At 54.1% G+C, this 138,896-nt stretch overlaps 4 protein-coding genes and 2 pseudogenes across 7 annotated transcripts in view; 4 read left to right on the forward strand and 2 right to left on the reverse strand.

Moving 5' to 3' along the window:
• SEMA3G (semaphorin 3G) overlaps positions 1–8,237 on the forward strand; it is a gene marked incomplete at both ends in the record, with an annotated part of 9,057 nt that extends 820 nt beyond the window's left edge. Inside the window, 15 exons of the mRNA XM_079712842.1 lie at positions 1,070–1,230; positions 1,345–1,407; positions 1,597–1,716; positions 1,997–2,087; positions 2,216–2,332; positions 2,568–2,713; positions 2,914–3,028; positions 3,120–3,189; positions 3,470–3,614; positions 3,931–4,162; positions 4,257–4,348; positions 4,997–5,038; positions 5,774–6,002; positions 6,315–6,454; positions 7,791–8,237. Coding sequence (XP_079568968.1) covers positions 1,070–1,230; positions 1,345–1,407; positions 1,597–1,716; positions 1,997–2,087; positions 2,216–2,332; positions 2,568–2,713; positions 2,914–3,028; positions 3,120–3,189; positions 3,470–3,614; positions 3,931–4,162; positions 4,257–4,348; positions 4,997–5,038; positions 5,774–6,002; positions 6,315–6,454; positions 7,791–8,237 — 2,210 coding nt within the window. The remainder of the gene's footprint in view (positions 1–1,069; positions 1,231–1,344; positions 1,408–1,596; positions 1,717–1,996; positions 2,088–2,215; positions 2,333–2,567; positions 2,714–2,913; positions 3,029–3,119; positions 3,190–3,469; positions 3,615–3,930; positions 4,163–4,256; positions 4,349–4,996; positions 5,039–5,773; positions 6,003–6,314; positions 6,455–7,790) is intronic.
• A 10,772-nt stretch (positions 8,238–19,009) lies between these two features.
• On the reverse strand, positions 19,010–30,361 carry PHF7 (PHD finger protein 7). Its single transcript, XM_079712359.1, has 11 exons — positions 30,320–30,361; positions 29,036–29,139; positions 28,225–28,277; positions 27,742–27,833; positions 22,447–22,548; positions 21,727–21,851; positions 21,104–21,263; positions 20,432–20,538; positions 19,855–19,971; positions 19,306–19,430; positions 19,010–19,087 (listed from the first exon to the last, which is right to left on the reverse strand). Exons 2-11 carry the CDS (start codon positions 29,077–29,079, stop codon positions 19,083–19,085), a joined length of 930 nt encoding a protein of 309 aa, XP_079568485.1. The 5' UTR covers positions 29,080–29,139; positions 30,320–30,361; the 3' UTR covers positions 19,010–19,082.
• LOC307059797 (translation machinery-associated protein 7-like) lies at positions 25,697–25,892 on the forward strand (annotated as a pseudogene). Its single transcript has one exon. The product of its transcript is annotated as a translation machinery-associated protein 7-like (transcript).
• A 974-nt stretch (positions 30,362–31,335) lies between the features above and the next one.
• BAP1 (BRCA1 associated deubiquitinase 1) lies at positions 31,336–40,000 on the forward strand. 2 transcript variants are annotated; one of them, XM_079713501.1, is made up of 17 exons: positions 31,336–31,373; positions 31,472–31,501; positions 31,611–31,665; positions 32,657–32,789; positions 33,117–33,236; positions 33,709–33,770; positions 33,856–33,998; positions 34,273–34,351; positions 34,813–34,936; positions 35,247–35,394; positions 35,869–36,053; positions 36,497–36,630; positions 37,125–37,603; positions 37,718–37,878; positions 38,154–38,246; positions 38,380–38,452; positions 38,666–40,000. In XM_079713501.1, the coding sequence occupies exons 1-17, from the start codon at positions 31,337–31,339 to the stop codon at positions 38,797–38,799; spliced, it is 2,190 nt and encodes a 729-aa protein (XP_079569627.1). In that variant the 5' UTR covers position 31,336; the 3' UTR covers positions 38,800–40,000. The 2 variants fall into 2 exon arrangements, with proteins under 2 accessions (XP_079569627.1, XP_079569628.1); XM_079713502.1 differs by having other exon boundaries at positions 34,867–34,936.
• Positions 40,001–40,602: 602 nt separating this feature from the next.
• On the reverse strand, positions 40,603–118,805 carry DNAH1 (dynein axonemal heavy chain 1; the record flags this gene model as incomplete). Its single annotated transcript, XM_079712716.1, is given in 79 exon segments — positions 40,603–40,724; positions 41,284–41,518; positions 41,835–42,186; positions 42,535–42,661; positions 42,780–42,954; positions 43,581–43,757; positions 43,826–44,005; positions 44,094–44,264; positions 44,654–44,785; positions 44,869–45,023; positions 45,281–45,429; positions 45,677–45,873; positions 46,389–46,540; positions 46,854–47,049; positions 47,187–47,412; positions 48,245–48,405; positions 48,500–48,649; positions 48,771–48,890; positions 49,534–49,659; positions 50,141–50,272; positions 50,452–50,643; positions 50,733–50,900; positions 52,394–52,585; positions 53,019–53,204; positions 54,007–54,117; positions 54,517–54,708; positions 55,702–55,873; positions 56,105–56,313; positions 57,231–57,366; positions 57,804–58,000; positions 58,679–58,909; positions 59,933–60,111; positions 62,620–62,658; positions 63,453–63,626; positions 63,984–64,141; positions 64,544–64,704; positions 64,849–64,989; positions 66,102–66,206; positions 66,366–66,524; positions 66,745–66,864; positions 66,953–67,147; positions 67,952–68,129; positions 69,591–69,745; positions 70,122–70,213; positions 73,005–73,191; positions 73,284–73,370; positions 74,864–75,013; positions 75,470–75,583; positions 76,289–76,394; positions 76,678–76,866; positions 77,627–77,740; positions 77,970–78,133; positions 78,753–78,893; positions 79,568–79,747; positions 80,331–80,436; positions 80,595–80,716; positions 81,196–81,360; positions 82,907–83,119; positions 83,705–83,958; positions 84,038–84,236; positions 84,641–84,796; positions 85,304–85,445; positions 86,499–86,581; positions 86,962–87,081; positions 87,528–87,753; positions 87,849–88,042; positions 88,761–88,911; positions 90,315–90,613; positions 91,307–91,518; positions 92,573–92,730; positions 104,744–104,996; positions 105,566–105,727; positions 108,044–108,176; positions 109,109–109,265; positions 109,711–109,885; positions 112,103–112,175; positions 113,181–113,566; positions 118,733–118,763; positions 118,767–118,805. Coding segments are annotated over 79 exon segments (12,918 nt in total).
• On the forward strand, positions 98,615–99,097 carry LOC307059818 (peptidyl-prolyl cis-trans isomerase A-like; annotated as a pseudogene). The gene has a single exon. The product of its transcript is annotated as a peptidyl-prolyl cis-trans isomerase A-like (transcript).
• Positions 118,806–138,896: the final 20,091 nt, after the last annotated feature.

Consider the following 138,896-nt stretch of genomic DNA (forward strand, 5'->3'; position numbering starts at 1 on the left):
GAGTGATCACCTTCCCCCAGGAACCCCAGTCCAAGGAAGGAGACCCAGGCCTTCTCTGGAGAGTTGGAGGCAGGAAACATGGCTCCACTCTGGAGAGTCTGAAGGGAGTCAGGGCAGGGGTCGGGGGGCTGGGGGTTGTGGAATGTGGTCCTGCCCTGGGAGCTGTGGCTTTGGGCTAAGTCCGGCTACAAGAAAAGGTTCAAATAGGGCAAATCTCCTCCAAAGTACTGTCAGGCATGGAGGGCTTCCTGGAAGAGGCTGTTAATGAGTTTGGGGATAGAGTGAGTGTTTGGGGATAGAGAGGATGACCTTTTGGGCTTGGATCCTCGCCTTCTCAATGGTGGCTATCGCCCCTTCCCACCACATCCTGCTGCTCTGCCCTTGCCCACCCATCATTTCCAGCTACCTAGCTGGACCCCAAGGACCTACTTCAGGATCCCCACCTCCTGGGGTCACCATCCCCAGAGAGCCACCCCCATCCCTGGGGCCTGGGTGGGCAGCGTCTATGGACGAGAAAACCCTCTTTAGCCCTATCGCTGGACCAGAGCCTAGAGATCCACCTGGCCATACCTGGCCTCTCCCACACCCAGGCCTTAGCCAGGCGCTCCCTCTGATGGAACCCTCTCCCCAGTCCATTTGCCTGTCCCACTGAGTCAGCGTTGCACGCTGCTCAGACCACCCACCCTTCCTCCAGGCTCTCCCAGAACTTCACCCAGCTTGCTGCCATAAGTTCTGCCAGTGGGGCCATCTTCCCTAGGGACTGGGTAGAGCACAGATGGGCCAGGGGGAAGGAGATGTTAACTGAATACCAGGAGGCCACGGAGTGAAGGTGTAGGGGGCAGGCCCCTGGGTAGGCTGGGCTGGGTGGGGGGCTCAGAGCCCCCTGTCCCACCCACCCCCAAGGAGTCATTTCCCTGAAGCCCTCCAGCACCCCTTGCATGGAAACATTTTCCAGATGTGAGTGGGGGCAGGGACGGTGAATGCACAGCTGGGACCCTCCACCTCCACAGATTGGCTAGAGAAGTGGGCTGAGCAGCAGGCCCTGACCCCCTCCCTCCCTCCCTCCTAGACCTCCTTTCTGCCAACCGCTCTGCTGTCTTTCTGGGTCCCCGGGGCTCCCTGGACCTTCGGGCCCTCTACCTGGACGAGTACCGGGACCACCTGTTTCTGGGCGGCCGCGATGCCATCTACTCTCTGCGGCTGGACCAGGCATGGCTGGATCCCCGGGAGGTGAGCTGGACTGACTGGGAAGCGGCTCTGTCTGAGAGCTGGGCAACTCCAGATGGGAGGCCAGCTGGGTCAACTGAGGCTGTGAGGTCAGGGGTCATACAGGCTGTGTTTCAGGTGCTGTGGCCACCGCAGCCCGGACAAAGGGAGGAGTGTGTTCGCAAGGGAAGAGATCCTTCGGTGAGTGATGTCGGGAGTGACTGCCCCCCACCATGACCAACACCCAGTCCCTGATCCCCAGGAGAGCCTGGGGCTGCTCCCCAGGTGCCTGTTCTGGGGCCACTTGAAGCAGATCTTGAAGGCTCCTGAGGGTGCTGAAGAATCTACCCCCAGCCCTAGATCATCCCCCCACCACCCTCCTCCCCCTAGGTGGAGTGTGCCAACTTTGTGAGGGTGCTGCAGCCCCACAACCGGACCCACCTGCTGGCGTGTGGCACTGGTGCCTTCCAGCCAACCTGCGCCCTCATTGCCGTTGGGCATCGTGGAGAGGTGAGCCGGGGCAGCCCCGCAAGGGACTGGGAAGCAGTGACATTTCCTCCCTGTTGTCTGACCGCTCCCCATTGAGCCTGGGTCAGGGCAGAGGGGTCAGAGCCTGAAAGGCACCTTTGTGCCAGGGAGCTGACCCTTCCGGCAAGGTCCTGAATGAGGGCGCCTTCCGCCCACCCCCACTCTCCAGCCGCATGCGATGGCCGCTGCCTGGGTCCGGTGGGGGCTGGCTTCGCTTTCCTAGGTGACGCCTCTCCCTCCCTCCCTCCCTCCCTCTCCCCAGCATGTGCTCCGTCTGGAGCCCCGCAGTGTGGAAAGTGGGCGGGGGAGGTGCCCACACGAGCCCAGCCGCCCCTTCGCCAGCACCTTTGTAGGTGGGTGATGCCCAGGCCAGGGAGGGCATGACAAGGGTGGGAGCTGGCCGATGTCACTGGGAAGGGATGGGGTCTGGGTACAGGGCCTGGCCCTCCTCCCCTGACTCTGCCCCCTACCCTCACCCTAGGAGGGGAGCTGTACACGGGCCTCAATGCTGACTTCCTGGGGCGTGAAGCCATGATCTTCCGGAGTGGGGGTCCCCGACCGGCCTTGCGTTCTGACTCTGACCAGAACCTCCTGCACGGTGAGCCCAGGGGTCTGCTGAGGGCAAGGCTGGCTGGGGTCTGCCCCTGGCACTGGCAGGGAGGTGGGAGAGCTGATGCTGGAGTAGGGACCAGAGTGGCAGCCCATCCCCACTCACTGCCTGGGACTCCGGCCTCCAGTGGGGTCCCTGCACCTCTTCCCCTCCTCACTGGCTCACCCCCCACCCTGTTCCTCCCCTGTGAGGCCCCCACCAGCTTCACCCTGTTACCTTACAGAGCCCAGGTTTGTGATGGCCACCCGGATCCCTGACAACTCCGACCAGGACGATGACAAGGTGTACTTCTTCTTCTCGGAGACAGTCCCTTCACCTGATGGAGGCCCGGGCCGTGTCACTGTCAGCCGCGTGGGCCGCGTCTGCGTGGTGAGAGCTGTGGCAGGGACAGTGAGGTTCACATCCTGGCCGTATGTGCCTTCCCAGACCTGTCCCAAACCGTAGCAGTAGGCAAACTGAGGCGAGGGTGTGGAGCCGACGTCCATGACTCCCCCACAAGGGTGAGGGTGGAGGAACAGGAGGAGGGGCCTGTCCTTGGGACCCAAGGCTGACTGGCCCCCACTTCCCAGAATGACGCAGGCGGCCAGCGGGTGCTGGTGAGCAAATGGAGCACCTTCCTCAAGGCCAGGCTGCTCTGCTCCGTGCCAGGCCCTGGAGGTGCCGAGACCCACTTTGACCAACTGGGTAAGGGCATGGCCAGGGCAGGCTGGGTGAGGGCTGGGGAGGGCTCAGAGCCAGTGAGTGGCAGGCATTGGTCGTGGCCTTCTGTCTCCAGAGGACGTGTTCCTGCTGTGGCCCAATGCAGGGAAGAGCCTGGAGGTGTACGCTCTGTTCAGCACGGTCAGGTGGGCACACGGCCTCCCCTCCCCTCCACCCCTGGCCCCGTCTCTGCACTGCAGCCTCCCCTGTTGAGCCCCTGTCTTCACATCTGGCCTCGCCATGGGTCCCCATCTCTGTCCCTGACTCGGTGACTCCATGGCTGTACTCTCTGCCTGGGGGTCCTCGTTTTCTGGTCTCTGCTGACTGCAGGCACCATCATCCTCTGTCCTACCTATGGAACCAGGCTGCCCCCTTCCCGCCTCTGACAGCCTCCCTGGCCTGACTGTCCCTGTCCGCCCTTGGCAGTGCTGTGTTCCAGGGCTATGCCGTCTGCGTGTACCACATGGCTGATATCTGGGAGGTCTTCAAGGGGCCCTTTGCCCACCAAGATGGTCCCCAGCACCAGTGGGGGGCCTATGCGGGCAAGGTACCCTTTCCCCGTCCTGGTGTGGTAAGTATCTGCCTGGGACCAGGGCAGGGAAGAGGGCTGAGTAGATGCCAGGAGGGGCTCTGCCTGAGGACAGGCCTGTGTTTGCGTGCAGCCCCAAGGCAGCGGCTGAGCTGGGGCTCCAGAGCAGCTGGGCTGGGTGGGGTGAGGATGGCAGCAGAGCCCAGACCACACCAAGGAGTCTCTCCTACAGCATGAAGGGTCCACAAGCGGTCCCTCTGAGGTTGGCGTGCCCAGCCAGTGGAGCCTAGAAACAGACTGGGGTGGGGAATGTGACATCACAGGAAGCTTCAGGCACTCCCTTTGCTGCTGCCCACAGTGCCCCAGCAAGATGACCGCACAGCCAGGACGACCATTTGGCAGCACCAAGGACTACCCGGATGAGGTGCTGCAGTTTGCCCGAGCCCACCCACTCATGTTCCGGCCCGTGCGTCCTCGGCAGGGTCGCCCCGTCCTCGTCAAAACTCACCTGGCCCAGCAGTTGCGTCAGATCGTGGTGGACCGCGTGGAGGCAGAGGACGGGTCCTATGACGTCATCTTCCTGGGGACTGGTGGGTGGGCTGAGTGGGGTGGCCGGGCAGGGGAGGTGTGTGAGGACCTATGCTGCCCCTTCCTCTCCCACTGACCCCTCCTCCCCTGCTCCAGACTCAGGCTCCGTGCTCAAGGTCATTGCCCTCCAGGTGGGGGGCCCTGATGAACCTGAGGAGGTGGTTCTGGAGGAGCTCCAGGTGTTTAAGGTGAGTGGGGGGAACTGATGGGAAGGGTCCCCTCAAGCCCCGTCCCTGCGTCTAGGCCTGGCTACGAGAAAGCAGGAGCAAAGTACAGGAGGGAGATGGGCCTGCTGTACTGAACCTGTGGCCAGTGGGGAGTGAAAGTGATGACGCTCACTACTGCAGAGGCCTTGCCGATGCTTCTAAATGACTGCAGGGCCTGGAGATGCAGTCTGTGAGCTGAGAGTCGGGGGGCCCAGTGAGGGATGGCCAAGGCGATCACTCCTTGACAAAGCCCTGCCAGGCTCAAGTTGCACTGAGGGGCGGCTGACACCCCAAGTCCCCAAGGGGTTCTGTTGACCCCTCTCTAGAGTCAGACAGGGGATCATCTGTGTTTGGGGAACTGTTGTGCTTCCCCACATGGGATGGGTGATTTGGGACAGCTGCCTCATTGCTGGGGAACAGGACTGTGGGAGGGGACACCAGAGCTTTGTGCTTGTAGCCAAGCCTGGCTGGAGGCCAGCCAGGGAGACAGGACCTTTCTGACGTTGGAGAGACTGTCTGGCCTTAGTTGCCAGGGAGTGCACTGACCTGGGAAAAAAAAGCCCAGACAGGGTCCAAAGTCTGGAAGAGGCTGAAAACAGGGATGCAGGGGAGGTCTTGCTTCTTTCCCAGGTGCCAACACCCATCACTGAGATGGAGATCTCCGTCAAAAGGGTAAGAGTAGCTGCCATCTCTTCCCACTCCTCCTTCCTCTCCACTTGTCTCCTGAAGTTTCCCTGAGCACTGCTGTTGTCTGATGGAAAGCTGAGTCACAGCAGGCCCTGGGGCTGCCTGATTAAGCCCTGCAATGAGGGTTGAGAGTTCACCTGGGAGCTGAGATTCCCACGCATGAAACCAGTGGGAGCGGGAGGCCCGGAGTAAGTGAGCATGTGTTCAGATAAGGGGAGATCCACAAAGGTCAGTTCCTCAGGGGAGACAAAAACGTGCTTGAAAACAAGATCCAGATTTTAAATCAAATAGATTTTAGAGGCCTGCTGTGTGTCCTTTTGCAAGTGGCAAAATCTCCCCAAGTTCATCTGCCCCAGTTCATCTTTGGGTAAATCTCAACTTTTGTACTGGGATTGCTTAAAGCAGAGCTCACCTCCAAAGTCAGGGGCAAGACAGGATAAAGGCCATTGGGGTAGAGGGCAAAGGTCTGCTGCTGGGAGGGTCTGGAGAAGCCCCTTAGAGAAAAGACCCCAGGTGTGCCCCATTCACTACACGTCCTAGCATAGGATCTGATGTAGATCAGGTGGGTGATAAACATTTTTTCTTCTGGGAATGCACTCAAGAGGTTCTGGAAGACTCTTGCAAATGTGAGGGGTCTCAGGAAAGCCAAGGGAGCTGAGAGCCTAGCTGCTTCTAGGCAGAGCACAGGCTCACCTTGGGCTCTGCCTATGTTCCTCCCAGCAAATGCTGTACGTGGGCTCGAGGCTGGGCGTGGCCCGGTTGCAGCTGCACCAGTGTGAGACTTACGGCAGTGCCTGTGCAGAGTGCTGCCTGGCCCGGGATCCGTACTGTGCCTGGGATGGTGCCTCCTGTACCCGCTACCGGCCCGGCACCAGCAAGCACCGGTTCCGCCGGCAGGACATCCGGCATGGCAACCCTGCCCTGCAGTGCCTGGGCCAGAGCCAGGAGGGTGAGTGGCAGCTGGCATGGGGGCGCCAGCTGGGCTCTCACAGGGCCCCCACTCACCCCTGTGGCCTGGGCTTGACCCTTGTGAAGTATGGCCTCAGGCCGTTCTTGTAGTAACAGGCAGTCCTCAGTTTCCATATGTGGGCAGCTCCTGTCAGCATATGGGTTAGGGTCTTTGGGCAGAGTGAGCAGCTTAGGGATCACTAGACACCTAGGTCCCTGTCGCATTCATGGGGGCTCCTGGGCTGAGGGAGTCAGTGGGTGGTCCCAGGGGTCCTATAGTTCCTGAGCTGAGCCCACCTCCAAATCCTTCCAGAGGAGACTGCGGGACTCGTGGCGACCACCACAATCTATGGCACAGAGCACAACAGCACCTTCCTGGAGTGCCTGCCCAAGTCCCCCCAGGCCGCTGTGCGCTGGTTCTTACAGAGGCCAGGGGACGAGAGGCCTGACCAGGTGAGCGGCCTGACCAGGTGAGCGAGGACCCTGGCTCCAGCCTGCCTGTGTCCTGAGGTCACACCCCTCCATGAACTCTGGGGGGAACTTGCCAAGATCAACTTAAGAAAAGTATGTATTAAAGCCCTTGGGGTGCTAGAAGGAGGTGCCCCTGTTCCTGCCATCTGGGAACACCCAGGCCAGATGTGGTAGAACTTCTCCAGTGACAGGGAGCCCACAAACTCCTGGGCACTGAGCTGGGCTCTGTCTGAGAGCGGGGTAACAGAGATAGAAGAGAGGGAAGGGGTCTAGGCTGGTCAGGAAGGCCCCCATGCTTACACATATGGCTCGTCTTCGAAGGGGTCTCTTCCCCAGGGGTTCTTGGTCCTCCTTTGCCTTAGGCCTGGGTTCCTGATCACTGGCCCTTGCACACACACCTCTACCACACACACACACTCACACACTGCCTGGCCCCACACGTCCTCCCTGGAGTCCAGCTGTCTGCCTAGACCCTCTCCTCCCCCATCCAGAAAAGTCTGTCAAGCCCAGAGATGGCTTCAGTCTGGGGCCTGAGGCTGGGTGTGGGTGGGGGCAGGGTGAAGAACCATTCGCAAGCCACTCCCACGGGTAGGGAAGAGGAGGGAGTGGGTTGATTACAGGAGGGGCTCTCCTTCCAGATTGAGAACTGGAGGAGGCCAGCCTTGGGACAGCTGTTGGGCTGGGCACTGAGAAGGCTCCCCCAGGGAGGAAGGGGCAGGGGAGCGATGAGATGGAGTTACACAACACTCACCACCCAAGCAGTGCTGCCTCAAAGTACACATGTGCGGACTAAAGCCCAGACAGGGTCCAGGCCAGAGACGGGGCTGGATCGGAGCCGTGTTCCACCTCCTACGCTGTGATGGGGCTGTGGGCCCTGCACTGTGGGGGGAGTGGGCAATGCAGACCAAGACAGGGAGGGCTGTGTGTGTGTGTGTGTATGTGTGTGTGTGTAGAATGGAGGGGAGTTCTTGTCCTGGGTCTGGGGGTATAGCCCCCCTGAGTAAAAGCCCATAAATACTCTTTAACCCTCTGTTCCCTGGGAATATGTGCCAGGGCCCCCCAAGGCCAAGACAGGGGATCCAGAGCTCTGAGTAGGGGAGAAGCCAGTCAGTCAAATCTTTGAGAAGGCCCTGTCCTGGATTATGGGAAGGTGGGTCCCTGCCTGCAATTAGCTCACGGTCGAGGATGCTGAGCCGGCCAAGCTGCTGGGAAGGGGAGAATGAGCCCTGAGATGGCAAATTTGGAAAAGCAGGGGCAGAGAAGCTGATGGTGCAGGCCCTGCTCCAGGCGCCCTCACGCCCTCCCACACCCCCAGCAGGTGAAGACAGATGAGCGCGTCCTGCAAACGGAACAGGGGCTGCTGTTCCGCAGGCTCAACCGCCTGGATGCGGGCACCTACACCTGCATGACGCTGGAGCATGGCTTCTCCCAGGTGGTGGTCCGCCTGGCTCTGGAGGTGATCATGGCTGCACAGCTTGACACTCTGTTCCCCTGGGAGCCGAGGCCAGAGGAGCCTGCCGTCCAAGGAGGCCCGGCCTCCACCCCCTCCAAGGCCTGGTATAAGGACATCCTGCAGCTCATCGGCTTCGCCAACCTGCCCCGGGTGGATGAGTACTGTGAGCGTGTGTGGTGCCCCTCCCGCAGCCGAGGCCGCAGCAAACAGGCCAAGGGCAAGAGCTGGGTGGGGCTGGAACTAGGCAAGAAGGTAAAGAGCCGGGTGCAAGCCGAGCGTAATCGGACACCCCGGGAGGTGGAGGCCACATAGAAGAGTGAGGAGGAGGGCGTGGTCGGGATGGGCCAAGTGGCCAGCAGAAGCCCCCAGCCTCTCCCACCCACCCAGCTAGGGCAGAGGGGGCCAACATGCCTGATTGCCTCTTAGAGATGGGAATCTCTGCCCCCAGACCCCTACCAGGCAATCCACAGGATAGGCTAGGGCCTGATGGAGGGCCTTGTGTCCTGGGCCTGTTCCCTGCCGCTCTCTGTGCTCTCAGTCCCAGGCTGGAGCCAGCATCCTCCGGCTGCTGGCAACTCCAGTGGGCCTGCTATTTGTTCTTGAATGAGGCCCCCAGAGCACATTTCCACTTGTGCCGGAGGCAAGAGGGCTGGGTGATTTTTACCCAGCCTGCAGAACAATGGCCATTCTGAGTGACCCTTAGACTGGGTGTGTGGGTGCAGCTGAGGAGGTGTCTGGGCTGGGGGCCCTCAGGCAGCTGAGGAGAGTGGAAGTTGCCCCTAAGCTAGTACCTGCTAAGAAGACCTACCCTGACTGAGGTGGGGAGGGAAAGTGGAGGCGCTGAGAAGGTGGAACAGCAAGACCCCCTCACACTTTATGCCCTGATACCTTGGTAATTCCCTGCCACTGCACAACCCCTCTTCTGCACCTCAGAATCACAGAAGCGTAGACTACTAGAGCTCCCTGGGACCTGCGGATGGTCTGGACCTCCCAGCCTGACATCCCTTCATTGGGTCTCGGAGCAGCCAGGCCAGGTTTCCTGGGATGCCCACACCTCCTGATGGGATTGCCCCTCCCCACCATCAGGGTCTCCATGTTGATGAGCAGGGAGGGGGTGCATTCTAGGAGAATGTTATCCCCAAACTCTGTGGACTAGAGATAGGGAGAGGGGAGCTGGGGAAGTGTGGGGTGTTTGGAGGAGGGGGGGCTATCTTTCCCAGGGCAATGCACGCTGACCCGCAGCCTGGGAGGGTGGGGACGTGGCAGTTCTGGGAGCAAGCTGCAGCTGGTGGTCAGGACAAGGGGCAGGGCTTTGCCTGGGAGGCCACAGAAGATTGAGGCTTTTGAGATGGGGAGAGGGTGGGAGACCCTAGGACCGCCTATGGGACCCAGGGGCGGGCATTCTCAAGGACTCCAGAAGGCATCAATTAGCCCGGGAGCCAGATGTTTCCCACCCTGGGATCTTTGGTTTCTGCTAAATAAGGGTTTATCATGGATGGTTCATTTATGAAGTCTTTTTTTCTTTCAAGGGAAAAAAAATGTAGGGGGAAGCTTCTAAGTCCTGCTGGTTCTTGGGGGTGCTGCTGGCTCAGGTGGCCAGGACGCAATCTGTCTGGGCGTGTAGGGAGGTGTTTTTGCCATCAGCAGTAATGTGTTTCTTGGGCTGGGGAGCAGGGAGGGGGAGGAGGAGGAGGACTAAATGAAAAGTTGTTCCCAGCCTGCATGTGAACAAGTCAGTGACGCACAAAACCGACAGGAGGGAGACAAGAGCATCAGGTTTGAGATTCCCTCCGTTAAAAACCAAGATGAAGGAAGGAGGAGAAAACAGATAAAAAGCAAGACAGGGCTTCCTGCCCCACTGAACTCAAACCCAGACTCTGTCTGCCTTGGATTTGATCCGAGCCACCCCCGCACTCCTTCCCCTAACCCCCCAGCCCCTACCACCTCTAGAGAACTGGGGTCCGAAAAAGGCCCCTCTTCCCCTCTTTACACAGTGAGTGAACCAGAAGCACTAAGGTTAACCTGACAGCACTTTGGGAAGCCTCTGGCCTGGGGTAGCTGTGGCTGGGATGTCAGCACGTAAAAGCAGAGGAGGAGGACCATGGTGGGAGGAGGAGAGAGAGGCCATGGAAGAGGGTGGGGAGACAGCGCAGAGCCCCAGGAATGGGTGTCAGAGCTGCAGCCAGCTCTGCCCCTCTATCCCAGGCTCTGCACTGGCCGCTAGGCTGGGTCCCCTGGGGAAGTTACTTTGGAAAACAGAGGGAGAAGGAGTTAAAAATCCTGAACAAGGAACACCTGCGCTTGGAAAATTATGGACAGCTTCTACTGGTCCATACCTCCCCCAACCCCGCCTCCACGGTACCGTGTGTTATTCACTCCTGGAAATGCTTCTATGTGTGAATTCTATTTTTGTATTCATATGTTGAGATGAGCCTTGTGGTTTCTCTGTCTTCAAAGAACGCTTCTCATAATTACTATTGTTCTTTTTATCGTCACCGCCCCTGAGAGCTGGTGAGGATAGCGCAGGGGTTTTCCACACAACCTGCAAGGAAAGGAATGAAGTTAATACTTATATAACATAATTATTACCATTATTGTATCTGTGTATTTCTGTACTAAATTAACTGATGCCATTTGTGTGAGCTGGAAATGAGGGGCTTTCCCTGTCCTTTCCAGGAGGGAGAAACCACCCTGGGTGGCATTTTCTAGACGGGAAGGAGATGGGTATCAGAGGAAGGAAGGAGTCAGAGGGCTTTGCCTATGAAGCTGAGATTGCTTATTAAATTAGGAAAATCCTGTCCCACGGGCTTCTGAGACTTCTTGGAACTTCAGGAAGACCTTGAGCCAGGGAAAAAAATGCTGGCAAAGGGCAGCTGGGCACGTAGGCAGCACTGCTCCTTTTTCACAATAACACTTGACTTTGTGATAGCGACACTTGGCCTGGTGCCTGTTTCATCAGCCACATACCAACGTATATTAAGACCACTATGTTCTTGCCTGGGGGGCCAGGCTGTGCTGTGGGAGCTGCAGCTTTGGCAGAGAAGGGGGAGCCCCAGAGTCTGGCCTACGGGGCAGGATGCAGGAGACGCCTCTCCCCCAGCCCCACTCCCCCAGTGACATCATGCTCCTGCCCAAAGAGCAGACTCCACTGGTGCTGGAGGGAGATGGGAAAAGGCAGGGGTTCTTTAAAGATGGGAGGGACATCACCCCACCTCACCACAGAGATTAGCCTCTTGCTTGGATGGCCTCCTCAATCTGTGCTATGGACTAGGGGGCTTAACAGTCATCAGTTCCATCTTGCAGCCCAGGCCCTGGAGCAGGACCCCTGCTTTCTCCTCCTGGACCCTGCACAAGCACCCAGGCCTCGCAGAAAGTGAAACCCTGTTGCCCCGCCTCGGGCCATCACCACCCATCTGAGAAGCATCATCAGAGCACCATTTGGTGTGGAGTGCTGGGCTGGGAGGCTGTGTGAATGCAACCTCAGAGCCCCCTTCTCCCCTGGGGTGCATGGTGCCTCTGCTCCCACGTCACCACCCCCCACACTCTGAAGACCCCTTGGGCCTGGACTTCCCCCAGCCCCTCACCACCACCCTCATCTCCAGCCCTATTTCCTGCCTCAGGGATTTCACTCTGTCTTCCTCTCCCAGCTTTTTCCTCTAAGTCTCATACTTCCCCTGGTCTTTGGTCTTGTTTCATGATTTCCCAAACAGGTTTAGAACTGGAAAGGGGCTTCAAGAAAAGGGCTAGTCAAAAGTTGTCCTTTGGGACAACTGTCTCATGAGATCCTCGACAGTGGTCAAATAAACATGGGATTTCTCTCCCCTTAGCCCCTACAGAGCTGTGCACTGCCTGCTTGCTTGCCCTGTGAAATCCCTGAGGAGCTCGTGATGATTTCTCATTAATTGGCATGCCTACTATGTGCTACATGATCCTCCAAAACATGTGGCCCTCTATCCTTTTTTTTTTCCCATGGAGCAGTTACCACCTCATGTTTCTAATGTTTTGAAGAGCATACTTTGGGAAAATGCTGGTTAGATTAATTCCCTCCCTTTACATTTGAGATTAATTTATTAATCTCTGCCTTCTAAGCCTGTAAACTCTGGAGCCCCTGACTTCGCAGATGGAATAGCCACATCTTGGTTTCCCATGGCTGGCACCAGAGCAGGACCTGCCACCCCAGGGCCAGGGCTGCCAAGCTGCCAGTCTGCTGTCCCTTGGGCCTGGACTCTGCCTTGCCTCTGGCTCCTGTTCTCCCACACCCAGCCTGCCTCCCCAGCCCATTTCCTGCTCCTCCTGTGTCTGGCATCGTCCACTGTGGAGGGCTGGGATTCACCCCAAGCTTGTGGCTGTCCTGCAGTCCAAAAGACTAGTTTCTAAGGAAAGGTGAGGGGCAGAATAAGGGCGGAAAACAGCCCTTTTCACTTTCTCAAATGGCTTCTGTGCTTCCCTTTCATTCAGCTAAGCCTGGGTCGGGTCCCAGACACCCCTAGAATCCTCCAGTTTCAGGAGTGGGCAGGCAGCAGCCATCAGGAGGCAGGTCTCTCTCCTGCCAGGTTATCTGCTCTGTGGGCTCGCAATGCCCCAGATGCAGCTAGAGCCAGGTGGGTCGCAGAGAACTCTCTCGTGCCTCTGCAGTCCAGCAAACTGAGGTGTCTCCAGCCAGCCACATCTCCTTACAAGTAGCAGACAGTTGCTCAGAAACAGACCAATTTCTACCCGAGTTAAGGATTAACCCCAGCCTCACCCAAGTACTAGTCTGCAGGGGCTCTGGCAAGGAGAAAGTTCAACACACACCAGGATCAAATCCCCAGGGATTTCTGAGATTTTTTTTTAAAAACTTGGCCCTGGTGTGTGGAAAGAAGGAATGAGTGGGCCTAGGTTTGGATATAATACCTGCTAAAGAGCTCAAGGTTTGTTGGACCCCCACCCTGGCTCCTCTTCCGGACTCACCCACCCTCCTGGTGCACAGGAGATGAAGTAACAGCAGCTGTGGCCCTGTGCCCACTTCCCACTGCCCAGCCCCAGCCCGCCTTTGTGTGGGTACCACTGCTGGCCCCCTCTTCCTTAGAGGCTGTGTCCTAATGAAACCTTTCACTTTCCCCACTGGATTTTCATTAAGGAAACTCCTGGTTCATCAATGATGCCTTTAAAAAAGTCATTCTCCACTGAGGATTGGAAATGCTGCACAGTCTCCAGGGAGGCCTTGAAAGGGATGCTCACCTTCATCCTCACACCAGGCCTCCAGCAGTCAAATAGTAGCTTGCACTCAGGGATTCTGCTATGAGGAGGACTCAGGTGACCAGTTTTGACCCCTTTCCCCCAGGGAGGAAGATGACTGGAGCACACCCTAATCCATCCCAATGGGGTGTGTTTCACCGCCAAGAACATCCCATTGGGCAGAGATGGAAGACCAGGGCAAGGGGACAGTTGTGGGCTGGAGAGGATTCCAAAGTGAATCAAGAGACCTAAAGCAGAGTCCAAGTGTCTGCCATCAAATGGAGGAGACAGTATTAGAGACACTTAAAGCCCAGATTTGCCTGTTAGAAGGACAAGGGGTTTCTGCTCTCACAGATAAAGGTATAGAAGAATGACATGGCAGACCAGCAGCTTGCTTTATGGGCATGACCTCATCTGTTCACTCTGCCCCCACCCCACCCCACCCCCCCAGCTGATAAGAATCTGGTGCTGTTTCCTGTAGTCCAAAGGGTCTCAGACAATGGTGTGAACGGCTGGCCCTACTGGAAAGGACATTGTTCAGGGAAGAAAAAACAACACACTAGCACAAAGCCAGGGCAGGACCTGCCTAAATGTAAGGGCCTGTTAACATATCTATGATTTCCAAGTGAGGGGACACAATGGGGAATTGTTTCTGGAGAGACTAGGTTCCCCTCCAGAATGCTCCTGGGGGCTGGGGATGGCTTTGATGGCCCAGACAGGTCTCAGATGCTCTGTGAGGGACAGACATTGATGGCGCAGATGTCTTCCTGTTTATTAGAGGTGCACTTCAGGGCAGGCCCAAGGAACAAGTTTATACCAAAGACAAGGTGGAGAAGCTCCTGGGCTTCACTCCCTCTGTGGAGGCCTCATGCTGTCACACCGCTCAGAGACCCCAGGGCTAGAGGTGGTTTGCTAGGGAAAAGTGAGATTATTTTCTGAAAAACATCAACTCTTTGGTTTATGGCCTGCAATTGCCATGTTGCTTTTTGGAAAAAATGTACAAGGCATGAGGCCCTTGCAAATAGCCCACGCCTCTGGAATGGGGCTCCCTGGCTTAGCCTGTTAGGGAGCCTTCTCATACCTAGGAGCCCTTGTGATGCTGCAATTCACCTCCAGTCAGCCTGGAAGCACACAGGGAGCTGACGTTGTGTCCCTGGGGTCAGGGCCAATGGAGGTGCTGTTTCTCATAGCAATCTCCTGCCCTGCCAACAGGAAGTTTGAGCCTTTGAACCACCAACCAAAGGCCCTGATGTCAGAGAGAGAGAGAGAGAGAGAGAGAGAGAGAGAGAGAGAGAGAGTGTGTGTGTGTGTGTGTGTGTGTGTGCAGCAGGAGGGTAGGGCAGAAGAGGAACAGAATCATATTACCCATTCCCCTTGGGACTAGCAGTCCCCATTTTTATGGGTGAGAGGAGGGCAGCTGGGGTTAGGAGGATCACTTTGGGTCTGGAGAGACCATGAAGGCAGTCCTATCTGAGGACCTGACCTATGATAGAAATGTCATTAGTAACATCTATACTAACCTCTAGATATAACAGGAGCACAATTCATGGATAAACTTGAATGGATGTGTTTAGAACAAGTGAATAGCAGTAAGTCCTGTGCAATCCCCAAATAGGAGCAAGTTTTCATAAGCCCTTCTCAACCTTGCAAGCCTAAAGGGTTATAATCTTCTTCCTCAACATGCTCACAGTGCCCTCTGGTGTTTGACAGTAAAACATCAGGCTTATGAATGCAGGGTTTGAGCACATCCAACAATTCAGTAGACATCAAACTGCCTCTGCATGTGGGGTCCCAAGCCAGACACCATGAGGGGGAGAAAGGTTAATAAGACAGAAAGACAGAAAGGTTCCTTCCCATAAGGGGCTTCCAATCTAGAGGGAGAGACAATTATGGGACCAGATGGAGAATGACACAAGCTATAATAGGGATATAAGCAGAGCTCAGGGAGAGTGCCTAGGGATGAAGAAGTGGCCCTTAAGCTGGATCCATCAGGCTGAGGATAGAGGTTATGGCTCTCCAGACTGCAAAGCTCATGCTCAGGGCCCAGTATTTCAGGGTAGCCATGGCAGAGTGCCCATGGAAGGACTTAGATGTCCATCTCAGTGGGGGTCATCCTAAGTAAAGAGCTAGCAGATGTTTTATGGCAATTAACAGAAGGGATAAGGATGGATATGCCAAGCAAAGCAAGTGGATATAGGAAACCATGCAGAGAGAAGGCTTTTGCTGCAGTCCTGTGAGGCACAGGGGTCTGAGCTCAACACTGGCAGTGGGATGGAGAGGAAGGCAAACATTTGAAAAATAGTCAAATTGATAAGAAAGAGGGTGGTTGAGCAGAAAAGGAAACATAAGGAGATTCTGAGGCTTCTGGCCCTAGTTCATGGTTCCCACAAAGGTAAGAATTAGAGAAAGCGGAGCAGGTGCTTTGGGGAATTTTTATTTGATGTCTATTCCTACCCTCCCCAAGTGAACTATATGTTCTAGGTCCTAGGTTATAAAATGGTAATTAATTCTAATAGACACATCATTTGTGAAAACAGGTATTTAAAATATACAAGATGAGCCTGGGGCATCTTGTAGTGCCAAAAAGTAAAGAAGTGCTCAAAACCAAACTAAACCAAACCAAAATGAAACACACAATAATGGCAGTATGTGAAAAGGAATAGGAGTCCCAATGGCCAAAGCTAGAACAATCTGAGCAACAAAATAAAGTAGTATTTGATTATAACCCAAAGTATAATATACATATCCATGAGTCCATCCTGATATAAATGGTTGAATAAATAAATACATGGGAGAGGATAAGTAAATCTCCCATGCTGAAGAATTCCAAATAATACATGTAGATAATCTGTCCTTAAAGAGGGAGGGGGCATAAATCCCCACTCATTAATTGTGGGCTTCACAGAGTGGCTTCTTTCCAAAATTTACAGTATATAAAGGGGGAAAAGGAGTAACTTTTCTCTTTCTGGAAAAACGTGGCAAACACTAACTTGGCCAGGTGACCAAGATCAACATCAACAGTGATAAGTCATGTTGATCGTATGTAACTTCAATTTGATGCGATGAAAATGGCACTTTACCTGTGTGGTCTTCCTCCCTCAAACCCATAACTCCAGTCTAATCATAAGAAAAACATCAAGGACTTCCCTGGTGGCTCAGTGGTTAAGAATCTGCCTGCAAATGCAGGGGACACGGGTTCGAGCCCTGGTCCGGGAAGATCCCACATGCCACGGAGCAACTAAGCCTGTGTGCCACAACTACTGAGCCTGCGCTCTAGAGCCCGTGAGGCACAACCACTGAAGCCTGCGCGCCTAGAGCCCATGCTTGGCAAGAGAAGCCACTGCAATGAGAAGCCTGCGCACCTCAACAAAGAGTAGCCCCTGCTCTCTGCAACTAGAGAAAGCCCGCACGCAGCAACAAAGACCCAATGCAGCCAAAAATAAATTAAAAAAAGAAAAAGAAAAACATCAGACAAATCCTAATTGAGGGGCACTCCACAAAACACCTGACCAGGGCTTCCCTGGTGGTGCAGTGGTTAGGAATCCGTCTGCCAATACAGGGGACACGGGTTCGAACCCTGGTCCGGGAAGATCCCACATGCCACGGAGCAACTAAGCCTGTGCACCACAACTACGGAGCCTGTGCTCTACAGCCCCTGAGCCACAACTACTGAGCTCGCACGCCACAACTACTGAAGCTCGCGCGCCTAGAGCCCGTGCTCAATAAGAGAAACCACCGCAATGAGAAGCCCGCGCACTGCAATAGTGCAGTGCAGAAGAGTAGCCCCCACTCACGGCAACTAGAGAAAGCCCATGTGCAGCAATGAAGACTCAATGCAGAAAATAAATTAATTAATTTAAAAAAAATGTACAGGTGAGGAAAAATAGTCATAGTATACCACTTGACTCAACACTGAAGGTTTGTTTTTTTTTTTTTTTTTTGGTGGTATGCGGGCCTCTCACTGTTGTGGCCTCTCCCGTGGCGGAGCACAGGCTCCGGACACGCGGGCTCAGCGGCCATGGCTCACGGGCCCAACCGCTCCACAGCATGTGGGATCTTCCTGGACCGGGGCACGAACCCGTGTCTCCTGCATCGGCAGGCGGACTCTCAACCACTGCGCCACCAGGGAAGCCCAACACTGAAGGTTAATTTAGCAAAAACTGTGATGCAATTATAAAAGATGGAGGGAATGAACATGGGAAGGTTTTAAAGGTACTAGATCTTTATGTAATATAATAGTACGTCAAAAATGTCTAAGATTGGGGCTTCCCTGGTGGCGCAGTGGTTGGGAGTCCGCCTGCCGATGCAGGGGACGCGGGTTCGTGCCCCGGTCCGGGAAGATCCCACATGCTGTGGAGCGGTTGGGCCCGTGAGCCATGGCCGCTGAGCCCGCGTGTCCGGAGCCTGTGCTCCGCAACGGGAGAGGCCACAGCAGTGAGAGGTCTGTGTACTGAAAAAAAAAAAAAAAAATGTCTAAGATTAATATATCAAGAAATGGCTAAAAAATGTGGAGAGTAGTTACCTTTAGGGAATAGGACTGGGGGTAGTGAAGGATGAATCAAGAGAGTATTTTTCATTATAATCCCTTTAGTATTTCTTGATTTCTTTTTAAAGTATTATTTTGACCCCCACCGCCTCCTTGTGATTCCAAATAAATCTGGTCAAATCCAAATCACTGTGCACATTCAGATGTAAGTCTCCAGGGGTCAGCAACATTTAAACCAAGTTCGCAGCGAGACCCTGCGAACTCGGTACCTGGCAATGGTCCTGAGTTGTCCCGAGTTTCCCCCACTAATCCAAATCCCGCAAAATCATTAAAAACAAACAAATGTTCTATTCAATTTATCCCAAGACCTTCTGCCAGGTTTCTGTCCTAGCTGTCTTGCCTAATGTCCTGGCATGGCCCCCTTACCTGAGCTAGAAATGCCCGAGCCACCAGACAGGAGGGTTTGAGTGGAGGTGTGTTAGAGTTAGGAAGGTATGCTAAAGACCAGGCTGCCTGGAGTGAGTGGAGCCCCTTTTGTCTCACGTGAGCATGGCAGTCCCTGGCCTTTGAGTCCAGGGCGCCAAGCCTTGCAATAGTGGCCTATTTTCAGTCCAGTGTGTTCTCCTTTGCTGGCTCACCTTCCTGATGAGATCTTGTGTGTTTATTTGCACAACGATGAAATCTCTGTCCCCGCAGTCGATTTACCTGCAAAATACTTCCCTCCAAAGCAACATGTCTAAGTTGAAAGTTCTACATTTAATTCACTGAATTTTATAGAGTAGAAAGGTGCGTTTTCCTATTCCTTCACTCTACCCTCCAGATTCCTTAGTATGCTAGATAAATTCCAGAGTGAATGCATAAGGAGACACCAATGGAGAGAAAACTTTTATTTGTGTAATAACAAACGTGGGTGAAGTCAGAAGAGGTATATGAGAACAAGATCAAGGTGGAAGAATCTTGTTGGAAAAAGAAGAGTAGAAAAGCCCCTCTGGGAATCAGGCAGAAAGAGCAAAGGTGCTCTCAAAGCCAGAAACGCGTCCTGTAGTTGGCATCAGGACTCTGGTCTGAACTCAAGTTCCCCTGGGACTTCTCTTTCTCTGGTTCAGAGTCTCACTGCTAGCCCCCTTTCCTTGACTCACAGTGTCAAAGTGCTCCCTCCCCCAAACCTGATGGAGGAACACAGTTTTGTACTCAAATGTGCTTGGCAGTGACTAATCAGAAACTGTTACTTGGACTTTTTGCAGCTCTTAGTGATTCTGACACCCTTGGATCGCCAGGAGTGGCCCCTCGTCCTGCAACCAGAGGATTCTGGTATTTCTAATAAGGAAGAGCCTGGGCAGTCAGTCCAAGAAGGGCCCGGATTCTCTTCCAGGCTGGTGTCTCTGCAGAAATGCCCCCTGGAGTGGAAGGTGCTGCTGCAAAAGGGGATGTCACCTGAGTTTTCAGATGTGTAGTCAGTCTGTGGTGAAAGAAAGGTGGGAGAGGCAAACTCGACCCTCTGTCTCTCTCCCAGGCGCAGGTCCTTATGCCCCTCCCTAGCTGCTTTCCTACCCAAACTAAAGTACCAACTAAAAGTCCCCATCTGATAGCACACCCTCCTCCTTTCCCAGGCACCATATGTGCCCCGGACCCGACCCCCACGCCGGTTCTGAGACCAGACCACCCCTCCAGTCCCACCTGTGGCTTCAGCAGCAGGCGCACACTCCTCGCACTCCCATTTCTTACAGCTGGATCTGAGAGAGGAGCAGTCCCTGTGGGTTCCGTGGGATCCACATGTAGCACACAGAATGAGGCTCCACCTCCTATAGGAAGAGCCAAGGGAGGGTTGTGGGACAAATTTAACACTCACTACCACTCTTGGAATGTTCGCTGCAGGCCAGGCCTTTGCTGAGGGCTCGCTAGGTATCTTTACTACACATTTTACCCGTGACAGAGATGTGGCTGAGTGCTGATCCCAAGACCTGCTGTCAGGCACAGCCACTCGCAAGGTAGATCGTGGAAGGAACTGGCCCTGAGTGTCTCTCCATGGGGCACAAGGAGAGCAGACCCTGCAGAGAGACCTGTTCACTTGTACATGAGTGAGTCCTGAGCTGATCAAGGATGGGACTCAGCAGCTATGTTCACCCTGAGGTCTGTAGACAAAAGTAAATTTCTTGTGCTTGATAACTGTGCAAGGTCTAAGATGGTCCTGATGAGAGATCTTTCTGGCCAGGAGGCTTTTCCTACCCTTCATCCTCAAAGCTGTCTCTGCCTTGTTCACACACACAGATGGGGGCATCACAATGCTGATAGCGCTGATACAACTCCGAGAAAGCCCCTGGCTCGAGTTCCCAGGCAGCATCTCTGCAGTGGGAGAAGAAACAGTGAGTAAGGGACATATAATCGGGTGGTAAAACCTTTGTCCACCTGGGAGGAACTAGGAAGAACTCAAGCTAACACAGCAAAAGAGTTCAACAGATTGCCTGAATACTTTCAGCAAGGCGGGGCTAGTGGCCTGGCAGTGGGAGAGGGTTGAAGCAAATAAGCAGAACACAGGTGTTCCTTAGTTCCACACTGGAATTCAAGAACCCAAGGAATTCTGACCCCCAAAGCACCTTTTTCAGAAACATGCCCACCACCCCTGCTTCACCCTCCCCCCATTTCTTTTTATAATTGAAAAGCTCTCCCTCCACCCTTCCCTCTTCACTGTACATCAGTGCTTCTGCTGCTTCCTCATTCTCTGAACTATCTCACACTCACCTTCCCTCTAGAAACCTAGGCAACCCACTTCCTGGCTCAATTCCTGCTATAAAGTTTCTACTACCTGTCTGGAATATGAATTCCCATTCTTAGCATTTCTTGAGGAAATTCTTCTCGATTGTTGCAATGTGGACATTTGAAGAAATGCTTTGCTGATGTGTGGGCATATTTCTGTAAGATAAACATGGAAGATAGTGTTTGTAAAAACACTATCTTTGATCACATTCTTCCCACCCCGCACCCTCGTCTCACAAAGAGGATGTCGCTAGGAGAGCTTGACTAAGGGTTACAGGACAAGGAATATGGATGGGCTGGGGAGAGGGCTGCAAATCCAGGCATCAGACCAGGAACCAAAAACTTGAGAGTGCCCAGGAGTGCCTCAGCTGTCATCTCCAGTCATGGGGCCTGGCAATGCTCGACCCAGTAGGGGTCAGGTACCAAGAATACACATTTCCCTTTCCTTCAATCCCAGGAAGCATGGCTGATTTTGAGGCTACTTGACTCATTCTAGAATAAGCTCATTCGCTCCAGCCATCCTGAGGATTTTGTTCAGTCTAAATCTTATGATAAAGTCCTACAGGTCAAGGATACCCAGAGACCAGGCTAACTTTCCTCTGGAATCAGTCCTGTATACAGGCCTGCAGCACAGAGCACAAAAGCTGAGATTGCCTGAGCATTCCCAGGGTGCTCAGAACTGGGCCATTGTGGAGGGTCCCCAGTCCAGGGAAAGCCCCACCTGTATGCACTTGCGGTGGTAGATAGTTTGGCTACAGCACGGACTCTGGATGTTTTCAACACTTGCTTGGGATAAGTCTTCACAGCACAAGACACAGCTTTCCTGCCCCACATTCTCCCATCGGATGTCCTGTGTTGGGCGATGTTTCCCACAAAATGATCTGTGGTAGAGTAAATAGACTTGGTTTCTGGTTTGTCACTGATGCAGTTTTCCAGCTGCCCGGCCTAGGAGGGGCAATCAACCACCCAGGCCAGTGTCCACCGAACCTCCACGCTCATGGGGGAGGAGGAGGAGCAGGGTGAAGAACAGCCACATTCCTTCTCATAGCTGCTTTCCCACTGAGCAAAGCTCCCAGGACTGTCTCCACAGCCTCCTGCTCCTGAAAGCCCCACTTAGTTCTGAGCAGCTAAGAACCCCAGCTGTTTGTAATTTAAGGAGGGGCTGGGAAGCAAGAAGCAACCCCTGTGAAATCGCCAAGTCAAGATACTGTTTCTCATTATTGAATGGAGGGACAGATTCTCTGGTGAATCAAAACAGGCCCGTGAGAACTGGACTCTGATTTCATTAGATGCTAAATAACAAATTGCAAAAGGGCAGCCCAACTTTCCTCCTTCATCGCTCACTTGTACTCTCCAAAAAATTGTGAAAGGCAACCCCTTTCCTGGCCACAAGGAAGATGGAAGTTTCTGACGCATTGATCCTTCTGGCAGTTGATGGCAGCTCCCTTTTTCTTGCACACAAAGCAGATCTGTAAATGAGATCCCAGGCAGTGCTCAGGGCCCCAAAACAGACAGACATTCTGTGGCACATCATTCTATGGAATGGAAATTTTTTGTTTTGTTTTGTTTGCGGTATGCGGGCCTCTCACTGTTGTGGCCTCTCCTGCTGCGGAGCACAGGCTCCGGCGCAGGCCCAGCAGCCATGGCTCACGGGCCCAGCCGCTCCGCGGCACGTGAGATCCTCCCGGACCGGGGCACGAACCCGCGTCCCCTGCATCGGCAGGCGGACGTTCAACCACTGCGCCATCAGGGAAGCCCCGGAATGGAAATTTTTTGAAGCAACAGCCATTCTTCTTCCTCAGTGGACCTAGAAGCTCTAGGGTATGCCGAAGCTGAGCTCCAAGCAGCACTGAATTCTTTTTGGCTTTCTCAGGATGTTGCTCCCTCTCCTCACTTAGGATACTATACCCTAGAGAAGCATGGAACTTAAGAGAAGGACCAGTGGGAAATTCAAGAGTCCTCTGACTTTTAAACTAGCAACTAGGGAAAAGAATAGAAACAGGGATGATGAGAGGAGTATGAGAAGAGGCCTACCCCAAGGCCCCCATTTCAGGGGATTCTAACCTTTTTAGAGGCCCGGGCTGCCTCCTTTTTGATGTCCTCAAGCAGGAATCCGTGGAAACCTCTATTGGACTGGCCCCTCTGAAGCAGCTTGCTAGATAGGATCTAGAAGGTCAGCAGAACCAGGCTGTCAACACTGATGATCAGTGAAACAGTGCAGTGGGTGATGACAGGGTAAGAGAGCTAAGAAACAGAGCTTGGTGGAATACATATGCATTTACAGGGTAATTTATTACTTAACAAGCCCTTACACAGCATAAGTGTTGGATGCTCTAAGTGCTTTTCAAATATTAACTCATTTAATCCTTGTAACAACCTTAAGAGGTAGGTACTATCATCATCCCCATTTTATAGGAGAAATAACGTGACAGGATCAAGAGCCCAGAACCTGGGCTCTTACCCACCTTTGTGCTACTCTGCCTTTCATTCACTGAGCACTGCTTTTGTGTGCTGAGCACTTTGGAGAAACATTCCCTGTGTAGTGACCCACTGTCTGCTCACCACAACCCTGTGATACAGATGCCATTGTGATCCTCATCTTAGAGGTCACTGAGGTGTAGCGCAGCAAGTGACCCGGCTGGGGTCACCCAGAAAGGAGGCAGCAGAGTCACCTTCACATGTGAGCCCACAGAACCCACTCTCTCACTCTCCCGCTGTACTGCCCCTCAGTACAGAATAAATACTCTTCTCAGAGTGTATTCTCCACAGAAAGGGAAACAGGGCTTTCAAATCTCCTGAATGTAGTCATTCTGCCTTATAGGGGAAGGGGAGGAATTGAACTTTTCTTTAAAAACATACTTTAAAGGACCTTTTGTTTCTGAAAAGCCCCCAAAGCAGAGTCTAGAATGGGAAATCAAGGGAAAAGAAGCTAAACTGTTACGTACCCATGAACAATGAACGTGTACATACTTTGGAAGAATGTCATACCTGAGCCCCACCCCAAGAAGCTTCCAAAAGTATTAAGGAGGGTGCTGGACCTACTGCAGCGATTACACGTAATATGTAATGGGGGCTGAGGTTATCTTATTTTAACATTATAGAAAAAGTGAGTCTACGAGGTTATCTTATTTTAACATTATAGAAAAAGTGAGCCTACAAGGTTGGATGACTTGAGGATGCTTGAATTATATCCCAGTTAGGCTTAAAGCGTATCTATGTTAACAGTCTCTCAAGGCTTTAGGACTATATGAGTGATTTCCATTTATACTTTTAAGTGTTATTAATATTTTCTACAATGAACATGTATAATTTCTACAAACAGAAAAATCAGTAGTGAAAGATTAAAAATAATCTAAATGTCCTTTAACAGGAGTTTAATACTTTTTGGCACACCTGTACCATGGAATACCAGTTAGCTATTAAAAAAGTGTTCTATGGAAACAGCTCCATAAATATATGAGGTAAAAAAAAGTAAAATACAAAACACTGTGTATAGCATGTTTATTTTATGTTGAAAATGTATATGCTTATAAATGCATTGAAATTAAACAAGACCTGACACCAAAACAAGACAGAACTTACAGGAGTGAAAAAGCACAGACCAATTTTTCTCATGAGCATAGATACAAAAATGAAACAAAATATTGAATCCAGCACCATATAAAAAGGATTATAGGGCTTCCCTGGTGGCGCAGTGGTTGGGAGTCTGCCTGCCGATGCAGGGGACACAGGTTCGTGCCCCGGTCCGGGAAGATCCCACATGCCGCGGAGCGGCTAGGCCCGTGAGCCATGGCCACTGAGCTTGCGCATCCGGAGCCTGTGCTCCACCACGGGAAAGGCCACAACAGTGAGAGGCCCGCGTACCACAAGAAAAAAAAAAAAAGAAGGATTATACATCATGACCAAGCAGAATTTGTACCAGAAATGCAAGATTAGTTTAACATTAAAGTATTCAATCGGGCTTCCCTGGTGGCGCAGTGGTTGAGAGTCTGCTTGCTGATGCAGGGGACACGGGTTCGTGCCCTGGTCTGGGAGGATCCCGCATGCCGCGGAGCGGCTGGGCCCGTGAGCCTTGGCTGCTGAGCCTGCGCGTCCGGAGCCTGTGCTCCGCAATGGGAGAGACCACAACAGTGAGAGGCCCGCGTACCGCAAAAAAAAAAAAAAAAAAGTATTCAATCAATGTAACAAACCACATTCACAAAATAAAGAAAAATCATCATCATCTCAACAGATGCAGAAAAAGCATCTGACAAATTCAGCACACATTCATAATACCCTCAGCAAACCTGAAATAAAAGGGAATTTCTCCAATCTGATGAAAAGCATCTAAGAAAAACCTACAGCTGACATCATATTTAATGGTGAAAAATTGGATGCTGTCCTCTAATGTTAGGAACAAGACACGATATTCACTCATACAACTTCTTTTCAACACTAGATTGAAGTTCCCAGCTATTACAATAAGGCAAGAAGAAGAATTAAAAGACATAAAGATTGGAAAGAAAGAACTGCCTTTATTCACATGTGACTGTATACACAGGAAATCCTAAGGCATTTACAAAAAAATTAAAAAATAAAAACTACTGAACTAATAAGTGAATTTAACAAGATTGCAGATACAAAATCAATGTACAAAAATAAACTGCATTTCTATACACCAGCAACAAACTTGAAATGAAATTTTAAAATACCATTTATAATAGCATAGAAATCACAAAATATTTAGGAATACATTTAACAAAATATGTGCAAGACTTCTTCACTAAAAAAAAATTGCTGAGATAAATTTTAAAAGACACAAATTAATGGGGAAATATATCATGTCCATGGACTGGAAGATTCAATATTGTTTGTCAATTCTTCCCAAATTGATCCATAAATTCAATGCAATCCCTATCACTATCCCAACAGGCTTTTTTTTAAATGAAAAATTGACAAACTAAATATAAAATGTATATGGAAAAGGAAAGCACCCAATAGCCAAAGCAATCTTGGAAAAGACTGCAGAACAAGACTTAATTTCAAGATGCTGTAAAGCCACAATAGTCAAAACAGTGTGGTATTGGTAAGGATCAACACACAGATCTATAACATAAAATAAATCATCCAGATCCACAGATACATGGTCAACTGATTTTGACAAAGGCGCTGAGGTAATTCAATGGGTAGGCAAAGATTTCTTGGGACACACAAACAAGCACTAACCATAAAAGGAAAAATAGATAAACTGGACTTCATCAAAATTAAAAACTTTTGTTCTTCGAAAGACATCATTAAGAAAATAAATAGGCAGGGAGAAGGGGCAGCAGGCACCATGTTGGGCCATGAAGGTGTCAAGAAGAAGTCCTTGAAGCAGCCCAAGAAGCAAGCCAAGGAGATGGGCAAGGAAGATAAGGCACTCATGCAGAAAAAGGAGGAGGAGCGGAAGAAACTCGAGGAGCTAAAAGGGAAGGCTGCGGGGGAAAGGCCCCCTGGCCACAGGTGGAATTAAGAAATCTGGCAAAAAGTAAGCTGTTCCTGGAATTCCTTGATGGTCCAGTGGTTAAGACTTGGTGCTTTCACTGCCATGGGCCCGGGTTCGATCCCTGGTCAGGGAACTAAAATCCCACAAGCTGCACAGTGCGGCCAAAAAATAAGTAAAATAAAATTTTTAAAAAGTAAGCTGTTCCTTGTGTCTGAGGCAATGATGATTCCATTCCTATTTAAACATCTGGATTCCCTGCCATAACGTCTGTCGCCACCTATAGCTATAGCTTGGAACCTTTTGTACATTTAAGAATAAATTTTTGTAAAAAAAAGAAAATCATACAGTGGCTCATCTTGTCTTTAGTTTTTCTCAGCCATTTTCTACCTTAGCTATGAGATCCGCATAAAGCCAGCGCAGAATCCTGCCAAAGTGTGTTCCTAAGTCCTTGTTCTATCCTGAATTCTGCATCACCTGGAATGAAACCAACTCATTTGAAAAATAAAAAGAAAATTAAAAGACAAATCACAGACTGGGAGAAAATAGTGACAACACACATCTCTGAAAAAGGATTTGTAGCCAGAATATACAAAGAGCTCTTATAACTCAATAAGACAAAACAACTCAACTTTTTTTTTTTTTTTGGCCTCACCGTGTGGCATGTGCGATCTTAGTTCCCCTACCAGGGATCGAACCCGTGCCCCGGCAATGGAAGTGCGGAGTCTTGACCACTGGACCACCAGGGAAATCCCAAAACAACTCAACTTCTAAAATGGACAAAATATTTGTACATACACTTCACAAAGGGAAATATGTGAATGGCCAATAAGCACACAAAAAGAAGCTCAACATTTTAGGTCACCAGAAAAATGCAAATTAAAACCGCAGTGAGATACCAAAACACACTTAGTAGAATGGCTAAAATTAAAAAGACTAACAACAACAAGTCGGGACAAGAATACTGTGCAGACAGAAATCTCATAAATTGCTAGTGGGATTGTAAACTGTTACAACCACTTTGGAAAGTGATCTGGCAACTTCACACAAAGTTAAACATATAGTTAGTAATTTCACTCCTAGACATCTGCCCAAGAGAAGTGAAAACATGTTTTCACACAAAAAATTGTAGGTGAATATGCATAGCAGCTTTATTCATAATAGCCCCCAAATGAAAACAATTCAAATGTCCATCAGCAGGTGGATAAATAAGCAAATTATAATATATTCATACAACAGAATACAACTACACAATAAAAAGGCACAAGCTACCGACGCATGCAACACGGATCAATCTTCAAAACGCTGTGTTGAGTGAAAGAAGCCAGACACAAAAGAGTACAAATTGTATGGTTTCATTTATATGAAGTATAAGAATAAGCAAAAGTAACCTATGGATCAGAACAGTGATCACCTCTGAGGGAACTGACAGGAAGAGGGTAGGAGGGAATTTCTGGCATGATGGAAATAATTATTTTGATTGGGGTAGTGTTTACATGGGGACATACTTTATATCCCCATGATATATGAGTTTATCAAAACTCATCAAACTGTATTCTTAAATGGGTACATTCTATAGCATACAAACTATACTTAATTTTAAAAGAATATCAGGAAAAAATAGCTGGAAGAACTGTTGGTAGCATTTGCTGCTGGGGAGAGGGAGAAGGATTGGGAATACTACTAGAGGAAGAAACTTTCTATTGTACATACTTTATACTGTTAGGATTTTACATCAGGTACACACATTACTTTTTAAAAATTAGATTTTAAAAGAAAAAAGCCATTAAGAAAAGCAAGCAAACAGGGCAATGGATCTGAGGCTGGATGCAAAAACAGAGCACAGACTGTACAGCAAAGCCATAGGACATTCAAAGCAAAGGGGGCCTTATACTCACAAGACAGAAATAATGCACACCGAGATTGTCTTTCTGAAGAAATTCCCCTAATTTTTCGGGATCCCCAGGTTCTTGAAGGCATAGCCAGCAAACTGGAAGAAAGGATGTTAGGAATTCATTTTGGGAGCATAACGATCTAAGTACAAGGAGGAGTACAGTACTGGGAAGAGGGTCATTTTGACAAGGAGGAGGTTGGGATGAAGTGTTATTTGATATCAGTTAGGCTTTCATATAATTTTAGCCACATCTGATGGAGTTGGCTGCAACTGCTCACTTCATATACTTTGATCTCAAGTAGCTTTAATTAACTTGTTCTTTGAACTTTGGACATGACATTTAAAAATTACAGACTCTGAGTTCTTCAGGATCTTAGAGATTCTGGGAAGGAACTGACAGTGAGAAGAGCAAGTTTGCTGCCCTACACAGGTGGCCTTTGCTGAGGTCAGGAGGCAGCAGCCAAACAGAACCTCCAGTCTTTCTTACCAGGCTCTGAAGAAGGCTTCCTCTGGGTTACCCTCCTTCTCTTGGCAGATTTTCTATACAAGAGATAGAAAAAGTACAAGGTAGTCTCTGAGGATCCTGTTGGCATCTCCTGTAACATTTCCCTCAAAATGCTATCCATGGGTCTGATGAAGGACCAAAATAGCTAAAGACTAAGACATCAGTTTTCTTCTTCCCTTTCATATTTTTTGAAAGCACAAAACATGCTCATGGAATTATGTGAATTAAGTGAGATCATAGCCATCTTTCTGTTCTCGTGCCTCTATTGCCTATGTTGACTGAATGAATGCAAGAACAAGCCCCCTTTTATTCTTTTACTGTTTCTCTTGTCACCTATCCTGAATCTCAGGTGGTACCATGTTCACAAGGCATAATAAAATGATACTAAAATTGATTAAGAATTTCCTATTGCTAGGCAATATTCTTGGCTCTTTATATGTATTAGCTCAGTGAATGTACAGAATGTTCTAAAAAGTGGGTGCTATTATTATGTATTTTCCAGATGAGGAAACTGAGGCCTAAAGAAATGAAATAACCTGTCCCAGGTCACCTAGTTAGCAAGTGTTAGAGCCAGGATATGACTCTAGGCAGTAGGGCTCCACAGCCAGGACTTTGCCAGTAGGGACATCCCTGGGAGGATAGGTTACTGGGCAGCTTCCTAGGAACCACTGGTGTATGCTTCAACACTAACCAACCTTAGCCTCCAAGACCAAGCAAAGGGGACAAAAAATGAAGCATATACTACAGGCCATTGGACAATTTCTCCCAAACTCTCTTAAGTTGCCTACTCTACCTCAATCTTTGATGTTCCTTCTTCTTTCTTTTTATAGTCTTCATTTGCTGCTGCCTGTCTTGAATTATTCTATAGTATAACGAGGACAACACCGGCCCTTCCAGCTATAAATATAAACAAGCCAGCAATTAATTCTACATTTGGTTATCAAGTTCCACAGGGTCAAAGCAACAGTGCGCTTCACCTCCCCATCCATGTGACAGAATAAAAGGGACACGCCCAGTATCAATGCCAGTAATAGCCAATAATTATTAAATCATGCCCAGAACTGTTCTGGGCATTTTACATTTAACTCGAAAACCCCCCTGGCAATAGGTACCATTTTATCCCTATTTTCAAGATGAGACTGAGGCACAGAGAGATCACACAGAGGCACTTGCTCAAGATCACAGTTACTGATACACCACAGCGGTATGAGAACTTGGAACTATTGCTTGAACTGGCTAACTGGTTCTTTGTTTTCTTTGTGCCTACTAAATGTATGAGGTAGCACTCAGGAAAAATGCCTCCTTTTGCCCCCAAGTTTAAGTTCCTTAATTCCACCCAGGAAAAGCTAGATTAGGTAGCTCTTTCCTAGGAAAAGGAGCCTGTGAGATTCTGGCTGCCTAAAGCGAGAACTCCCTCTAGTGAGAGCCAAGATATAACCCCGACAAATCACCCCTTAGCTCCTATTGCTTCTCTTCACCAGGCTCAGATGATCACTGAGGTCTGGACTGTTCTCAACCTTCCTCTAGATGTGAACCAAGGTTAAAAGGCCCAGAAGTGGAAAAGACACCCTGCCACTCCTCCCCCGACCAATGTCAGCTGGCTATAGATTCACAGTTTTCATTGGTTAAGGGGGAAATCCCTGAATGGGAAAGGGGACAAAAGAAATAAAAAGCACTCCTCTGAAGGAAGGACTGCGTCAAGTCAGGGGAGAGGAGAAGGGTAGCATTTCTTAGGAGGACTGAGTGAATTAGGTCAGTCCAGGGACACACACTCCAGTACCCATGTCCTCAGACCACAGCTGGAGAGCATGAACATCTTTAGGGACTGTCAACTATTCTACATGAACGTAACTACACAGGCAACTAGCTGTTCAGCAAACTAAGGCTCCATCTCCTCTTCTAACCCATGAGTTGCACTTGCATTGGTAATGACATTTGATGGCTTCTTACTCAACAAAAGCACTTGGACAGGCTGGAAGAGGAGAGAGAAGGGCGTGCACTAGGGGATCCACTTTAGCTGGCTACTGAACAGTTCCGAGTCGTTGGGGAAATCCAAATCTAGCAATAGAAATAAAACCTTGAAACGTTAGTTCTTTGCATCGCTGGACCAAGACGTTCCTTGCGCGGGATTCTGCGCACAGTGGTAGTTACAGGAAGACGCAAGGATCTTCAAAGCATGCGAGGAGGACGTTGCAAATGCTGGCTTCCACAAGCTGCTCAGTCTGAGATTTCCTAACCGAGCGGATGCTCCCTTGAAACGGTTACCGAGTTGTTTCACTGGATAAGTGCGGGTAAAACTTGTTGAGAAAATTAAAAATAAATAAGCGTGTTCGGCCCCGCCACCGCAAGAATAAACAATGACTTATTTGGAAAATACGAGTCGGTGTGGCCACAACCACCCCCCGGAGGTAACAGCCGAAGAAGGGGCTCAATGGGCATCCCGCGGATGCCAGAACAGGCTCATGTCGCGCCTACCGGGCTGCTAGTGCGAGGCCGGGCCGGAGGTCGCCTCAGCCGCTCACTCCTCACAGTAGCGCACGGGCGGCCGCTCCCGGCCGGGGCCGCCCGCCCAGCTATCGCCCAAGGCGCCGCTGTCCCGGAGCTTTATTCGTTGCCGCAAGCCGTGGTAGCGACCTCACGGGCCGCCGCCCCGCTCGGTGACTGCGCCGGCGAAGGGAGTGACAACGCAAACGGGAGCTGGGTCACGCGGACTGCGACCCACGAGGACTGCAGCCGCGGGGAGCACAGCGACGCTGACGGCTGCGTAGAGCGGGACCGCTAACGGTAGCACGCTAATGGCCGCGCGCCTGCCCCGCCCCTTCCCGCGCCACCCGCGCTCTAGCCCCGCCCCGTCCTCTCGCCCTGCACTCCCGCGCGAGCTCGCCGGCGTCTGGAGTCGAAACCGCAGAAGACGAGGCCAGAGGCGGGGCGGCGATCGTCGCACAGAGGTGACGTAGTGCCGCCGGCGCGGGCGGGTGACGCGACGGGGCCCGTTGTCTGTGTGTGGGACTAGGGGCCCCGGGGGCTCCCGGCGGGGGGCGGCGGTGGGTCGGGAGGGCCTGGACATGGCGCTGAGGGGCCGCCCCGCGGGAAGATGAATAAGGGCTGGCTGGAGCTGGAGAGCGACCCTGGTGAGGAGGGGACCGGGCAGGCCCGGAGCTGGGGAGGCCGGGTGGGTCCGAGACGCGCCTTTCTGACCACTACCTGCTCCTCTTGTTGCCCCACCCAGGCCTCTTCACCCTCCTGGTGGAAGATTTCGGTAAGAGCCTCTCCTACGCGCCGGAACCAGGCTGTGGGGGCCCACTCCTGGGCCATCGCTCCACAGCCAGAGGCTACCCTTCCCGACTTCTTTCCTTACCTGATCGCAGGTGTCAAAGGGGTGCAGGTGGAGGAGATCTATGACCTTCAGAGCAAATGCCAGGGGTGAGTGGCTTGGCACGCGGCGTCGCTTCGGCCGCCCCTTACACCCCGAGGGCTAGGGAGGGACCCGGGAGAGAGTGCTCCTCAAGGGAGGTAGTATCAGAGGCTCCAAATTGTAAAATCTCGTATAAGGAAGCATCCCTCCTCTTTGGGTGCCTTCCTGATGAAGCTGGTGCTGTGCTTTTGTTTCTCCCAGTTTTCCCTCAGCACTTCCCCTTATGTGGTAGCCTCTTCCCCTCAATACAAATTCTAACCATCTCTTGGATTAAATTCATCTGCTTTTTGTGGCCTTCCAGCCAGAAACCCCCTGCTCTTGACTCAGGTCACACTGTGCCTTTTGTGCAGCTGTAATTTATTAATGACTGCTTTACTGTGCCCATGTGCCAGTGGTTTTAATCCCCACACAGGGGTCTCATATTGATTGGTTGGTTTGTGGCATCTGACAAGGACTCTCCTGGGTGACCAAGGTCAGAGTCTTGTCTTGGTGGTCGTACAGAATAGAGGTGTGGAGGAACTGCTACAGTGACTAAACGGAGAAGTCTGCTTCTTTCCCTCCAGGAAAGAAGGGACTGATATGGGTGTTCATTAACTTCCCTGATTGCACTGGGGCCCAGGCCCTGGGCTTCACAAGTGAGAATTAGTGTTTAAATTCCTCATCACATTTATTGTTCTCGCCTTACCTTCTGTTCCTACCCGGTCCTGAGCCATCGTTCCAGCTTTTCTTATCCCAGAACCATAGACTTCATAAGGATACTGGGCAACTCCTGGAGCATCACAGCCAGAGGCTGATGCTTGACTCTGCCTGCAGTGGGCTTCTGGGGTGTGAGGGCGCAGGGCCGCTTTGGGCAACGTTGGGAAGAAGCCAAGGGAGAGGTGGGATCACAGGAAGGGCACCTGAGTGGTAACACAGTGCAGAGGAATAGGGGAGAGGAAAGGGAATGCAGACTGCCTTCCCCCTTTTGACTGGTCTAGCTCTGTCCCTTACTTTCCCCAGCCCCGTGTATGGATTCATCTTCCTGTTCAAATGGATCGAAGAGCGCCGATCCCGTCGCAAGGTCTCTACCTTGGTGGATGATACATCTGTGATTGATGATGATATTGTGAATAACATGTTCTTTGCCCACCAGGTCTGCTGGGCTCTGTGTTCTTTCTGGAGGGTGGGATGCTGCCGTTTTCTTCGCTTGGAAAGTGGAAGAGGGGGAAAGCAGAAGGAAATGAACTTTTTTAGTGATAAAAAAGGGAGTCTCTTTAGAGCAGGGTGATGTCTGAGTCCATTCTCCATGTCCCCGGACTCCTGATGGGTACTTAGTTGAATGAACAAATGTTGGGTAAAGATGAGGGGAGCTGATGAGGATTGTCCAGACATGACTGTCCCTCTCTGAGTCCCCATTCCTGATGAGTATGGGCTTGGGGTGAGGGATGCTGTGGATGGGTGACTGTTCTTTGTTTCACAGCTGATCCCCAACTCTTGTGCCACTCATGCCCTGCTGAGTGTGCTCCTGAACTGCAGCAATGTGGACCTGGGGCCCACCCTGAGTCGCATGAAGGACTTCACCAAAGGCTTCAGCCCTGAGGTAGGCCACAGTGCCTTAATCCTGACTCAGCTGACTAGGCAGATGTGACCACCAGATCTGCCACTGATAATGCCACCACATGGCATTTGGCACTATGAGGCTTCTTCAAATGATATTTACATTATATTTGACCTGTAAATTAATTGTGTAAGTCAACTTTTTTTTTAAGAAAAGGGGCTCAAGAAAAGGAGATAGACCTGGGGAAGAGAGAAACATTCCTTAAATGACACCTTATTAGGACTTTATCAGGCAATGTTGTTCTCCAGTGTCCACGGATTACTGTGCAAGCCAGTACAGCCCATCTTTTGGGGGCTCCAGAGCTCTTTTCTGCCCCCACTAGGCCTTCAGGAGAGGCCACCTGTGCTTCTTCAAGTTCCTGGAATGCCCCCAGGCCTGCTTTCCTGAGCTCTGTTTCCCACCCGAGGCCCGCCTGAGCAGTTGCTCTGATGTGGCCTTATTTTCTTCCCTCTAGAGCAAAGGATATGCGATTGGTAATGCTCCAGAGTTGGCCAAGGCACATAATAGCCATGCCAGGTGTGTGGGAGCTATGGGAACTGATGGGGGTGGGGGCAAGGAAGGGGGTTGTACCATTCTGGGCACTGACTGTGTCCTTCCCCAGGCCTGAGCCACGTCATCTCCCCGAGAAGCAGAATGGCCTTAGTGCCGTGCGGACCATGGAGGCATTCCACTTTGTCAGCTATGTGCCTATCACAGGCCGGCTTTTTGAGCTGGATGGGCTGAAGGTTTACCCCATTGACCATGGTAGGCACTCTGAGCTGGGGGCGCATTGGATTTCTCTGCTTACCTCCTAAGGAGGTGGGGCTCAGGGTCCTCAAACGCTTGGGACCCAGTGGTGGGACGTGGGGGGGTGGGGGTGTCTTGAAGACATGTGGTTCTGGCAGGATGGCACCCTGTACTGCATTGTCCAACTAGCCCCTGATTCTCTGGGTCACCTGCTCTCCATCATCCTTCCAACTCCTGGCCTGCCTGAGCTCAGGGCTTCCTACCTACTGACTCCTTGTCTTGGTTTCCCCAGGGCCTTGGGGGGAGGATGAGGAGTGGACAGACAAGGCCCGGAGGGTCATCATGGAGCGTATCGGCCTCGCCACTGCAGGGTAAGGGCCCTGAGCCTGCCCTACCTTCTGGAGCTGTGCCCCCTTTGGGAGGGACACAGAAGAGGGAACCAAGGCAGAGAGAGGCCAGATGGCTTGTGCAAGGCCACGTGATGAATCTGGCAAGATCAGGATTAGATCTTGTGCTCCCAACTCCTTGCCCTATTTCCCACTCAGGCTGCGTGTGGCCTGCTTCAGGATAGCCTGGGGAGGGGCAGGCCCTGGTGGAGCCCCGGGTGGCCCACGTGTGCTGGCTCACGTCCTGACAGGCCCCTCACGCAGCTTGTTGGAAGGCACCAGCTCAGGTGCCTGGTGTGCATGGCCAGCTGCTGCCCGCCTGTTGGGGTGGGGCCTGTACCTGTGGCTGCAGGTGTGACTTCAGGGAGCCCTGCCAGGAGATCTGCCTCAACCTGATGGCAGGGCCAGGGTGAGAGCTGCTCTCACGGCCACGGCTGTGACTGCAGGGAGCCCTACCATGACATCCGCTTCAACCTGATGGCGGTGGTGCCCGACCGCAGGATCAAGTATGAGGCCAGGCTGCACATTCTGAAGGTGAACCGTCAGACAGTACTGGAGGCCCTGCAGCAGGTGGGTACCCCTGCTGCCCAGGCCCTGCCCAGCCCAGCCACCCACTCCTTCCCTCCACTGGGGCATCTGTGTCTGATTCCCACATTACTCTGTATTGTGGATCTGGGCTTCAATTAACCACTCCTTTCCTTTGCTCCCTTTGTGGGAAAGGTGATGGGACTTGGCATGGGGAGGGGCAGAATAGCCTCTGAAAGGAGGTTTGGCTGTTTTATTTCCCTTTAAGTGAGTGAGTAGAGCCAAGGCCCTTAGCTGTCCAAGGTAGAAGCTAGGGTCTGCCTTCACTCCTCCGCACCTTGGATTTTGATTTCAGCTGATTAGGGTAACGCAGCCAGAGCTGATTCAGACCCACAAGTCTCAAGAGTCACAGTTGCCTGAAGAGACCAAACCAGTCAGCAGCAAGTCCCCTCTGGCCCTGGAAACAAGCAGGGCCCCAGCGGCCTCTGAGGGCACCCACACAGGTATTGGAGCCTCTCATGGGCCTCAGAGCCACCCCAAGCAGAGCAAGTCTTTTTCTATGGAGGCACTTGGGCAGTGGTTCAGAGGCTCCTGCAGGAGGTCTGAAGCCTGGTGCCTACAGCCCTCTCCCCTCAGAACATGGAGGAAGAGCAGTCCCTCCCTAAACAAAGGCACCTGGAAAGGGCTGCCATTACCACAGTCCCCCAAGCCTTCTCCTTAATGTATATTCCCTTTCTAGCCTCTCTAGAAGTTTTTTTCTTTCTGCCTCCTTTTTTTCATCTCATCCTTTTCCTGTCTCACTGTGGCCCCATGACTTAGAGCTTGCTGACTCTCCACCCATCAGCTGTCTCTGCTGTTCTTCTCTGAGAAGGGAAGGGGAGCAATGCTGTGCCCCAGGACTGGGGAGACAGTGGGCTGAGGACAGCTTTTCTTGAGGGTCTGGCTGAAAGTCCTGCCCATGCCCCTCACCCTCTCAGATGGTGCGGAGGAGGTGGCTGGTTCGTGCCCACAAGCCCCGACCCACAGCCCTCCCAGCAAACCCAAGCTGGTGGTGAAGCCTCCAGGGAGCAGCATCAATGGTGTTCCCCCAAACCCCACTCCTATCGTCCAGCGGCTGCCAGCCTTTCTGGACAATCACAACTATGCCAAGTCCCCCATGCAGGTAAGCTGGGAGGATTCCCTCCAGGATTCTTTTGAGAGGTTGCAACAGGCACTTTCCTCAGGTGATTCATTGGTGTTTGCCTTCTGTCGGGGCCTAGGTAACCAGGTTCCTCTCTCTGATTCTCAGAAGCCCCTACGATGGCAGGGGTTTAGGGAGGCAGAGAGAGCTCCTCTGACTTTAAACTCAGTCTCATGGCTGTGGGGCTCAATGTTTAGGGCATGGGGTTGGATTCAGCTCTATGGGTTGGGTTCTACTGGCAAAATAAATGCAGGTGTTTCAGGGCACTCTGTTTCTCTTAGAAGCCCTATGTAGGCAGGTAGTGTGGGTGGGCTCTGGAGCACCTGGAGGGGTTCAGTGGACTGAACCCGGAGAGCCATGTTGGCTTCCTGGCTGTGGCTGCTGTGTCCAGCCTGGCTCATGGCCGTCCTGGGTCTCTGCCCCAGGAGGAGGAAGACCTGGCAGCAGGTGTGGGCCGCAGCCGAGTTCCAGTCCGCCCACCCCAGCAGTACTCAGACGACGAGGACGACTACGAGGACGACGAGGAGGATGACGTGCAGAACACCAACTCCGCCATCAGGTCAGCCCTAGCTCTGTAAGGCTGGAGGTTGAGTGCTGCAGATCCTATCTTGAATCTTCCAGCCCAGAAAATGCCCTTCAGCAGATAATGCTGAATGCCTGCTGAGTGCAGGGCCCTGGGGAGGCTGACCTGAAGGGGCCGACTCCAGGTCCCAAGAAATTTTTGGAGGGCTTGGGCGAGGGCCGTGCACATGTAACCAGACATCGAGGCCTTTTGTCTAGGCCTTGAGAATTGGGGTGGGGGATATCTTTGCTGGAAGAACGGGCATTGGCAAAAGGCCAGAAGTGAGACAGCTGGAATAGAGGTGGTGTCCTTTGAGGACACCTGGCTGCAGCTGTCGAAGCTCAGTGTGCCAGGCTTGGCATGGCCAGGTCAGGCTGCTGGAGCTTCACAGTCAGTCCCTGGAGGCCAAGATGTGTTCAGGTCATTCTGGGTGTTGCTGAACATGGTCACCTGGCCCATTCCCTTGGCTTACCTTTCCTTGGGCCCCACAGGTATAAGCGAAAGGGGCCGGGGAAACCAGGGCCATTGAGTGGCTCTGGGGATGGGCAGCTGTCGGTGCTGCAGCCCAACACCATCAACGTCTTGGCCGAGAAGCTCAAAGAGTCCCAGAAAGACCTCTCAATTCCTCTGTCCATCAAGACAAGCAGCGGGGCCGGGAGTCCGGCTGTGGTAGTGCCCACGCACTCACAGCCCTCGCCCACCCCCAGCAATGAGAGCACTGACACAGCTTCTGAGATCGGCAGCGCTTTCAATTCGCCACTACGCTCGCCTATCCGCTCGGCCAACCCCACGCGGCCTTCTAGCCCCGTCACCTCCCACATCTCCAAGGTGCTTTTTGGAGAGGACGACAGCCTGCTGCGTGTTGACTGCATACGCTACAATCGTGCTGTACGTGACCTGGGTCCTGTCATCAGCACGGGCCTGCTGCACCTGGCTGAGGACGGTGTATTGAGTCCTCTGGCACTGACAGGTGGGCCTTGGGCTGGCTCACTGGCCTCCCGGTGGCATACTGAGGAGGGAGGTGGCCAAGTGACCACCACGTGTCCTGCACTCTGATGGGTCTTCTTGTGCCTTCTCTTCCCAGAGAGTGGGAAGGGTTCCTCACCTTCCATCAGACCGAGCCAAGGCAGCCAGGGGTCTGGTAGCCCAGAGGAGAAAGAGGTGGTGGAGGCTGTGGATAGCAGAGAGAAGCCTGGGCTGGTCAGGCCTAGTGAGCCCTTGAGCGGGGAGAAGTACTCACCCAAGGTGAGCCCTTCTGCAGCTTTCTCTTCTAATACTGACAAGGGAAGGGCCTAGGGCACTGCTGCCCAGGTGCTGGGTTCCTAGTTGGAATTTTGGTGTGAAGGGTGGTGGCTGAAGCCAGGTGCCAGGAAGCCTGTCTGGGTCGGGTGGTGGCAGGGGCCTCAATAGGCTCCAGGGACTCTGGCTGCTCATCCTTGCCTCTAGCTGCCTGCTGGTAGTGGGGCTTTGGTGCTGGCCAGCCCCCCCCCGCCACGGGTGCAATTGCTGGGTTTTGGCAGGAGCTGCTGGCACTGCTGAAGTGTGTGGAGGCTGAGATCGCAAACTATGAGGCCTGCCTCAAGGAAGAGGTGGAGAAGAGGAAGAAGTTCAAGGTGGGCCCTCTCTCCAGCTGCCTGGTCCTCTGCCCTCCTGTCTTCCCAGAGGTGCGACCTGCTGGGGTCAGCTGGTGGCTGCTCTGGGGAGATGGCCGCAGCGTCCTCATGTCCTCACTCTTCTCTCCCACAGATCGACGACCAGAGAAGGACACACAACTACGATGAGTTCATCTGCACCTTCATCTCCATGCTGGCTCAGGAAGGTGAGGGGTCTCGCTGCTGCACCTTACCTGGCATGCCCTGCTCAGAGCCCTGGCCCTCAGGCCTCCTCCTTCAGGCCTCTGCTGGAGCTTGAGCAGACTGTGGTCTCAGGGAGGGCCGAGAGAGCCTCAGCTTCTGACCGGAGGCTGTGGCCGGTTGAGCAAGTGGCTGCTGGGCATCCAGCCACCCGCTTAAGGGCCTGCGCCTCTCCACAGGCATGCTGGCCAACCTGGTGGAGCAGAACATCTCGGTGCGGCGGCGCCAGGGGGTCAGCATTGGCCGACTCCACAAGCAGCGGAAGCCTGACCGGCGGAAACGCTCACGCCCCTACAAGGCCAAGCGCCAGTGAGGACTGCTGGCCCTGACCCTGCTGCTCACTCTTGCCACACGGCCCTCACCAGGGCCCTCCCCTGCCCCACTCCCCCTCTTCCCAGTATTACCGAATAGTTCCAGTCAGAGAGCCCAGACCCTGGGAATAGGAGCCAGGCCCTGGGAATAGGAGCCAGGCCAGGATTCTCTGCACGGTACCCCAGTGCCTGCCAGGGCAGGGCTGCCCCGTCATGCTCTGGAAGCAGGAGCTGGGGCACAGGGAGGTGCTGCAGCTTCCTCCACAGCCGGCTGTGGAGGGGCAGGACCTGGCCTTTCTGCCTGGGCAGCAGAATATATATTTTACCTACAGAGACGTCTATTTTTCTGGGCTCTAACCCATCTTGCCACCACTGTGTTGACATAGTCAGCTTCCTGACTCTGAGTTCTCTCCTAACAGCTGTCATCCTGGAGGGCCAGGGTCACTCCTGCAGGGTCACAGCTGGGGGCCCTGCTGCTCTGGCCCCAGTTGTCCCTGTTGCGAGGAAGCCAGGTCTGCTCTTCATTCCTCCTGGGAGAGCTCCAAACTCAGGGACCTGGCTGCTGGGCTAGACTGGGAGTGGGGTGTTCCAGTGGGGGTGGGGTGAGCAGCCTGCTTGGGTCCCATGGCCTGAGCAGAGAGAAGTGTTTGAGCTGTTTGGTGGCCTGGCTTTGGCCAGGCTTAGTAAGACTGCTCTCTGTGGCAAGGCCCTGGGCTCTTTGTCTTCAGTGTTGTGGCCCTGGCAAGGGGCCTGCCTTGGGCTCCTGGGCTCCTGGGCTCAGAGGAGCCTCTGCCTGCCCCTCAGTATTACCATGTCTCCCTCTTCTTAGAGACAGCAGAGACAGGGCTGCTTGCAGGAAGCTGGCACCACTCAGCTCTCCCTGCCATGCCAGCTTTCTCAGCTTCTGCAAGGCACTCAGGGTGGGGGACAATAGGACCAAGACAACCAGTTGGAGCCCCATGTTCCCAGAGGGCCTGATGCCAACGGCTGATGGGCCCAGCACTGCCTCTGGAGCTCAGGCCCCAAACATAGCCCCGTGGCCTCTTCCAGGTGGCTTTGAAGGTGATCCAGGCGGGCCCCTTATGTGTACATAGTGACCAGGGTGGGGGGCAGCTGGCAGGCATGGCAGCTGCCTCTGCGCTAAGCATAGCCCAACCCCTCTGGCCCCTGTAAATATTGGACTAATGAATGAATAAAACTCTCCTAAAAAATGAGCCCTCCTGTGCTTGCTGGCCTGAGGTCTGTAGGCCAGGGCTGTGGTGGGAGTGGGACCTAACCAGACCTGGGCCCAGGGCCCTGTGTGTGACCAAAGAGGTAAGGGGAGTGCATTCTCGGGCATTCAGCCTTCTGGGGCAGAGGTTCTTGGGACCCTAGGCCTGGGACTTAGGGTCTGACCTGAGGAGGGGCTTCGGGTGGGCTGTGGAACCTGAGGAGTTGTGTGCAAGGTGTAGTGTGGGAAGAGAGGGCCATGGCTTTCACCAGATCTGACAGCTTTGCAACCTGGAGAGGTGTTGGGACTCAGTGGAGGTGGCACGTCTGTCTCTAGTCCTGTCTGGTGTGTAGTCCCTGGAGGGGCTCTGGGACCTTGCAAGGCTCACCTCTCTTCCCTTGTTGCAGGTCAAAGATGCCAACTGTGCCACTCTTCCCCCTGCTAACCACATTTTCTCTTGAGGCCACTGTAGCCTCTCACCCCCACCGTTTCCCTGGCAGTGGGTTCTACAGAGGCGGCCTGGTGTAAGCAGCTAAGGCTCAGCTGGACTGTTGAGGAAATGCAACTTTAATGGCCCCAGCCCTTCTGTCTGGATCTAGTAGTCCAGGGCACAGATGAGGGCCACACCACGCTTTACCCAGTGTCGCTGGGGCTGGTCGGTGGGGATCTCCACAGCAATGACGTAGTTTGTGGAGTGGCCTGTGGTTGATAGTGTTCCTAGAGCAGGCAAGAAGGGGGAAGGTTAAGTTGTCTGCTTCAACTAGGGCAGGAACAGGGTATAAAGAAAGGCAGTGGACTTTGCAGACTGAGCTTGGGACAAGGAAGGGGACCTGACCCAAGAGGAAGCCTGTCTGGGGAGTGTGGCCAAGGCTCAGGCCTGCCCTAAGTTACTGCACTGACGACTGAGGATGGGAATGGGAGAGTTGACACCCCTGCTCATTCCCTGTGGACCCAGCCCGGGCGCACCCCACCTCTCCAGGTCTCAGTTACCCCCTCTGAACCTCCATTGGCAGGCTGGGGCTCCCAGACCCAAGGTGGGTCTGCTAAGGGAGGCAAGAGGATGGTGAGCTCAGGGGCCACTCCCCACAGACTGGGCCCAGCCCCTGGGCATCACCTTGCCTACTACTGGCCCAGCTCTGTCCTGGCCTAGTCAGTCTCAGGAGTGAGTGGTGACTGACCTCTGTCAGCCATCCTGTTCAGCTAACCTGGGTCAGCCTAACTGGCCCAACCCTGGACCCCCACCTGTGGTGTAGGCTCCCCGCCCTGGGCCCCATACCAGCACGGGTCAGTGTCTTGTAGATGGGGCACAGGTAGATGTCCTGGTTCTGGACCTTGCGGTTGGGCGTTGGCAGGAGCCAGATAACGGCCATCTCTGTGTATAGCTCCTTGGGCCGAGACTCAGCCAGCTGGAAGGCCAGAGGGTCCCATCGGGCACCTTCCAGGAACAGTCCATGGATGAAGCACCCATCTTTGGGTCTTGTCTTGAGCTCTGATACTGACTGGCGCATCACCTGTAGTGGGCACACAGATGCCCCCTCACATATAAACACCCAGAATCTGGGTTAGGATTCGGGTCAGGAGGCACAAGCTCCCTCCTGAGGGCTCTGCCTGCCTCCCCCCTTCACCTGCTGTTTCAGCTGGTAGCCTAGAGTCTGTGCTCTGCCCCTAGGGATTTCCCTGGGGCTTATGGTCTCTTCTGGCTCTCCCTGTCCCCCAACCCCCTCTCAGGGGTCCCCTGATTCTGCCAGCGTGCTGTGGCCTCCATGCTCCTCCTGCCTGGGCCACACCCCAGCCTGTCACCTGACCTGGCCCTGGCTGAGTCCAGACCTTGAAATCAAAGGAGATGGTGTCGATGGAGATGACAGACTTGCGGGCATAGTTTTGCAGGGTGCCTGTCAGGAAAGCCTGGGGGAAGAAGAAGCCGCTGATCCAGAAAACAGCTGGGATGCCCTTGGAGATCCAGGTTTGCAGGAAGTCCAGGCGCTGCAGCAGGTCCATGACCCATAAGGACAGGGGCTTGAGTGATGGGTAGGCCTTGGCATTCCAGAGCTCGGGCACAGTGTTGTTGTATAGGCTGGCAGCCATCAGCTCCAGCTGCAAGGACATCACCACCAGCCCCTTGAGTGCTGTGAGCAAGTCTCTCAGCGTCTGTGTGATCACTTGCAGCAGCCGGTTGTACCTATGGAGCCAGTGGCAAGGAGGAATGCAGTGATCTGGGGCCGTGTGGCCATATCCGCACTCCCCAGTTGTAGGCCGTAGACAAAAAAACAATGGCAGAACATAGGGGCTAAGAGCATAGAGTGGGGTCGAGTGGCCTGAGTACCAATTCCAGCTCTGGCTGTTAGTAAATGTATGACCTTAGACAAGTCATGTAACCTTTTTGGGCCTTGGTTTACTCATCTGTAAAATGGAATAAAAATGTGGCTGAGTTAGAGAATGGGTTTATAGCACTTGGTGTAGCTTTTGCTGTCATTACTCTATAGCCCAGTGGCCTGCTGACTCAGGGCTGGGGGTGGCAGGGGATTACCGAGTGACCTCCTGTACTAGCACCGTGTTCATTGACTCCTCATACAGCACAGGGTACTTGGTCATCACCCGCTGCAAGCTGATGGGCTCAGGCACCTTGAGCAGAATGTTCTGGGCCACATCCTCCACTATCTGTGGGCGCAAAGAATTCTACGTGCACAGAGTTCCTTCCCACAGGGGAACAGGCATGGTGGTGGATAGGAGACTGGTCCTGCCCAACCACTGGGCCCTTTCCCCTGCTGCCACTAACCTCCTCCCGGCGCTGGCCGCCTGCAGAGGATGATTTGGGTTGCAGCTGGACGATGGTGCCAAGCAGGGTGTAGGTCTCATTCTGGGCACAGGTGATATTGGCATTGTCATGCAGGCCAAAGATCTCAGGCATGTCATTGAGTGGAAGGCTCTTGATGTAGGAGAGGTAGCCCTGGAGGGTAGGAGCGCTGTGACTGAAGCCCCTGCCCTGCTGTACCTCCAGCCTCCGGGACAGCCCTCCAATTGAGCACATCCCCTACTCGTCACCCCTGGTTGCAAGCTTTACGCATCTCCCTCTTACCCTCGGGACTCCATGGCCTCTGCTCCCTCCTAGCCCACTTCTCCCTGCTGCCTAGCTCCCTGCTTCTTCATTCAGCTGCTCAAACCTGTCACAGCCCCTCCTGCCACAGGCCCTTTACACTGCTGAACCACACTCTGGGTGCTCCACCCAGCGCCTGCCTGCTCCTCACACATCTTAGCTGAAGCATCATTTCCTCAGGGAGCCCTCCCTGACTGTGGTCTGGGCTGCTTCCCGCCTCACTGCCTCACCTGGCAGCCTCAGAGGAGCCGCCCAGCCCCTCCCAGCCTCACAAAGTCCTCTTGGGCAGGGGCTGAGAGGTGGGGGTTGGCCTCTGCCCACAGGACCCGAGCTCCAGGGCTATCTTTGTGGGATGGATCAATCAATGAAAAGGAGCTACTGGCCGGTAGGGGCCAAGTCTCCCAGCACCCAGGTGTTCACGGCACCCCAGGACCCCAGCTTGGCAGGCCACCTAAAGCATGGCCCCGGTGTGTGCTCACGTTGAGGTCGTAGGTGGGTTGGATCTGGTGGTAGACACCCGAGGCACTGTAGCTGTGCTCGGGGAAGAGCACGGCGGGGCTGTAGAAGTCCTCCAGGATGTTCATGACACAGCGGCGGTCCCAGTCATCAGTGACGCGGCCCCCGTAGTTGATCTCCCCTGCCGTGTACTTGAGGACCTATGGGGTGGGTAGGTCAGGCCCCCACAGGCGCCCAGCTCCCCACCCTCAGCCCATCCCCAGCCCACCTTGTAGGGGATGTGGTCATACTCGTCCAGGAACATCTTGAGCTGGCTGACACAGATGCGCAGGTCCCCGTCCGTGAACTCATAGGGGATGTTAAAGCCCAGGGGCCCAAACTTACGACGCTCCAGGGCATTCCCATGGAACAAACACAGAGACAGCAGCAAGGACTTGAACTCCATCACCTGCCGGAGGTGGGGGCGGGGCGGAGGGGCGTGAAGGGTGGGGATGGAGATGGGGCAGGTTGGGGTGCACGTGCCAAGTGTGTCTCACCTTGTGACAGGAGTTGAGGAAGTCATCGCTGAGGCTGCTGTAAGACTTGAGCAGGTTGGCCTTGACCCCGCGTGGCGGCTCAATGGTCATCTTGGAGCTGTTCTGTAGGATGGACACTGGGAACTTGTTGCTGGGCAGGCTGGTGAGCCACAGGCGGAAGTCCCGGTGCACCTGGTGGCCATGCTCCACATGAGCATTGAGATCCGTACCTGGTGGCTGCCCCAACACCAGGCTCCCTCCTACCCAAGGACCCTGAGCCACCCTCAGCCTGACTCCACCCCTGGGTTGGGCTGGGCCAGACCAGGCTGCACGGACCACTGGTAAAGAACATGGGCTTCGGCAAGTTCCAGGGTCACCCGTCTGTGCTGGGTGGCCCTGGGCGAGTCACTGGTAGCAGTAACTTGAGGGGGCCACTGGGAAGATTAATCTAGTTGATATGTGTTACACATGTCACTTCCTGAGCGCCCACTGTGTGCCGGTGGCTGGGCTGAGTGCTCTGTGGGACGATCTCATTTAGCCTTATCAGTCCTGGATGGATGTACTGTATTCCCTTGGTGTACCTTGTCGGGATTGATGTGCTCAATGAGGCGCTCCAGGACTGGCATCCAGCTCGGTGCCAGGTGGCAGTTCTGAAAGAAGACCCACTTGCCCCTCTCCATGGAGCTGCGCATCATGGCTTCTGCCCGAGGGCCCTGTGGGGACAGGAGTGCTGAGTGGTGGGGGACCAGCTGACCCAGCCCACCAACTCCCTTCTCCCCCACCCCCTTGCCCTTACCTGGCCCTGGCCCAGGGAGATGGCAGAGAGCTTCTTGGAGAACTTCATTTCTTCGGCAAACTTGTAGAGGTCGGCTGCCGGGTCAGTGCCAGGTGATAGCACGAAGATGAGGGGCGTGGTGGAGTTGGAGTCTTTGAACACCAGTGACAGGTTGGCTGTCTGCAGGGCAGGGAGAGATGCTGGGGCCACCTAGAGCTTCTCCTCAGGGGCAGGTGACCAGGGAGAGGTAGGGGGGTCCTGGGGCCCCCAGAGTAGTCCCAGAGGGGCTTCCTGGTGGGACCTGGAACCTCTCAGAGCTTTTTGGGGTGGCTAGGGGTCCTGGCCTGACCAAGGCTGCAAAGTGGTCTGTCCAGGTGCAGCCAGGATCCTGGGACCCAGGGCGGGGATTAGCCTAGCTGCTGGCTGACAGCACTTGCCTGGGGCTCAATGAAGCGTGGCTCCAGGTTGGTGGCCACGAAGTCCTGCATGGCATTGGTAACCTTGTCCCCACGTAGGCAGCGGAGGACCAGCAGCTTCTGGAACTGGTCCAGGTACTGGTCCCAGATGCCAGGCAAGGGCTCCCTGCAACAGTGCCCACGTCCCCCTGAGAGCCAACCTGTGGGAGGGCACTGGCCACAGGGTCTCTGCTTGCTGGACAGCAGGGGAGAATGGGGTGTCCAGGGGTACATGGCCAGGGGCATGGAAGAGATGTAGTCACAGCTGCAGGGCAACCCTGTGTGGCCCCTCAGAGAAGGCTCCAGGGCAAGCCTGTTCCTGGGTCTTAGCCCCTGGATGTGCCCACCCTGCTGTGCCCTGGGTCCCAGCTCACCGGTGGGGCTCAGGGCTATCAAAGATAGCCTGGAATTCCGATAGATGCTTCACAAAGTCAAGGGCGAAGGAGGAGAAGGCCGGCAGGTTGGAGAGTGCCAGGATGTCTCGCCAGGCCCGGTCTGACAGCCAGTCCGGGGCAGGGTTCTCACTCATGACAGGGACAGAGCCCCCGGACAGGAGGTAGCGCCACTCGTTCTGGCAAGGGGCAGGGGAGGCTAGTGCCCAGGCCCTGAGGCCTGCCTCCAGCGCCCCACCCAGCAGTGCCTCCCCTACCATCCTCAGCCAGAGAAATGGAGTTCCCCTTAGGGGTGGCAGTTGCACAGGTCTGGGTTAGTGTCACCTCCTTCCCTTTCCCTGGCTGTGTGACCTTAGGCAAAGGATTTGACCTCTGAGCCTCTGTTTCCTCACTTGGAAAGTAGGAAGAATCAGAACTCTGCTTCCCACGGGTTTTGTGGGGGTAGGTCAGAGGGTAGCTGTGATCCCAGCACCCGGCTCAAGCAGTGGTAGCTGTGCTCTCAGTGCTTTCCAACGCACCACAAAATACCTGGGGCTCATAAGACCATGAGCCAGGAGGCTCAGGACTGTCTCTGTGCTCACCAGCACTGTCAAGGCTCTGAGAAGACATGTGCACAGGAGCTGCTGGGCCACAGTTAACCCAGGGCCTCCTGGCTGTTTTCAAGCAAGGAACTGGCCGCCCCTCCATCACGCACCTGGTCGATCTTGCCCTGGTTCATCATGATGCGGGCACACAGTAGGAAGGCGAACATCAGCTTGTGCTTCTCGAAGAGGCTGCGGCAGACATTGCTGTAGAGGCTGTAGGTCAGGTAGCGGTTGATGTTGGCGATGCGCTTCTTTAGGTTGTCTGCAGGGCAGAGGGGTGATGGCAGTGCAGGGAGAAGGGAGAGAAGCAAGATCCCTGGGGCCCAGCCCAGCCCAGCCCATCTCCCCAGTAGCCAAAGGGGCAGTCTGGGCACCCCCTTGGGGCATTTGCTCCGAGGAGGGTAGGAGGGGCGTGTGTTCTTACGTAGTGTAAGTCTGATGAGGGTGTGTATGAGTGGACATGGGTGTGAGTCTCCGTGTGTGTGCCCGCTGTGGAAATGCATCCAGGTGTGTCACACCTGTGCCAGGGTAGAGCCTGGTGTTTGTGTCAACATGTGCATCTGTGCCAGGGCTACCTGCCCTCTCTGAGTTGGCGATGCCTGAGAGGAAGATGTTGAGAAACCACTCGAGGGAGTACTGATACATGGGGTCCACGTTGGCCAAGTCAGACACGCAGAAGAAGAGGATCTGGGTGCGGACAGCCACGGGAATGTACTCCATGCGCATGAGGTCAATGTCCTTCTCTGTCTGCTCTGCAATCCTGACCTTGGCCTGCGGGTGCAGTACAGAGGGTGCTGGTCAGGCCCTGGTAGGTTGTCAAAGGGCACCAGGAAGAGGTGGGTGGGGACAGGGGGCAGGCCTGGGGCAGGTGGGGAGAGGCAGGCAGGGGCGGGCCGGCAGTTGCTGACCTGGATCTCAGCAGCCTTCATCTTGGAAGCCTCCAGCACCTTGATGAGCTCCATGTCATCCACAGGGTTGCCCTCAGAGGAGCTGAGCCGGTACAGGATCTGGTCTTCAATGTCCTTCAGCTCCTGGCACATCTTGGCATTATTGACAATCAGCTGGTTCTTGGCTTCCTCAAGGTCAGGCCGCTCCTCAGCCACTACCTGGCCCAGCAGCTGGTCCTCTAGGCCACTGCCAGGGGCAGGGGACATTATGTCTGTGACACCTGGTGGGCCCTGGAGGGCCAGCCTTGAGCCTGCTCACCTATGTACCTGTGTTCCTGGGGATCCAAAGAGCCTAGCATCCCTGTTGGTGTCAGCCTGGGAGGCCTGGCCTCTGTCTCAGGCTGCAGGGCTAAGGCAGAGCCTGGCTTCAAAGTGACCAGTTCTCAGTGAGACCTCAGGTGGCAGCTTGGAATCCCAGCAGGAGCCAGGCAGTTGAACGTGTGAGTTGCTGGGGTCTCTGAAAAACTCCCTCTCAGCAGGAGGGGGCTGGGGGTGATGGGGAGGGACAGGACTTAAGGATGTTTTCACCCCCTTGTCTGTGGAGAGGTTCATAGTGGCCACTGGCATGGAGGCCTTAGCACTCTCTGTGGGTGGTCAGCAAAAGCTATAGTGCCTCGGCTTAGGGCAGCAAGGGCAGGAAACGGCTTGGGTGCAGGGAGCCAGAGTATGCCCCCGACAGGGCTCCAGGACAGCTCTGGGGTGAGTACACAAGGGCTCAGCAAGGGCTGTGGGGAAAGGGTATCCAGATGAGGTGGGGCTAGTGCTGGCCAGGGAGGCTGGGGGAGGGGTTCCTGACCAGGGATCAGGATGATCTGAGGGTGGGGTTTCTCAGGTGGAAACGGTGGCAAGTAAAGGGAGCTGGTGGAGGGGCTAGAAAGACCTGAAATGCAGAGTGCCTGGGAGGAAGCTGGCGGGGCCTCAGGGGGAAACCCACTGAGTCTCTGCCTCGGGGTGGGAGGCGGCAGCCAGGCAGGCTGAGGCAGAGCTGATGCTGGGGGGCCCAGGGACCAAGGGCTTACCTGGGAGACAGGGTGAAGTTGATGAGGGTGAGCTTGGTGGAGATCTCGGGCGTGTAGTGTGGGTTGGGCAGCTTGGTGGTGATGTACATCCTGAAGTCCTCATGGTAGGGGATCACCGTGTCTCCTAGCTTCAGCACCGTGTTCCCCTGCTGCTTGTATGTCTGTGGCAGGTGGGATGGGCAAGCGCTGTGGCCTGGGCTTCACCAGTGAGGCAGGGGAAGGGGGCCACCCCCACGCCCACTGCTGCAGGCCCACCTGCTTGAGCAGCACGGGCTCCAGAGCGGGATCCAGCTCCTCGCCCACGTTCTCTAGAAGGCAGGGCTTGCCAAAGCGGATGGCATTCTCCATGCTGCGCAGGACGTCGCGGTCGCTCAGCTTGAACACATCCAGCCCGCTGTCCTTCTCCTGTGGGCACAGGGGGCGAGTGAGGGCCGCGGGGGCTGAGAACCAGCTGAGGCTCAGCTACTCCCCCTGCACCTGCTAAGCCCCGCTGGGTGGGGTTGTGGCACCCGGTGGGTGGGCTCACCATGTTCTTGATCCATTTGTTGGCCTGACTCTGAGGGTCAATGAAGTGGGTCCAGCGCTGGGAGAACTGGTTGATGACCCCATTCTCCACTGACAGTGTGTCGTTGGGGAGGCCAGCAACCTGTGGGGGACCGGGCTGGGTCGGGGGTCTCACACAGCAGGCTCAGCTGGGACATCAGCTACTCCCAACCTTGTGCTTTGGCTGTGTTTCCCTGCTCCTTACTGCACCCTCTTGAGGGTGAAGGGCAGTCCTGAGGTCTCAGCCCCCAGGACTGGTCTCCCTCCTATTGGCTGGCTCCTGACACCCTCCTTCGCTGGGCCCGTTGTTCCTTTTGCCTACTGAGTCCTTGCTCAGTCAGACCATCTTCACGGAGCCAGTAAAGCCCATCAGCCCTCCCGGACTGTGTTCACGCTCAGCCTCTGCCTAAGCCTCTTGGTTCTCTCCTTGCGTCAGCTCTACCTGTCCTTCAGGGTCTAGCTCGGACATGACCTCATAACCCTCACTCTGGACACTGCTCTCCCACCCCACCCCCACTCTCATAAGCACCCCTTGACCTCTCTGCCCACAGTTAGCCAGCATCTGTACCATTCGCTCGGCTTTCTCCTCGCCTACCCACAAGCCTCTGACTGGCCCCGGGCAGGCTCAGGAGACGCATCTCTAAGCAGACCCAGGAAAGAGGGTGGGAGGGAGGCGGGAGGCTCCTGGCCCAGCCCGACCACACTGCAGGCCCAGCCCAGTTGCTCCAGCCCCCCAGGGTGGGCACCTGCCACGAGCGGATCTTCACGGGGTTCCCCAGAGTCCTGATTAGCGTGGGCTCAGAGGTGTGTGGGACATGGTGAGTCGTGAGCTGCTTGACCCAGCTGTCATAGAGCACCGTGCGGTACTGGCCCTGGGGAGATGCCAGACTCAGGGCCACCCCACCGAGACAGCCACGATGCCCTCCCACTTCCCCCTGCACCCCAGCACTCAGCAGTTGTGCAGAGGTCAGAGGTCAGAGCTCAGACATGGAGACGGAGGCCTGAGCTCCAGCCCCACTTTGGGGAACATCCTCGGCCTCCACAATCCTCAGCTCCTTATCTGTGAAACCAGCATAAGAACAAAAATGCCCACTCATCAGGGCAGCTGTGAGGAGTGAATGAAAGGCACACAGAAAGCACGGCAGTGTGAGCTCACACTTCCCTCTAGAAGGCCAGCCCCACCAGAGTAGGTTTTCTGGCTGTTTTGTGAGCTGCCATATCCCCAGTGCCTGGAACAGCACCTGGCTCAGACGGGGCGCCTGAGAAGTGCTTGTTGAATGAGTGAGAGAAGAGCCACCCTCAGGCCACTCCTCGTGGAGGTGAGGCCTCAAGGCGGGGCCGGGGGCTCCTTACCGTGAAGGGGCCCAGGTAGGCCACAAAGCCAGCAGCCACCAGCACGTCCCCGAAGATGTTGTCGAGCGTGTGTTCCAGGTTCTCCACCGTATCCTGCCAGCGCACCCTCTCGTCTGACAGCCCGTTGATGAGCTGCAAGGACAGCCCACGGGGTGGGTTCTGGGAGGCTGGGCGGGGGGCCTGGGTGTCCCTGCCTGGCGCAGTCCCCGAGGTGGCTGGTGTGGGGTGTGTGGGCAGCCACCCTGGGACACCCCCTATCACCCGGGCCCTTCCAGCCTGTCGGGGGCAGGCCACACCACAGGCCCTCGCACCTTGTCAGCGCGGCCCAGCCGCTGCTCGCACTGCTCACACTTCAGCTCCAGTTCCTCCTTCTTGGCAATGCAGTCTCGGTACTTGGCCTGCATCGTGGCAATGCCATCCTCCACCTTGTGCAGGCGCTGCTTTGCCTCCTCCAGGATCCTCTGTGTCACCTCCAGGTCATCCTGGGCCTCCCGCAGGGCTTGCTGCGGGCAGAGGGCGCAGGACCAGCTTTACTGGTGCCCAGAGGAGCCCATGCCCTCTCCCCTGCCCCCTAGGTCTACCCAGCCCTCACCCGCTTGGGCTCCACGGCCTTGGCCACGAAGTGGTACTTGTGCATGGCGCGCACCCACTGGCAGATGGAGGTGCAGGCCTTGGACACCTTGGCGATGGCGGCCGGCTGGAACTCTTCATTGTCGATGTATGGCTGGATGGCTTTGATCACCGCCTCCCCAATGTTGTCCTGCAGATGGGAACAATGGGCTCAGGGGGCTGCTTCCCAGGGAGGACAGAGAAGGCTCTGCAGGGCTGAGGGGCATCCCGCTCCTGCCGCTATGCCCCGTGTAGGCCTCAGTACACGTGTCCTCCCTAGGGAATAAACACAACCCACAAAAGCTGGCCAGAAGAGGATCTTCTGTATTCTAGGATTTCAAATAGTATGATCAGAGATTTTTTTCTCAAGAAATGACGCAACCTCAAGATCTGATAATACAGGGACTTCCCTGGTGGTCCAGAGGGTAAGACTCCGCGCTCCCAATGCAGGGGGCCCGGGTTTAATCCCTGGTCAGGGAATTAGATCCCGCATGCATGCCGCAACTAGGAAGTCCACACGCCACAACTAAAAAGATCCTGCATGCCGCAACGAAGGTCCCGCGTGCCACAACTAAGACCCGGCGCAGCCTAAATAAATAAATAAATAAATAAATAAATATTTAAAATAAAAAAAAGAAGACCTGATAATATGCAGGCTCCATTTAAAACCCATTTAGAGATAAGGGCTTCTTCCTGGCCAATGTGGAGACGAGTGAGTGGTTCTGATGCCCAACCCAGCTCACGTTCAAATGTAATAATCCCCACCCCGAGAGCTCACCATACTCTTGGAGCATTTGTCCTACCCTGGGAGAATCCAGCTCTGTAATTCAGGATGAGCCCAGGAATCTGTATTGTTCATGAGCTCCCAGAGGTCAGAGCCTGGGACCAGGGGAACCTGAGTGCTGGCCGTGAGCCTCCTGATTTGGGCTCAGTTAGAGGGATGGGGAAGCCCATACAGAGTCCAGCTGTCACTGAGATGGGCCATTGTCTCTGCCCTCCCAGTGCAGTCTGGGACGTGCCCAGGGCTCCAACACTGACACATGGTGGGGGAGGGGGGGAGCGGCCCACATGGGACTAATTTCTGGGCTGCAAAGGGGCCCTCCAAGAGGGCTGCGGGCTCCAGGCTGACCTAACCCTAAGCAGCCCCATGAGAGCGCATGCCTGTGGATACTGAGAACCCCAGATAGACAGGAAGGCAGAGAAATCCAGAGACAGACAGGCACTAAACCTCAGGTGTTGAGGCTGAGGGAGAGGCGATGACTGAGCAGCCAGGGAAGGTCTTGGCCAGCGCCATGGGGGTTTCAGGGAGAAAAGGGCAGGAGAGAGAATCTCCAGGCTGCAGAGCCCTGGGGTGACTGTGGGTGATGTCCTATGGGCATAGGGGCCTTCCCAGGTCCTGATTTCCTCAACACCCATCTGTTGGTTGGTCTGTCTGTTTCCCCCACCAGCTGGAGAGCTCCTCTGTGCCAGGATCTGGTCCCATCAGCTCTGTGGCCACAGGGCTGTGTGTGTTGCAGGCAGAGTGAGATAGGATGGAGGCCCCAGCACTGGTGGGGGAGGGGGCTGGTTCCTCTCCCCACTTCTCTGCCCAGCTGGGTCCTGCCCTCACTCACTCCCAGCTGGCCGGGTGTCTGGCACGCTCACCTTGTCAAACTTGAAGAGGCTCTCCAGGAAGCGGCCTGGGTCCTGCAGCAGCCCCTTGCCTGGCTCCCAGTAGTCATCCACCTTGGAGCCAGGCTTCTCTCCAGGGACCTTCCTGGGCTTGATACCCTTCATGATGCACACAGCTTCTATGACCAGCTTCACGCCTGGGGGTGGCCGCTGCATGGCACGCACCTGTGAGCCAGGCCAAGAGTGGGGAAGGGGGAGGTCCATCACGGAGTGGGTACCTACAGGCAGGGGCAGCCACCAGACAGGGTGGGCCCCACCAACCAAGTCCCTACCACTACAGACCAAGGGCACACCCGGGGATCCCCCAAGGTCTGCCTTAGCCTATGGCAACTACTGCTCCCCCATATACCCAGGCCTGGCCATGAGGTCCTGTATGCTCATTTCTCAAGGCCCAAAGCCCTCCTCATGCACCTGCCCGGGCCCTGGGGGCTGATACAAGGAGGTAAGGGCAGGCAGCTGGATTCAAGCCCTAGTTCTGCCCTCATCTTTTGACATATGACCCTCAAGGGATGTGTAGAGGGAGGGCCTAGGGGCCAGGACACAAGAGGACTCCAGGGAGGGATGCCAAGAAAAGCCTGGGAGGTGCCTAGCCACCCACCTCGGTCACATCATTCTTGTTGAGGTTGCGCAAACTGGCCAGGGCTGCATCCAGGGCGGGCAGAGCCTCATCCAGATCCTTCTGGGCATCGTCAGCAATACCTTGTGCCTTCCTGGCCTTCTCATTGGCCTTGATCTCCTCTGCTTGCACTGAATTCCGGGACTCCTCAGCAATGGTTGTGTCCACCTAGGGACCAGAAATAGGGAAGGCCCAGTGATGGCCTGTGTCAGGGACAGGTGTGCCCTCCTCCCCTTTCTCCTCTCTGTGTCTGTCTCCCCAGGTGGAAGGAAATGAGGGTTGGGATGCCCCATTCTCTAAGGACCCTCTCGGCTGTGACAGCCCACGGAGACCTGGGAGTGCTAGGAACCTCTTCCAATCCTGAGTGCTCATCGTGGGCCTGGCATGGGGCTCAGAACTTTACATGCTTGAGCATAACTGCCCCATGGCAGGACCCCCTAAACCCACAGGGCACCTCCATGCAGAACAGAGAAAGGCACTCCCCTCCCACAAGTCACTTTCTTTCCATCTGCTGGAAAAATTTTCAATACCACTGCCTTCGTAGAGCAGGACGTGATTGTTTCTGCCAGAAAGCAGCCATCATGAATATGCAAACCTGCGGAGGCTGCTGTGAGGACCGGCCCTCAAATGTGGGCCCTCTTGTAGACCCAGAGGATCTTAGAGGGAGACTCAGGCAGACTCTGCACCACTACCTGTGGCTGCCCTGCTGCTCAGTCCGTGTTGTGATTATTGGGTTTGGATTTGTCTGTCTTGCTCATCACCATATCCTCTGCCCAGTGCAGCGCTTGGCATAGAATAGGTTCTGAGCAAGCATTTGTTGAATGAACACATGACTGAATGAGGGAACTGGGCACCAAGAGGCTAAGCAACCTGTGAGGCCAGGCAGCTAGGGATCTTGTGGTTGCATGGGGATGCCGAGCATCCTCAGACGTGGTCAGCCGTCAGGGAGGGGGCCAGGAGCACCCCCAACCTTGATCTGCTCCATGGTGAGCGTGGTCTCCTTGGCAGCCTCCTCCAACAGGGGGCGCATAATCTCCAGCTCTTCCTGCATCTTGGCCACGTCCTCTGAAGTGCGCAGCAGCTGGGGGGTGGGAGGTGGGGGGCACAGAGAGGAAATCCGGTGTGACGGTGTGATGGGGACCAGAGAGTGAGTTAGGCCTGGAGGGGGCAGGGGAGAGGTCCCTGCAGGGCCGCCCTCATTCACGAGTGAGAGGCGGTAGCCAGCAGCTTCAGTGGCCCCCAGGTTGCCCAGTGGACCCCAGAGGAAGGGAGCAGTCCCCTAAAAATATTTGGGGTGACCTGCTTTGGCCTTGCCCTTGGCCAGCAGCTTTTGCTCTTTTGGTGAGGGAGAAAGCCACCCATTTAACACTGTGGGCTGCCAATTGAAAGGCCAGGCTGGGCCTCCGGGGTCAGGACTGAGACTGCATGGGCAGAACCACGGGCAGCTAGACGTTGCCCACAAGGCCCCACCCCGGCCCACCTTGTCGAGACCACTCTTCATGCGGTTCTTAGCGGTTTTCAGCTCCTGTTTCTTCTGCCCGATGAGGATGGAGAAAATATTGAGCAGCTCCAGGTAGCTCTTGGGGGTCACATAGTTGTGGCGGGCAAGCTCGGCCAGATACTCGACACACTTCTTGACCACTGACTGGTGGATATACGCGCAAACCTGAATCTGTGAGGGAGCAGACCACTGATGCCAGTCTTGTAGAGCCCCCAGCAAAGATGGGGCACCAGGGTGCCCTTGAAGCCACTGAAGCCTGGTTCTGGGGAGGGAGCCACATGCAGGAACCTCAACGGCCCTCACACTCACTCTCTCCTATGATCCTCACGACCTCCAGGTAAAGGTCACCTATTCTGCAGACGAAAAATCCCATGACCCAGGGAAATTAAGGGGCTTTTTCGAGTTCACACAGTTGTCAAGGGCAGAGTTCACTTTGAACTTGGACTCAGGTGTGTGCCAGCTCTTGGCCCAGTGCTCTTATCACAGCCCCTATGACCTGCCTCTCTCAGAAAGCCCTAAGGTGGCGCCCCTCTCGGAGGCTGTAGATGTGGGGAGGTAGGGCCCAAGGCCTCAGCACAGCTGGGCAGAAATGGGCTCACCCTAGCTCTTGGCCCCCAGGTGACCCTCACTCTCTCAGGCTGGACCAGACAAATCTACCCCCAACCCCATCTGTAGTCTCTGGGTTGTATCAGGGGGCTCTTTGTTTGTTTGTTAATGTGGACCATTTTTTTTAAACTCTTTACTGAATTTGTTACAGTATTGCTTCTGTTTTACGTTTTGGTTTTTTGTCACCAAGGCATGTGGGATCTTAGCTCCCCGACCAGGGATTGAACCCTCACCCCCTGCAGCGGAAGGTAAAATCTTAACCACTGGACCGCCAGGGAAGTCCCTATATCAGGCGGCTCTTTAAAGAAAGTGTCCATGGAGCCCTCAGGGAATAAGATAAACAGTGACTGTGTAACTGTGTGCCCAGCCTCCTGTGTCACCGTGACAACCTTGTGGCATTCCCATTATACAGATGAGGAAACTGAGGCTTAGGTAAAGCTGTCTGCCCAAAGGCTTCCTATCAGTAGCGGGCCTGGGACTCTTACCCAGGCCTTGGTGACCCCAAGCCCGAACCTACACAGTTCCCCTCAAGGGCTTGCTCCTCACCAAGATACCTACCAGTCCTTCAATTACTTTGGGGGTGGCGTCCAGCTCTGGGATCTCGTTCAGGAACATGGTGGCCACAGACTCCAGGGCCTCTGCCGGCCACTCATTAAACCAGTCGATGGTACAGCAGTTGACCAGGGAGGGGAACTGCCTTAGGTGAGCTCGGAAGACCTCTCCAATGGGGCTGGGGAGGTGGGGGTCCAAATGAGGCCCTGAGACACTGACTTACACACCCCAGGAACCCAGGACCCAGGGTCATTTCACAGCCCTGTGGCATGGAAGCCAGGACACAACAGCACAGCAGCCTGGACCCAATGGCATGGTGGCCAGGCCCAGGCCACCTCCCCTTGTGGCAGTCCCGGTGCTCCCCCACCTAAAACCACTGTCCCTGCAAGGTTGCAGTGGCCGCCTGTACCTCATGCACAGCACCAGGTGGATGCTGCTGCGCACACGTCCAGTGTAGGCAGCCATGAGGTTGGCCTTGGTGGGCTGCAGGCCCTGCTCCTGGACGTAGGGCCGCATGGTGTTGACAATCTGGTCCTGCTCGTCCGTGTTGTAGAGGTTGGGAATGTCGCCTGAGTTCAGGACATTGTTAATGTCCTCTAGGAAGGACTCGTTCTTGATCTGGGGGGAAGATGGGGATGGAGGAGCTGAGCCTTGATGATGGCCCCTGGGTGTTGGGCTCCATGACCATGGTCTCACTGGACCTTCACAGGAGCCCCAGTCCACAGACCATGCCACTAAGGCTCAGAGAAGCCCAGGGTCACACAAGTGACTTCACAAGTCGTGGTCCAGGACTCACATCCAGGCCTGCCCTACAGCAGAGACTCTGAACATCACTGCTGGGCTGTGGAAGGGCCCTGGGTCCTGGGTGGGAGATGTGGTGTCTTCCTCCTCTCTTGCCAGGCCTCTCTACGTCTCAGTTTACTCACAGGAGAAAACCAGGCCACAGGCAGAAATGGGTCTTTGCCCATCTCATATGGCCAGGGCCTAGTCAGTGCCAGAGGGCACCCTCACTTGCCTATGTAAGGGGGACCCGGGGGATAGGAGTAGGGCTGGGAGCCTTCCAGGGCTTCAGCTTCAGCCCAGTCCCGACCACCAGTCAGGTTTAAGCACTGCCCTGTTTGTCTTGAGGCCCTGGACCCACAACCTCTCCTCCTTGCAGACCTGGGGAGAGGCCTCATCTAGGGAGCTCCAGATGGAGCAGCCCCAAGAAGGGGGCCATAGGCACAGCACCTCAGGCAGAAGCCCTGTGGTCCTTGAGGTAGGAAGCCATTGACCAGTGAGCATGGTCCTGCTTGTGGTCAGCCATGGTGCCAGGGGCCTTCTTTACCCTCGGGGCATAGTAATGATCTATGCCCCCCACCAGCCCTGACAGGCTAGGTTTGGCCCCCTCCCCCTGGTCCCAGCCATTCCTCCCAAGATCCACCCCAACTGACAGTGACGTGGGCATGAAGGACTGACCACCTTCCAGGATGCCACACTGGGGTGGGTTGTATCCAGCCCACCCTGGATCCCGCCCACTGCCTGTGTGGTGGCACCTGGGTATCTGAGAACAGGAAGGTGATGGGCAGGCTGTGCAGGCCAGCCTTGAGCAAGACCTTCTTGACATCATCACGCCACTCGGTCATGCCATAGTTCTTGGACAGCTCAATCTGGAAGCACTCATACTCGGCCCTGGAGACAGGTGGTTGGGTGGAGGCATGCCAGAGCTTGAGGCCAAGCGCCCCAAACCCAGCCATCTGCTCCCATCCTGGGCAGACCTGCTGACTCCCCCAACCCTGAACCTGCTCTCTTGCCTCCAGACATTTGCTGAGGCTGCTCCCTCGCCCTGGAATGCCCTTCCCTTCCATCCTCCCAGCCTTGATTAGAAGAGAAGGCCCATGGCCACCTCTTCTAGGAATCTCTCCTGGATGCCTGCAGCTACCCCTCCCCCATCCCTGCAGCATCACAGGGCACTGTTGCTGTCTCTCCTTGGACCCCAGGTTACTCTCCCAGGTCTAGAAGCCTGTGGGCCAGGTGCGTCTGCCTCAGCATAGAACATGTGGAAGAACACGAATGGAAATGAGTCTGCCACCGGCCACCCTCTGCCCACCACGCCTGGGGGCCCTCACATGTGCGAGGCCAGTCTCGTGAGGGACCTGCGGCCGCTGCCGCCCACACCCAGCAGGAGCGCGTTGCCCAGCGCCTGGCGCAGGGTGCGGCTGATGCGGCAGACGTGGCTCACGGCGTCCATGAAGAGGACCAGCCTCAGCTTGGCTGTGCTGATCTGGTTGTAGTCCTCCATGTACTCCTCAATCACCTGCATCATCTGGTGGCGGGGGGCGGGAACGGGGAGAGCTGGGTCCTCCCTCTGTGCCCGTAAACTGTGCCCCCTCCAAGGGAGCACAACACCCCATCACCCCGGCCAGCCCTGCTCCTCTGTGCACAGAGGGATGTTGGCCTTAAGATGCCGGGTCTGCCTGGATGAGACCTGACCCGCTGGACACAGCAAGGCCTGAGGGTCGGGTCAGAGACCTGCCTGCTGCCTCAAGGGCTCAACAGGATGTACCGACCTGGGGCCCCGTGGGAGCTCCTGGGAGCTAGGAGAGGGTCTGTGTGAAGAAACCAACAGGAGGCCCCCGCACTCCAGCTTCATCCTGCCACCCTGGGGTCTTGACTCAAGACTCGCGGTGCCCGGGGCCCTGCCGCGGCTCTGTGGGTGGGATAATAGTCCCTCAAATGGGCATAGCGTGTACCTGTTTACAGAGCCTGTCTCAGTTGAACCTTAGGCTTGTCCTCAGGAAAGGACATTCGTGCCCATTTGACAGGCGAGGAGATGGGACTCAGAGAGGCAACTTCTGGCCTGAAGTCCCTGAGCTGGCCTTCCAGACCAGTGTCTGACCCTCTGGTCAGAGCGTGGTGGTCTCTTAGCAGTGGCTGCAGAGGGCTGGGGTCCCGGGGGTCGGGGGTCGTGGGTCAGGGGTAGGGCCCCAGCAGGCCCCTTCACCTTCTTCTTGCTGGTGATGAGCTCATAGGACTTGACGTCGGAGCCTGGCGACATGAAGTCCCCATAGAGGATGGGCTGGAAGGGGCAGACCTCTTCGAAGGTCACCTCCCACTGCTCCATGTGGCTCTCCAGGAGCTTGTCAAACCAACTGCGGTCCTCCTCGTTCACCAGGCGGTCGCGGAACACACGGCAGCTCTCGTGGTACCACAGGCGCAGCAGCTGCACCTTGTCCTGCGGCCACCCCAGCGTCAGTGCCAGGTCTTGGCCCCACACCCTCAGCCACCTCTCGAAGCACCTGGGCCTGGCTCTCCCACCAAGACCTGGCCAGGGCCCTGGGTGTCTGCTGTCTCCACAGAGGGTGGAGTCCACACGCTGACGCCTGGGCCTCTCCACCCCCACCTCCAGGCCCAGCTGTGCCTGCGGGGCTCCCAGCTGTGCCTGCGGGGCTCCCAGCTCAATTAGCTTCTCCCCTCTTAGGGTCCCCACAGCTCCCTAAAGCCCAAGCCCGAGAGGAATGCCCGATTCTCCTTATACCTTCCCGACACCCCGCATCTAACCACTCACTTGACTCCAAAGCTCCCTCTGACTCTACCCCCATCCTGCTGCCACCTCCATGCTGACTTCCCTGCCTCTCCCTGGGTGATGGGACCGCCCTCAGGAAGCCCCAAAGCTCTTCTCTCGACTCCTTTGGCTATAGCTAGGCAGGGCCAGGGCTAGCATCTGTCCTGTTCACACTATGCCCTTGCCGCCAGGCCCACACACTGACCCATCCATTCCCCATCCCAAAGTGCAAATGTGCCCCCTACCCACCCCCCAGCTCCCACCACCTTCAGGACTCTCTGCCCCTGCAGCCCCCAGAGCCTGCCCAGCACAGCTGACACTGCTCCGCGCTGCACTCCTGCTCCTTCCACCTGGTACCACTCACTCTTCCCCTCAATCTTCTCACACACAGGGCTTCCACCAGGAACCCTCCCTCCCTTGCCATGCCCTGGCTCCTGCTTTTGTGTGATCCCATCACAGCCAGCATTCTAGGCATGGATTTCACCTGCAAGATGGGACTCAGCTGCATGAAGGCAGGGCTCCTGGGGGCTTGGTACCTGTTGCTGTGTCCCCAGCTCCACCCCCTGCCCGAGGGCCTGGCCAGATCAAGGCTGAGGAGTGTTTGGGTAGGAAGGCCTAAAACCAGGGAGGACTGTGAGGGCAGTGTGTGCACTCCACTGCTGGACACTGGGGAGGGGGCCCACCGGTCCTCACCTCGACCTTGGCCGGGTTGGCCATAAGCATGCCCTGGAAGACCTTGGAGAGATCCCTCAGGTTGAAAGTGTAGTGGGATTTGGCTGGGGTGGGCAGCAGCTGGGAGGTGATGGTGGAGTACACCATGATGGTGGCTTCCACGAGGGGATCCGTGAAGTGGGAAATGCTGGGGGCCCCGGCTGTGGGAACAGGAGAGTGGCCCTGGGTCACAGCCCTTGCAGGTCCGGTGCTGTGTTCTCTGCACACGCCTTTCCCCAGCCTGCATGCTTGGATTCTGCCCACTCTGCAGCCCTCTCGGATGCTACTTCCCCAGCAAGGTTTTCCTGGTGTCCCCCACCATGGGGTGAGGAATCTCGCACCCGGAGCTCCCCCCTTTTACATCCTTATCACTGATATAGCCTGTCCATATGTTGGGGCACTGGGACACATTCATGGAATTGAGAACACTAATGGGGCCAGACCTGAAACGTGCCACTCTGAGCTGTGCATGGGGAGGGTTGCATGGCCCACATGGGGTTCAGGAGTGTACCACAGTGGACGTGGAGGCCTGGGGCTCAGCCATGACCTTGGGGGCTTATCACCCCCTTGCATTTTCACCACTAACATAACCTATTTGCTTGTGCTTTGAAAACGATCCAATTCTTTGCTGGGAACCAAAATTCTGTCAGTGGGAATTTGGGGCAGAGGGAGCCCCCAGAAGAGGGAAAAAAGCAAAGAAGGGGCAGGACGGCTCACTGGCCCCAAAATGGGCTCATCCATTAACACAGGGACTGTTCTAGGTGCTGGGCACAGAGGGTGGCCCCAGCAGACACACTCCTCACCCCCAACAAGTTGACTTTCTTTGGGGGGAGACAGACTCTGAACAGACTGACAGTAAACAGGGGATGGAAAATGTGTGGAGAGAGGTTTGGGGAGAGCCAGGGTTGGGGGATTTGACATAAATGCTGGGGAGGCCTTGCGGAGGAGGGCACTTGAACAGAGACCCGAGGCCTTGAGGTGCCAAGCAGGTTCAGAACTGGAGAAGGTGTTCCAGAGAGGGCGTGGCCAGGGCGAAGGCCCTGAGGCAGGCATGCCTGGGGGGGTTAAGGACTTAGCAAGGGGGTGGTGAGAGCAGACAGTGACGAGGGGTGCCCACCACTGCCGGGACCTGGGCTCTAGTCTTCATGAGATGGTTGAGCAGAAGAGGAATGTGATCTGATTCAGCGTTTGAATGGGTCCCTCTGGCTGCAAGTGGAGGATGGATAGACCTCCAGGCAGACAGACAGATGCAGGGGGTGAAGACAGAATCAGGGAGACCGGGGTGTGTGGGGCTGCTGCAGTGGCCTATGAGTGAGGGCTGGGGTTCTGAGCAGCACAATTCAGGGGGGTTCTGGAGGGAGAGGCAGCAGGACCTCCTGAGAGAGAGAGAAAGAGAGAGCGAGTCCGGATGGTGCCAAGGCCCTTGTCCTGAGCGAGTGGAAGGACAGAGTGGCCATCAGCTGAGACGAGTGGAGCGCCAGGTGCTGGTGGGTCAGGGGTTCGGGTTTGGACATGTTCAGCCTGAGACGCCCGGTGGACATTCAAGAGGAGACGTGGGTCCAAGGTTCAGGCAAGAGGTCTGGACTGAACACACAGACTCAGTGGCATCCGCACTAAGGGGTTTGTCGCCAGGGCGGGATGATGATATCCCAGAAGTGTGTGTTTAGAGGGAGGAGAGGCTGAGAGTAAGCCCCCCAGTCCACCTAGGAAGGCGACTGGGAGGAGGAGGGGTGACCCCCACAGACAACTGACAGCCCAGGAAAGGTGAAGACCCAGCTGACCTTTGGTCTGGACGCCGTGAGGCTGCTGGTGACAAGAGCCCTCTCCGGGGACTGGTGGGGCTCAAGAGAAAGTGGGAGGGAGGGCTAGTGCCCGCAGGAGGAGAAAACGCTCTTGGGGCGTTTTGCTCTCAAGGTGACAGAGAAATGGAGCCAAGGCTGGGGGAGGGGGTAGAGAGGGGACAAGAGAGGGGCTCGTTTTGTGTTTTGTTCTTAAGATGGGAGAAATCGGGGCGTGTCTTCACACTGATGGAATGGCCCAGTGGAGAAGAGAACACTGATGTCGGTGGCTGTCAAGCAGACAATAGGGGCTGGGACTCCGGCCTAAGAGGAGGGCTTGGCCTCATACAGGAGCAGGGAAATCTGTTCCCAGGAACAGGAGAGAAGACGGGGCCCAGGGAGGCCTGGGTGCAGGTCAGCAGTGGATACGGAGGCCTGAGGAGGTCTGGAACGGCCAGTCACCCTGCTGCAATGAGCAGCAGATCTGCTGCCACACGGGGGACGCCCGACATGAACTCAGGTTGCTCCTGGCTCCAGCCTCATGCCCTCTCCTCAGAGCCTCTGCTTTTTCACACAGGGTGGAACTTTGTTGGATTCCTTATTCATTCATTCAACTTGCATTCACCTTGCTTCTACTATGGGTCAGACACTCACCCAGGCACTGAAAGACTGACCGGCCATGTAACAGTGAATGAGCCTATGCAGGCCGTTGGTGCTGGGCAACCTTTGCTCTAGCAGTGGCCCGAGGTCCCCTCAGGAGTCTGAGGATGGTTCACTGTGGCCCCTGGGGCCCGGCCTCAACGACAGCCAACTGGAGTCCAGGGCTCCCCCTGGAACCAGTGCCCCTGCCCCATCCAGGCCTTCCCAGGCCCTGCCCAGGCCTGCACTTACGCACGGGCTCCCGGTAACTCTTTTCTCCGAGGAGTCCATCTAGAGGATTGAGGGAGAGACACGGAGCTCAGAGTTAGGTGGGTCCCTTGCTGCCCACCTTGACCGGCTGTGCTCAGCTGGGCAGCCCCAGAGCAGCCACTGACCATCACCCCCCTCCTCAGAGCCACATTGCCCCCACCTCCAAGCTGGGCATGGGGGCAAGTTCTGGTCTATAGCCCCTGGGGGCAGCGCAGTCCAGGCCAGAGGAGGGAAGGCCTGACTCCCATCACCCACCACCTGGCACAGTGCCAAGTGGAGTTCAAAGGTCAGAGTGTGTGTTATGTAAGAAGTGGACTGGTTGGGGGAAACTGCATCCTGGGACAGACTTTTCTTCAAGCTCCATGGAAGATCAGGACCATTTTGTCCATTCTATCTTGGTGGCACTTCTTGATTTACAAAAGTAACATCCTTTCACTAGCCTTTCTACCATATATGCGTGTACTTATACTGATGAAAATACATGTATACATATGTATAAATCATATATTCCACAGTTACCACATGCCGGGCTTCTTGCTAGATGCTCTACATGCAGTGCCTTATTTAACCTTCACAACTCGGGGTGCTGGGCACTGATATTATCACCCATTTCAGATGAAGAAACTGAGGCTCAGAGAGGTTCATGAATTGGCCAAAGGTAACATAGCTGAGTAAGGGGTGAAACCAGGGCTGATGTCAGTGGTTCAGCCACTTGGCCCTTCCCAGTGCTGCTCAGCTGTCCTTGGTGTGGCTTACCTGGCCGGGGCTTCTGCCTTAGCCCGTGGCCTCCTACCCCACTCCTGCCCGATACTCACCCATCCAACTGCCCAGGATGGTGGAGAAGATGCGCTTCTTGCTGACCTCATCCATCTCAGCAAAGGACAGGTAGTTGAAGTGGCGGGTCAGCCGCGGAGTGATAGCATTCCTGCCTCCACCGGGGGGGCCCATGGCACAGACAAAGTTGATGTCCACCAGGCTCTTGAAGGCTCCTGGAGTGGGGGCAGGAAGTCAGAAGGCCCTGCCCAGGGCTACATTAAGACTTTTGTAGGCCCTGGGCACTTTTGCTTTCTTGGGCCTCCTCCTCCATTAAAAAATATATATACTAAAAATTATAATTTACCACAGTATTGGTACATAGACAAATATATTAATATTATGCATTTTAAATGTTCTTTGACCTAGAAGTTCATTTTCCCCTTGATTTTAAAAGACATTAAAACACTTCCATGGACTCTCTGTGAGTCCTGTGGGCCCAGGCCCTGTGCCTATTGCGCCTAATGGGTGAGGCCCTGGCCCTGCCCAGCACACCCAGCCCCGCCCCGCTGGCCCAGGCTGCCAGCACGCACCGATGATCTTGCGGTCATACCAGCCGCCATGGTCCATCCACTGACGCAAAAGCTCGATGGGCGGCTGGGCGCCATATGTCTCCAAGGCCGGCATGTTCAAGTCATCGATGAAGAAGATGAAGTTGCGCCCTAGGGGCGGCCCGAACACGCCCTTCCGCCTGTGGGAAGGGGCTGTGTGAGCCCAGCACCCACGGGTACCAGGTCCTCAGGGAATCCAGGATGGCAGGATGGCAGCTCCACCTCTGGGAAGCCCTCACTAACTTCAGGCTCCCCCGAATTGCTGAGCCTCTTGAGCAACTCCTTGTCCCATTCTGAGCGTCCTGGGACATCACACCTGGCTGCTCTGAGTCTTCCCTCTAGGCAGATGGATAACAAGCCCCGCCCGAGTGCCCAGCCCAGGGACAGCACCCACAGAAGGGCTCGACGGGAATTCCTGATGGAAGAAGGCTCCAGAGCAGTTTGCAAGGGAGCCCAAGGGCCACCCAGGAGGGGAGGGAGGACAGCAGCTGGCCGAGCCAGGCTGGGGGACATTCGATCCAGGAAGGAACCAGGGTGCCTGCCTCTTATCCAGCTTGCTGTCGATGAGGTCCTGGGTTTGGTTGGCTGAGGTGCGGGCAGAGAAGGTGAGGAAGTGGCTGATGTATTCCAGCGGCAGGTTCTTGAGAAGCTTGTTGGAGATGGTGAGGGTCTTCCCTGTGCCTGTCGGCCCGATGCACAGCACCTAGGAGAGCAGGGGGCACAGGGTCAGAGCACTCTCACAGGGCCCAGCATGCAGCACGAGCTGCCGCCCTGTCAGTGTGGGAGCCAGCCACTCCTGACCTAGGCCTTGGGGTGGGGTGAAGCAGGTCATGGCAGGGGCACTCACGGGCTTGTGGTTGGTGAGTAGCATGTCTAGCAGGTAGGACATCTGGATGGTGTCCATGGTTGGCACGATGATGTTGCAGTAGTTGGTATCTGGCATAATGGTGAACGAAGCTGAGGAGTCCATCCACTTCACCCAGGCAACCTGGAACCACAGGTGGCACAAGGTGGGCCTGGAACCTCTCCCCGTCTCACCCTTGGCCAAGTGCACCAGGAGGGCAAGGAGCAGCACTGCTGGGACTCAGCAAGAGGGTCCAGGTGAAGGGCTGCTTCTGACAGAAACAGGAAGCCTTGTGCCCACTCTCCGCACAGGGTGGGGGACTCCCAGAACAAACCTCCAGGAATGGGGGGCTCTCTGCACACAGCTGCCCAAGTGAAGGCTTCCCTGCATCCAGCTACCTCAGTGGGGCCAGTCTCTGGGCCTCTGCATGAGGGAAGTACTCTGGGAACTGGACAACCCAGAATGCAAAGGTCTCTGCTGTTTAGTTTAGGCTACCCAAGTATGTGAGGGCCAGAACCATGGGGCTGGCATCACCTAGACGCTGAGAGGTCACCTGACCCGCTCTCCCCCACCATCCCCACCTGCATGCATCCCTTCACCCACAGCCCTGACTCAACTTGCAGACCTCCCTTGATGGGGGTGTTCACTGTGGTCAAACCCACATGTCCCATTGGGAACGGTACTGATGGTTAGACTCAAACGTGCCCTGTGAGACCCCCAGCAGGACCCTGTGCAGTAACCATCTCTATAGACGCCTCTCTGGCCCCTCTTCCTTCTGGGCTGGAGTCCTGATCCCATGAGGGTAGGCTAATGGGACCCTCGCTGGCTAAGAGGAGAAATGGGGACATCAAGACAGGCCATGGGGGCTTACTCCCCCACCCTTGAGGAGCCCAGCCCCTGGGCAAATGGGGCTTTTAAGTAGAACCAAGTTGATTAATCCCTGGGCTCAGCATCAACACAGGGGAGGCAGTGTGTATGGTTGGGAAGGGAGGCACTCTGACATCTCCCAGTCCCAGGTTCAAGTCCAGCTCTGCCACCGACTAGCTGGGCGTGACAGTTCTGAGCCTCAATTTCCTTGTTCGGGAAATGGGCACAATAATAACCACCCTGTGGGTCTGTGAGGATTCAGGAGATGATGCAAATAACCCCAGCCTGAGACCTGTGACCGTCAATGCAGCCTCTTCTCTGCAGTCACTATTCATCGAGGAGGACAGTCGCCACCCAGTGGGGCCCTCCCTGGGCAGGTCTGCAGTCACCTGCTTGCCCTCATCATTGTCCTCATCGTCAGTGGTGCTGCTGATGCCGCCGTCCTCCAGCCTGTAATCAAACACCAGCCCCTCCTCCGGAAAGAGCAAGGTCAGCTGTGAAGGACCAGGGGGAAAAACAGGCGGTGAGACCCGGTGGCTTGTGTGGCTACTTGTTTCTGGGGGCCTGGGCCTGGGGGACGGCCCCAAAACACCCAGCATTCAGCGTACGCAGCCCAGACCTTGGACCCCAGCCCGGGAGCTGCCCCCTCTCACGTTTTCTGTCTTCATCTTGATCCTGAGCCAGTGGCTGAAGCTGATGCGACTGGCGCTGTCCCCTGTGGCACCCACACTCCAGATCAGGGAGAAGATGAACCAGGGCTCGATCAGCTCTGGGATGCGACTCAGCTTTTCGGGAGGTATTTTCTTGAGGCCCTGGGGACAGAGGCAGGGAGAGAACTAAGTGGCCTGAGGAAGCCAGGGGGTGGGGGGCATCCCATGGCCTCTGCCGTAGTTTTGCATCTGCAGCAGACTGGATGGGGTGTCCCATGACCCATGTGAGCCAATCTGATTCTCTCTTCCAGGAAGCTGGACTTGGGATTCAAGGCCCTCAGGTGAGGAGAGAAGGCCCCCAGCCCACTGCTCAGAGCCATACCTCTTTAGGCAGGAAGGGCTTGAAGAAGCAGTCCAGCAGCTTGAGGAGACTCATGGTCAGGTTGCTGTTGGTTGAGGTGATCACCTCCTTCACTGAGGACCGGACGAAAGTGATGGACCCCTACAGGGGATGGACACCCAGCTCTTGTGGCTGGTGGCCATAGCACCCGGCTGCCCCACCTGGGCCAGCACACCGTAGTCTCACTCACCTCCAGGAAGCTGACAAAGAGGGCCTTGAACTGCTCCTCAAAGGGCTTGAGTAAAGCAGGGAGATGCCTCAGCCAGCACTCAACAAAGGGCATGAGCCCCAGGATGCTGGGCTCCAGGTACACCATACCACAGCGGGATACTGTGGCTGGGGAGGCCACTGCCAGGTCCTGCACCTCAAACATCATGGTCATCATCTGGCGCCAAGATGAACTGCGTGAGTGGGCCAGCTGCCAGCCTCCACGGCAGGGGAAAGGGCTGCAGAGCCATGGGGAGGGGTTGCCCATCCTGCAACTGTGGGCAGGCCATGGGGCAGGCGCTGGGCCAGGAACAGGGCTGGTGTGGGGGCAAATGCAGGAACCCTTTGGCCCTCAGCTGATAATACAGCCCTCTCCAGAGGCCAAGAAGGAGTCTAAGTCAGGAGATTCCTGGGAGCCCTCTGGCCAGCCTCGGGTCAGGGAATTTTGGGGTCCCTAGAGCCCTGGGGATATCCGATGGGAGCTGTGTGCTCCACTCCAGAGCCCTGCACTTGTGTACATGGACACAGGGTCACACTGACCTCCAGGTGTTCTCAGAAAGACTCAAGAGACTGGCTGCTCTTAGGCTCAGGCAATACCCTTCCTTCTCTAAGAACTGCCCCACACTTCCCACCAGGCAGCTGTTCCCATGTTCTCCAGACTCCAGGCATGTTGCCAGTATGCCTAACCCAGACTGGGCCGATATGACTGCAAATGGGCCTGGGAGGCACAAGACAGCACCAACCAGGAGCCGGGGTAGTTGTCCTGGCCCTGGGCTTGGAGCATCACAGAAAGTGGGTCTGCCGAAAGGGCAGCACTGAGCAGCTGTGTAGGACGTGCCTGCAGTACAGGAGCCTGGGGATGGGGAGGGCGCTGTGGCCCCAAGAGGGAAGGGTGGAGGGGGATGAGGCTTGGCTAGCGTGGTGTGCCCCCGGGTCCACCTGGCTGCGGAGGAGAGCAGAGTGAGCAGACAGGCGGACACACCTCTGTGAGCTTGATGATCTCCCCAGAGCTGAGGCACAGCTTCTTGTTGTCGTCCAGCACCGTGTTCATGTTCTCAATCCAGACGGCGTCCACCGGCCCATCGAACACGTACCACTTCTTGTTGGTGTCGGAGGCGATGGCCCCCACCCGGATGAGGGAGGAGAAAATCCCATCTGTCCTGCAGCCACCAGGGAGGAGAGGACTGTAGGTGCAGGGGAGGCAGGGCGGCAAGCACAGCTGGCCCCCAGGGAAACCTGAATCCAGGCTGGCCCTGCTCTGCTTTTGTTTTTTCCTTAAGTATCTTTATTCATTTAAAAATTACAGTAGGGAAAATGGGACTTTATGGTGTAATAAATGTAATGAAAATGTGTGCTTATATTCTCTCCCTGCTGAGTCCTCACTAAAGTTCTATTAAAGGAGAATGAAAAGTAATATCCCCAAAAGAAAAGAAGATGAGGGGACTTTCCCGGTGGCACAGTGCTTGAGAATCCGCCTGCCAATGCAGGGGACACGGGTTTGAGCCCTGGTCTGGGAAAATCCCACATGCCTCAGAGCAACTAAGCCCGTGCGCCACAGCTACTGAGGCTGCACACTAGAGCCCACGAGCCACAACTACTGAGCCTGCGTGCCACAACTACTGAAGCCCACATGCCTAGAGCCCACGCTCCGCAACAAGAGAAGCCACCACAATGAGAAGCCCGCACACCACAACGAAGACCCAACACAGCCAAAAATAAATAAATTTACAAAAAACAAACAAACAACAACAAAAAAAGACCTATAGTGTCCTGGAATTAAAAAAAGAAAGAAAGAAAAGGAAGACGGGGGAGGAGGCAACACAGAAACAGAGGTCCACACAGTCCTGGAAGATGGACAGAGGTGGAGAAGGGGTAAATGACCTCGCAGATAAAGCAGGATCACGAGATGTATCTAGTCCCTGCCAGAGAACCCAAGAAGCCTCAGACTTCAGAGGCACCAAATGCCAGGGAAGGGGGTGGGTAGGAGGGCATTTTTCTGGTCTGATCCCCAGGCCCCCACCTACCCACACAAGAGCCTGGAGTAGGCGTGGGTGAGACCCTTTACCAGAAATGGGGGAAGCTGGACAGGCCCACATTCAGAAAGATGGGTGACTGCCCCTCTCCAGTGCCCATCCCCCACTGGGTTCCAGGACACTGGGACCAAGAAGACACCCCAGCAGGAGACTGGAGACTTCTCTGGAGAGACAGAATAGCCCTGAAGAAAACCCTCAGGTGCTGACGTCTCCCAGTTTGGTGCACTTCCCCTAAAATGCACGTCTCAGCCCAGGAGCAGAGGTCCCAAGAGAGACCACCAGCCTCTCGTGGGTACTAACAAAAGTCAACATGTACTCAGAGCTCAGCATGTGCTACACTGTCCCAGCCATCTTCCATAATAATGGTGTCATTTTTATCCCCACTTTGCAGATGAGGGACAAAGGCCCAGGGGGTGAGGTGGGTCACTCAGTGAGGAAGTGCAGTGGTGGGTAGAGTCCCAGGCATTTGGGCTCCAAAGCCGGAGCTCCTGACCTTCCACTTGGCTCAGGGAGGGAGGCGGCCCATGGCCCATACCCTGCAAAGGTCTGGGAGCAGGGCAGTCACTGGAGGGGTCCCGGGCCACTCACCACTCATGGGTGAGCAGGTCAAACTCCCCGTACAGCTGGCCCATTGTGATGGACTTGGGGTTGAGCACATAGTAGTTGACGGCCTCATACACACCGCCGCTGATGGACTGCTGCCCTTTCAGCAATGTCATGGCAGCTGCCAGGACTCTGTAACACTGTGGAGAAGGCCAGCCAAGAATGAGCCTCCAAGCTCCCTGGAGAGCAGGGCTGAAGTGGGCTGTGGGCCATGGCGGGCAGGAGGGTATTCTAAAGGCCAAGGAGGCAAAAGTGGGGGCCAAGACGCCTGTTGAGGCTGCTCTGCCCTCAAGCCCACTGTCTGGGCACTAGGCTGCCCAGCTAGGCTCCACTTATATTAGTCTCTTTTTTTTAAATTTTTATTTTATACTGGAGTATAGAGAACAGACTTATGGTTGCCAGGGGGAAAGGGTGGTGGGAGGGATAGATTGGGAGTTTGAAACTGACATGTACACACTGCTATATTTAAAATAGATAACCAACAAGGACCTACTGTATAGCACAGGGAACACTTACGTTACTCTTGCCAGAGCCTGTGGGCCCAACGAGCATGAGGCCATGCCGCACCACCATGGTCTCATACAGCTGGATACACTTGGTCAGGAATCCTGGAAGGACATGGCAGGGAGTCCAGGGATCAGAGTGGGGGCTTAGATCCTGGTTCTGACACTAGCTTGCTGTGTGAACTGTGATGGGTTACCTCACTCCCTGCACCTCAGTTTCCTCATCTGTAAAATGGGGATGGCAGTAGTACCTACCTCATAGGTAGAGGCAGGTGAAGCCCTGAGCACAGAGCCTGGCACAGAGCAGGAATTCTCTGCTAATGGCCAGCCATTATTTCCATTGTGACTATTATTCCCTAACATCCACTGGTCAGGTGTCCAGCTGGCACAGGCTTGCTCAGTGAGGAACTGTCACAGGCCTCGAAATCAACTTCAGCTCCAAAACTACCACCCAGCCTACTGAGAGCACAGGCCCAGGGAAGTGCTGGCCAACATGAGGCAAAATCCCAGGGACAAGATCCAGGGTCAAGGACTTCCCTAGTGGCACAGTGATTAAGAATCCGCCTGCCGGGCTTCCCTGGTGGCACAGTGGTTGAGAATCTGCCTGCCAATGCAGGAGACACGGGTTCAAGCCCTGGTCTGGGAAGATCCCACATGCTGCAGAGCAACTAGGCCTGTGAGCCACAACTACTGAGCATGCATGTCTGGAGCTTGTGCTCCGCAACAAGAGAGGCCGTGACACTGAGAGGCCCCCGCACCGCGATGAAGAGTGGCCCCTGCTCGCCGTAACTACAGAAATCCCTTGCACAGAAACAAAGACCCAACACAGCCAAAAATAAATAAATAAATAAATAAATAAAAATGAAAAAAAAAAGAAATCCTGAATGCTAAAAATAACTGGAAAAAAAAAAAAGAATCCACCTGCCAATGCAGGGGACACGGGTTCAAGCCCTGGCACCACACCTACTGAGCCTGTGCTCTAGAGCCCATGAGCCACAACTACTGAGCCTGCGTGCCACAACTACTGAAGCTCGCATGCCTAGAGCCCGTGCTCCGCAATAAGAGAAGCCACAGCTGGGCTTCCCTGGTGGTGCAGTGGTTGAGGGTCTGCCTGCCGATGCAGGGACACGGGTTCGTGCCCTGGTCTGGGAGGATCCCACATGCTGCGGAGCGGCTGGGCCCGTGAGCCATGGTCACTGAGCCTGCGCGTCTGGAGCCTGTGCGCCGCAACGGGAGAGGCCACAACAGTGAGAGGCCCGCGTACCGCAAAAAAAAAAAAAAAAAAAAAAAGAGAAGCCACAGCAATGAGAAGCCCGCGCACCCCAAAGAAGAGTAGCCCCCGCTCACCACAACTAGAGAAAGCCCACGCACAGCAACAAAGACCTAATGCAGCCAAAAATAAATAATAAATAAATAAATAAAAGATCCGGTGTCGGTCAGGGTCTCTGACTGACCAAGACCAGAGCTGTAGGGGCAGCTGCCTGCTGCAGTGGCAGGCCAGACCCACACAGGTAGGGAATGAGCACATCACTTTAGCCCAAGAAGAGGGGTCCAGGAGAGCTATGCAGGTCTGGGGGCCCCTGCCAAAGGGACAAGGTCGAGTTATTTGGTGCTGGCAAAGCTGCCCCAAGGCCGTGAGGGAGAGAAGAGTTTGAGGCTTCATTCAACTTGCCTGCTGGCCAGGGGGGTGCTTAGGGCCGCATATGTAATGAAGAACGGTGTAGGGCAGGGGTGTGGATAGGCTCACCATCTTCCCCCAACCCAGACATCAAACCCCATTCCCACCCCAAGCAGGTGAGGATGGGGCAGAGGAGAGCCTCTGTCAAGGAGTAACAAGGCTAAGGGTGTGGTCCAAGCTGTGACTGCTCCTCCACGGGGAGGAAGGGCAGCACCTGCTTCCCCACTGTGAAATAATAGGCAATCTCTGTATCGTCTCTGTTCCTGGTTCCTGATGCATAGCTCCTCAAACCCTTGTAAATAGGGGTGCTTGGAGAACCTTCAAGTTCCAATATTTAGTCTCTGGTTCCTGACACAGAGCTCCTAACTGTAATTTCCCAAGTGTTAGGAACATCTTATGTTCTAATGAGGCAACTCTTGGTGGTGAACTCCTGGGAGGGGACTGGTCACCAGAAGAAGCTTGGAACTTTCAGGCCCACCCTCATTCTCCGGAGATGGGAGAGGGTCTGAAAGTGGAGTTAATAAGTGACCATGCCTGCATGATGAATCCTCAGAAAAAGATCCCAAAAGTGAGGGTTTGGAGAGCTTCTGGATTGGTGAGCACATCCACGGGCTGGGAAGGTGACTCACCCCAACTCCACAGGGACAGACCTCACCCTATGTATCTCTCCATCCCACTGTTCATCTGTATCCTTTTTATCACATCCTTTATTATATAATAAATCAGCAAGCGTTCGTGTTTCCCTGAGTTCTTTGAGCTATTCTAGCAAATGATCAAGCCGGAGCGGGGGGGTCATGGGAACCTCTGATTTGTAGCCAAATAGGACAGAGGCTGTGGGTAACCTGGGGACCCAGTACTTGAGACTAGTATCTGAAGTGGGGGCAGTCTTGTGGGACTTGAGCCTGTAACCTGTGGGGTCTGTGCTAACTCTGATTAATGTCAGGATTGAATTGAATTGTAGTACACAGCTGTTTGAGAATTGATGAGCGTAGGGTAAAACCCCATACATCTGGTGTCAGAAGTGTTGAATGTGAGAGTGAAGGAGAGTTTTTCCCTAGACTCCCACCACCTGAAGTGTCCCAGCGGAGATAGGGCCAGAGAGCCCCAGCCTGCCACATGCCTGGCCAGGCAGGAGGGACCCTGAGGCTGGACTGCAACCTGGGGTGGCTGGACCCAGCCCTCCTCTGGCACCATAGGACGGTAGGGCCAGGGGCTCACCATCCACGTCCTTGAGGTTGTTCTTCTCACAGGCCTTGCGTATGGCCTCGTTCAGGATGCCGTAGTCAGTCACCTCCTCCTTGATGGTGGGGAACAGGTCAGACACGATCCCAGAGAAGAGCTTGAGGTCCTCCTGCAGGAACTTGGGCACATTCACGTCTCGGATGGCCCGGAGGCAAATCAGCTCCTGCAGCAGAGGCCCAGGTCAGACACCCCTCTAGCTGCTCCAGAGCCTCCTTAGAGCCCCACTCCCCAGACACCCCTTTGGATGCAGCTCACCTCATCCATGCTGGGGTTTTCTCGCTTAAGGTTCCCGGCAGCTGAGATCACAGTCTTCACAGCTCTCATCCCGAAGTCATAGTGATCCTGTCACCACCATACAGGAGGAGGGGTGGGTGAGCATTTTCCCTCTCGGGTCTTCTGTCTGGAACACTGTCTCCCACCTGACACCTGGCCGTGCCTCATCGCCTAGCTCATAGCTGAAGTGTCACTTCCCCTGCAGGCCGTCTGCACCCACCTGCATGCCCCAGCCTGGGCCAGATGCCCCACTTTGGGTTCCTGTGGTGCCCTCTACTTCTACCCCAGTGGCCCGCTCCCCTTACCAGGTTACCTATCCTGCACCCCTGCTTGCCTCTTGGCCCCTAAAGGTGAGGAGTCTGCCTTGGTCATTGTTCAATCCCTGTGGTCCCAGCACAGCGCCAAGTGCAGGGAGGCACTCAAGTTTTGTTCAAAAAGGGGATGAAGGAGTTTCCCATCTGTGCCACAAGCAGACTTGCCTCGATGACCTTTGAGCTTCCTTCTAACATTCATCATATCTCTCCAGACCCACCCTTTCGGCCGTACTACCTTGGCTTTCCCCGCTTTTGCCTCTGGTTCTGTTTCTCTCCATTATATAGCAGGTGTGTTGGAAATAGTTAAACTTATCATTTTGCCTCATGGTGCCAGACCAGGAAGGTACATCTGGACCTGACCCACAGACCAGCACATTTCCCAGAAATCTTGGACTTGGAGCTGGATGAAGGGACTGGGCTTGGCTTTGGGTCATCAGCACTTGGGAAGGGTTGATTGCATTTCCAGAACAATGTGGGGATAGCTGCTCCATTGAGGGGGTACATTTTTGAAAGTGCATGGTTAGAAAGAAGGGTGTGTGGAGGTGCTGGCACCTATGGTGCACTCTGTGGACAGCTGCTGTTTTTCCCAGTAACAGAATGCTCCTCTAGCCCGTGGGTTTCGGTGGGCCCCACCTGGTCAAAGGCAGTATGGTCTCCCAAGCCACAGTGATGGGTGTTCATGCATGAGCAGGTCACCTAAAGAGGGCCCATTAGGGTGACACCAGGGACTTTTTTGGAACCATTAAGAAACTAAGCTGGTAGCATGTAAGCCCAGAGCTAGGGTTCATCTCTGCCACTGCAAAGGGGGAGCCTGCCTGAGACTGGAGCCAAACAGGAAAGCTCATCCGCCAGTGCTGGTGCCTATACCAACAGCATGTGCCCCTAGAACCTGGGCTCAGCTCACTGAGGGGAAGGCGCTGGTGTTGGGAGGTTCAGGTGGAGGGGGTGCTGGTTGTCCCACTCTGGTTGCACGAGACCTAGGTGCACTTGCTCTCCAGCCTTGGATTGTGTGGCTCTTGGTCTCTTACTGGCTGACCCTCGCTTGCACCTGAACTAGCCCAGGTGGGCATCTGTTCCCGGCTCCTGCTCCAGCTCCCCTGTGCACCACATGAGCCTGGCCAGGCTCCTGCCTACTTAGGACCTCAGTGTCCTCAGCTGAGAAATGGGGATGTAATTCCTATCTCCTAGGGTTGCTAGGGGAAGGCAGCAGCTCTCAGACCCTGGAACCTGGTTAGGGCAGGACCTCACCTGGGAACTGAGCTGCTCGGAGGACAGCTTGAAGGTGGTCGTGATCTTCTTGGCCAGCATATTGGCCTCGTTGAAGCCAAAGGAGTAGAGGGAGATCTCAGCGATCATGGCGTAATCCGGAACCATCATGGCCACAGGCCGGAATAGTGCCTGGGGCACATGGTATACGTGTGAATGGAGAGGCCGACCTCCCCTCCCAGAGCACCACCTGCTCTCTGGACTGTCTGGTCCTCTGAAGGAAGCTCCACTGCCCTCCTCCCCCACCGATGCTTGGATCCTCCCTCCACTGCACCTGCCATAGCTGAGGCTTATACGCCCCTATGAGTGGATCCCTCTGCCCGTTAGAAACCAGTCCTTTGTGTTGACTTGAACCTGCCTCTTACCTTCTCCCAAGCCCTGAGGACAAGCCTGGGCCCTCCTCTCCATGGCTGGGGGTGGGCTTCAGGGCCCCTGGGCAGGAGGGCTGCCATGGGGAAGCACAGTCCCTGATGTCCAGCAGCTGTGTGTACTTGCATAAGTGCTTTAGCATCTCTGAGCCCAGGCCACAGCTCTGGTGCTTCCCAATGCCCTGAGCAGCCTCCTGGACAAACTTAGGCCTGAACTCACCTTCAGGTTATCGGGCAGCTCCGTGCGACCAGCGTATCCCGGGTTCATGGTGATAAACACAGCGCAGGACTGCACAAGTGGGATCTCAACGCCTTCAAACATGAAGCGGTCCACCTACAGGGGTAGGGAGGGGTTGGCTCACCTGCCCCATCCTCTGAATGTCCCCCCTCATACCCTGTTGATGCCCCTGTCCTGGCTATAATGGGTCAGCCTGGACTGGACCCCTGACCATGGGTTGGCTCCTCTCTCAGGATCTGGCTCAAGACCTCTGGTCCCAGTGGCTACCTGTGGCCTCCCAGGTTCTGGCTCCCTGAGGTCTTTACATATCTTCTTCCACCCCCATTTCCCAACACTGATTCTCCTTAGACCTGGGCAAGCTCAGCCCTTACTAGGACCCAGGGCCTTACTGGGGTTGGGACACCTGTCAGCCTCCCAGCTCTTATCCCCAGGAGAAGACCTCTGACTACCCTGAACAAAACTAGGACAAATGGCTGGGACTTTCCATAATGGTCAGGATGTGGGGAGGGACCGCTTCATCTACTGCAGCTTGGCCTAGGAGCTGTACCCAGAGTGGGGTAAGGATATGGGGCTCCCCGACTGGCTTCAAAAGTCCCCCAGAGACAGCTCTGCTGGGGTGGGGGGGACTGCCCAGTCCCCTGTGAGATGAGAGAGGCTGGGCTTAGGGCAGGCCTGAGCACCTGGCTTCTCACCCCACCAGTGTGGGGGGCTGCAAGGTGGCATGGGCAGGACGGGCATAGCTGAAGGGAAAACTGGTCAGTTGCGGGAGGCGTGGACGTGGGTAGCCCCCGGGAGGCTCACCCGCTGTTGCTGCGCCTTCTGGATAGTGGTGATCTGCTGCGCCACCACAGACAGCACCTCGATATCGATGCGATTGAACTCATCGAAACAGGCCCAGGCCCCAGCACTGAGGGGAGAATGTTGAGGGGGGATATGTGTTCAGAGCCCCCTGGCACCTCCAAGGGCCCCCGCTGACTCTGCTGGGGAGGAAGCCCTCAGTGGCGCTCTCCGTCACCTCAGCCACAATCCCACCGCCCACCATCCCGTCCCAGCGGCCGCCAGGGGCTGAGCCTTTGACTCCTGTTATCCCACCCTCTCCCCTCCACCAAACCGTGAGGCTCCTCTCGGCAGTGTCCCAGGAGAGCTCAGCCTTCTTGCCCTGTCTGTGCCACCTGCACACCCAGCCTTACCTGGCCAGGCCCTTGAAGAACTTGCCCATGGCCATGACATCGAGCTGGTCGGAGCAGTTGAACACAATGGTCTGGATGGCCAAGGCCTTGCCCAGGTCTTTTGTGGTCTCAGTTTTCCCTGTGCCAGCTGGGCCAGCTGGGGCACCCCCAAACTTGAGGTGCAGGGCCCCAGTCAGGGTCAGGTAGCACCTGCGGGAGTGAGAGGAGATGGGTGTGGGCCGTGCACCTTCCTCAGTAGTCCCACAGGCACGAGGAGAGAGAGCCCCCATCCCCCACCGTCTTGGGCCCTGTGGAGGGGCAGCTCCTGCTCCTCCCCGTTCTCAGGGCCCCAGGCAGGCCCAGCCCTGGCTGCCAGGGTCAGGACTGGAGCCCTCGGCCACCTGACCAGTGCTCCCCCACCCCATGGCCCTGCAGCACTTGGCTCAGGGACCTGCCAGGATGGCTGACCTGTAGCCACTCTTCCCTTCCTTTCCTCAAAACCCAGTTTGGAAATCCAGCTGCTACTAAATACAGGCAGCCAGAGGAAACGACTGATTGCTTTAGAAGAGAAGTGTTCACTTCACTTTGTAAAGGGACTCGCCCGTTGTTTCTCTCAAGATCAATTCCTCTCTCGTGTTAAAAGGAGGATCTGACTGATAAAATCAGTAAAGCCCACACCCGTTAGATGCTTACTGAGCACCACACAGGTGCTAAGAGCTTTACACATCAGCTCACGAAACTCTCATAAGCACCCTGAGGAAGCTGCAGAGGAAACTGAGCCATAAGGGGCATTGAGCCACCTGCCCAAGGTCGCCCAGCCCATGACAGGCAGAGCCGGTTTTAAACCCGAAAGCTGAGCTACTAACCTTTGATGGACTGACTGCGCCTTGTGGGCCCTGGACTCCTGGGCCAGTCAGAACTGGAGGGAGGGGCCCAGTGTGGGAGGGTACATGGGGAGGGGGGCACTCACCTGTCTGTGAGGGGCGTGATCACCAGCCTCCCACTGTTGCCTAGGTACTCGTAGCCATAGATGAACTTGGCATTCACGGCCTGGATGTACAGGTTGTTATTCATCCAGTAGTACCTGGTTTTGCAGGGAGATAGGTTCCCAGGCCATGTGGACCACGGGCCACTGGGCAGGGTATGTGGTAGGGGAGAGGCCGTTCTTTTGGGGAGTAAAGTCATCTAGGCGCCCAACTTGCCCCAGGGCCCCGAGGGCTGGGACCACCCTATTGTAGTTGACTCCCCACGTCCCTTGACCCCTCCTGCTGCTGCTCTGGCCCTGGACGTGGCCACACCACCTGCCTCCTCACCTCAGCTGTGAGATCCACTCGAAGTCATTCACACTGACCACCTTCTCCTGGATCAGCTTGTTCACCACATCCTTGGCGTGGACCTCGATGATGATTAGTGCTGACATCACGGCTCGCTGCATGCGGGACAGCTTCCCCCGCACCAGTGCCACCAGGTCACTGAGCTGCAGGAGCCGGGGGACACCATCAGGAATGGGCAGAGCCATGCTGCGGGCAGGCTTCCCCTCCCTTGTTCAGAGGGTGGGCTTCTGCCAGGAACAACCCCTCTGTTCTGGGGGCTTCTGATGGTCTGGGATGGGTGGGGTGCAGTGACCAGGCAGGGGGAGGGCAGGCAGGGCACTGGTCACATGGGAAGTCTGGCAGGGAAGTGATAAAAGTGGAGGCACATGCATGGCATCTGCCTCCCTGTAGCGTGTGGTGTCAAGGGCCAGGTGAGGTGGTGGGGCCTGGTGAGAAGCTCGAGGAAGGAATGTGGTGAGGAGCCGGTACACAGAGTGAGCACAGGCTGTGGGGTAGCCCAGGAGGGCTCCAGGAGGAGGCTCCCACCGTGACCTTCGGGAGAGGGGCATCTGCCTGTCCTCAGAGCTCCCCTCAGAGCCCCCATCCCTCCCACTTGTGGCTGGTCATGAGACACTCATTTCAAGGGTGTCTGACTTTCTACTCTTTGGCTCCAACCACAGGCCTCTTCCAGGATCAGTACACAACAAAGCTCCTGGAGGACCTGGGCTCTCCCAGGGTGTGGGGTGTTTGTGGGGAGCAGATGGTGACCCCCTTGAGTCCCACCTGCCGGGCAAGCTGGGGGAACAGCTGGGTACTGAGGTTGCTGGCCTCCAGAGCCTCTTCCACCTCCATGGTCCAGTAGGTCTGGCACCCGGCGATGGTCACCTGGCCAGGCCAGTTCAGAACCCACTGAGTCCTGAGCATCTGGGACGATAACACAGACAGGGCTGACCCAGGAAGCTGCCAGCCCCGACCCTGCACACTGTTTTTCCCTTAAATGTCATCTGTGCTTTTGGTCTCAGGTTGTTAATTCCACCTCGAAAGCAGAGAAGCCATTAAGCTCTGGGCCTCTCAGGGCTGGGCAGAGTCATTACTTCCTCTGCAGAGGAGACCTGGAAGCAGAGGGGTGGGAGCCCAGGATTGGGGAACACACAGTCCTGGGTTCAAATCCTGACTGCCACCTATGAATCACATGCCCTTTGGGCAGGAAACATCTCTCGGCTACTTTGTAGGATAAGGCTTAACCCCCAGGCTAGCCACTGATTGTGGGGCTGAGAGAGGTAATGGGGGTGAAGTACCATCCCAGGGCCTGGCACACAGTGAGTGCATGAAACATAACCACAGCAACTGATTATCACTAGGAGCCAGTCTCACTTTTCAGAGGGTGTTTTCAGATTCCTCCCTGAGTGGGCCCCAAGGACCCTTTGCCCCCAGAGACACTCTGGCTGACTGAGAGCAGCAGCAGACAAGGCTGTAGTCTGAGGATGAAGTAGACAGGTAGCCCAGCCCCCGTGATAGAGCACAGAGGCACTGAGAAAGGAGCAAACGGAAGAACGAGTAGGTTGGGAGGCTGTGCTGGGAGTGGACGTGTGGCTCACTGTGGGGTAGGCCTTGATGGCTCTCTCGATGATGTCCCGCACACTGGCCTTCATGCTGTGTTCCACCTCCCGCAGCCAGTCCTCCACGTTGCTGGACGGGTAGATGGAGAAGGACAACTGCACCTCCTCACCCTCTGCCGAGTACATATGTGTGATCTCCAGGTCCTCCTGGAAGAGCAGCTGTGGGCAGGGGGCAGTTAAGAGTGGGGTTACCCTCAGTGTGCCCAGAAGCCCTGCCCACCAGAGCCCCAGCGCTGACCCCGCCTGTGCCCTCCACCTTCAGAAGGTGGCTCTCACGTTTGGAAGAGAGCTCCACCTTGGCTGGGCCTTCCCTGACTGCTTGTGGGCAAGATGGGACTGCCTTGTCCCCAGCTGTGGCACAGCCCACTTGGGGAAGGAGACTAAGCCTGCCCTCTGTGTCCCCCTCCTGCGCAGGCCTGTGTGGCCTCCCTCGTAGATGAAGATGAGGGCAAGGAGAGTCAGGAGCCTCTGGCCTCATGGATTTCTCAGCCTAGCCAGAACCTCAGTGTATGGCAGGGGCCAGGGATCCCCTGGGTGAGCTGGGAGCAAGGGTCCCCCAACCCTGAGCCAAGGGCTCTGCAGCTGACCTTCCTCCCACAGGCCCCAGGTACGTCTCTAAGAGCCATGAATCTCACTTGCCACCTCATTTCCTGCTAAAGAGACTTGAGGTGAGAGAAGAGGTGTGCTCCCTGGGAAGGTGCCCCAGTGCTCCTGGCCCTGAGCCATTGGCCCAGTTACCCACCTGGGAGATGTTCTCAAAGCACTTGCGCAGATGGGGCTGCACAGCTGTGGGGTCCTTCGTCTGGGACAAGATCTCGAGTAGCTCATCGTCAGATAGGAAGTAGAATCTGCCAGGGGAACAGGGGTGAGGGAGTGGGTCAGGCAGCCCCTGGGTCCCAGCTGCCCCAGTACCACTGACATCCCTGCACCCCAGCCTGGAGGGGCACTGGGGCCCCAGCCTCATGGGCAGGCACTGACAGAGTGGGCATGGGCCGGTGGTGCCCACCTGGGGAAAGCGCTCCTCTTGGTCTCCAAGTAGTTGCTGAGGCCCTTCTGCACCATGTCCAGCAGCTTGTTGCAGTCCTGCAGGCTGTCCAGCAGCCTCTGGTCAGAGCACACATTGATCACCTGGATGGCCCGGGTCAGAGAGAAACTGGAAGTAAGAGCGGTCTGACTGGGAAGCAGCAAGGTGGGCTCAGAGAGGACCCATGCCTGCCACGTAGAGACCTTCAGTGGGGCCCGGGAAGAGATGGGGGCAGGAAAATTGCCCCGAGCCAGGGGCTGCCTCCATCCCCCCTGTCAGCCCCACAGAAAAGAAGTCTGTGATCAAAAAAAATAGGGTTAACCAAAGCCAAGTAATTTGATTTGCTGTAGGACTTGTCAGGGTCTTTAAAAATACTAATGTGGACTGCAAATCTCCAAGAGAAAACCATCAACTGTTGTGTTTCTGAGGAGTGTCTCTCAAGACTGGGGAGCCCACCCAGGGGGACACGGGCCAAGACCAAAGCCTTGGACTTGTCCTCCGGTCTTTCTTGTTCAGTAAGAGACAAGACCAGGAGGCTCCCTGGTGGTCCCAGCTGCCCCCTCCCATCCCCGTGTGAGCTCGCCTCCCGGTTCTCGTAGGCATTCTTCATGATCTTCCTCCAGATCCGCTCCATGGTCTGGTAGCGCTTGCTCTCTACCAGCAACTGCCGGTTGATGTCCTCAGAGCTGAAGATGGGCTCCAGGTAGAGCCAAGCCCGCTGACAGTTCAGCCACTCCTCTAGCACCTCCTGGACAGGGCATGGACTGTCAGGGCCTGGGGTCCAAGTTGGGTCCTGTCCCCCATGATCTAGACATTCTATCCCACTAGAGTTCTAGGCAGAGCACTGGGCACCAGAGCCAGTGTCCACGGGGAAATTTCTAGATGGTGCTGTCGGCCACGGTACTCCAGGGAACAAAGAGGCTGCATGGATGTCTGCCCTCCAGAGAAACTGCAAATCCCCCACAGGATGCCCAATCCTCCAACAGAGCCAGGAGAGCCACTCTTCCTATGAGAGAACCACGCCCCAACCAGCAAACCCTAAGGTAACAAGGAAAGAGCCCAGTGCATGGAAGGCCAAACCAGTCTCCTCTCCTGGGAGGATTTTGGGTCTATGACCCCTCGATTCTTTGAGGTGTACTGGGACTTGAGCTTGAGATCCCTTAAAATACTCTGTGAAACATAAGTCCAAGAGTGAGACCTCTTCAAGCCACTTTCCCCTCCGCCTCCAGATTCCTCTTTCCAAATTTATCTCTTGCCATTTCCTATCAGTGCAAACCCATTCATTCATTCATTCGTTCATTCTCTTCTTCATGAGACGTGTACTGTGGCCAGCCTGTGTCAGGCCCAGGTCAGGTCCATGTGGGCTCCAGAGGAAAGACAGGAGGGTGTGGTCCCTGCCCTTGAGGAGCCCACCATTCTCTAAACGGCCGGTTCTGCCTCTGAATCACCAAGGGCCCAGTGTGTGTGATGGGTTCTGTACTGTAAGAGGCACCGACCAAGGGCCTCGATGGGAATACCTTGCAGGCAGGTGTGGGGGAATCAGTGAGGGCCACTCGATGCTGAGCCCTGGAGGAGATGGAACTCCAGGTAGAGAGGACAGTGTGAGCAAAGGATGGAGACCCAGGGACAATGCTGATGAGCTCAGGCCTCTCTGGGTGACCCGAGGAACATACAGGCAGGCCCTCCTCGCTCAGCTTCTGGCCTTCACTGGAAGTTTCTGAACAGTTCCCAGAAAGGGGCTGTCAGAATCATACCAGTAGGCCTGGCCCTGGCACTGACCTCAGGGCTCTGCAGATAGTGCCGGCCACTGGCCTTGAGAGCCCCAAAGAGCAGCGGTCCCTAGTGCCCTGGCTCTCTTACCCCGAGCCAGATCCAAGTGAGAAGCTGCGAGTGAGAAGCTCAGGGCCTAGTAGGAGGGGACTTTGAGGAGCCTCAGGGCCTTGTGGTGTCCAGCCCAGAAAGTCCTGAGACTGGAGGTCCTAGCTGTTCCAAGCCTAGGCAGCACTTTGGGGATCTGCTGGCAGCTCTCACGCCCCTCCTCAGCTGCAGCTTTGGACCAAACACCGGCCCCACCCGCACGTTCTGAATTGCCTCCTCCAGCAGCCGAACCTGAGATGGAGAGCCCCATTCTAGTCCCCCTCCTCTTTATGAGGGGCCTGGCAGAGAGCCAGGAGCTGTGCAAACGTCAGCAAGGCACTCTACCGCTTCCAGCCCCACCCAGACACCATAAAGAGCAGCCTTGGGACAGGGTGCTGCGAGGGTTGGGGGATGAGGGGAGGACAGGAAGGGCCCACCTGGGTCAGCTTCAGCTTGTTCTCCCAGGAGTTGATACGTTGCTCAAAGGGCTTCTTGTAGGGCGAGAAGGTCATGCTCTGGGTCATGACGATGTGGTCATCAAGCAGTTGAGAGGCCTCATCTGGGCTCTTGAGGATGTGGGTCTCTGTCTCCTTGTAGGGCATCACGTTGAACAGGATGGTGGACCACTCCTTCTCCATCTTGTCCAGTGCCTGGAGTAGGGACGAGTCAAGGCTGGGTCCCAGGAAAGGTCTGGCCCACACTGAGCAGCACTGGGCAGGGAAGGGCAGGTTCTACCCGGCCATGATCTTCACTCAGGCCCCCTCAGCAAACTCTCAGCTTGTCTGGTCAACAATTCCCCCATGGACCCTCATCGGAATCCAAAGCTGACTCACTCTCACATGTGGTGTATGTATACAACATGCATGTACAAGCATGTTGGGAGGTAGCTAAGGCACTGGTTAGGAGCTCTGGTCCCAGTTCCAGCCCTTATTGGCTATGCCACCTTGGCCAATTGCTGAACCTCTCTGAGCCTTAATTTGCTCATCTGTTAAATGAGGTAATGCTATCAGCACCTTCCTGAGAGAGGAATAACTTGAGAGGAATAATTGAATAATAATAGGGATGGTAGATACCATGCCAAGCATTTCATATGCATTATTAACGCACGTAATAGGATTCACCTCAACCTCTGGGCCTGGTGAATGACCCCAGGGATGGGACCTAGTAATGTCACCTTCCCACGCCATTGGGCAGCATGTGGGTGGGGCAGGGCAGGCCTGCTGGTGGCGGCCCACCTGCTCGATGGCGTACTCCTTGCCAGCCACCTCGGCCACCTTGCTGATGCTCTCAGTGTGGTCCTGCAGGTTCATCTCAAGGCAGCGGGCGAAGGTCAGGTTGGCCTTGGGCCTGACATTAATGTTGATCTCATTGGACAGCATGTCCCAGTGCTGGGTCCTCATGCCAGGGTTGCGTAGCCCCTGGATCAGCGGGATGTACGGCTTGAACTCCTCAATGCGGGCCTGGATGTCTAAGGCCACATCCTGGCAGGCTGCGAGGCAGGGCAGGCAGGGGTGAGAGGCAGCTGGCACAGGCAGGGAAGGAGGGGACGGGCTGGCTGGGCTGCCTACCTGGGATGTCCTTGAACTGCTTCACACACTTGTGCATGGTCTTGAATGACTCGATGACGTTCTTCTCCAGCTGCTCTGCATCGATGGCTGACAGGGGGTCGTTCATCCAGCTCTCCGACCAGCGCAGCCAGTCGGAGGCTGTGGTCCAGAGGTCCAGGTAGGGCTGGAATTCCTTCACCATCCTGGAGAGCTTGTCATACTGCAGGGGCAGAAAAGCTGGGGCTGTGTCAGGGTGCTCCCCAGTCTGCCTCCACGCTGCTCCTTCTGGGGCCCCTCCTTGCTCCTGGCTGCTGTCCCTGATCCTGTCCCCATGGACTCAGGCCTGGCCTCCCTTCTTCTTTCCCCCATGGGCTCTGGGCTCTGAGTGGCTGAGCAAGGCCTGCACTGAGCCTCCAGCCTCCTGCTTGGGTCCAGGTAGCCTCCTCGTCCTGGGGGCCAGGAGACAGGGGTAAGCTCTTCTCTGCAGCCTGCTCAGTCCTGCCCCCCCCCAAATGCCAGGGCCCTGCTACTTGGCAGCTGGCTCCAGACGTGTCTGCAAATGCCACGGGCTCCTCCTCGAGCCCTTCTCAGGTCTGGGGGGCAGTGCACCCAGAGGAGGCCTACGTTGGTGATGGGCAAGCCAAAGATGTGCTCGCGGTTGTTGTAGAGCATCGCCAGCTGCTGGCACTCCTTCAGCTGTTTCTTGACCCGCCGCACCTCGTTGGCAATCTCATGCACTCGCACAATCTCCACGTGGGTGGAGAAGCCAGCTACCACCAGCTGCAGGCCAAGGAGCAAGGGATCAGAGGCCTCTGTGGGCCCACCTATGCCCACGCATCCCCGCACACACCCAGGGAAACTGAGGTCCCCAGAGCATCAACATCTCCCAGTTCTGAGGGGACTTTCTCCTGGAGTGAGCGGTTCCTGGTCCATCACAGGCAGCTGACCACCCCAAGGTAACACAGCAAGGTCAGATGGAGACTCAGTGCCCATGAGGACACAACAGAGGGGTTGGGGCTCTTTGCTACTCTGAAATTCCCTGGAACTTGCTGCCCAGGCACCTCTCTGGCCTTTCAGTTCATTCTTTTAGCCACTTGTTCACTCACCCAGCAAACATTGACACAGCACCTCCTGACTGCAAGCGGCAAGGCCTGGCCCTGGAGAGCTGTGTGTGGTGAGTGTGTGTGTGTGTGTGTGGTGTGTGTGTGGTGTGTGGTGTGTGTGTGGTGTGGTGTGTGTGTGTGTGTGGTGTGTGTGTGTGTGTGTGTGTTCTCAACCCAGACCCACCTGCAGCCCTTCCAACTTCTCCTGGAAGTTGTTCTGATCCATGATCTGGATTTTGCGGAACTTCTCCTCATCTTCCATGTGTTGCTGCTGTACCATCTCTATCTGCCTGAGAATCTTAGCAGGCCAGTTTCTGGCAGCCCATCTGGATGGGGCAGGGGTGGGTTATGGGGGGGAATGTCACACTGAAATCATGGGGTGTGCAGGCCAGGGTGAAGGGGAGAATGGGGGATCCAGGCGGCAGCTGGAGCAGCTGGGGCTGGGCAACTGCGAGGTAGAAGTGAGCCTGGAGGCAGCCACTGCCACCACTGCAGCGTGGGGCTGTCTGGCAGGGAAAGCAGTCCCTGCCCTGGGATTGTGGGCAGCTTCCAGGGAGGTGCACACCCAATGTGCCCAGTGCAGTTACAGGACAAGAAGGGAATCGTGTCCTAAATGAAAGAAGCGATCCTGAGTTCCCCAGGTCTGTAAGGGGCCTCAGCTCAGACGAGGCAAAGTGACAGCTTCTAGCCTGCATTTCCTTGGTGACCAGACAGGGCCACCAGACCAGCTTCCTTCATATCAACTCCCTCTGCCTGGCTGACCTGGTGGCCCTATGGGCTTCAGAGATTCTGCCTGCAGTTGGCCTTGGGCTGCAGATCCTGGGGGAGGCCACCCTGAGCACCAGGATGTCCCATTAAGCAGGTGAGTTAGGGCTCCTGGGCAGGGTTCCCAGGAGACAGTGTCAGTCTCTCCCAGACCCTGGCAACCTGGAGCCAGCCCCAGGCTATAAGATAGGCTGGGCAAGGGGTCTCTTAGCCTCAGTAAGGCAGTCCCAACCTGAGGCTATTTCCTATGAGGCTCTCAAGCTGGGTGGGGACAAGTGCTCCTCCCCAGGGACCGCCCACCAGGCTGGGCTTTGCCTTCTCGCCATGCTCCCAAGGACCCCCAAGGGCCTCAACCACAAACAAGGGGATCCCAGGCCCGGTGAACATGTGTGTGTCAGGCCAAAGATGGGATAGAGGATGGAGACAGTGTGGGGGGCAGTAGTGTCCCTAGACCAAGAGGGCCAAATGATTTCCTTCTGCCCCACTGGGCACGTGGCCCTGGCCCGTGTGGAGCCGTGTGACCGCACAGCCTGCAGCCGCCATGGCTCAGCACCTCCTCCCCCACCTCTCGCTATCCACCACCTGCCTGGAATGGGGACCGACCTCACACTCACTTGTCATTGAAGTCATCTGTGCTGAGGTTGTAAAAGAACTCGTCCATGACTTGGTAGTCATCCATGACCTTCACAATCCGATCCTGCATGTATAGGCATTGATGAGAACTATGTGTACCTGGGAGGTGGGAGGGTAACTGGGACCAGGCTCCCCAAAGTGGTTGGGTGTTAGGGAGAGGCTGCCCTCTTCCAGAGAGGGGAGGCCTGGGGTGGTGGAGGAGGTGCTGGCATTGGGCTCAGGGCTCCAAGGGCCTGGGCCACCACACCTCCAAACTCCAGCCCCCAACTCATGCCCTCCTGACCTCCCAAACAGCATAGCTCTGAATCTGCATCGTGCACCCAGACTCATAACCCTCCGAGCCCACCTGTCCTCTGTGTGTCTACCTCACTCCCAGCCTCCCGGCTCCTGCTCTCCCAGCCCCTGCCTGTCCCCAGCCCCCAGCCCCCCGTGTACCCGCCTCACCTCCAGCCCCACCAGCTTCTCGGGGATGCCCTTCATCCACTCACGAAGCTCAGCCAGCTCCTCAATGCTGTTGGGCTTCTCGTAGATCTTGCGGCTGATGCTGCGGAACTCTTCACAGATCTGGCAGGAGGGGGAGGGCGCTGGGGAGGCCGTGTGCCCCTCCCTTGCCTTCCCAGGGGCCTGCTCCTCCTTCTTGGTCCCAGTATCTCCCAAAAGGGGACTGCCCCCACCCCACCACATCCTACGGTGCATTCCGAAAAGAGGTGCTCCCTTCCAGCGCACTGGGGAGCTGAGGGTCACCCAGCGCGTTTCCCCCTCCCCAGCCGCCTGCACCTGCACACCCTCAGCTCTGCGAAATGATCCATCTCAGGGTGTTCTTTGTGAGGGGTTCCCAGCTCTTTACAAGTCCAGGGGAGAAGATAGAAGCCCCCACTTCCTGGGACCTCCCATATGACCCCAGGCAGGGTCGAGGGAGGGTGACTTCCAGCCTCACTCATGGGAGTTCACTACGTATGCACGGTGTGTGTGCTGGTGCGGTCTCTGGGGCCGGCCAGGTGGGCACCTACATCATCCACCTCCTTGTGCAGGTTCTTAGCCAGGATGTCCAGCATGGAGGTGGCCAGGGCCTTGCACTTCTTGGACAGGCTCTGTTTGACGTTGTCGACGTTGACGTAGAAGGGACCGATGATGATGATGCTGGGCAACGAGCTGTCCAGGATCTCTTTCTCCTGCAGGTGAGTGAGCACCACCTCTCGCACCTCCTCGGCCGATGGGCACTGCGTCTGGAAGGCCCTGTGGACAGCGGGCACCCACGAGGGGCAGAGGGTGGTGAGAGGGTGAATGGGGGTCACACAGACAGGCAGACACACTCTGACGCACCCACGCACTTGAGGAAGGTGCCAACGTCATTGTTGTTCAGTTCCAGGTACTTTCTGTACTCCTTGGCGTAGGCCTGCAGTGGGATCATGGCCTTGCACACAGCATTGGCGATGACGGCCCGCAGCTCCTCCACCAGCAGCTCATGAAGCCCCACCGACTCCAGCAGGGGGTCACCACTGATGAAGATGTCCTCCATCACCAGCTGTGGGGCAAGGCGGGGAGGCACACAGAGCTGGATGAGCCACAGGGCAGGCGGGCAGAAGGGTTGGAGTGTGGTCCAAAGACTGAGTGAGCGGCAGTGTGGCCGAGCATAGACAGCGTGGTGGGGGCAGGGCAGAGGGTCTGCTGCCACGTCTCTTAGATGAGGCTGTGGACTAATACAAGGCGGGAAGGCCCAGGAGGCCCACCAAGGGGCAGCATCTTCCTCGGCCTTGCCTGACTCAGCTCAAGGCCAACGGGACAACCAGGTCACTGATGTCTCTGACTGACCAGCAAGGGACACAAAAGGGGACTGGAGTTACAGAATCTGTGGGGCCTGGGGTAGCAGGCTGTGCTGTGGTGACGAATGAGGACCTTTGAGAAGGGGTCCCGAGAGTGGAGGTCAGTCTCTGTCTACATCTTGAGTGGAAGAGAGAGGTCAGGAGCTGGATGGGATCTGGGTCAGACATGGCTGTGGCAGGAGTGGGTGAGTGAGCCTAGTTCCAATCACAGGTCTGACCCTTAGCAGCTACGTGACTTTGGGCAAAACTTCTCCAAGCCTCATCTACAAAATGGGGATGTTAATGGTACCCAGTTCAGCTTGTGGTGAGGACTAAATGAGCTATTCAAGAAAGAATTAAAGGGTTGAGCACACTGCCAGCCATGATGAAGTTGAACTCCTCTGACGCTGTGGCAGCACCCTGACATGAGTGCCGCTGTACCTTCTCCAGCTGGGGCACCGCGTGGGTGGCCAGGATGCCCTTGTCAAAGAGGTTGAGCAGAGAAGTCTCGAACTGCTCCAACGGCGTGCTGTAGTGCACCCCTGAGCTGTCCAGCACCAGGTCCACGATGAACAGGGGATTCTTGCGGGGCCTGCGGGAACAGTGGTCGGGCGGATTGTGGGCAGGGGCCTGAAGAGGGCTGCGCACAGGAAGCCCAGTCCCTGCCCTTGCTGCCGGCATTATGGCTCTGGAGCTTCTTCATGCACGAGACTTGCCTCTGCCCTCTTCCCAGAAACCTCCAAGTTACCAGAGAGAAAGACCCACACCAACCAGACAGGCTCCTCCATTCCTGCCACTTGCCCAGAGGCCTATGGGCACCAGGGAGAGGGAGGACGACCTCCACGCGGTCCTGAGGTCATCAGGGCAGGTTGGAGAGGCCCTGGGTACTTGTGGCGTCCACGCTCTCCCTGGGAGCCCACCATCCTTGGCTCCAGACACCCACTACATGCAACGACCTTCAAGCCTAGATCCCAGGTGAGCCTCCCCTGCACTCTGGATTGCGAACCACCCTGACCTCAAATGAGCATTTCAGACATTCCATGTTCCCTGACTCCCACCAGGGCTCAGTGGATCCCAGGAGTCAGCCTGGTCTCCTCCCCTGCCCTCTTCCCCCTACACATCTCTCCCCAGCACTACGGCCTATTCACTGCCCCAAATCTGCCCTACCCAGCCCCATCACCCCTTGTCTAGACAATGGTAAGAGCCTTGGTCTCACTTCTCTTCTGTCTCACTCATCCTCACAAACCCAGAGCATGGTTTTGGAATATAATTTGGATTGTTACTCCCCTCTGATGGCTGCTGACCACAATCAGAATAAATCCGGCCCCCAACCATGACCACAGGAGGCTCTACATGGTCTGGCCTGGTCCTCGCAACCTCTCTCGTGTCGTCCTGACCAGCCCTCCCTGCCTTTCCCTCTCCAGCCATAGCCACTGGCCTTTCCTTCCATGATGGCCCCAACTTTTCTCTTCCCTCCGTGCCTCCGGGCCTTCCACCTGGTGCCCCCTCCCCACCATTCCCTCATGGCTGGTTTCCTCTGTCTCAGTTCTTGGCTCAGGTGCCACCTCCTCCCTGAGCCCCTTGGCAACGCCCCCTCTCCTGGATATGTCAGAGCCCCTGCCAAGATCAGCAATGACTGTATCCGTTTGTTTCTTTGATTGCTGTCTGTGCCCATGTGAGAGCAGGGGCCGTACCCCTCTTGTTTCCCTAGAACCCCATCTGGTTCATGGCGAGTGCTCAAAAAACATTTCTCAGCTGAGGAACTCAGTGACTGACAGAGATGGAAGTCACCAGAAGACATGCCAGGCAGAGCTGCTGGGACATTCCCCAGCAACCAGGGCGGGAGTCAGGCCCACCCTGGTGTCCAGGACCCAGCAGTGCTGGGCACCCTGCCCCTGGCTGCCCTGGCCCCCCGACCCTGTACCGCCCTAGCCACCGGCGCCTGACAGGAACAGCTCTGGTGTCGACAGGTGCCTCTGCCCAGCCGAGCCCCACCTATAGGGGCTGTTTATGAAGTCTTCGCCCCAGACCATGTCGTCGGCGCAGTCGAGCACGCTGCAGCAGGCATCGCTGATGAACTGCACGAAGCTGGCGAGAGAGTCCTGCACCAGGAAGCGCAGTGTGTCCTGCAGCATGTACTTGAGCAGCTCCATCAGCCTGCGCAGCTTCGACATGAAGTACACCTCCCAGTTGGTCTCGCAGAGGTTGTACCAGCCCTTGCTCATGTCACGCAGGCTGCTGTGCATGACCACCTTGAGCGTGGTGATCCAGCTGTCCTTGAGGAACATCTGCACCTGCGATGGCCACAGATGGCATCACGTGGCTGCCTGCGGGGCGCACTGCCCACAGCCACCATGCTCGGGCACTCTCCAGACTCAGATGACCCTGAAGGGATCTCCCCACAACCCCAACTTACTGCCAAGCCCTGCCAACCAACACCCCCTATGACCCCCAGGGACCAGGGCTTCTGGGGGTGGGGAGATGAGGGAGGGAGGGGCAGCAAAAGCATGGCTTTCCCTCCAGCCAAGGGAGAGACACAGAGACACAGAAAATGAGGCAGAGAGAGAGAGATCGAGGCACAGAGTGGAGCAGAAAGAAGGAGCTTTCCTCCTGGGCCCACTGGTGCCTGTCTCCCATGAGGCTGCACCTCTTCCCCTCACACTCCCATGCTCAGGTAGATATGGGGGTGCATGGGGTTCCTGCTCCCCTTTCCAAGACCGGGAGTCTGCTTCAGAGGCCACCAGTGTTGGGACGGAAAATGACTAGAAAGGGAGCCCAGCCTGGTTTTCCTTTTCTCTCTAAGATGAAACACCCGGTTGGCACCCGCCCCAGCTTCCCGCAAGGTCTACGAAGAGGCAAGGCCTGGTTTTAAGGAAAGCAGGGGCTCTCGGCTGATCAACTCCAGGCTTCCCAGGGCCCCTGTCTGTACCCATCAGCTCCGAGGCCCTGGCCCGCTATCACCATCTGTGCCCTGGATGCCCACGCACCTGGGAGTAGGTCTGTGACTGGATTTGTTCGAACTCCTCTAGGCGGCTGTACTTGGAGAGGCTTGAGTGGAAGAGGGACATAGCAGTCACCTTGCTGCACTCAGCCCGCACCTTGCTGAGGGCCGTGATGACCTCCGACCGTGTGAGCAAGGACATGAAGGTGAAGTCTGCCTTCTGTTCCCGGAATGGGTACTGGGGGACACTCACCAGTCCTGAAGGGATGGGGGCCAAGGGCCAGTGTCAGATGGGCCTTGGATATACCAGGGGTCAGGGCGGATCTACCAGGTATTGATGGAGGGAACAACTCCTGCCTCCTCCCTGGAAGAGACGCCCATGTCCCTGGAACCTCTCTTTCCCCATGGCCTACCTGGGTGACCCCAAGGCTCTGCAGTGAAATGCCCACTCTGGGGTGGGTAAACCAATTCCCTCCAGGTCACTCTGGATCACAGGCCCCTTCAAGGTGGGTGAGAACCATGGGCTCCCGCCTCACCCCCTCCCAGCCAACCTGCACACAACCCCTGGGGCCCATCTGGGGCCTGCCCTGGAGCACCAAGAAAGGAAGACGTGGGCATCAGGCCCCTGGGAGTGCCCATGGTCTGCACCCCACCCCAGTTTCCTGGGCACCTCACACACATGGAAGCTGGGGCAGGGATCAGAGAGCTCCAAGCAAGGAGCTCTGAGACTCGGTCTGCCACATGTCAAATGGAGCTGCAGCAATGCCAACCTACTCTTGCTACTGGAGGAAGAAAAGGACTGCATGTCCCTAGGTCAGAAAATCAGAGCACTTTTCATCCACTTCTGGACAATTGCTTTCCTAGTCCATGTTTACCTTGCCACTTCTGCACTGCTCAGACTACTATTTTTAAAAGAGCCTTCGGGATTTCCCTGGTGGTCCAGTGGGTAAGATTCTGCACTTCCACTGCAGGGGGCCCAAGTTCGATACCTGGTCGGGGAACTAGATCCCACATGCATGCCACAACTAAGAAGTCCACATGCTGCGACTAAAAAGATCCCGCATGCTACAACTAAGACCCGGCACAGCCAAAATAAATAAATAAATAATAAATATTTAAAAATTAAAATTAAAAAAATAATAAATCAAAGAGCCTTCTTCTACCCCACCCCCACGACCCCAACCCCCAGCTCTCCAGACAGGTAGGAAAAGAAGGTGATGAATGCTGGGGACAGGGGAGGTCCCAGAGGGAGGAGCAGGAGGGGCTCTGGCCGGGTATGGCCGTGGGCCTGCCTCTGTCTAGCCAGCATCACCTTGCTTGGGCACCTTCTCCTCCTCTTTCTCAGGCAGGGTCACATAGGAGAACGTCTTGGGCTTGGAGGAGACGATTTTGTCAAAGTTGATCTTGTTCATGCTGCGCTCGTAGTCCAGGTTCACTTCTCTGGAGAGATTGCTGAAGTGCTCCAGAACCCTGCCCATGTGGAGCAGAGAAGGCGGAATCAGGGGGGCTCCACCCCACCACCACCACACTGTGGGCCAGCTGGGCCCCAGGCTCTGGGGACATGAGTTTGGGGCATCCCTTCTGCATTCCTGGGCACACCTCCTACCTGGCCCCCAGCCACCAGCACCCGTCGTGCCTCTTCTATGCCACCCCCGCCCCCAGGATCACATCAGTCCCTGAGTCTGCCCATTTTGCTTCCCACTCTTCACTGACCTCTCTGCCTCCCCCACTTGCCCCCTTAAAACCCATTCTCCGCTTGGCAGGAAAAAAAAAGATATTTTAAACATGTAAATGGTCAAGCCAGTCCTCGGCTCAAAGCCCTTTCCTGATTCCTCTCACACTGCAGGCCCGTGAACGCGTTCCTTCTTACCGCCTGTGCCTGCCTCATGGCATCCGGCCTCCGTCTCCAGTGTCTCCCAGGCTACAGCGCCCTCTCTGGTCCACTCCAGCTGCATTAACCCCCTACTGCTCCTCACATCCCCCAGACGTGTCTCCACCTCTCAGCTTCGACACCGTTGTTCCCTCAACCAGAATCCTCTTCTCCCCTTGCACTGTAGGCCTCAGCTCAAATGTTCACCCCAGCGAGGCCTTTCCTCACCACCTGATGTAAAGCAGCCCCTCCAAGAAATCTGTATTCCCTTACCTTTCTCTGTCATCACAGTACCCATCAGAACCCAGACACCCAGCTTTCTCACTGCCTGTCTTCCTGGCTAGACTGAGAGCCCTTTGTTGGGGGTGCTCACCACTGTGCCCCAGTCCTGGCACAAGATAGGTACCTGCCACACACGTGGCTGGCCGCCTGACGGATATCCATTGCCTCCTAACTACACCTCACTTTTGCTCCAGATTTGTTCCTTTCTCACATGACTCAGGGGAAGAGGAACCATCCCCAGCTCCAGGGGTATATCTCAACTAGTCTACATCGATCCTGGTGGGGCTTGTCCCAACTGTAATTGTTTAGGAGTGGCTACAGGACCCAGTTGTGACTGACCAGTGACTGATGCAGAGATATAGAATCAAGGCCCCTTGTCCCGTCTCCCTCAGGACAAACTCTGTGGTGTCATTCATGCTCCAGAATTCCCCGTGGGATCAGAGGCTAGCTTCTCCTAAAACCCCACCTCTGCCTAGATGCTTCCTCCATCTTATCCTGCCTCCTTCACTTGCTTGTAGATTCTCCTGAGAGGACTGCATCAAAAAATCACTTGTACATGAATCCCTGAAACAGGCTCTACTTCTAGGGAATCTAATCCACAGCAGGAGTCAATGGACTCTGGACCTTGTGCTTCTGAAACTGCTGCTGCCATCTTCCCTGAGAACAAAGCCAGCAGACACCAGACAGAGCCCTGAGGTCCAAGCCTGGGATGTCCTGCGTCAGGTTTCTTGTTACATGTAAAGAAATGAATTTCCCTGTTTTCTAAGCCAATCTGAGCCAAGCATCTTTGTAATTTATAGTCAAAGATACTCTAAATGATATAAAACTGAAGAAATGGAATTCTGGACAACCATGATAATGATGGCCACATCAATTCAACTCTCCCAGCACACGTTTTAAAAAAAGAGAAGAGGAAAAGAAAAGCAAGGAAAACAAATAGCACTACCCAAAACGTACACCTTTAGCATAACTAGAATAAAGAGAATGTCCAAACTCACATTATCTTCAAGTAGAAAAATAAACATCAACTCCCAGTGCACTCTCACACTCCAGCTGCAAGCCTTCATGGAGAACAAGGGCAGTCTGGGAAAAACTGTGCAGAAGAGTGGTGTATGGTAGCCCCCATATGGACCTAAAATCCTTCCAGAAAGAGAAAGTCTCTCCTAACTGCAAAAACAAGAGTCCTGGTAAATCACAGGTGCACTTACTAAAAGGAAGGGATTTAGCTGCATGTGTTCAAGGTAGGATTCTCTGAAAGGCGTGACTTATGAGGGGGGAAGGTAAAAGGAAAGAAGAGGAATCCTTTGGAGATTGGAGGGTGAGGGAGAAAGAAACAAAACTGAAAATTAGAGTCCTGCAAGAGAGAACAAAAAATTTGGAGGACACATGACCCTTCCCCCCAACACCTGCCCCCCTACATGGCCATTTATTTAAAAAAAAAAAAAAAAAAAAACACAGTTTGCTATACTAACAGAGGAGGGCGCCCTGGGACTAGAAATCTTGTAAATCTTTACAAATCAATGAAATGAGTAGGTGAAAGACTACATTTATATAAAGCTACTATAAGAAAAAGAAAGAAAACACCTTAATTGATGAAAATTCTCACACACCCCGCAAAAAAAAGACAAAGCAGAAGAAAACTAACACAACACTTCAAACTAAAGTAAATCTCTTCAAACAAGTATTTGGGCATATGAAAAATAAAGCATAGAAATAGGCAAATAACAGGAAGAAAAGAAACGATATTTAATTGGACTCAGGGGAAAAATGGAAGAAACTAAATTATCTTATGAAGGAAAGCTAAATTACAAGTTGGCCATGGAATAATACAGTCAAATTAAAAAGGTAATAAAATACATTTAAGAAAGTCACGAATAAAACCAAGAGAATGAAAATGAGAAAAAGAAAGAACAGAAAAGGATCAGAAAGTAGTTGAATTAGAAACAGACAAAGAAGAAGCAACACAACAGATAGATAAATGGATAGATTGATAGTATGGAGTCTCTGATGAAGAGAAACAAAACAATGGAACAGAACTAATATTTAAAACTACAATTCAAGAATATTTTCCAGAAATAAAAGAATATCTGAATTTATACATTTAAAAGGCCCATTGTGTACTTGCGAAAAAAATATCAGAATGATCAACTCTAGGACATACCCTAGTAAAATGATTAGGCTTTAAAGATGAAAAGAAAAAAAATCTCCAAGGTCTCCAAGAAAAAAAAAAAATCAAACAACTTACAAGAGAAGGGGACTTTGACATCAGATGTCTCAAAAGCAACATACAAAGCAAGACAACAAGAGTTGTCTATGCAAATATATTTTTAAAACTAGGTAACATGGATAATTTTCTAGAGAAACAAAGTATACCAAAATTGACCCCATTAGAAAAAAGAAAGCTTAAATAGATCAAATATCTGTAGAAAAATAAAGTTATAGAAAAACTAGAAAAGCCCCATGTCCAAATTGTTTTACAAAAGAATGACCACACAGCCCCAATGCAACATAAATTGTTCCAGAGTACTGAAAAAGATGGAAAAGTCACAATTCTTTATATGAAGCAAGTATAACTTTGCTTCAAATCTGTATAAAGAAGTACAAAAAAAATTGCAAGCCAATATCACATATCAATGATAAAGTTCTAAATAGCATATTAATGGACAAAATCTAATACCACATTAAAAATGATACACAAGAGGGATGGGATAGGGAGGGTGGGAGGGAGGGAGACGCAAGAGGGAAGAGATATGGGAACATATGTATATGTATAACCGATTCTTTTTTTTTTTTGCGGTACGCGGGCCTCTCACTGTTGTGGCCTCTCCCTTTGCGGAGCACAGGCTCCGGACGCGCAGGCTCAGCGGCCATGGCTCACGGGCCCAGCTGCTCCGCGGCATGTGGGACCCTCCCGGACCGGGGCACAAACCCGTGTCCCCTGCCATCGGCAGGCGGACTCTCAACCACTGCGCCACCAGGGAAGCCCCTAACTGATTCACTTTGTTATAAAACAGAAACTAACACACCAATGTAAAGCAATTATACTCCAATAAAAATGTTTAAAAAAAAATGATACACCATGGCTAAGTGGGATTTATTAAAGGATTGCAAGGTTGTCTCAGTATTAGGAAATCAATTAATATAATTCACCATGTGAATAGATCTAAGGAGACAAACATATGATTATCTCCATGGGTACTTAAATAGCCTGTGACAAAAAAAAAATTTAAGAAAATAGAAATCAACAGCTACATTATTAAATAAACAAAACCCTAAAGCTAGCATTTTTCTTAAGGGAGAAACACTAGAGGTATTTCCACTAATATTAGGAACAAGATAATGATGCCTACTGTCTCCACTACTATTCAATATTGTACTGGAGGTATTAGAAAATGCAATTAGACAAGAGAAAGTAATTAGAGGAATAAGAACTGGAAAATAATAAGTAAAACTATCTCTATTTACAGATAGTGTGCACTTAGAAAGTCCCAGAGAATCAATGATAAACTCAAACATTAAATGATTTCAGGAAGGTAACAGGATGTAAATTGGCATAAAGAAATCAATCAATAGACGTAAGAGTAGAGAAAGCCCATTTATAATAGCAACAAAGAAGATAAAATACTTAGAAATATACAAAACCTATATGAAAAAATCTTTAAAGCACTACTGAAAGACACAGAAGTAGACCTGAACAAATGGACAAACATTCCTTGTTCTTGGATAGTACAATTCAGGATCCCAAAGATGTCAGCTATACCTAAGGTAATTTAAAAATATAATGCTATCACAATAAAAATACCAAGCGTTTTAAAAATACAGCTAGACAAGGTGATACTAAAGCTCACATGAGGAAATAAGCGTGCAAAGTCCCTATCAAAATCCCAACAAATTTTTTTGCAGAAAGAGAAAAATTCATCCTAAAATTCATATGGAATCTCAAGGGACCCCCAAATAGCCAAAACAAACTTGAAAAAGAACAAAGTGGGAAGACTCACACTTTTCAATTTCAAAACTAATTACAAACCTACAGTAATCAAAATATGTGGTACTAGAATAAAGACAGACTGAGAGACCAATGGAATAGAAAAGACAGCCCAGAAATAAACCCTCATATATATATAGTCAAATGATTTTCAACAAGGGTGCCAACATCATTCAATGGGGAAAAAGACAGCCTTTTCAACACATTGTCCTGGGAAAACTGCATATTCACATGCAAAAGAATGAACTTGGACCCTTACCTAAGACCATATGCAAAATTTAACTCAAAATGGATCAAAGATCTGAACATAAAATCTAACACTGTAAAATTCTTAAACGAACACATGGAAGAAAGCTTCACGACATTGGATTTGGTAATGATTTCTTATACATGACACAAAGTCACAAGCAATAAGGAAAAATAGACAAATTGGACTTCACCAAAATGAAAACCTTTGTGTCCTAGTTACACAAAGGACACTATCAACAGAATAAAAAGGCAACCCATGGAATAGGAGAAAAAATCTTCAAATCACATATCTGATAAGGGATTAATATCCAGAGTATATAAAGAACTAAAACGCGACAACAAGAAAACAACTGGGGACTTCCCTGGTGGTCCAGTGCTTAAGAATCCACCTTCCAAAGCAGGGGACATGGGTTAGATCCCTGGTCAGGGAACTAAGATCCCACATGCCACAGGGCAACTAAGCCCATGCACCACAACTAGACAGGCTGTGTGCCACAACTAAAGAGAAGCCCATGTGCTGCAACGAAAGATCCCACGTGCCAAAACTAAGACCCGACACAGCCATAACTAACTAATTAACTAACTAACTAACCTAAATAAATAAAACTAGATTTGAATATAGGCAAAAGAATTTGAATACACATTTCTCCAAAGAAGAATATACAAATAGCCAATAAGCACATGAAAAGAAGTGCTTAACATCACTAATCATTAGGAAAATGCAAATAAAAATCACAAGGAGATACCACTTCACATCCTTTAGGATGGTTACTCTAAGGAAAAAAAAAAACAGAAAATAGAAAGTGTCAGTGAGGATATGGAGAAATTTGAACCCTTGTGCCCTGCTGCTAGGAATGTAAAATGGTGCAGTTGCTATGGAAAACATGTTGGTGGTTTCTCAAAAAATTAAAAATAGGGCTTTGCCGACACCACTGATGCCACCCAAAGCCACCCTGCACTACCCCACGATGGTCAACCCCACAGTGTTCTTTGACATTCGCTGTTGATGTGGCCTTGGGCCATGTCTCATTTGAGCTGTTTGCTGACAAAGTTCCATAGACAGCAGAAAACTTGAGTGTTCTGAGCACTGAGGAGAAAGGATTTGGTTATAAAGGTCCCTACTTTCACAGAACTATTCCAGGGTTTATGTACCAGGGTGATGACTTCACGTGCCATAATGGCACTGGCAGCAAGTTATCTACAAGGAGAAATTTGATAATAAGCATCACTCTGAAGCATATGGGTCTTCACATCTTGTACATAGCAAATTCTGGACCCACATAAATGGTTCCCAGTTTTTCATCTACACTACCAAGACTGGGTGGTTGGGTGGCAAGCACGTGGTCTTTGGCAAGGTGAAAGAGGGCATGAATATTGTGAAAACCATGGAGTGCTTTGGGTCCAGGTTCGGCAAGACCAGCAAGAAGCTCACCATTTCTGACTGTGAATAACTAATAAATTTGACTTGCATTGTATCTTAACTACCAGACCATTCCTTCTCTCATTTGCTCATAATAGCCTATAATCTTTGTGCTCTCACTGCAGTTTTTTGGGTTCCAAGTTTTCCTTATCCCCTTCCAAGTCTAGCTGGATTACAGAGTTAAGTTTATGATTATGAAATAAAAACTAAACAACAACAAATAGAATTACCATATGATCTAGTAATTCTACTTCTGGGTTTATCCCCAAAAGAACAGAAAGCAGGGACATGAAGTTATCTTTGTATACCCATGTTCACAGCAGCATTATTCATAATAGCCAAAAGATGGGAGCAATCAAGTGTCTATCAACGGATGAATGGATAAACAAAATGTGGTATATATATACAATGGAATATTATTCAGCCTTAAAAAGGAAGGGAATTCTGACACATGCTACAGCATGGATGATACTGAAAGACATTATGCTAAGTGAAGGAAGGAGTCACAAAAGGATAAGTATATATGATTCTACTCATATGAGGTACTTAGGGTAGTCAAATTCAGAAAGTACAATAGAATGGTGGTTGCCAGGAGCTGGGGGAGAGGGGAATGGGGTCTTATAGTTTAATCGGTACAAAGTTTCACTTTGGGATGATGAACATTCTGTGGATAGATGGTAGTGATGATTGGACAACAACATGGATGTACTTAATGCCACTGAGCTGTACACTTAGAAATAGTTAAAATGGTGAATTTTATATTATGTATATTTTACCATATACATAATGGCCCTACAAGACATTAAAACATACTGTAAAATATCTATAATTAAAACTGTAGTGGGACTTCCCTGGTGGTGCAGTGGTTAAGAATCCGCCTGCCAATGCAGGGGACACAAGTTCGAGCCCTGGTCCAGGAAGATCCCACATACCGCGGAGCAACTAAGCCCATGCACCACAACTACTGAGCCCACATACTACAGTACTGAAGCCTGCATGCCTAGAGCCTGTGCTCCACAACAAGAGAAGCCACCGCAATGAGAAGCCCTCACACCGTAATGAAGAGTAGCCCCCGCTCACCGCAACTAGAGAAAGCCCGTGTGCAGCCAAAAATAAATAAACAAACAAACAAACAAATAAATAAAAACTGTAGTACAAGGACTTCCCTGGCGGCGCAGTGGTTAAGAATCCGTCTGCCAATGCGGGCAACACGGGTTCAATCCCTGGTCTGGGAAGATCTCACATGCTACAGAGCAACTAAGCCAGTGCGCCACAACTACTGAAGCCCGTGTGCCTAGAGCCCGTGCTCCACAAGAGAAGCCACTGCAATGAGAAGCACACGCACCGCAACAGAGTAGCCCCCACTCACTGCAACTAGAGAAAGCCCACGCGCGCCAACGAAGACCCAACGCAGCCAAAAATAAATGAATAACAATAAATAAATCTATTAAAAAATTATAGAAAAAAACTGTAGTATGAGTGCATAAATGGACAAACAGAACAATGGAATAGAACAGAAACTCTGGAAATAGACCCAAGTACACATAGAAATTAGTGTATGATAAAGGTGGCCTCTCAAATCACTGTGTCATAGGCGGAGGTTTCAATAAATGCTGATGGGTAATAATAAACCATTTAATAAATGTTAGTTAGCCATTTGGAAAAAGATAAAATTGGATCCATACCACACACCATACATAAGGATGAATCAAGGATATAAAAGGCAAAAACATGAAACCATACAAGTTCTAGAAGAAAACCTCAATATAGGGAAGGACTTTCTAACTATGACTCAAAATCCAGATGCAATAGAAGAAATGATTAATAGAACTGTTTACATATTTTTAAAGTTATATTGCAAAGATTACTATAAGCAAAGTCAATATACAACTGACAAACCAGTAGAAAATATTTACAACATACATCACAGATAATGAACCAATATCCTTGGGACTTCCCTGGTGGTGCAGTGGTTAAGAATCTACCTGCCAATGCAAGGAACATGGTTCAATCTCTGGTCTGGGAAGATCCCACATGCCGCAGAGCAACTAAGCCTGTGCGCCACAACTACCGAGCCTGTGCTCTAGGGCCCATGAGCCACAACTACTGATCCCACGTGCCACAACTACTGAAGCTCATGCACCTAGAGCCCGTGCCCCACAACAAGAGAAGCCACCGCAGTGAGAAGCCCGCATACTGCAACGAAGAGTAGACCCCGCTCGCCACAACTAGAGAAAGCCCATGGGCAGTAACGAAGACCCAACGCAGCCAAAAATTAATTAATTAATTAATTAATTATTTTTTTAAAGAACCAATATCCTTAATATATAAAGAACTCATAACATTAGAGGGAAAATACCTCAAAAACCTAAGAGAAAAACATGGGCAAAAAATATGGACAGGTCACAAAAAGATATAAAAATTGTCCTTAATTGTATGAAAAGATTGAAAAGACATTCAGCCTCACTTATAATACTTACAGACTTACCTCCCAGACTGGCAAAAAATTAAATTGTATAACAATGCACTCTTGGCAAGGGGGTGGGGAAACAGGCACTCTCACACATTGCTGGTGGGCATGCAAAATCCTTATGGAGGAAAATGTGGTGATACCTAACAAAAGTACAGTGAGTACTTATCTTTTGACCTTGCAATTCCACTTCTCAGAACGTACACTATATAAAGCTATACCTCCATCAATATGAATATTACAAGTGCACAGGGTTATTCATTGTAGCATTGTTTGTAATTGCAAAATACTGGAAATTTCCTAAATGCCTATGTATTAGAGAATGGTTGAATAAACCATGATACATGGTACATCCATCCACACAACAGATTACTATGCAGCTATAAAAAAGAATGAAGGAAGACTCAATGAACTGATAAGGATTGATTCCCAGGATGTATTGTAAATGAAAAAGGCAAAATAAAAAGAATATCTATAGTGTACTACTCTGCATGTACGAAGGGGGATAAGAAAATATACATGAAAATATCATTTGTGCAAAAAGAAATACAGAAAAAATAAACCAGAAACTAGTTATATTGGTTACCTATGAGTGGGAACAGAGTGGAAAAGATGGGAGATGTGGATAGGATAGAATGAATGAGAGTGAAGAGGGACAAATCTCTGAGTATAACTTTTTTTTTTTTTTTTTTTTTTGTGGTACGCGGGCCTCTCACTGTCGTGGTCTCTCCCGTTGTGGAGCACAGGCTCCAGACGCGCAGGCTCAGCGGCCATGGCTCACGGGCCCAGCCGCTCCGCGGCACGTGGGATCCTCTCAGACCGGGGCACGAACCCGCGTCCCCTGCATCAGCAGGCGGACTCTCAACCACTGCGCCACCAGGGAAGCCCTCTGAGTATAACTTTTTGAGTAACATATATTAGTGAGTATGTTTTATATATGTGTGTATATATTATATATATAAAGAAATATTTACATATGTATATATATTCTCTCTAAATTTTATACATACATATTATATATAATGTAATATATAACAATATATATGTATATATTACAATATAATACACATATTATATGTATATTTTACATGTATTTTCTATATATATATACACATATATTTATTTATATTTATAAAACAAACGGACCAAGCTATAGTTCATCAAATGAATATATCCCACTGAGCGGGGTGAGAAGAACTAAACCAAGTTACTTTTGAACATAGTATTTGGACTATATACACCCTCTCTTTTTTTTTTTTTTTTTTTGCGGTAAGCGGGCCTCTCACTGTTGTGGTCTCTCCCATTGCAGAGCACAGGCTCCAGACATGCAGGCTCAGTGGCCATGGCTCATGGGCCTAGCCGCTCCACGGCATGTGGGATCTTCTTGGACCGGGACACGAACCCATGTCCCCTGCATCGGCAGGCAGACTCTCAACCACTGTGCCACCAGGGAAGCCCCCCCACTCTCTTTTTTTTTTTTTTTTTTTTTTTTTTTGCGGTAGGCGGGCCTCTCACTGCTGTGGCCTCTCCCGTTGCGGAGCACAGGCTCCGGACGCGCAGGCTCAGCGGCCGTGGCTCACGGGCCTAGCCGCTCCGCGGCATGTGGGATCTTCCCGGACCGGGGCACGAACCCCCGCCCCCTGCATTGGCAGGCGGACTCTCAACCACTGCGCCACCAGGGAAGCCCCCCCCACTCTCTTTTTATTTTTATTTATTTATTTTTCCCACTCTCTTTTTAAAGAGAAAAAGAAAACTAAACAAATATCAAAGATTACTTAGTAGAGTTTTTCCTCCAAAGGTATGGATTAGCAATTGAAACTACTTTCTGTGTATTCCAGGACTGAGCAAATAAGCAAATATACTATGAGGAATAAAAGCCAATTTTCTTTTAGAAAAAGAAGTAACAAATATGTACAAGTGAGAATGAGCCCTGTGGTCTGAAGTCAATATGAAGGTATCAGTATGAACTCATGTTTTTTAACAGATAGATATATAATAGATAGATAAAGACATGTGCATGGAGGTTATATGTAACATAATGTAATATAAGAATATATGGTATGAGGGGCTTCCCTGGTGGTGCAGTGGTTAAGAATCCGCCTGCCAATGCCGGGGACAGGCGTTCAAGCCCTGGTCCAGGAAAATCCCACATACAGCAGAGCAACTAAGCCTGTGCGCCACAACTACTGAGCCTGCTCTCTATGGCCCGCAAGCCACGACGACTAAGTCCATGTGCCGCAACTACTGAAGCCTGTGTGCCTAGAGCCTGTGCTCCGCAATGAAGAGTAGCCCCCGCTAGCCACAACTAGAGAAAGCCTGCACACAGCAGCAAAGACCCAACGCAGTCAAAAATAAATTTTAAAAGAAGTTTAAAGAATATATGATATGATATAAAATAAATAAATAATATATATATCTTAGATCTGTCTGCTCTAAGGACCTCAAAGTATTGATTTCCCAGTAGCAATAAGCACATCTTAATGTCAAAATCTTAGCTTCTAGGGGGCTTCCCTGGAGGCGCAGTGGTTGAGAGTCCGCCTGTCAATGCAAGGGACGCGGGTTCGTGCCCCGGTCCGGGAAGATCCCACATGCCGAGGAGCGGCTGGGCCCGTGAGCCATGGCCGCTGAGCCTGCGCGTCCGGAGCCTGTGCCCGCAATGGGAGAGGCCACAACAGTGAGAGGCCCGCTTACCGCATTAAAAAAAAAAAAAAAAAAAAAAAAATCTCAGCTTCTAAATACCATTCCCCACCAAGAGGAACCGGGGATCCTTGGGGAAACAGCTAATTTCAGGGCTGGGTCTGGGAAAGTAAGATGAGGCTGGAACTTCTTGCTGTGCCAGAAAGTAAAAGCATACTCAATGAACAATAAGAACATATCAAACGGACACAGGAATCAGCCTGAAGAGGCTCCCACTGGCCAAAGCTGGGACAATTTGAGCATCAAAATTAAAAATGGTAGTAACAGTTTATAACCCTTGGAATAAAATTAAGAATCCATGAGTCCATATTGATAATGAGAGATCTGGAAATGAACAAGAAATTGTTTGGGGCCCAAGAAATCCATAATGCAGTGAGCAAGACAGCCCCAAACAGATGAGCATGGAGGGAGCATCCCCCCTCCCCCACTGGGCAGCACTACTTCCCCACTGGACAGCTCCCTGGAGGAGGTGCTGCTCTGGTGTGGGAAAGGGTCCGGGGGGGCACTCACGAGGGCCCTTTGTGCATCCGAGGTGTGCTCATGGCCCACTGCTTGATCTTGCTCAGGCTCTGCTCATTGATGAGCCGCTGGCCCTCAGAAGGCATACAGTCCACATACAGGTTGTATAGCAGCAGTGCCTCCGTGTTCTTGCGCAGGGCGTTGGCCTGGACCACACGTTGTGTGAACACACGTGGGTCCTCAGCACAGAAGAGAAGCTGGATCCTTGGCACCCAATACTGGCAGATCAGGAGGGGTGGCCTTCCTGGGGTCGAGTGGAGGGAGAAAGGAACATGCAGTGGGGCCCTCTGGGCAGGAGCACTGGATTCCAGCCTGGCTCTGCCACTGATGCATGGTGTCTCTGAGCAAGTGACCCCATCACATCTGTGAAATGGGTATGACAACACTCCCTGAACTGCCCACGTCACAGGTTGTCATGGATGGATGTGAAAGTGCTTTGTAAACTGTAAAAAGCTGTGTACAGACAAGGAGTTATACAGGGGTGGCTATTCAAGTGCCCATTCCTGATGCCACACCCAGGGCAGACATCACTAGTTGCTGGGCCTCAGGCTCCTTCTCAAGATGACACTGAAAGAAGCACTGCCAGCTGCTGAGAGCTGGCATATCAAATAATGGCCAATTGCCCTTCCTGGGGTCTCTGAGTGATGCGTCCTCTGGTTCTCACTGGTTGGGGGACAGACAGCCCCAGGACAACAGAGCAAGGGGGCATTCAGACCCGAGCTGGCTATACCCTGGGCAAGGGTTGGCCTCAGTCACAGGCCAGGCCGGGCCTGAGCTGGGGGTCTGCCTGAGGCAGGGGCAGAGACCTCGTACCTTCAGCCGTTACCCCTCCATTCAGGATGGGCTTCCCCATCTCATCTCGCACCAAACCATCCTCATTCGTCTTGTGCACTAGGTACAGCTTCTTCTCCTTGTCATAGTCCAGGACGCCAACATCGCACCATTTGTACGTCAGCTTCTGACTCTTGGGGTCCTCTGAAACAGGAGGGGAGCCCACTAGTGCTCCCTGCCATGGGGTGGGAAAAGGTCCCTGCATGTGGGCAGTGGGTGCTAGGAAAGGTCTCAGTGGTCACTAGTCTGGCCTCTCTCCCACCATGCTGACCCCCACCCTCTGGCAGCAGAGTGGGGAGCCTACTTCCTTCCAGCTGAGTTTGCCTCTGGGGAACCAGGCAGGTCTCTCTGCCCTGATGCTCTGCATGACTCCATCGGGGCAGAGAGAGACACAGGCCAGCAGGGCTGGGACAGGAGGCAGGAAAGCCCCAAGCAAACAGGGGCTTGTTTGCTTAGTCCTTGTTTGCCTAGCCCTGTTGAGGATCTAGGTGTAGAGCTTATCACGTCTGAACTGGACCCCTTCAAGGCCGAGGGAAGCCCTTAGGCTGCATGTGGCAGCTGAGCCCCCAGGGCTCCTCCCATCAGGGCAGGGCAGGGTAGAAGACTGCTTCCCTGCAATGGCCTCAAAGTGGGCCTCAGGGGCTGTTTGGCCAGGATGGGCCTCCCACCCTCTCCCTGGGCTGAAAGCCTTTGACTACTCCAGCTCACCTCTTGCCACTGCCTCCCCCACTCATTCCTCTCCAGCCACACTGGATGTCTGGCTATTCCTATAACTTTGGAGCTTGCTCCTGCCTCAGGGCCTTAGCATTGGCTGTGCCCTCTGCCTGGAACAGTCTTCATCCAGGTCACCTCGATGCTGGCTTGTTCCCTGCTCAAGTGGCTTCTCCTTGTAGAAGCATCTCTGCCTAAAATAGCACCTTTGCCCCAGGCACTTTCTGATTTGTTACCTTGTTTGTGTGTCTCACAGAGCCTAAAGTCATACTGTGCATGCATCTTCTCCGGGTTGGAATTCCAAAGAAATGCTCCCACTGACTGATGCCAGGTAGATAAGTAAAGGAGGCTGCTGTGGGATATACCTCACCAGCTTTGACTCTGTTTTGCTTTTCCCTCCTCTTCCTAATTAGTTTCCTTTTTGAAAATGCTGACCTTGTCTTGACTCAGCTTAAAGGAAAAGATGTCACAAGAAGCCCCCAGCAGAAAGCAGAGGTCTGGCAGAAACGCTCCACCATTAGTGCTGCCACCCAGGGCCAGGGCCCATATGAAGCAGTGCAAGCAGAAGCACTTCAGGGAAGCCACTACCTGGTACATTTAAGGTTAATACAGCCCCAAACCTTCTGGTTTTATCACCAGGAATTGGAGATCTGGGAACAATTGAGTTAAATTATTTTTGTAATTAAGTCCAAAGTAAAGGGAACATTCTGGGTTTCTTATCTAGTACAAAGAAATTGATTCTAGCATTTACATGTTTTTAAACTGAAACATAAACTTAGAGCTTGCACAACGGACTCGCTGTAGGCCCCCTGGAGGCTGAGCAGTCTGAAAACCAGCATGGCTCTCACAATCCTATCTCCCGCCTGGGCGCTGGCCCACTGGGCCCACTCCCCACTCCACAGCTGCATATCCACACACTGGGCAGGGAGCAGAGAGGCCTTCGCCCTGCACATGGGGACAGCCACCTCCAATCTCATAACCCAGACCTTCCTAGGATGCCTACATAGAGAGTAGTCATGCCAGCCATGGTGGCAGGCCAGGGTGGTGACCGTGGAAGGTCAGCCTGGCAGACAGCAGCAAACTGGAGAGAGCTTCCACGGCCCCCAGGGCAGAGAAGGGCAAGATTTGGCAAATCTGTGCAACATCAGTGTGGGGATGTGTGTGTGGGTGTGATAGCGGTTGTGAATGGGTGACAGTAGGCATATGTGTTTGTGTGCTGAAAATTTGCATATGAGTGCAACTGTGTGTGTGTGTGAGGGATGGTGGGTGAGTGTGACAGTGGGCTTATGAATACGTGTGTTTGAAAGCAAGTGTGTGAGTGTGAGTGTGACAGTGTGTGTGTTGTCCATGCAGAGGTGAAAGCCAAGAGGCCACAGTTATAGGTGGAGCAATGCGGTTTCTGGGGCACGGGATGGAAAGGCTTGAATTGTGCCCCTTATACACATTTGAACATGTCTAATAATCTTGCATATTTTTCATTGCCAATAAATCAAAGACTTTTTTTTTTAACATTAGACACCATCCAGCTGTCCCTTCCCCAGCCCACCCACCCATGTCATCCCTGGTCCCTGCATTTCCTTCTATGCGGCCAGCCCGCTGGCCTGTATCCCAGCTGGGAGGCCTCAAAATGTGGGGCCCCCACCTCCCATGGTTGAGGCCCCAGGGCAGTCTAGGAGTCTATGGCTGGGCTGCCAGGACAGGATGGTGCAGACAAGATCCTGTCCCCCTGCCCTTGCTGACCCTGCTCACCGTGCCCCAGGAAGTCATCGGTGGGCAGGAGGGCTTTTCCGGGGACAGGTTTCCTGCTCTGAGACCCTGGCTCCAAGCCCATGTTGATCCACTCACTGGGAGTCCGGCAGTCAAACTCCTCATTGTCAAATACCTGGAAGAAAACAGCAGATGCTGGGAGCAGGCGGCTCGCCCTTGGTGGACCCAAGTGGGCTGGGCATGCCAGAGGGTAGGGGTGCCTGAGTAGGTTCCTCCCCAGATGCAGAAGCTGAAGACTGGGGCCCAGGGGCCTGAGTGCCTCCTCTGCTGCTCACAGGGGTCTGTGGAGTCTGACTCTATGAAACCCTGTCCAATCAAGCCACACTGAGGTTCAGGCAGAGGGGTATCTGGGGACTCAGAGCAGGATATGGGCTCTCCCCCACCACTGGCCAGGATCACTCAGCTCAGGTCCAAGGGAAGCGGTGGCCCTTGGATTTTCCTGAGCACCCACCCAGACTCAGAAACAATGGAAGATCAGGTTGTCAGAAGGCCATCTTTAGTAGGGTGATATGTAACTCTGTCTCCCCACAGGGACCACCAGGCAAGAGATACTCAGGACCATGGAGAGGAAGGGCAGGGAAGTGGGTGAAAACCAGAGCAGGCTATGCTCCCTCTTCCTCCTCTGGACTCAGTTTCCCCATTGGTACCCAAAGGGGCTACAATGGTGCCTTCCTCCACCACAGGTCTCCCCATCCCAGTGACACCAGACGCAGTAGTCAGGGAGGCCTGAACACTACTCCACAGTCCAATTGGGCTGCTTCTTGGTGCCTGTGGGTGGGATGGGGACAGAGCTCATGTACACAGGGTTCCCAGGCTCCCAGGGAAGAAGCAGGGAGTCAGTGTTCCAGAGGTCCTGGGGTCCCTCCTGCCCCAGCCTAGGATGCCTGAAACCCCAGGAGTGGGGGTAGCACTCTGACTATGCAGTTGTCCTGTTTGACAAGTGAGTGCTTGTGATTGCCATGGGATCCCCTTCTGAGTCTGATCCCTCTGCTGGAGTCCTGCACCCCCATCTCCTGACCATCGGCCCTCTGTGGAAGCTGGACTCACCTTCAGTGGGAGATAGATGGGGAAGAGCGGGTCATGACCCTGCTCAATAGTCTGGGGGTGGTGAGGGTCTGGGTGCCTGGGCATGAGCTTGTCGGAGTCAATGCCCTCGCTGGCCAGCAGCTGCTCAATGTCCAGGCTCAGGTACAGCCGCTTCCTCCTGGCCGAGGGAGACAAGGAAATCTCATGACAGCTCGGCACATGTGAGGTGTCTCCATGGGGGTCAGCAAGGGCCCAGGGAGTCGAGGCAGTAGGGGTGTGGCCCAGTGACCCCTCCAGGGCCCTCTGCCCTTCTGGGACTCATCAGGAAGTGGAATGGTGGCTGGGGCTGGTGTCCTGGGCCCCAACTGCCCTTGCATCCTGCCTGTCAGTTCCACCACGTTGACTTAAATGCCACCCTCCCTGATTCCACAGCAAGGAAAGCAACTCATTCCTATTAAGAAACCAAAGGGCTAGAAGATTTGAACACTTGCACACAGACCCATCTTAGTAACCTCTGCCATGAGGATGATCACCTAGTTGACTACTGTCCCTCACCCCTTGAGGTGGGTGGATGCCACCTCCCAGAGGGCAGGCCCTCCCACTGCTCACGCAACCATACCTACCTCTCAATCTCAATCTTGCGGGGGCACTGGCCCGGCAGCACCAGGTAGGGCACCTGCACCTTGGGCTCGTAGGCCTGCAGCGGGAAGTCAGTCTGGATGAGCAGCTTGGTGGTACACCCGATGTGCTGATGCTCCAGGTGCTCCTCGAAGTCCTCAGGAACCTCAAATGTTCTGACTATGGGCAGGGGCAGGGGCAGGAGCTGCAGGGGCTCAGGCTGGGGCCCAACACCCCCAAAACACAGTGCTAGGCAGGTACCAGGCATGCAGCTTTGGGGCATGGGAAGCTCAGAGCTGGCCTGTGGCAGTGAGAAGCCAGATGCGCACCAGGCTCCCAAGGGATCACGAGCCTGGAGGACAAGGGCCTCCAGAAGGTCTGTTTTGGTCCTGCTCGCTCTGCCCAGAGCCAGCATGCTCAACCATTCCCCTCCTTTCTGCCCACAGCCCTGGTGCCAGCAGCTTTTGCTCAAGCCAGATGCTGAATCAAACCACCAGTGAGGATTACAGCTGGATAGGAAGGCAAAGTGGTAGCTCCCTGCATGTCTGGGATGGGTTCCTGCCATCCCTACCCCAGAGGCCCTCCCAAGCATTTTGGGGTCTGAATGCCATTCACTCACTGGGACTGTTTCCAGACTCAGGACATCCTGGATATTGTAGGAGTGGGTGGCACCGCCACCTCACCCCCCAGGCGACCCTCAAGTCACAAAATGGCCACCCCTCCTTAGATAGGCTTCCATTCCAGGTCTGAGGGCAAGGGAGCTGGTGAAGAGAGACCCATTGATAGGGTGACATTCCAGTTTCCCGGGACTCAGGGTGTTAAATGGGAAGGAAAGTCTCAGACAAGCCAAGACCATAGCGGTGGGGGTGCAGGAAAATGCTTCGGGGATGAGCCACCTTTCCCAGGGCCTGGGTGGGCTCTGGACAGCTCAGTGATGGCTCCGAACAACTCCCCTGGGAGGCTCTAGTCACCCCCTCCTTGGGCCTCATGTCTCTGGGGTCAAGATGTAGTCACACCAGAGGAGGGTCTACCTTGGGGGTACCCACTGGGGCTCTACAGAAGCTTCCAGAGGCTGAGCAGAGGCCATCCACCTGCAGCTAAGTCGGCTCTCTTACCAGAGCTGTCAGGTGCTCGGGGAACCCCACGCTACCAAAATGGCCCAGCCCAGGGATAGTTTTCAGATCCCTAATCACCTGCTCTTGAGCCTATGGGTCCATAACACATTCCACACCCAGGATCATGAATTCCTGGGCCTGGCCCTGCATCTCAGGAGCCAAGAAGGAGCCAGGGTGAGGACAGCAAAGCCCGGCCCCCGCCCCTGCTGGTCCAGGAGCCCTAGGCAGGCTTCCCAGGCCTTCACGTAGCCTTCTGACAAGAGCCCTGACTGCCACCACCATGTGACCCTGCCGGGCTGCTCTTCCTCACTTGGGTGGGGCCTCAGAGCTGCTGACAAGCCCTGCCCCAACCCCTGCCATGGATGGCAGGAGCCCCATTCCCAGCTCCCCCGCAGCCCTTGATCTGTGGTTTGTAACCATTTTCTGGGCCACAGATACTTGTGAAACTGCTGACCACAGTAGGCTGGGTCCTCAGGTCACTGCACAGAGGCGTGTACATGTGATGTTTCCTGTGCCACTTTTGGGGATTCACAGGCCCCCAGGAGGACTGTGGGTCTCAAGAAGACAAATCTGGACAGTGCCAGCACAGAGCCAGGCCTCTCCTGGGGGTAGAGTGGAAAGACAGACTGCTGGGACCATGCTGATCAAAAGGGCGTCCTGTCCACTGGCCAGCCAGAAGGGCACCCCCCCACCAAATCCTCACTGCCTCTCAGGGCCCCACCCAGCTCGCTGCCTCTCTTGGAGCCACCCTCTCCTCCCCTCTGCCACTGGGGACTGGTCCGCGCCATGCAGACCTGCCCCATACCTTACAAGACTCATCACGGAGCCTGAGAGGAGCGTCCTCCTTCCCCTCTTTGGCAATGAAATACTGGGCACCTTCCTCCTCCAAGCCCTGTTCTAGGTGCTGCAACCCGAGCCAGGTAACAACTCAGACACAGTCCTGACCTCCTCCAAGCCCACGTTCCACGTTCCAGAAAACACACATGTCAATGTCCTACTGTCCCCAGCCAGGCAGAGGGAACTGGGGACCTGGCCCTCAGCAGCCCCATCACACCACGGTGCCCTTGTCACACACAGCTCTGCCAAGAGTCACAATTAAGCAGCTGTGCTTCACCGAGCACTCACCATGAGCTGGGTCCCTGCAAAGCACCTTGTTTCTTATTATCCCCATTTCACAGTTGAGAGGATTGAAACCCTCAGCCAAGAGGAGACAATCTCCCTAAGGCCAGAGGCCCTGCTTCTAAAGGCACCCACCCCCCCACCCAGGCCCCTGGGCACTGACCTCTTGGGGTGAACTTGTCAAGGTTGGCCTGCCGCAGGAGGTCCTGGTTCGTGCAGGGGCCACGACACACTTCCTGAAACCAAACCCCATAGCCCTGAGGGAGCATAAACATCCCAAGGACAGGCAGGATCTGGTAGGGCCCCCAAGGCCAGGTGTCTCCCCCAAGCCCACCAGGGAGCATCCCAGGGGCACAGGGACAGGGATGAGGAAGAATCAGTGAAGAGGAATTTTCACAATTCCTCATTCAGAGGCCACAGTAGGTGACAAGCTGTGGCCACCTGGGACACCCCTGGCCCAACCCCATTCTGGTCGTGCACAGTCCCCCTCCTCACTCTGAGAACACTCCTGGTGTGTGTCCAGGGGCTGAGCCACAAGACAGAGGTGCTGTAAGGCCTGCAGGTGTCTCTGTGTATTCCTCCACTGCCAAGGACACTCTGGGACCTCTGGCACAGTGGGTATCAATGGGTCCTCGCCCTATCTCTATTGGTCCCTCCCCTGCCTAAAACCACCGTCCAGGACACACAGGGCTCTTTGAACTCTCCCCTAGTTATATCCCTTCTCCATCTTCCCCTGCCCTCCATCTCTCTCCTCTTATTTCTACTCTCCTCCTCCATGTGGGCCATGGCCTCTGTCATGGATCTCAAGGCTCTGTATCTTCTGTTGCCCCTGCCTGGAACACTCCCCCCAGCCCCTATCTTACCCAGAAAATTCATACCTATCTTGTAAATCTCAGCAGTACACCACCTTGTCCCAGGACCCCCTCCCCAACCAGAGCTGGGGCCGGGGGGAGGGAGTATTTCCCCACCAAAGCCATTGCCCCATGACAATAGGCATATGGATGACAATCCTGGTGTATTGTCACTGGGGCTTAGTCCAGGGCCTGTCACATAGCAGGTGTTCAGTAATGAATTGTTGAATGAATGGACAGAGATGGATGGTCAGAAGGATGGGCAGATGGGTGAGTGGGTGGAAAATTGCTAGACAGATCGGTGGATGGATGGATAGATAAAAGGAAGAAAGGGCAAAAAGAACCCTCAAGGAAGGCTCAGGCTTGGTAGGGTATGGCTGCCACACTCACCCCAAGTTTATCCAAGCTTCCAGGGCTGAGGATGTCAGAGTAGAACCCACGCTGCTTCATCAGCGGGTACTTCTTATCAGTGCCCATCAGGGGCAACTTCAGGGGCTGCCCCAAGTCTGAGGGCATGGGTGGGGCTGCAGTCAGGGGCAAAGGTGGGGTCTTGGGGTCAGGGCTTGGAGGGAGCTTCTCCAACCCAGAATCTGGTCCCTGAAGAATGCTCCCCAGGTTATGTTCCAGGTCTCTCAGACTACACTCTTGGCCCACAGGAATACTGCTGCACTCTGGGCCCTGAGGGGTCCTTCCTGGACTGTGGCCTTCTCTGTTAGGCTGCTGCTCCATGCTGCTTCTCAGGGTGATGTCCCAGCCAGAGCTCCTAGGAGAAGATACTGGTGTCACTGGGCCCTTGCCAACCTCTGCTCATCCCCCAGGGCCACCAGGATACAGGGATGCCTAGTCTGCCACCCCACAACAAGCCCCAGCCCCCAGGCATGGATAACGGAGGGAGGGAGTACCCTTCTAATCTGAACAGACACAGAGTGCCAGGAAGGTCCTGCCAGGAGACAGCAGGGCCTTCCCTAGAAGCTGTGTGAGAAATGAGACCCCAGAGTCAGAGGCTGAACACTCTATAGATGCCCCCAACCCCACACATCCTTCTGTACTTTCCCACCCTTCTCCCCTGTGTTACAGAGCAAGGCCTGGCTTCTCACAAGGGGAGATAAAGAGGGAGGCCCAGAGTTCACTCACTCAATGAAGAGCCCTGTTTTGTTTTCTCCAAAATAACTTTCATCCAGTTGCAGCCTCAGTGACCCTTACCCCCATTCCCCCAACCCCAGCCCCACCCCACCCAGTCCTGCCGGACTGCCCTGACTCTTCCCAGTGTGGGGCACTGGGCCATGCCCTGCATCCCCCATGCCCATCTCCCTACCCATGCCCATCTCCCTTACCTTACCCCAGGAGCCAGAGGACTAAATCACCTCCTGAGAGGTACCCTGACCCTCTGTTGGCCCACAGATACTTCTGCCAGCAACAGAAAGCTATTCATCCACACCCTGGCTCTCAGGATCAACCCAGCTAATGAAACTGACACCCTCTTTTCTCCCCACAGGGAACAACAGATGCACCACTGGATTGCATGTATATCCCGAGGATGAGGGTTTGCAGAGTTTTTATTGTGCGGCAAGCAAGCCCTTGCCAAGCCACTGCTGCTTTGGGTCACCTCAAAATGCACCACCAGGAGCAACCCTTGGTCAGGGGAGCACTATAAGAAACTAGATAAGGGTATGAGGAAGAAGAGGTTTGTGTGTAATGCTGGTGCAAAAATAAAAAAGGCAGTCAGGGAGATCAGATCAAGATGCCAGAGCAGTAGGATGCAGAGCTCACCTCCCACAAATGCATCAAAAATACATCTACATGTGGAATGTTCCTCACAGAATATCTACTGAATGCTGGCAGAAGACCTCAGACTTCCAAAAGAGCAAGAAAATCTCCACGTAACTGGGAAGGACAAAAGAAAAAAGAAAAAATGAGAGAAAGGAAACAGGACAGGACCTGCACCCCTGGGAAGGAGCTGTGAAAAAGGAAAGGTTTCCACACACTGGGAAGTCCCCTCATTGGTGAGGAGATCAGCCTGGACAGAGCGGGAGCTTTGAGGGAGAACGCAGCAAGCAACTGGTTTTTGGAGGACAAAGCGGAGAGACATCTGCATAGATGGTCAGGGCCATCACCTGGCACTCCCCAGCCTGAGATGCTCATCCACTGAGGCGGGCGGGGGCCAGGGCTGGGTGCTGAGGCTTGGGCTTTGGAGGTCAGACCAGGGAGAGGACTGGGATTGGCTGTGTCAGGAAAGTCTGAGGGGGCCAGGGTGTGGTCGCCATAACCAAGGGACCGACAGAGAGGCAAGGCTGGGGGCCGCCCCCGTGAGGAGACGGGGTGGGCCCGCCATAGGAGCTTCTTTCTCCCAGGCTCACTATGTGGCGGCAGGGCACTGCCTACACAAGCTCCAGGGGTAGGTGGAGGGTCCTCCTTCCAGGGCGCACATGGCCTGCCGCGGCCACCACCAATGAGGGTCCCGCCACTGGGAGCCAATATCTGTCCCCACCCTCTTAGGAGTGTGCACGGGGGCTGTGCATCTGCATACCCCCTATCAAGGGGATAACGACCAGCACACCCTGAGGAAAGAGACGGCAAGCATCCAAACCAAAAACAGCCCTCATGCCAAAAAATATTAAACCCACACAAGCTATCAGGGACGCTCCCACATATAAATAGCCCTCCAAGACTATAGTAGATAATTGTTTCTCCTAAACACACAGAGTAAGAGAAATACAAGCAAAATGAAGAAGCAGAGGAACCACCACCAGTTAAAAGACCAAGAGAATTCCCCTGAAGGAACAAACAATGAAACAGACCTCTTCAGTCTTATAGACACTGAGTTTAAAAAGGAGGTAATGAAAATACTGAAGGAATTAAGAAAGGCTATCAACAGAAATGTAGATTACTGTAAAAAAGGGACTAGAAAACTAGAAACTATAAGGAGGAGCCAAGAAAAATTAGAGAATTCATTTGCCAAGACAAAAGCTGAGCTAAAGGCAATGAATAGCAGAATAAATAATGCAGAAGAAAGAATAAGTGATCTGGAAGATAGAATAATGGAAATGAATGGGATGAATTGGGAGATTGGGATTGACATATATATACCAATATGTATAAAATAGATAACTAAAAAAAAAACCATAAGTCTCAAAAAAAACAGTAGACACAAAGCCAAATTAAAAACATATATAAGATAATATAAAGTGTGCCAAGTTACGCATGATAGGGATTCCAGAAGGAGAAGAAAGAGAAAGGGGATTGAAAATGTATTTGAAGGGACTTCCCTGGTGTTGCAACAGTTAAGAATCCACCTTCCAGTGCAGGGGACGTGGGTTCGATCCCTGGTCTGGGAAGATCCCACATGCCACGGAGCAACTAAGCCCATGAGCCACAACTACTGAGCCTGCGCTCTAGAGCCTGCAAGACACAACTACTGAGCCCATGTGACACAACTACTGAAGCCTGCGCACCGCAACTACTGAGTCCACGTGCCACAACTACTGAAGTCCACGTACTCTAAGGCCTGCATGCCACAACTACTGAGCCTGCACACTGCAACTACTGAAGCCCATGCATCTAGAGCCCATGCTCTGCAACGAGAAGCCACTGCAATGAGAAGCCCATGCACCGCAACAAAGAGTAGCCCCTGCTCACTGCAACTAGAGAAAGCCCGTGCACAGCAACGAAGACCCAACGCAGCAAAAAATATAAAAAATAAATAAATAATTTTTTTTAAAAAAAGGCAACAGAGATCCTAAATGATACAATAGAACAGTTAGACTTGATATTTTCAGGACATTACATTAAAAAAAAAAAACAGACTACACATTCTTTTCAAGTGCACATGGAACATTCTCTAGGACTGACCACATACTAGGGCACAAAACTAATCTCAACAAATTTAAGAGTATAGAAAGTATTTCAAGCATCTTCTTTGACCACAAGGGCATGAAACTAGAAATCAACCACAGGAAAAGAAATGAGAAAAAATGATTACATGAAGACTAAACAACATGCTACTAAAAAAGACAATGAGTCAATGAGGAAATCAAAAAGGAAATTAAAAAATACCTTGAGACAAATGACAATGAAAACACAACCATACAAAATCTATGGGATGCAGCAAAAGCAGTTCTTAGAGGGAAGTTCATAGAGATACAGGCCTTCCTCAAAAAACAAGAAAAATCTCAAATGAACAGCCTAATCTACCACCTAAAAGAACTAGTAAAAAACGAACAAACAAAACCTCAAGTCAGCAGAAGGAAAGAAATATTAAAGATAGGGAGAAAATAAATAAAACAGAGATTTTAAAAATATAGGAAGAAATCAATAAAACCAAGAGCTGGTTCTTTGAAAGGGTAAACAAAAGGGACAAACCTCTGGCCAGGCTTACCAAGAAGAAAAAAGAGAGAAACCAAATAAACAAAATAAGAAATGAAAAAGGAGAAATATCAACTGATACCACAGAAATACAAAAAACCATGAGAATACTATGAATAACTATATGCCAACAAATTTGACAACCTAGAAGAAATGGACAATTTTCTAGAAACATACAGACCACCAAAATTGAATTGAAAAGAAATAGATAATTTGAACAGACTGATCACTAGAAGTGAAATAGAATCTGTAACTAAAAACAAAAAACAAAAACACTTCCTACAAACAAAAGTCCAGGACCAGATGGCTTCACAGGCGAATTCCACCAAACATACAAAGAACTTATACTGATTCTTCTCAAACTCTTCCAGAAGAGGAGGGAACACTCCCAAAAGACATTCTATGAAGCCACCATCACCCTGATACCAAAACCAGACAAAGACACCGCCAAAAAAAGAAAATTACAGGCAATTTCTTTTTTTTTTTTTTTTTTACAGGCAATTTCTGATGAAGATAGATGCAAAAATTCTCAACAAAATATTAGCAAACTGAATCCAAGAATACATAAAGAAGATCATACACCGTGACCCAGTTAGATCACCTGGTAGCCATTTTGGTTTGCATCAAAGGAAGCTTCAGATTGGATTCACTGACATTCAACCCCATGTGACCTGACCACCCACCAGGCACTGGGCTGGATGGACACCCTTGTATTTGATCCTCACTACAGGTACTACTAGAATCACCAATCCACAAACAAGGAAACAGGTTCAGAGACGTCAAGAAACTTGGAAAAGATACACAGCCAAGAAGTGGCAGAACCAGAATAGAAACTGAGGTGTCCACCTCTGGCTGACCCAAAGATTGCTGTCCTTAGCACCACAACAGTGGTTCTCAAACTGTGTGCCAAGGAGCCCTGAGGTTCTGCAAGGTGAGTGCCTAAGCAGGAGGGCTTCTGAGCCACCCACCCCTGATTCAACAAGGATCCTGCACCCTTATCTGTTTCACATATTCTGTTCGTGCTCAAATGCAGCAATTTTCAAGTAACATTGATCTCTGGAACCTCGACACCTAGCACGGGACTGGCATGGGCTTGGCACATGGTAGGTGCCTAGGAAGTAGTGAATGATTGTGAGAATGAACGAATGGGGTAAGTAAAGGAAGGAAGTTGATCTCTGTAAGCCCTGTGAGACAGATGCAGCAGTACTCTGCCAATTTACAGATGGGGACCCTGAGGACTAAGAAGATTGGACGTGGTCGGGCTCAGGAGAGGCACTGAGGCTGATGAGGACCAGAATTCTGGCTTTTTCCCTGCATGGGAAAGGACAGGGAGAGGGCTACATTCTCAGCATGGGGTGTGGTCAGTATGGGACTTATCTGCAAGGTTGTTTAAAAGTGCACCCCACTACTTTCCCACTGGCCAAGGCAGAGAAACGGCATGGGGGCTCGTGGACAGGGATGTGGACCCTGGGCCGGGAGGGCGTCCTCCTTTCTGTGCATTTGCCCTCTGAGACTTATCGAGGTCCCCCTGCAGGCACTTGCCCAGCCATCCCTTGGGCCCACCGACCTACCGGCTCCACCGCACACGTTGTGGGGTCCTGCTGCCCGTTTCTACGGAGGGACGCTGGGCCCGTTGCTAAGGGGCGGGACCATCCGGCAAGGCTGGCGGGAGCTTCCGCCAGTGAACCTCCTCAGGTCTGCACTAGCCTCCCTACACACTCCTGGCTTGGTTCCTCCCGCTCCGACTCACGCGGCTTCCCCCACCCAGGGCTGGGCCACCTCCGAGCGGTGGGTTGGGGGCCAGCGGGAAAGTGTCAGCCGTCTAGGCTTTCAAATCCAGGCTCCATTATCCATCTCCCCTCCCAGACTTTTCTAGTGAAAGAGACAAAGCAGCCAAATGCTGTTTTCAAAGTGCGACAACTCTGATTGAATCCTGTTTAAAAAAAAAAAACAAAGCTATGTAAACAACGTGGGAAGAAAAATTGGGGAAATTTACCGGAAAGGGTCGTTTCTGTTCCCCCGGAGGCTCAGCTTAAACACACACACATACATACACAGCCGGGCTGCAACTCCACCTCAGCCCTCCGCCGGGTGGGCAGTGGATGAACCCTCCCCCCCGCCCCCGCCTCCGCCAGGTGCCCATTTGCTCCAAGACCTGGCATGGGTTCAGGCTTAGATCCTCCTTCCTGCCCTGGATATTATTGTTAATTTTCTCAGATGTGATCATGTTACTGTGGTTATACAGAAGACTGTCCTTGTTTTAGCTGATGTGCACTAAGGAATTTAAGGACAAATGTCAGGATGTCTGCTGCCGGGACTTCCTTTCACATGGTTCAGCAAAATTTATACATAGATAACTATATATAGACAGGAGATAAAGCAAAAGTGGCCCAATACTGATAATTAGGGGATCTGAAGGTATACAGATGCCCACTCTACCCACCAGTCTTTCTATTTTTCTATAAGGAAAAGAGATAGGTTACAAACCAAAGAAAATGTAAAAATCACTCCACCTTGATCTGAGAATCCCTGCCCCGAGCCTTCTCAAAATTGGCCTCATTTCATAGATGGGGAAACTGAGGCTTGGTAAGACAGGTTAGTGTTAGGGGAGGTGGTAGGACCTGATGCTCATTATGCAAATGCCCGATTTTATTTGACATTTTAGTAATGCTGACTTGGTGCCAGGCCTGTGCTGGGGACTAAGTGTCCAGATTTGAACTGGACGCTGTCCCTACCATAAAATATCTACTAAGTGGGAGAGAGCCAGAGAGACCAGGCCACAAATAACCCAGAGGCAGGGTATAAGCTGTGACTAGAGATAATGATTCAGCCTTTGCACTGACTTCTGCTTCCTCTGTCCAGAACATCTCTCTCCACCAACTCCTACTCCTGGCCAACTCCTATTCATTCTTCAAGACCCAATGCTAATAAAACCTTTCCTGAGCCTGAACCATAGTTTACTTTGCTTTTCTTGTTGGCACTCACACAATAGGTACTTGGTGACCATAGCAGAAGAAAGGAAAGAGTGTGAGGGGGATTGAAGGCAAGAATGGCCACAGCTCTTCGAGGGGACAGAGACCCCCCCAAAGCCCTGTTTTGGGCAGCTTGGCTCCTCTGTAGGTCTGGAGATAGGTTGTGTACCCCAATCAGCCTGTGGAGAGGCACCTGCTTCCCCCTTTTGCCTGCCACTTCCCACACTGGGTACAGCTGTCCAAAAAGCTGCAGTACCCATCCAGTTGCCAAGGCAACATCAGCCCATGGTGGGACGTCAAGGATGACAGGGGCAGAGCACTAATCCTGGAAAGTTGCCAAGCAACACAGCGGGTTGGTGACATCACAGGGGCCATGGCTTCTGGACAGATGGACAGGCCACTGTGGAAAGGGTCCACTATCAGGAGATCTAGCTTACAGAGTCACTCACCCTCTACTATGCAATGGTTACTGCTGTATCCCTCAACTGGAGGTGGGCTTGAGTGGCAGGGACCAACGGGTGCTGCTTTCCCCAGCAGCCCTGCCAGCTCCACCTTGCCCCTCTACAGGTGTGGACAGTGGATGTGACTGCCTCCTTCCTCAGCAGGGGACTGTGGGTCAGTCCCCGCTCTACTGAGTCTCAAGTGCCTACTTTCAAATGCCATCTTCTGCAATGGCAGGGCATGGGTTCAGGCTTTGATCTTCCTGCCCTGCCCTAGAAGTCACCATGTCTACCTGTTCCCTGGGAGAGGAACAAGGGGCTGAGCCATGACCCCACCCTGGGCTCCGGTGGTGGGAGGTCAGTCTTCTGCCCTATATGAGCTGGAAGGGAGGCTAGCCTTGCTCTTGTTGAAATGGGGAGAGACTGGCTTCCTGAAAGAGTTGGTGGCGGGGCGGGGTCGGGGGGACGACGACTTGGGCAGACAGGCTGCTTAGGGCACCCTGGCCCAGGCCCATGCCTTTGGACCAGGGGTCTGAGGGGCATGGCAGGCCTGGGCTCCCCCCTCCCCTGTGCCTTCCTGCTGGCAGCACTGAGGCCCGGAGGAATGCTTTACTAGCTGCAGAGATGAAAGCCTTGTGTGAACAGGCAGCAGAATGGGCCCTTCACGTGGCCGACAAGCCAGAACGGAGGGCGACAGGCATTCAGACAGGGTGGCTGGAGCTACCCGCTCTCCACCTGCCCCCAGTTGGCCTCTTGCACCCCAGGATCTCTCTCTGGTTTGCTAGGCCAGGACCTCTGAGCTGCTGCCAAGAGAAACCAAGTCACAGGCATGGAGGGTATCAGAGAGAGAGCCGGGCAAGGTCTGAGGCACGCCTTCTCCCCAGGCCTCCCCTTATCCTCCCCTTCTCTGCCATTGGCCAGCTGGCCTCAGCAGCTCTGACAGCATTTTCTCTGATGAATAAAAATGGAGACAAATTAATTCTCCTTTCATCCACACGGTCAGCTTGACAGACAATACCTTGAAAGCCCAGAACTCAGGGAGGAGGAGTGGAAAGGAGTTCCTGGGGGGTTGGAGGATTGAGGACCAGTCACCCATGAATGCTCAGCCCCCAGTCCAATCCCACTCCCACCTATATCCATGTGGAGCTTCGCAGACAGAATCTCCTCCCTCTTTTGGGTTATCTACCACTTTCCATCTCATCTCAAGCTACACCTCCTCAGGAAGCCCTCCCTGATTGCCTCAATCCACAGAATATGCTCACATTCTCCTCAGGGGACCATAGTCAGTACCACTCAGCAGGCAATCATGCAATGGTCACTGCTGCATCCCCCAAATGAAAGATGAGCTTGTGTGGTAGGGACCAGGGGTGCTGCTTTTCCCAGCAGTCCTGCCAACTCCATCACTCCTGCAAGGACCCATAGGAAATGCTGAGGAGACAGAGCAATCACACCAGGTCATCACCCTGAAGATGGTGGCCACCAACATCTGCCCAGCTGCACATGACCACACTTTACACCCTCTTCCCCAGCCTCCTTCCTCTGACCTGCAATTCCAGACCACGCCAGTGAACAAGGTCCAGGATGCTGAGGTTCTGCTCACCGGGAGCAGCAGCCAAGAGGGGTTCCTACCAGCCCCTAAATGCCTGGGCCAAAGCTCCAGATGACAAGCCCCGAGACAGTGATATCTTGCGCAAGACATTTCTGTGGGACCTGAGGAGCTGCAGAAAGCTGCTTATTGTAATTAGGCTCTGAGCGCCTCTGATTTCCCCTTGGCCCCAAGCAGCTCATTGAGCATCAGTGGAATGATCGCTTTGCAGGGTGGGTGGCCTCATCATCTCAGCCCTGTGACCCACTAGGTACCCCCATCCCACCTCTCCTGGGAGCCTGAATTTGCTGAGTCTGGGGACCAGACTGCCATTCTGACTTTTTCCCCACCTCTGAAAAGGTCTATGAACAGGGCAGGAGGCCTGGGTTCTGCAGCCAACTCACTGGGCAAGTCTCTTTTCTTGCCAGGCCTTAGTTTTTCCATCTGCATATTGGAGAACACAAATCTTGCCCAGCCCTGAACCTGGGCCTCCTGTACAGAATGGTCTGAGGTACACCAGGACTGTTACCCTACCCCAAATACCTCCATTCTTGGCAAAAGCTTTGCCTTTGCCAGACCTCTGGGAGGAAGTGTGTAAGAAATTCCAACAGTCATAGCAGCACTATTCACAATAGCCAAAACATGGAAACAACCTAAATGTCCATCAACAGATGAATGGATAAATAAGATGTGGTACATATACACAATGGACTACTACTCAGCCATAAAAAAATGAAATAATGCCATTTGCAGCAACATGGATGGAACTAGAGATTATCATACTAAGTGAAGTAAGTCAGAAAGAGAAAGACAAATACCATATGATACCACTTATATGTGAACTCTGAAATAGGGCACAGGGACTTCCCTGGTGGTCCAGTGGTTGAGAATCCGTTTCGCAATGCAGCGGACGCCAGTTCGATCCCTAGTCAGGAAACTAAGATGCCACATGCTGCGGGGCAACTAAGCCCATGTGCCACAACTAGAGAGCCCATGCACTGCAACAAAGAGCCCACGCGCTGCAACTAAGACCTGACATAGCCTATAAATAAGTAAATAAATAAATTAATGTTATAATAAAATAAAATAAGGCACAAATGAACCTATCTACAAAACAGAACCAGACTCACATAGAGAACAGACTTGTGGTTGCCAAGGGGGAGATGGGGAAGGAAGGACTAGGGAGTTTGGGATAAGCAGATGTAAACTGTTATACACAGGATGGATAAACAACAAGGTCCTACTGTATGGCACAGGAAACTATATTCAATATTCTGTGATAAAACACTGGAAAAGAATATTTAAAGAAAGAATGTCTATATGTATATAACTGAGTCACTTTGCTGTACAGCAGAGATTGGCACAATACTGTAAATCAACTACACTTCAGTTTAAAAAAAAAAAAAACTCTGACCGGTCAGCAAAAATAAGTTTGTTCAAGAGAGGGAGTTCCTCATTATCAGAGAGGTGGGGCCATGGTTAGCGGCGATGGCCTGGGGGTGTTCAAACAGCCAGGGTGGCAGCTGGAGCTGGCAGTCTCCTCGGCAACCTGCTCCCACACTCCAGGTTGGCAAACTGAGGTGGCAAGAGGGGAGAGGGCCTCACCCAAGGTCACAGCAGAGTAGGATGGGAACCTGGGGCTGGCCTGCGGGGTGTAGGGAGACACTAGAAGGGGCAGACAACACAAAGACCAGTGACCACAGGCATCTCCTTCCCTCTCCAGGAGGGGGAGGGGCATCCTCCGGAGCTTCCCACTCCTCCTGTCCCCTTGTCCCTCCTCCATTCCACCATCCGGTTGTGGGGGAGGTGGTATCAGACAGCCAGATACAGATCGTTCCTAGGACCTCAGTGTCCCCACCTGAACTGGCTGTTGGATCACCAGGGACCCCCAGGCCATCCTTTCCTCATGGGGGGGTCCCTGCCCCAGTGTCCTCTCTCCCTGATACTCCTAACAAGCCACTCAATAACCTGGCACTGGGCCCAAAGGATCCAAGATGGACAAAATATTGGAATCAAGCATATTCCTGCAACCCAGTGTGGCATCTGGGTTCGAACCAGCAATGGAGGTCATTTTGCTTCACCAAATTATCCTGACTCATATCCACCAAACAAGGAATGCATCTACATTTTGGAAGCTGCTCCACGTCAAAGAATAGAGTTGACTTTGATGAACATTATTATATAGAACCATCATTTGAATGTCGGTTTGATCACTTGGGAGTTCAAGATAGGCCGTTTGGTTTCTCTCCACTTATAGATTGTTACTGTGGTGTGAAAAGCCCTCCATTAATTAGATCAACAGGGAGATTCATGTGGATTAAGTTTAGTTCTGATGAAGAACTTGAAGGACTGGGATTTTGAGCAAAATATTCGTTTATTCCAGATCCAGACTTTACTTACCTAGGAGGTATTTTAAATCCCATCCCAGATTGCCAGTTTGAGCTATCAGGAGCTGACAGAATAGTGTGTTCTAGTCAGGTAGAAGAAGAGGAAAAAACAAAACCCAGCCAAGCAGTTGACTGCATATGGACGATTAAAGCTACTCCAAAAGCTAAGTTGACATGGAAAGTTGATCAAGGGACTTCCCTGGTGGCACAGTGGTTAAGAATCCACCTGCAAATGCAGGGGACACGGGTTCGAGCCCTGGTCTGGGAAGATCCCACATGCCGTAGAGCAACTAAACCCGTGTGCCACAACTACTGAAGCCCACGCGCCTAGAGCCTGTGCTCCGCAACAAGAGAAGCCACCACAATGAGAAGCCCATGCACCACAAGGAAGAGTAGCCGCCACTTGCCACAACTAGAGAAAGCCCATGCACAGCAACAAAGACGCAATGCAGCCAAAAATAAGTAAATAAATAAATATATTAAAAAAAAAAAAAAAGAAACTGGCACTGATAGGTCCCCTGCCCAGTTCCCCTGTACCCATGATGGGCCTCTGGGAAATGTCATCTCCACCTCTACACAGTGACTCTTTTTTTTGTGTGTGTGGTACGCGGGCTTCTCACTGTTGTGGCCTCTCCCGTTGCGGAGCACAGGCTCCGAACGCGCAGGCTCCGGACGCGCAGGCTCAGCGGCCATGGCTCACAGGCCCAGCTGCTCCGCGGCACGTGGGAGCTTCCCGGACCGGGGCACGAACCCGTGTCCCCTGCATCGGCAGGCGGACTCTCAACCACTGCGCCACCAGGGAAGCCCTACACAGTGACTCTTAAGTGTGTAGGAGGCTTTCAGGTCTCCACATGGTCTAACAGAGGTGGCCCTGAGAGTGTGACCCAAGACAGCCCCCTTCCCTCTTCTCTCTCCAACTGTCCACCCTGACCCAGCTCTGGGGACATCCTGGCCTCAGATCTCCTTCCAAGCAGAAGGAAACTTACTCTTGGAGACCCTGAGGGCAGGAATGGTTGCTCCCATTTTATAGGTGAGCAGACTGAGGTCCTGGAGTGGAGGTCTTGTCATGGACACACATACTACTGGTAAGGCAGAGCTGGCTTGTCAGCTGGACCCTCTGCCTTTGACCAGGGCCGTCCGTCCCTGCTACCTCTCCTGGTTGCACAGGCCCTCTTGAGTGGCCCTCAGAGCAGGCAGCTGGGCCTGGGGATGGGCAGGGAGTGCCTTGGGGAGGACGCCTGGGCTGGGAAGCAGGTGTGGTGGGGGGGCAGCAGGTGCAGGATAATGGGGCCACCAGGGGAGGCCCAGGGAGCAGGTGCCACCGTGGGGGGTGAGGTTGTCATTGTTCACCCGGCTCTTGTGGGCCCCGAGAAGGAGGGGCATCTCTGTGAGCCCCTGGGCCACCTTGGCTCATGCTCAGAGGTTGTCCAGATGCCTGGGCTCAGGCACACAGCCAAGCCCCTCCCCTGGGTCCCAGCAACCCACCAGGTTGCCATGACAACCAGCACTTTCATCCTTGTCCCTTTGTCTGGTCACGGTCCAGCTTTTGTGACCAAGCCATAATTCGGGGGTGAAGAGAAAGGGGCCTTGCCTCCAGACACACTCAGCTGGGGTAGAGTTGTGAACCCGAGGCAGAGGGGACTGGAGGGCACGTTAAAGGCAACTGGAAAAGCTGGGTTTGCTGGCCATCAACCCCTGCAGCCTCCTCCCTTGGCTGCTGACCACACTCTCAGAGCTGAGTCTGTGGGCCTGGGAGTGACCAGGGCCCCAGGCTCTCCTGTCCCCTCCCTGTGCCTCATTTTCCCATCTATAAATGGACCACCCCTCTCCACTGCTGCACCATGGCTGAACAATTTGATGACTTCCCTGTATAACTGAGGAAACCAAGGTACGGAGCCAAGCTGGGCCTTGGCCTGGATCACGCCACACAGAGCAAGAGGAAGAGCCAGGCCTACTGGGGATCCAGGACCTCAAGCCATTAGGCCCCCACACCAAATGACAAATCAAGCCCCACAGTTGTCCCTTCTCCTGACACCCCCATGGGGAGGAGCCTAGCCACCAGGATTGGACAGGGCTGGGAGCAGGCTGTGGCTGCCCTGGCCCCACCAGCTGTGTGACCATGAGCAAGCCCCTTCTCCTCCTGGAGCCCCAATCTGTAAAATCAAGGGGTGCTGAGAGTAATGGAGAGCCCTCCCATCCAAAGCTGGGGTGAGAATGAAGCAAGGCGCACTCTGCACAAAGCAGGCTCCATGCCGACCCCACAAACATCACACATCCTCCACTCCCAGCACCACCTCGGCCTGCCCAGAGGACTTGGCATCCCCATGTGTCCACCCTGCCACCCTGCTCCGGGCCTTTGCACCTGTGGTCCCTCCCCTGTGGCGCTCTCCCCACCTCACACAGGAATCTGGAAGTCCCAGGTCACCAAGAGTTGGAGAGCATGACCACTGCTTAAATCTACAGGAATCCCCTAGAGACAAGGTCTGATGTTCAACAGGGAACCCCCGAGCAGAAGCAGAGCGTGCTCCTGGGATGTGGACCTGGCTCCGGGGATGGGATGGCACAGAAGAAGGGGAGCAGGATGGCTTTAGAGACTAGGCTGTAGCAACTTTTGTCCTTTCTTCCTGGGCTGGCTCCTCTGATCTTTGAGAGGAGCCAGGAGTTCCTGCATGCCCCTGCCCCAGGCTTACCACCCCAGTCTCGTGGGAGGAGTCTGGGCACCCCAACAATGATCAGCACAACCTTGAGGGTTTGGTGTGAGCTTCTGTAGGGTCTGCCACCTTCCATGGGACTCAGGGCTCTCTCTGCAGGCCCCTTAGGCTCAGGACAGACACCCACCACCAGGGCAGCCCCACAGACATGACAGGGTCTGGGGATGTGCCCCAGAGACACCTCCAGGCAGACACCTCAGTCAGGGTGGGTCTGCATCCCCCCTTCTCAGCCACCACTGGTCCCCCTGAATGAGACTTGAGGAGCAGAGGGCCACAGGGGAGGGTCTTGGGCTCTCCTGCAGTGCAGTGAACACTGAGCAGAGAACCGATTCCAAACAACAGGGCCCCGGCCCCACGTCTCAACACGGCCCGGCCATCTCAAGAAAATGTCACTTCCTCTTCCTGTGAACATCTTCCTCTGGGATTAGCTCTGCATCTGTGCTGGATGTGCTGGGGCAGTAGCAGGGTCTGCTACCTGAGGCCATCAGGTGGGTGTTGGGGCCTGGGCTGAGGCTGCACCACTGGTGGCCCACGCCAGCAGGAGGACAATGTCCGCCTCTGTAGTTATTCATTATTGCTATGGGTTAGGAAGCTGTTACTGAGGAACTAGAATGTGTCATGAGGTTTGTACATCACGTCATTTAATCCTCGCACCAGCCCTGGAAGATGGTGGTTATTATTGTTTCCCCTTTTACAGATGAGGACACCGAAGCTCAGAAATGTTAAGCTTGGGAAAGGTGATCAGCAGACCCACCTGAGGGGTGGGGGAGGGTAGGAGGGCATAGCTGAGGCCACTGTTAGGTAGAACACAGTGCAAGGCAGAACTGGGCTCAGGGTAAAACATTCTGTGCAATGGCCTGAACCAAGGGACTGGGCTATCCAGGTGGCAGGGAGCACCTGTCATGAGAGGCATGCAAGGAGAAGCTGGATGGGGTATCTGTTATTCAGGCACCAGGATGGAAACAGAGTCCCTGTCCAAAGCATGTGAGACCCTAAGGTGTCCATCCCAGCCTCACCCCAGTCCTGGAGGGTGCAGAGAAGGCAGCACCTCCCAGGTAGGGGTTGAAGGATGGAGGGGGACACAATGCCCAGACCATCCCCCTGTTGTCTCATCTCCAGGAGTGGCTTCCACTTTCCAAAGTATGTTTTAGTGAGAAGTTTCAGAGGAAGAGGGACAAGGCACAGGTGGAAACACAAGACTGGGAGTGAGTACCCCAAATTTTGCATCCCAGGCACTTGACTTGCCTCATCCTAGTGCCAGCCCTGTGGGGACATTCAGAGCTCAGTCCCATTCCCACGTCCCCTCCCTAGGGAACTGACAGTTCTTCCTTCCCCACCCCTCACACCAAGCCCCATCAGTTCTACTCCTAAACATCCCTCAAATCCCCTCTTCTCCAGATCCACAGCCATGGCCCTGGGCACCACCTCCCTGGCCTCCCAGCCAGCAGTTACCAGTTCCTCCTACCCAGCAGCCCTTCTTAGACCCCTCCATGGCCCCTCCCTCTCCCTACTTGGCACCTTGTGCTGCCCTCTGGCCAGAGAGAGGTCCTTTTAGTTCCTGGTAAAAATCAGGTGCCTGCCCACTTCTCACCTGGATCATATTCATTGCAGCTCAGGCATCTTTCCTCCCAGGTCTGGGTTAAGCACCCCTGTGCTCCTACAGCCATGACAAAACTGTGCAGCCATGGCCTCGGGAATTCCCTGGCAGTCCAGTGGTTAGGACTCTGCACTTTCACTGCCAAGGGCCCGGGATCAATCCCACAAGCCATGCAGTGCAACCAAAAGAAAAAAGAAAAAAAAGAAAAAACATATATACATATATATGTGTGTGTCTGCCTCCTCAGAGAGACCAAAGGCGCCATGGGGCAGGGTCCAACCTGTCTCGCCCAGCCTTGCATCCCCAGCCCTGCTGCCTGGCACAGAGGAGATGCTCAGTGACCGAGAGACAAATGGATGAATGAATGAGAGTGTGGCCAAGGCTGGGAGGGCTGTCCTATACAGGCAGGTCCCCGGGGTCAGCTGGGTGTAGAAGCCAGAGCAGGAAGTGGGCTCAGGGAGATGTCCAGGGCAGGAGACTGACTGAGCCAGCAGGTCCTCTGCAGAGGCCCCAGATTTGTGTGGCCCCCCTCCTACCCTGAACTGCAAAGAGGGGGCATCTCTAACAGATACACATCTGCCAGAAAGGGACAGGAATTGGTGCCTTATGCCGAAGGGAGAGGGTGATTTAGGTGGATTCCTAGAGGTCTCACCCACTGCCTCTGAGCCACATCTTTGCTTTCAGCAAAGCCATTTTACAGTCTTCTTGGGGACCACCACGGGTGTGAGGGAATCCAAAGGTCCAACCGCAGTGCACCCACCCTGCTCAGCTGGAGGGGGGATGCCTATTGGTGGCTTTGTACAGACCCCAACCCCAACCCCTGTGCAGAGAACGAGCAAGTTTGAGAGGGCAGAAGGGTTCCCTGGGCTTGGTTGACCTTGAAACTCCAGCTACTGCTCTCTGCGGGTGGTCTCAGGCCAGCCTTCTGCTGCTTCATACTCCTCTCAGCTCAGTGGCAGCCTCCTGGGCTTCCTGGCGGGCTTCCAGACCTCAGAGGAAGCCACCGCCTTTGCCACCACCACTACCGCTGCCACCACTGCGGCTGTGAAAATGCAATTACAGCAAACAGCCGCTGCTTCACTTGAGCCTCACCACCCACACCTGGAACTAATTAACTTAATTAGGCCTTAATGAGCTACACTGGTCAGAAGGCCTATTTTTACTTAATTATCCCCTAATGTGCTTGGCATGGAGGAGGCCGGGACCAGGAGGATGGCTTTGGTGGTGGCAGCTACCTCTTCTCCCTGCAGAAGGGACACCCAGGAGTCACGCCTGCAGGCCAGGAGTGAACCTCAAAGCTGAAAGTCGGAGAGTGGGGGTGAGCCAGGGGACACAGGCCAGACCCGTGGGAACAGCGCCCCTCTCCCAGCCCCATCATTCTGGCCACCCTGCCTCAGCTGGGGCTGAAGCCACACCTGGGCCCCCCTAGCCCTAGCACATCGCCCTGTTAGGATCTTCTGCATCGCACGTGCACCACACTATTCTCATTTTCCTGACTCCCACTAGAGTATAGGTTCCACGAGGGTAAGGATTTCATCTTGGTCGCTACTGAATCTCCAGCCTAGAACAACATGTACCTGGCACATAGTAAGGACTTTTTGTGGAATGGATGTTGAGGGAATGCCTTAACCCTCCCACAAACAGCCAGAGTCCCCAGCCCCTTCCTCAAGCTCCCCAGAGCCCACCCAAACACCTCACACCTGAAGATGACATCCCCACATCCTACTCTGGCCTCCCAGCCTCTGCTCACACTGGTCCTACCATCTGAAGTACATCCTCTGTGAACTGAAATTCTTGCCTGTCCCAGGCCCTGCAGGTGCCATGTCTCCGGACCAGTGAGGGAGAGGGTTGGGACCTCTGCTTGTTTGAACTTGGCTCTTCCTGGCACTTATCTCTGCCTACCCTTTGGAGGACACTCCTTGGGGCTGGGTCTGTCTGAACCCTGAGACCATGAGCCCCTGGAGGTAGTGACCCTCATCTTTGCCTGCCCATTGCTCCCCATTTAACCCCAGTAACCAGGCCCAAGGTGGCTGGCCCATAGTCAGCAATTAGCAAACAAGTTGGCCTCACCTTGATCATATGTCTCCAGACCCAGAGAGGGGCTTGGATGAAAACCAAGTCCAGCCAGTTGCGGGTATTGCCTATAAGAGGGGGCACCACTGAGTGGGAAGGTCTGGGATGGCCCCCAGAGCCCATGCCTCCCAGACAGGATTCCCCAGTTCAGAAGGGCAGGGGGCCCAGCCTGGGGCAGTTGGAATTGCCACTCAGAGCTGTCTCCCCAGGGGGCCTGACCCCGCATGCAGGGCACAGGTGGGAAAGAAAGAGGAGGGACAACTATGATGACATAATTTGGAGGGAGGGAAGAAAGATGTCACATTCCTTGGGTCCCACCTCCCTGGGGACTCTGGACAGTGTCAGGATGTCTGAAATCATAGACTCTCCCTTCACGCAGGGATAGTGAAGCCTGAGAGAGAGAATCCGCCCAGGTGACCCAGCCAGGCAGAAAGTAGAGTTGCTGGGACCTGATTTTGGCTCTAACAGCACCTCTTGGAGGCCCTGGAGCCTCGGCTTGCCCATCTTTACAATGGTGGCACTGATTCCCATCTTTCCTCACTTCCTTCCCCCCACCCCACCCAGGAAAGCTGTGAGACTCACTGAGGGGAAGGCTGTGGATGGTCTCAGGCAGGTCAGGGCCCCGCCTCCTGGCCTTGTGGAAGGAGGCAGGGGGTGGGGAGTGCAGAGGAGGCTGAGGGAGCAGGACACTGGGGGCCCCCCAGTGATTCCCTGCCCCCTCCTAGGGGAAAGAGCCATGGGGCAGGAGACCTCCCTGAAGCTGAGGGGGAGCTGCCTGGGCTCGAGGAGTGTCTGGCCACGTTGGGCTGCCTCTTGGGTCAGCAGCACTGCCACCATCAGATCTAACACCTTTCTTGCCCCAAGCCTCAGTTTACCATAAGTCCAATGAGGATAGCAGTAATTAATCCAGTTGTTCCAGTCTGTGGCCTCGAAGAGCCACCCTGAGGGGCCAATAGGCTAGTGCCTGGTGTGAGCAGCAAAACCCTGAAGAGAGAAGAGATAGCCTGCTAATGGTAGCATTTCAGGCAGAGAACCTGGGGGCAGAGGGGCCTAGACTGCCCGGGCCCCCGATCTCAGCCAGACCAGCCTAGCCAGGGCCCTGGCTGTGGGGACGGCAGTGCCCATCTCTGATGGGAGAGGCTTGATCAGGGATGCCATCAGCCCTGGAAACTGCCTTTCTGCTCCTGCCGACTCTTCTGTCCTCGCCTGTCTGTCAGCTGCTGACAGTCACCCCGCCCCGCGCACACACCGGCCACTGCCTCCAAAGCAGAGGCAGCTGCTGCGGCCTCCATGCTGGAACCAAAACTGAATGAGCATTTTCACAGTGTTGCCTCCCGCTGACGGCTCATAATTGTATGTTGAAGCCATGTGATGGAGCCCAACTTACACTAATTATGTCATTACCCTAATTAAGTAAATACTGTATGTGCTAATTGGCTGAAATCTCTTGGGGGGGATGGGCAGGGGGAGAGGAAGCCCGTGTCCCCTAGGCTTTCACATGGATGGGCTGGGGCTAATAAATTCGGGGTGGAGCAGGGGCATTCCTCCCTCAGTTTCGCAGGTCCTGCCATCACCCAGGTGGGATTCAGGGAGGACTCTCGGCCGCTGCCCTGGACAGGCTTGCCCATGCTCCAGGGGAGAAAGCAGAAGGTGCTGGACAGGTGGTCAGAGATCCAGGCTGGAGGCCTGCCTTTGCCCTGACAGGCCAGTGGTCTTAAACAACCTTCTACCTCTCTCCAGTGGGTCCTCTTGCCCACCCCCCACCTCAGCCAGCCCAGAGCCTGTGGAATCTCAGACGTACGGGGCACAGTGGCATCAGAGGGACTCAATGTCCAGGAAGGACTAACCAAGCCACTGTCATCCACCTATATAGGACAATAGGTACATGCCTGGCCTGGGACAGCAGGAGGGAGAAAGGCTGATGACCGAGCAAAGCCCTAGGCCCTGGGGACAGCATCAGTGTGAGCCAGCAAAGGAATAAACAGAGCTGGCATGTGAGGTGGAAGACAGCCTGAGGAAGTCAGGAAGGCTTCCTGGAGGAGGAGGACCTCAACTGTGAGAGAGGAAATCAGGGCCTCAGAGATCAGATCATCTTTCAAGGTGTGATTTTTTTTTTTTTAATGCCAAACTTTTTTCTTTTTTTTGGGGGGGGGTTTTTTTGCGGTACGCGGGCCTCTCACTGTTGTGGCCTCTCCCGTTGTGGAGCACAAGCTCCGGATGCGCAGGCTCAGTGGCCATGGCTCACTGGCCCAGCCGCTCCGTGGCACGCGGGATCCTCCCGGACCGGGGCACGAACCCGTGTCCCCTGCATTGACAGGCGGACCCTCAACCACTGCACCACCAGGGAAGCCCCAATGCCAAACTTTTTAACCATAACCTTCAGGTTGGGGTTAGGAGAAGAGAAGAGAGCAGCCATCTGGAGGACAGCCCCAGATGGGACTCCAACCCATTTGGGGGTACTGAGGAACACAGAAGGAATGCCAGCCCTGTGTCAGGGACAGTTGTGCCCAGAATGACCAGAGCCCTCATCCTGCCCTCTCTAAGCCTATCACCATGGACCAGCTGTCAAGCGAGGGCCCCCATCTCTGCCCTGTCTCTCATGAAGCTGTGTGGAGGGTCCCAAAGGCAAGAGTTTGAGGCCTCAGCACTGCAGCTGGGGCCTCCAAGACCTGAGTCTTCTCAAACCCAACAGAGCCAGGCAGCGCCCAGTCTGGCAAGTGTGCCCAGGTGCCTCAGTGTGGGCATCCCTGTTCTCCCAGCTCCACCCCACCCGACTGCTGCCACCTCCATAGACATATGCTGCAGCTCCACACCCGGCAAACACCACATGCTCACTTTGGTGGGCAATGGCTCCCTGCCTCCCAGGCTGGAGGAAAGAAAAAACAAGAGGAACGTGGGGCCTAGCCCTGGACAGGCCCAACTCCCAAGGCAGCCTTGGCCAAGCCCCTCCAGCTCCCAGGCCTCACGCTCCCAATAGATGATATGCACTCATTCATTGCCTGTCCCGGGCCTCCATTCATTCCACACAACATGGTCTGGGCTTCCCTACACTGGCTCCAGGAGACAGAAACAGATAAGAAACCATCCTTTTATCCATGACATCTACAACTTACTCTCAAATGGCTCAGGAAAAAAATTACATAAACTATGCACACATACAGAGCAAATACATATATAGAGAGAGAAAGCAAGTGAGGAAAAATATTAACAGTAGTCGACATGGCTAGAGGTTATATGGGTGTCTTACACTATTCTTATTGACAATTCTTCCGTAAATTTGCATTTATTTAGAAGTAAATGGAAGGAAGGAAGGGAGGAAGGGAGAAAGGAAGGAAGGGAGGGAGGGAGGGAGCAAGGAAGGGAGGAAGGGAGGGAGGGAGGTCCTTTCCTTTTATGGGATTCCAGAGAAGAGGTAGCTGGAACAGTGGCAGCCGGGTTGATGTGACCCTCCTTGGTGGGGCTGGGACAGCTTCCCTGAGGAGGTGGAGGGAGTTGGGCTAGGCAGAGTCTAAGGGCATCTAGCTCTTACCCTTCCAAGCAGGGTGGGATGGAGGCTGACTCCTCCTCTCCCTGTCACAGCTTTAGGCAAGCCCACAGCTCCCTCCCCTCTTCCTGCTCTCCAAAGCATGTTGGTGTGCTGGACTTTCTATAAGGAGTCTCCAGTGGGATGAGAAGGGGAACTTCCCTTGGTCATAAGCTTAGGACAGCCTCCTGTGCCTCTGAGCATGGGAGGAGACTGGACCAGCCCGGGGTGCTGTGCCTGGGACTAGAGAGGGATAGGATGGCTCTGATCAAGGCCACCCTACCTTCCCTGCCCCTCACAACACTAACACAGACTTGTGCCCCAGCGGCCCAAGCCCAAGCGGAATTCCCTGGTGCCCTTGCCTGTCACAGCAGCACTTAGCAGCAGGAGGGAGCAGCAGGAAGTGGTTCATTATTCCATCCTTCATTAGGTCTGCATTAGGCAGCCCAAGAATCGTGGGATGTGCAGGAGGCCTCTGCTTTAGATGGGCCTGTTAAGGGGCTGCAGCTCTGGACCCGCCCCCTGCAGCCTCCTTCCCAACTCACCCCCTCCCTATCCCCTGCTTCCCCACTCCCTTCATTCTTCCCCATTGTGCCTACCATCCTCCCCACCTCCCTTGGGGTCCCAAATGCTCTTCCCTAAAAGGGGACTTCCCAGACCCAGTTCTCAGTCCAGGCTTTGGATCCCATCCACCATCCCCTCCCCCAAAGACACAGTGACAGTGGCATCCCGATGTGTGGTCAGTCTCAGCAGAATGAAGGGGACCCCTGCCCGCTTTCACAGCCCATCCCCTCTCCCCTTGACCTCAGGCTGACACTTCAGAGCCTGGACCGCCCCAGAGTGGACCTGCCCTCCATTCAAGAGACTCTGTCCAGGACGCTCCAGACTGCGGCACCCAGAGGTCAGCAGGGGCCCATTCCTCCATTCGGACACCTTTGTTCTTCTCCCGCCTTTGTCCCTGGCCCGTCCTCCTAGCCAGCCCACAGCCCAGAGCCTTACCCCTCGCCTGGCGGCTTGCCTCTCCCTCCCATTCCCCTTCGTGGCCTTTTGCCCACTCAAGTAGCAGAGCCTGGCATGGGATGGGGTGGGGCCTCTCTGCCCACCCTGCCCAGCCCCCAGCCCGCCCGCCCCTGCAGCCCTCCTCTCCACCGCTCCCTCTCCTGCCCACGCCCCCCTCACTTGCCCCACGTCCCGCCCCTCTAACAACCTCCCCTCTCTAGGTCTGGCCCCCTCACCTCCTCCGCCCCCTCCCCATTTCCTCTTCCCTTTTTCCTTGGCCCTTCGGTCCCTGGAAGTCAGGCCTCCTCCCCTCCCCTCTTCTCTCTCATCCTCTCCCTTCTCTCTTCCCCCTCCAGTCTCCACTCCTTCGCCTGCTCACTCACCCTCTCCCTCTCCTGCTGCCCCCCTCTCCCTCCCCCACCTCTTTGTTTCAGCTGAGAACCGGCTCCTCGGGACAGTTCCCACACCGCAGTGCCTCTGGTGAGGAGACAGCGCCGCTGAGGTGAGCTGAGCGATCGGGCACCGGCAGGCGCGGGCAGCCGGAGCTCTGGGGGCAGGTGGGTGGGGAGACAGGGCAGTCCAGCCCGCCGCTTCTCTGCCCGGACCAGTGGGAGCAGCAGTCGGAGTGCCAGCTTCAGATTCCCCGGTGGTTAGCCGGAGCCAAGGACAGAGGGGCAGCCAGTTGGCCACGGGGGGCAAAGCTAGTCAGGAGCTGGCAGGCTCTGTCCCAGCCCTGGTGCCTGGCTTCTGTGGGTGGCCCTGGGTGGAGGGAGACCCTCAGGGGGTACCCGACTTGGGGGGCGGGGGGCTGGGCTGCCCAGAACAGCCATCCCTGACGGTCTGAATGTATGCCCAGTCTTAGAGTCCAGAGCTCAGGACCCTGCCTCTGGCTGGGCTGCGGCTGCGAGGTTGCCGGGTGGCAGCAGCGGAGCTGTCCGTGGGGCTGTGACCCCTACAAGTGTCCATTCCTGGGGGGCTGTGGTTGCTGGTCAGGTATGTGCTGGACCACTCCCATTGCCCAGGTTGGGGGTGTGGGCGAAGGAGAGCTCTGCCCCATGCTACAGGCTGGCTGCTTTCACCCCAAGCTACTGACCACCAGACCCAGAGAGCCACATGGAGGAGGGGCACTTCTCCCTGCCCTATTGGTCTCTGACCAGCTCCCCCAAGATGGGGTCCCCAGGACAGCTTTACCCAGAGTTGCAATCAGTAGGGATTCAGGTCCAAGCTCACGTGTTCCTGCGGTCAGCTTCCTGGGGTGAACTGAGCAGGACAGGGAGGAATGCCTTGATGGGGGTGGTGGGCAGCTGGGAGAGAACAGGTGGAAACGGAGCCCTGGCTCTTGAGTAAGGCTTAAGTGTGAGTACTGGACATGACCCAGGGCTACACAGTGATCCAGAGACCCTGACGCTGTGTAGGTGGGAGGGAGTGGATGGAAGGGGCAGGAGCCAGTGCCATGGGCCCCACCCCCTTCTCAGCTGGAGCTGGGGATAGAGAGACAGTGCTGGATGGGGACAGAGGGTGCCTCTCACACTTCCCCAAAGAGGCGAGCAGGGAGGTTCTGCAGGATGCCAGAGGAGGGGCAGGAAAGGCCAGGAGTATGAGGGAAAGGGTGGGGGGATTCCCACTGGGGTGCATCTTGGGGGCCAGACCCTGGCTATCTGGCTAGGGCAGGGCCAGATCCTACAGCTCCTTGAACCCCCAGGAGCCAGCAGTGGACAAGATCATGGTGGGTAGTGATCCCATGAGGCAGAGCTGTGAGGGGCATTTTTCCCGCTAGGACTGGGTAGATGGGGCACTGGTTTCTGGGGGCCAACTCTCCCTGGACAGAGCCTCCTTATCTGAGCTGGCAACAGCCCCTCCCAGACACAGCAACCTGTAGAGAGAGGGGGCATCAGAGCTGGGGGCCCCGAGCCCACCCCACACAGCCTCTCCAGAACAGGGCAGCCTGAGCCAGGGAAGCAGGACAGCAAAGCTTCACGACCGGCCTTCTGGTTGCCTAGGGAGGGGTTGACCATCAGACATCCCTGTCTCAGGGAGAAAGGCCAACCCTCCCAGCCTGGGCAGAGCTCACCCCAGCTCTGTGGCCCTATCTCTCAAGCGACAGCCCACCTAGGCCACTGGCTTCCCCACCACTCAGGGCATGTGAGTGTTCCCCCCGGCCCTACTCAACCCCCGTCCTCCCCTAGCACACCAGATTCCTCTCACCCAGCTAGGGACTCCTGGCCTGGGGTCAAGCCAGTTCTCCCCCACGCAGCCTGGGCCTCATCAGGTCCCTCACATGTGATCCAGACTCAGAGGGATCAGGCTGCCCCACCTGTTTTTCTAAACTCTGAGGGGCTCTCTCTCGCAGGCTGAGTCAGCTTACTCTAGCTCCAGCTGATCCCCCCCACTGGCTCTGTGATCTCGCATGGCACTGTGCACCCCAGCAGCCATTAAAGGCTCAAATACCACACCCTGCCAGTGCCAGTCCAGTGCCAGAGGGCAGTAGTCACTCGCTCGGCCTCAGTCAGTGAGCACCAAGACCTCGCCGGCTCAACCCCGACCCTGCCTGGAAGAAAGGGCCTCCCTGAGCCAAGAACTCCCTGAGCTTCTCCTTGGAAGAGGCCAATACCTCTCCCTTCTCTCCCTCTGTCCCTGACCCCCTTCCACAGAGCCTTCCTACCTACATCCATCTGCTGCCGACACCTCCCCAGAGAGGTAAGCAGGAAAAGGATGTTGTCCCCATTAAATAGAGGGGAAAACCAAGGCCTGGAGAAAGGAGGCTGGCATGGCCAAGATAAGGACCTAGGACCCGACTCCCACTCCAGTGCTCCTTCCAGGTCTTTTAACTGCCACCTTGGTGAGACCCTACATGCAATGGGGTGCCTATGCTCACCAAAGTCCACTCGCTGCCCAGGCTCTCTGCCCCACAAATCCTCATGCCCTGATGGCATTCCCAGCAACAGAGGGGCTAGGTTACTCCCAGGGGTGTTTGAGCCAGGGCTTCCAACCTTGGTTCCAAAGTGGGCATCCAAAGGGTTGCCTGGCCTGGCTGAAGGCTGCCGGAATGAGGCTGCAGAGGAGCGAGCAGGGAGGAGGTGGGAGGGGGTTGCCGGGCCTGGTGATGCACCTCTCTCCTACATGCCGCACCTATTCCACCCACCACCCACCCCCATGGTAAGGATAGCCTCAGCATCAAAGTCCTAAGACAGCCTCCTGGCATCACTCCTTGCCAAAACTCCTTGTGGGGCCTGCCACCACTGTCAGTGTGAAGTGCAACCCCTTTAGCCAGGCACACGAGGCCTTTTGCCAATTGGCCTCTGCCAGCCTTTATGGCCTCCTTGCTAAACTTGCATCACCGTCTCCCCAACATTCTAACCACACCAAACTGTGTGTGTCCTCCACCCCACTCAGAGCATGGCTCTGAGGTCCACTCAGTGACTGTGGGTTGAACTGGACACACACGCCTACACGTCTC

Source organism: Hyperoodon ampullatus, assembly GCF_949752795.1.
Source record: "Hyperoodon ampullatus genome assembly, chromosome: 10".
NCBI lineage: Eukaryota > Metazoa > Chordata > Mammalia > Artiodactyla > Ziphiidae > Hyperoodon > Hyperoodon ampullatus.

What these genes read in the sequence shown, in the direction of transcription:
- BAP1 (XM_079713501.1), top strand. Translation starts at nt 31,337, where the DNA reads ATGAATAAGGGCTGGCTGGAGCTGGAGAGCGACCCTG. An exon ending in CTTCAGAGCAAATGCCAGGG is followed by an intron (nt 31,666 to 32,656) that starts GTGAGTGGCTTG and finishes TACTTTCCCCAG; the next exon opens with CCCCGTGTATGGATTCATCT. An exon ending in AACACCAACTCCGCCATCAG is followed by an intron (nt 36,631 to 37,124) that starts GTCAGCCCTAGC and finishes TGGGCCCCACAG; the next exon opens with GTATAAGCGAAAGGGGCCGG.
- PHF7 (XM_079712359.1), bottom strand. Translation starts at nt 29,079, where the DNA reads ATGAAGACTATAAAAAGAAAGAAGAAGGAACATCAAAGATTGAG. An exon ending in AAGGAACATCAAAGATTGAG is followed by an intron (nt 28,278 to 29,035) that starts GTAGAGTAGGCA and finishes TCTCTTGTATAG; the next exon opens with AAAATCTGCCAAGAGAAGGA. An exon ending in GTGTGCATTATTTCTGTCTT is followed by an intron (nt 22,549 to 27,741) that starts GTGAGTATAAGG and finishes CTGACCTTCTAG; the next exon opens with ATCCTATCTAGCAAGCTGCT.